Source organism: Ruditapes philippinarum, unplaced genomic scaffold (genome assembly GCF_026571515.1).
Source record: "Ruditapes philippinarum isolate M1 unplaced genomic scaffold, ASM2657151v2 ctg1363_1_1_1_1, whole genome shotgun sequence".
In the NCBI taxonomy this organism is placed as follows: Eukaryota; Metazoa; Mollusca; class Bivalvia; order Venerida; family Veneridae; genus Ruditapes; species Ruditapes philippinarum.
Window position 1 is genome coordinate 159877 of NW_026855186.1, and position 121896 is coordinate 281772.

The 121896-nt window shown below is 31.8% G+C and overlaps 3 protein-coding genes, 1 long non-coding RNA gene and 1 other non-coding gene across 10 annotated transcripts; 3 read left to right on the plus strand and 2 right to left on the minus strand.

Moving 5' to 3' along the window:
• Nucleotides 1-3217: 3217 nt before the first annotated feature.
• On the minus strand, nt 3218-11050 carry LOC132742374 (protein rolling stone-like). Of its 4 annotated transcripts, none has more exons than XM_060730757.1 (3): nt 11027-11050; nt 7892-8002; nt 3218-7055 (listed from the first exon to the last, which is right to left on the minus strand). In XM_060730757.1, the coding sequence occupies exons 2-3, from the start codon at nt 7988-7990 to the stop codon at nt 6237-6239; spliced, it is 918 nt and encodes a 305-aa protein (XP_060586740.1). In that variant the 5' UTR covers nt 7991-8002; nt 11027-11050; the 3' UTR covers nt 3218-6236. The 4 variants fall into 4 exon arrangements, with proteins under 4 accessions (XP_060586740.1, XP_060586739.1, XP_060586738.1 ...); XM_060730756.1 differs by lacking the exon at nt 11027-11050 and adding an exon at nt 10717-10836; XM_060730755.1 differs by lacking the exon at nt 11027-11050 and adding an exon at nt 8761-8985.
• A 134-nt stretch (nt 11051-11184) lies between these two features.
• Nucleotides 11185-11257, plus strand: Trnar-acg (transfer RNA arginine (anticodon ACG)). Its single transcript has one exon. It is a non-coding gene; the product is annotated as a tRNA-Arg (tRNA).
• Nucleotides 11258-21429: 10172 nt separating this feature from the next.
• Nucleotides 21430-43716, minus strand: LOC132742377 (S-adenosylmethionine sensor upstream of mTORC1-like). Its single transcript, XM_060730762.1, has 6 exons — nt 43525-43716; nt 42321-42518; nt 41506-41619; nt 40080-40446; nt 25213-25327; nt 21430-23255 (listed from the first exon to the last, which is right to left on the minus strand). Exons 2-6 carry the CDS (start codon nt 42484-42486, stop codon nt 22662-22664), a joined length of 1356 nt encoding a protein of 451 aa, XP_060586745.1. The 5' UTR covers nt 42487-42518; nt 43525-43716; the 3' UTR covers nt 21430-22661.
• On the plus strand, nt 29777-107367 carry LOC132742376 (forkhead box protein P1-like). Of its 3 annotated transcripts, none has more exons than XM_060730760.1 (15): nt 29777-30111; nt 63616-63768; nt 65928-66173; nt 73658-73898; nt 83975-84175; nt 84975-85101; nt 88446-88533; nt 95176-95280; nt 95911-96202; nt 97002-97078; nt 98038-98139; nt 100237-100358; nt 101865-101937; nt 102112-102248; nt 104117-107367. In XM_060730760.1, the coding sequence occupies exons 2-15, from the start codon at nt 63625-63627 to the stop codon at nt 104679-104681; spliced, it is 2520 nt and encodes an 839-aa protein (XP_060586743.1). In that variant the 5' UTR covers nt 29777-30111; nt 63616-63624; the 3' UTR covers nt 104682-107367. The 3 variants fall into 3 exon arrangements, with proteins under 3 accessions (XP_060586743.1, XP_060586742.1, XP_060586741.1); XM_060730759.1 differs by lacking the exon at nt 29777-30111 and adding an exon at nt 44726-44880; XM_060730758.1 differs by lacking the exon at nt 29777-30111 and adding an exon at nt 54143-55160.
• On the plus strand, nt 57551-58978 carry LOC132742378 (uncharacterized). Its single transcript, XR_009627427.1, has 3 exons — nt 57551-57807; nt 58149-58334; nt 58703-58978. It is a non-coding gene; the product is annotated as an uncharacterized LOC132742378 (long non-coding RNA).
• Nucleotides 107368-121896: the final 14529 nt, after the last annotated feature.

Here is a 121896-nt window from a genome sequence, read left to right on the forward strand (position 1 = left end):
CCGTTCCGTCTGATCGTGGTCTGCATTTTTTGCTGTTCTTTCAGCACTTATTTTGAAACTTTACAGGTCGCATTCTGTTTAGGTTTTACCTCGCACCAACCCGACAAATAGCATCTTTCCAGCTATACTGGTGTGGGGGGGGGGGGATCTCAAGTGTCCCTGTGTATATTATTTCAGGCACAAACGGGGAAACTGAGTAGAACCAGTAGAACAACCAAAGTTCCGTAAGCTAGCTGGATAGCTTTATCACAGACCCTGGCGCGAATCGAACCTACAGCGGTGAAAGGCAAGTAGTTCGAAGTTGTTGACCTTACCACTTGGTCATGGGCGCCACTCTACGTGTAATAACTAATTATAACAATGTACGCAACAAGAGAATTTAGATAAGAATTTAATTTCAATCTTACTTATAACAGCTCTCACAATATGATAAAACTTAGGACAAAAAATAGTACAGATCAAGTATGTTACAAAATATTATTAAAGCTGTGTATATTGAACAAATAAACAAATGAAAAGAGGTAACAATTAAAATAATGTAATTTATACTAAAATAACAAATAATTTCTGAACTGAAAAAGAGACACTCTGAACTTCCTCATATGAAATGAGCCGCGCCATGACAAAACCAACATTGTGCGTTTGCGACCAGCATGGATCCAGACCAGCCTGTGCATCCGCGCAGTCTGATCAGGATCCATGCTGTTCGCTATCAGTTTCTCTAGTTGTAATAGGGTTGGTAAGCGAACAGCATGGATCCTGATCAGACTGCGCGGATGCGCAGGCTGGTCTGGATCCATGCTGGTCGCAAACCCACTATGTTGGTTTTGTCCTGACATGGCTCAAATTAAGTTTGTATATAGAACTACATTGTAAATTGCACATTTTATGTCTTATTTGCTTAGACATAAACTTTGTATTTTTTTTTATAAAAATAAATATATTTATATGTTTGAACCATTATGATGCTGCAATGGTATATTTTTGTAACAATATCTTTACCAGATTTTTTTAAGAATTACAGAAATGAACTAAAAATGATGAATGGTAGTTTTTCACTTTATGTATATAAAGTTAACCCATTACAGAAGTTAACATTAAAAAAATTTTTCAACCTTAAACCAAAATTCTGATTAAAAATCAATTAATTAATTATCATATTCCCAACTATACTTTGAAGGCAGCGGAAGGTAAAAAGCATAATTGTGAAAGAAATTCCTCAACATTAATTAAATATGACACTAATTATACCCATACTTCCTTTATACATTGCATCTATATTTTCATTGTTCATATCACATTAGTGGAATCTGGTGAACAAAAAACCTTTGCATGTGAAATATATATAAAGCTTGGTAAATATCAACAATGGGCAAATATCAACAATTCTAACTATTTTATACTTTATTTAGGGCTGCACACCTTCAGATGGGTAAACAGATTTATTCAGTAATTTATTGAAACTTAAATACAAAAATGTATTATAAATTTCAAAAAGTACAAAATTTCATTATCAAATCAAAGTGATACTTTGAATGTTTGTATATAATACTTTGATATTTGTTAATATAAGGTGACTTACACATGTTGGTACATTGGGCCAGGTGTAATAATTCACATGTAGCATATCACTGATTTTACACACTATAGTAAATAAAGTATCTTATGTTTTATGCAAAATATGATTGACATAAATTGTAATTATCTTTATTAACAACTTTTTACCCATATAAAAAACAAAGTTAAGGCTATGTTAACATATTTTGACACAGGTTTGCAAAGTTGATATCTTAAGCTAGCCTGCAATCATCTTTTTGTTCAAATAATATACATTTGTAAAATTATTTGATTTTAGCAATTTTTTACCTTTCATAAAATATAAAACATAAATCTGAAGGGGTGCTGCTTTAAATAAAAATTCTGATTATACATGTACACATAATTATTCAAACATGTTGTACCAAAATTGATATACAATAATTAACTTCAAACAAAATAATTATGATATAAGATATGTTTTTGTGAATAAACAAAGTACATGCATACATAACAAACATTTATTTTAAAACATGTGCATGGAGTGTGAAATTAATTAACACCTAAATTTCTAAATTTTGGAGGGTATATCTTATGAAATATTTGTATAAAATTTATCAACAGTAAAGTTATATTGTTTCCATAATCAATTGGTTGATTCTTAAAATAATAGTGACATGAAATATTGCTGATATATTACATACATCATACATGAATAATAACGTATGTAAACAAAATAACACATTCTGCAACAAAATATTATGCTGGTTTTTAAAGGCACAATTCATTCAGATCTACAAGGCTGTTTGAAATATTGTAAGTGAAAGATATAACAGTACTTAAAGCTTTACCTGGTTATGTTATTTACCCTCAATACATCACCAATAAATAAAATAACAAGCATACTACATAAATAAAGCAATTTGTAAATTGATATAAAAAATTTAGTGTAATTGTCACTAAAACAACAGTAACAAAGGGAGATTACTCAAAGCATACAATTTGTACATCACTTGCAGGATTATCTTTCTTTAATCAATGGGAGAAACAAAGTGTCATAAATTATCACAAATAAGGAAACTTTCAGAAGATTTTAAACTAAATAATAAACAATGAAGCGTATGTATTCAAGTTTAAAACATCATTATATATAATAAACTATGCAAATTTCTGTAATATAAAATTGGTTTAAGTTTTAAATTGTAATAAATGAGAAGTTTAAAATTAAATTTATCTACATACCTGAATTTTGTTTGCAATAAGTCAGTTACAAAAGGCACTAAAATTCCTTAGATTTGACATCTTTATTAAGAAAGCCTATTTCTACAATAGTCTTCAAATCAAAATAACATAAACTATTAATATTATGCACTGTAAAATTTCCTGATATCTATAAACATAACTATTCTAACATACATGTACAAAAACCCTGTTTTTTATGCAATATAAAAAGTTTCAATCTTAAAAATTGTTAAGTCTTTATCAAGAATGTAGCCCATATTGGTTACACTAATAGATGTTCTGACAATGTTTAACCTTTTCCCTTATATAAGCGTGTTTCGACGGCTTTTTGTCCCCCCCCCCCTTTTTGAGGCCTCAAACAGTGAAAAAAGGCCCCAATCACTGTTTTTCGTTTGAGAAATGTTGTTGAAAAAAGTGACCACTTTTTCGGCGCCGTCCCCCATCCAAATATTACATCAGGGGGTTGCCAGAAGGGGGATGTACCCCCTTCTGTTTGGGGGGTTTGAAGGGGGCGGAGTCCCCCTCATCTCCAAGAAAAATTTGGACATGTGGCAGGCTAAAAATGGCCTCAGGTCGAACCTAGGGTAGCTAGTAACCGACGCTGAAAAGCCTTTTACTCTATCACAATTCATTGAGAAGTTGCAGCACTTTGAAATCAGTTTTGATGGAAAAAAACAATGCAAAATAGTGATTTTTGGCAATTTTGAGACGTCCCCCCGTTGCCATGGTAACAGGAAATTTACCATTGAGCATGCTGTTACAGAGGCTATGGTGTAGTCAACATTTGTGCCAAGTTTCATTAGTATTGAAGCATTTTTCATACTTTCATAGCAGTTTGAACTTGTTACAGGAGGCTTTTCAGTGAAAATGGCCATTTTTCGCAATATGCTCATGGGGTAAAAGGTTAAAGTAAAGAAAAGCCTAAGTGACCTTGGCCCAATAAACCTAAACCCCAACACCCAGTAAATGACCTTGAAAGGTCAAACATACCAAACATGTTACATATTATAATTATAACACTTAACAACACATACATACTGTAAAGAACAGTTAGTAAGGACAGATGTCCTCACAAATGGATATTGAAGTAGGTAAACTTACATAAATTCAGGTTTTAACAGATCTTCACGAATCTACTTCATTAAAAAATGTGTAAATAAATAATTCAAACCATAAAAAGTATAAAGCTACATTTTTTTTGAAGCTGAAATGCTTCTATAAACTTCTTTATAAACAATAAAATCAAATAGTGCTCATGATACTATAGTAGATTCTTGAAAGAAATGTCACAAAGAATGTCTCTGTAATTGAACACATATAAATATTGTACGTAAACTGAATAAAATGTTCTGGAACAAAATATTTTGCTGATATTCTAGGAAGGGTTTTAGCCTTTTAGCTATTGTTTCCTGCATGTACCATTCACACTTAGAAACAAGAGGGCCTTAAATCGCTCACCTGTATATAGGCCCCTGGGCCAAGGCCAATTTTAAACCAGAGGCTTTTATTTGAACAAACGTGGTAGACACCCATAAGAAGATGTTTCATGATAAATATCTAAGCTCTAACTCTTTGGGGTTTTTATAAGAAGATTTCTTAAGTTTTTACTATATACATAATTATAGGGAAAAACAATGACCCCCCCCCCCCCTCGGCGGGGCAAATTTTGATCCCAGGGCTTTTATTTGAACAAACTTGGTAGACACCCACTACAGGATGTTTCATGCTTAATATCTTAGCTCTAGCTATTTGTGTTTTTTAAAAGAAGATTTTTAAGTTTTTACTATATAAGGAAAATCAATGACCCCCAGGGGCAGGGCCAATTTTGACCCCAGGGCATTTATTTAAACAAACTTGGTAGACACTGACTATATGATGTTTCATGCCAAATATTTAAGCTCTAGCTCTTTCAGTTTTCTAAAAGTAGATATTTTAAGTTTTTTCTTTCGGTTGCCATGGCAACCAGAGTTCTCCTTGGAATTAAATTCTTTGAACATCTTTTAAAGTTGACTACCAAAGGAACATTCCTGTGAAGTTTGGATGAAATTGGCTAAGCGGTTTATGAGGAGATGTCATTTAAAGTAAAAGTTTACGGACGGACGCTGGAGAGACAGAAGGACGCCGGACAAAAAGCGATCACAAAAGCTCATCATGTCACTTTGTGACAGGTGAGCTAAAAATAAAAACATATTTTTTTCATAGAGGTATTTTAGAAGTATTCTTTTCCAAAATTTCAAAACAATAATTTTTACAGCAGAGTCTGAGAGACAGCTTTTTATACTTTAATATGCAAGAACAATGTAAACAAATCTGAAGTCTAACCAGACTGACCGATTTCAAGTTTTCATCTTGATCTTAAAAATTGAAAATCAACAGCTCCAAAAATGGAAGCTGGACAACTCAATGTTAGAAATTCTGCAAGTTAAGAGATAAGTTTTATAATGAAATAAACCCTTTCAACTTGGATAAATCACATAGAAGACAATAATTTCCATGTATTGTCTTGTTGTGTTTTTATACAAAAATGTTGTTATTAATTAGGTCCATGCTTGGATCCAAGGGGGGTGGGAGTTGAGATTTTGATACCAGCTTATGCTTTTTTTTTAAACAAAAATCTTGCAAAAACAAGTGAAGAACAGCAAAATATTGGCTCATGACCTCCTCTACAAAACTAGTAAAATGCCAACCCCCTTTGAAACATGCATTTCCCTTTGTAAGAATTTTGCAACCCTCTCTGGTAAAAAATCCTTGCTCCACACCTGAGGTTCACTAACTTTAGATGCCATTTTCATAAAAAAAGTTTTATGAAGGTTCATAAAGTCCACCCAAAGATTTCATAAGGTATCAGCAGCTGTAGCAAACAATTAAGAAATGAACTTCCATGTTAAAGTATACAGTATATAAATGTCATATCTCTCACAAGGTTCTTCCTCAGACATAAGCATTGAAAAAGAATGCCTAAAATTCATTAAGTGTTAAAAATATCAAAGGGCCATAACTCTGTTAAAGTAATTTTTGTTGTTTGATTTGATTTTAAGTCACACCCACACATACAGGTCATATGGCGACATTCCAGCTTTACTGGTGAAGGAAGACCTTCCATGCATTATTTAAGGCACGGTCGGGCACCTGAATAGAACCACTGACTTTCCGTAAGCCAGCTGGATAGCTTCCTCACATGAAAGAATCCAAAGTCCCTGTCCAGATTCGAACCCACAGCGGTGAGGGGCAAGTGGTTTGAAGTCATGACCTTAACCACTCGGCCACGAATGCCCCAACCCTGTTAAAGTAATATGGATGCAAAAAAAAACTATTTGTCCTATTGCACATGAATAAAAATCATACTTTTTCTAAAAACAATAAAAAGATTAATTATCTTTAAGATTTTTTTTCGCAGAATATTTTTTAATATAAGTAAAAATCTGTTTAAGAATAAGTGGTATTAAACTGGTATCAAATTACAATTGTTCTGGGTTACATCTATCAAATATAAAAAGCCGAAGTTTTGAGATTCCAAATAAAAACAGCTGTACAAGAGGCAATGCAACAAACGCAGAAAGGACTAAAATAACAGCCGTCCTTCCTGGCTCACTCCAGTCAAGAACATGTGGGTACAGTACATGTCTATGATCAACTGCGTAATAAATCCCGCTGAATAAGATATAAAGTAAACCGTACAAAAGCGTGTAAATAAAATGTGGTAACCTTACAGGTATGGCGGTAACGCATATCTCTATTATAATAATAACAGAGGTTATCCCGTGAAGTTGAATATTGAGCATCAATTCCAAACCACTCAGATGCATACCTGGATAAAGTAAAATCCAGAATGCTAGGGTTACAAGAATGCAAGCATTTGACGCAATATTGTATAAAACCCATACAAGCTTTGTTAACCATGACAATCGAACGGTTCTTATTTCATCAACTACCTCCTCGTCTGGCTCTGTTCCGGGGATGGCATCGTACTCCCGGCTTGCCCATAAACTTGGCTGTACTTCGAGCTCATGAAACATGTGACGATGATTCTCGCTCGACAAACGACGGCACAAACCACCGCCACGTCTGCACGCATAAAGCACACACGAGAGAAAATGTAACGTAAGGTATACGGTCAACACAAAATATGTCCATGTTGTGAGGAAAGCAAACATTGGTATTTCAGCGCCATTGACAACTTGGACAGAGCCGTATCGACTTGTGTAGATCAGCCAGAATATACAGTATGCAGCAACGAGAAATCTGTACACCAAAACTACTTCTAATGGGATTCTCCACTTTAATATAAGAAAAGATATTATGTCAAACACACATCTAATGATTGTTTCTACTATATCTAAAATACATGAAATATGATAAGTCTTCAACTTTCATTAAATAAAAAACTTTTCCATTGCCAAATAGCCAAGAAGTCTTGTATACCCTTGCCAATTTTTTGCCTACAATACATGTTTACCAGACTTTAAATGAACCATGTCACGACAAAACCAACATAATGGGTTTGCGACCAGCATGGATCCAGACCAGCCTGCGCATCCGCGCAGTCTGATCAGGATCAATGCTGTTCGCTTACTAACCCTATTACAAGTAGAGCGAACAGCATGGATCCTGATCAGACTGCGTGGATGCGCAGGCTGGTCAAGATCCATGCTGGTCGCAAATGCACTGTGTTGGTTTTGTTGTGACACGACTCAAATGTATTTTTTATTTTTTTTATCAAACTATTGACATGTTGATTATAAGTTTGGACCTTACAAAATATCATTTTTTATCTGAGCTTCATTCATTTTCTCTAAATAAAAGTATTAAGTTTCATATGATATGTGATAATCTAATAAATTATTGCCAGCATAACGATTAAATAGATTTAATAAATAGGAAGCCTTACAGTATTCTACTGAATCTATGTTAAGGGCATGACCTACATTGAATTAAGCATCTTCCAAGACTTTCTATTTCAAAAAAATTTAAACCAGTTACCTTAAACAGTATTGAGTAAGTTCAGACTGCAAGAATATACATGTACAAATCATTATTGTGTCTACAGTAAAAATAGTTTAGTACCAAACAGAATAGAACCAAACAAAATAACTAAATGATTATTATAATATACCTGACTATAGGAGAATCTTGCAGGATGGACCTCAGAGCACCCAAACCTCTTCAGTTGAAACTCTTGGCACACATACCTACAACACTGACTCCCAGACATTGTTTGTTAAACCTGAAATTAAACAATCTAAATTAAATTTCCATCTGATGAAATTCAAAGAAAAATGACTATAGCTAATTAAAGCTAATTACAGCTAATTACAAGTAAGATTCAAGAAATAACTTTCTTGCAATGATACTTGACCCTTTTTACTAGCTCTAATAACTAATTTCCTTTCCTTAGTACTATAATTGCCTTATGAAATGGAAAACATCCTGTATAATATACTGCATATCAGGTTATTTTTGTGTACGGCAAATTTCACAATTTTGGAAGCAATCTAATTTTAGCGAATCTAGTTTTTTGGGGTATTTCTGCTGACATAAAGAGAAACTACTCTATTTGTCTGAGATTTGTTGTTTTCACAGGTGACACCTTGTTTACAGGTATGTTTTTCGGTATTTCACACTTACTACCATGTCTTGCCCTATTGTTAACATGTTATTGTTTAGCTGCCATAACTATTACAAATGGTGAATTATTCTATTATATCTGACGATCAGTTAAACAAACTAAAATACTTTTTTGCTCATTTTTTATACATTTTAACAACATTTACATGTAATGCTTGAAATCTCACAAAATCCTTGTATAAAATTAAGTAATTTCAGTCAATCTATATTTAGCGATATTCAGTACACGCCATTACAGTGGAAAAGTTACACACAAAAAAACCTGATATACGGTATTACTGCTTGTAACTTAAAAGTTCTTTTTTTTTCAAACAATAAACTTAAAGATATCAAATAATTAAAAAAAAATAAACTAACCAGGTAGGTGTAAACTCCTTCTTTTAGTATTGACAGATTGTGTAATGCTATATAATATATACAGATTTTACAATGTATTGAGATATTATCCATTTGTTATCATACTCAGTAACACAAAGTCATTATTCAGACTCATTATCCTGTTAAGATACTGTCTTTCTCAAGTAGGACATTAAATGATACATCCGTGTTTTAGGATATAGTTGATGTTATAATATAGAAAGTAATAGAATGTGACAAGGCATAATGATCTGAATCATGGCTAAAGCAAAGATACAAACAAGAGAACTATGATGGCCCTGCATTGCTCACCTGAGATATATGTACAGTGCTAGAAAAGGTCACAGTCTTCAATGCAACAGTCAGTAGTTACATGTAGGCAACATTAACTTGATGATTAAGTTTGTCATTTTTTACAGGAGTTGCATGTTTTTTTAAAGCATTTGTAGATGTCCACAAGGAAAAACTCAGCATGCCAAATGAGAAATTCAGGGGGGAAAGATTGTTAAATCATATTCACTATGAAAGTCTATATAAACTTTGTGACTCCAAGGTTGGGCAATTTTTTACCAAAGGGGTATAATATAGCTTACGTTTTTTTAAAAGTCTAACATAAAACAACCAATGACATTGTCACAAAAGAAACTGCTATCACAAAAGGCTAAGCTCATATCTGAGCACTGACCACTTAGTGCCAGAGGAGCTAAAAATACAGTGATGCAAATACCTATGGATAAATGTGAAAACATGTAGGCGAATGCTTTCCAAAACTTGGTCAACGGGGCCCACAATATTCATGGATGAACCTAGACACAAAATTGGTCAATCAAGCCTCTAAGTTGGTTACTGGTAATGCATCTTAATCATTTTTAGACATTTCATTGTCTTACTTTTATAATTACATCAAATTAGTTCAAAATATAGAACAGTGATCATGTACAGTTATAATAAAACATCTTAATGTATGTGACATACACAAGGCAGGTCATTTGCTTGAGCATTATTTAAATTAAAGGTGATAATAGTTGGTTAAAATAACACAAAAATGAGAAAACAAGTAAATTAAATAAAAGAACTTTACATCTGGCAAGTTAAATATATATGATATATATGCTTTGAATATATACATGATATGCTTTGTGAAATCTGCCTGCCAGTGCCTTTGAAAACTACAATGATTTTAAGGCATAAAATTTGGCTCAGGGATTGTTCATCATCATGTACAGTAGCTAAGTAATTAAGTAAGTAAGTATGTCAAGGCATAATACCTTCTTCCTGTGTATGTACATACATGAATGAATCAGTGTTGCTGTTTGTTTGTTTTCCCTCCCGATTCCTTACATAAGATTTTCCATATTGCAACTAACTCTAATATGCATGTACAGACTTAAGTTTATCATATATGTTGAAGCTTAATCTTTACATGAATAAATTAAACATGTAGTATACTTCATACTCTTACAATGAACAACAATATATTAATTACTGATCATGTATTTGAGTCTATGTTTTTGGCAAGATGAGTTCTGATATTAATTAAACAATTAAACATTCAACTATAATTTTATTTGAAAAATAATGTAGCAATAATATCTTGAACGAGCAAGACTGGTAATTATTATCTGTATACTCCTCATAATAAATACAAGCATTAAAACTGGAATATAGAGCTGACATTCTCAATCTGTTACATTTCTTTGCTTTATTCAATCATTATTTATTCAATTATTCATATATTTATTTTTTAATATGAGTAGATCTATATATGCATCTAGAAATACTCTGGATTGTTGATTTCTGTAAATTAATCTGTTAATATTAATTAATGTTAACATGCTTTATGTTCATATTATATCTAGTTGTTTCAACTGTTTTTGTTAATTTCATAATTACATGTTTGTATATAACTTTATAAGTTCGGCTCTTCATGCACATTGAAGGAAATAAAATATTTACATCTATCTGCTGATAACAAGATGTATCCGAATATTATTACACTTTGAAGAAATGCCGTTCAAAGTAACAATAACGGCATAGGTATCTAAAAATACTTCTAATGTGTTCCATTGTCATGTTAATAATCTTACCAGCTACTACACAAGGCCAAAAGAAGCGGCGCAGGATTCAAGGACAGATTTCATTAGAATTTGACATGAACAACCCGGAAATAATTTTTGGCATCACGTGATTGGAAATTTAAAAACAGAAATTTATGATACTGAGTTGCTTTAGGGCGCTTCTTGATTTCAGATAAAAGAAACATTACTTTAATTTTTATGTGGAAGGTTGTAATAAATATCATCATTTAGTTATGCATAAAACTTTGGCGGACAAAATGTGGGTTTTCCAGTTCTATTAATAGATTGATGTTTTCTTTATCTAAAATTAGATTATATTCCAATTTTACGTTGCTCATTGTCATGTGGTCTCGTGGCCCAATGGATAAGGCGCCTGACTACGGATCAGGAGATTGCAGGTTCGAGTCCTGCCGAGATCGTACCTTTTTTTTTTTTTATTTTTTTTTAAAACATATCATATCCAAGACAGTACATATCATTGAATTTATATTGTTATTATTTATTTTTCTTAACTTATTTTGCATCAAATAATTCCTAAAAAATATAATTATGGGGAGAAAAGAAAAATCAAGACCATTGCTTTTTATATTGTAAAACTTTATCCGCAATGCCTTTATGACATACTTTTTCCCATAACAGTTTCAAATAGAGACTGGCCAAGCAGGTAAATGTCACTGTACATAAGGCAGTCTGCTTAACTAGAATGTATTTCTTAAATGGACTTGACCCAGTCTCATCTTTGGCATCGGTCAGACTAGATGTACAGGCTGGTAAAGCTCCCTGCTCTATATTGGTGTATGTGTATTTGAATTTATTTATACTGGCCTCTGTTTGCCCATTCGAGCGAGGCCTCCGGAAGAGTATTAGTCATGTTATATTTTGGAGGATAGCAAGATACAGATAGATGCCCAAATTCCAGAAGCTTCTCCAGGTTCTTTAATGTGCCATATGTGTTTCTGCACTCATACAAGGGGACCTCGATTTTAAGTCTTATGCCAAAGACTGATCAGTAATTTTGTATGATTTAGGGCCCCATATTTTTAAACATTATATAATTATGCTAACTAACTTAGTGCTAATGTTTAAATTATTTGCCAAGCTTTCTACTGTTTAAATAAAACTGGGACATACAATATGTCCCAGAATAAAATGATTGTATAATTATTGTAACAAAAAAAAACAAAAAACTTTCATTTAATATTGTAACAGAAAAAACAACTCATTAATTATTGTAACAGAAATAACATCTTTTCTTTAATATAATACTGTAAATTTATTTAAGAAAGTATTAAACAAAATTGAGTTTAACAATTTGTTGCACCATCGGGTTTTCTACCATCGGTCAAAAATATTCTAATATAAATTTGATTTAGGCCTAAAGAAAATAATTTTTGAGAATGTGATAGAATGAGGGGAGTTAACTGATGTATATAGATATGCAACATATTATCTCCCTTGAAATACAGTTTAAGCATCTAATGAAATCAACATTCTAAAAAGCGAAAATGCATTTTATAAGGGGTTTAGATCAATGCTTATCATTTTTTTTTTGTTAACATTGATGGATGCATTTGATAATGTACGAAGTTAAACTACTATTTTATATAAGTTGATACTTTCCATGAAAATGTAATGTATTTTCATAAGAATGTTTGTTGTAATTATATTGCTGTTTATTGTTGTTTCTGTTTTCTGTTTATATAGTATGTATAGAAGGCCATATTAAAAATAAGCTGTATGATTATTATGTACATTTAGTATCAAAATGAAATTATCATCATCATCATCATCATTATTATCATCATCATCATCATCATCATTATCAAAACAAAGAGTTACAGATTACATATTCATATACATTTCCAAAACATAGTACTATTTTATGGTATATGTTACTTGTAATGTTGAAATATTATTTTTTTTAATAAACATTATGGAAAAATCCTTGTTATACTTATGTTTAGATAATATAGATAAGAATGGTGATTAATTCTGCTATTAATGCCTATATAATGAAGATCATGTTATAAGATATGATCTTCATAATATATACAAATGTATACTATTAATGTTTGAAATATGTTACTGTGCCAAAGAGTTATGATCTGTAAATACAATTCTTTGATTAAAAAAAATTCTGCTGATAATACACAAACAACATTTTCCATACAATAGATCTAATATCATGAAAAATTTCATTTGTATAAAGCATCAGCGAAAAAAATATTGATTTGTACAATTAACCTAAATTACTTTTTAATTTGATATTATATTAAAATAAATCAAATGATATGTTAAAAGTAACATCAAATGTGAAGCTACAAAATAAAGACTTTACAACTGTAATGTTTTTAGGGTAGTAATATAGTTTTATAAGAGTAAGCAGCTCATCCAATATTATAACATAAATATTTCTGTAAAAATACGTTTTTTTTTCAATGTTAGTCATATTTTTGAAATAACTTTGCAACATTAATGGCTAAATTTAAAGAAATAAAAAGAAGAACATAACTCCTCCCCCACTCCCCCAATATGGTTTTATATTTATTTATTAGACCAAAATAGAAACCTTAATGTTCTGTTAACCCTATCTTAACCAGCTAACAATAACTAAACATGCCCATACAACCAGCAGACAGACCCTCAGAGACCTGATCAACACACCAATGGCTAAATTTCTGATAAAAGTTCTGCTATTTAGTCAAGACTTATTTTGACATGTTCCCTCATGATGATGTATGAATGGTTTTGTCAAGATAGAATGATGACCAAGTCCCTTTAAAAATTAAAATATTAAGCCTGGTAAAGGTTATGAAAATTGAAGACTTAAGACTGATTAACAAACAATAATAACAATTATAAGTCAAGTAAAAACTCTCCACCTTTCACATATGAGTACATGTTGAAATAATGACATTAATAAACTGATTTTAATTAGAAGTTTTTTTTAAAATCAGAATTATACTTCCAACTGTATTACTAATAGACAATATTGACAAAATTTGCCTATCAGTCTTTTAACATATGACCTTGAACTAAAATTTGTACCGTTTTTTTCTTTATTTTTAACAACAGATTATTCTCAGTTTTAGCAATTTTGCTACTAAAAATAAAGAAAAAATAGATTGCACGAATATTTTGGCAGTTAAGTTGAAAGTGCAAACAAAGAGAATATTATTATAGAAAAAAGGTTACTATGGTAGCCATTGTTTGTTTATGCTGGATTCAGCTGTTATCATCAGCTAGGGGGGAAAAAGTAAACAAAAGCTTGAAAACACATTACTGTTTCCACAAACAAATATTTAAATAGAATGAGGCCCAGTACATGAGCGCTAATAGAAAAAAGATAATACATTTTGCGTTAATCTAGGGAAAATTTTAGTAAAAGTATATTAGGGAATAGTTTGTCCAATTTTTGTTTATTATCTTCAGAACTAAATTTTACCAAACCAATATTTAATCATTTCAAATGCATCAATCTCTACAATTTTATAATGGACAAATGTCCCATTTACCATTATTATTTAAAGGGGTTTCACCGTTTCAGTGTTAAAATACTAAAATTATAACCTGATTAAATTTGGAACTTACCATTATTATATGAAGGGGTTTAAGTCTCAAAACTCTACAATTGTATAATATAAACTATAATGCCTTGATTGAATTTGGATCTAAAATTGTAAAATGAACTAAAGCCCTGATTGAAATTGGAACTTACAAATTAATTACCAAATTTGACATGATTTTAATGTAAAAATTCTACATTTTCAGCCAACCATTGTGTAAAGTCTGGATGTGGTATGCTGACATGATCAAAAAAATATTAATGGTGCCCACATCTAAAGATTCAAATGAATTTATTAAGGTCTATAAACTTCAGATCATTACTCTATGAGAAAGTCAACATGGAGAGCAATGACCTAATGGTTTGTCTGCCACTCAACCTACTTGACCATAGGTCCAAATCCTTCTTAGACAATGATCAAGTTTCACAAGTACTGGTTCAACTAGGATGGAGACTTATGGCATAACTTCAATATTTTGACATGTTACCATCATGGTCATTACAATAATTATTAACCTAAAAAGTTAAAAACATGTACCTAAATTGAAGATTAAAAACAACATAAGCATGTAAAATGTAAATTATGTTGATTCCATTTATATTCACGGCGAAGGTTTATAAAAATTGTTGCAAGGCAAAAGTTTGATATCTGCCCCTCTTGACCCCGACGCGCACACACGTTCCCAGTCTACTTTAAGCTATAGACATGGTATTGACAATATTTGATTAAACTTGGTTAAATTAGTGCATAAAATACTATAGTTAAAAAATTCAAGTTAAAAAAGGAAAGTATTTGCCTTTTCACAGACATGTTTGATGATTCAAAGTTACTTCTGCAAGATTTTTTTTTTTCACAGGATTTAATATAAAGTTCCCTTTATTCAAACTTCTTAAAATATGTTTTTTTTCTTTGTAAGATGCTTTTTAAATTCTTGACTATATTTTGTGGATAAATGCAAGTTGACTGGCCTCTTTTTCATTATTTAACAGTTTGTTGAAACATAGGTCACCCAGGGCCCTCTTCATATAACTTGTATAAAAGAAAGTAGTCCCGCATTGTTTACATTATTCCTGGTGATGTTTACATGCTGGGGGAATCTGCCTATTTTTTGATGATCAGTTTATTTATTGTTCAACTTTGTAAAGGCTTTTTATTTTTGAAGTATTGAGAAAACAGAAAAAAAAGAAATTGTCATAAGAGCTGTGTGGTCGGCAAGTCTTATTTTACCTTAAAGCAGAAATTTGATTATTTTCCCATTCTTAATTTGATACTGTGAAACACAGTTTATTATCTTTTACAATATAAAAGAATTTGAATTCTTATACAGTAACTTACAAATAAACAAGAATATCTGTTGAAATTGAAATCCCCATCTGTGAATTTTTAAATTGATATATCCCTTACATTTTTTAATTATGCCCCACATAAATAAGTATGCAAAATAACAAAGGGCAATAACTCCAATATTATACCTTGGAGAGTTACAGTTCTTATGCACTGCATTTACATGGGTGCAAGTTAAAATATCACAAATCCTGCAAACCCTGATTTTTTTCAATTGGTTTCATACAGGAGTAGACAAAAACCTGAACTTCAGACAAATGACAGAAAACTTGTACCCATGCACTTATTAATAATTAATATGATCTATCCATTAATGAAGTTTCAGTTGATATGTCCTCTATAGTTATGGTCGGGACAAAATAAGTATGAAAAAATTCAAAGGGCAATAACTTCAAAACTTGGCAGAAGTGCACTTCTTCTCAATCAAATGTTACAAACTACATTTACTTTTATGGTTTCTAACTGAAATACTTTTTGCTTCATGCTCCTGTCAAAGTTTGACATGTAGAGTTAATGTAGCCAGATCAAACAGACTATGGTTTTTAATGTACTTCTAGCTTATGGAACCACTGTGGTTCTACCCAGATACACATTCCTGCCTGAAATAATGCATGAAGGGCACCTTTGGTATTATTCCACAAATAAAGCAGAAAGGCGCCAAATGACATTGACAATGTTACATAAAACCCAACCCCCCCCCCCAAAAAAAAATATATCAGTATATTCAGGTCAAGGTCATTGGTCATAAAAAATCAATAATTTAATATATAACATACATATATACAGCTTTAAATATACCTCCCCAAGCAAAAGATCGAGTCAATAAAGAAAACAAAACAATGATTAATATTTTGCATTCTATTTTTTATTAAATTTCATTATTCTAAAATAATAATTGTTTACAAAACATTTTGTACAACCTTTGAATCTTCATAACATAAGACATGGCCTCAATGTTATAAAACATCTTTTCTGAGTTCTGTCTCAAATCTCAAGTTTTTCACTGGTCGGCGTACATTTTGAGGCAATTTTTTACCAATCAAATACCCGAGATCTGAGTTTGAGGATAGACAATATCTTTATAACCTTGGCCTGGTCTGACAACAAGCCTTGAGATCCATACTACATAAAGGCAACAGAAATGTACCAACATAATACTATATCTCATACACATAGCAGCTGTGTCACTGTAACACATTACTCAAACGAAGCCTACATTACCTCCCTTTGAAGGAGATTGTACATAATTGTGGTCTGTTCACTGCTAACTTTCCTTGAATTTAACTTGATGACATAGATATTGATTCGAAAAAAAAGATACATGTGATTACTTGTCTTTTCAAACAGACTAGGAGAATATAGGTATGCTTGTCAGGTGAATCTAGGGACACTTTAGGGAAAACAAATTCTTTAATGTAAAGAGCAATTATATCTTAACCTTTCTAGCAATAATTTTTTGGGGCAAAATAGGGCTTAATGGCACACCGGTGACAGTCAATATTTTTAAATCACAATATAGCTTTCTTATTAACAATTAGTGTTCAGATGGACCTCAAGATTCAAACAAATGAACCATAACTGTAGTATAGATGTAAAATCCTACTTTTATAGATAAAAGTAAATTTTTTTATAATTAAGTACACTGTACAGCGGACGTGACTTTAAACATTCATGTTAACCAAATGTAGCTTTATTTTACATACAAACATACAGAACGTGACTTCAGAATAACAAACTAATAAACAAGCTGTTGTAATACTGATACCATCTATCTACATCATTGTTAATATCTATAAAAAAAAAACAATTTATTTTCTTTGAATAAATTGTAACATTATTTCAATAAATATTAACAAGAGCAAGAATGTGTTTAGTAAATACAAATGTCCGGACCCAGATTCTTGTCTCAAAAACAAATTTTCCAAAAATGTGAACATGGCATTCTGATACAGATTGTTAAAATATATTTTTAACACAGTTTTATAGCATGACAGGGTCACGACATTTTGTTATTGTGTAAACAATAAAGGTTGTACATGCAAAAGTGAAAAAATCTATTTTTAGCACTGGTGATCTTAACCTTGACCAAAATGACCCCTAACCCAAAGATAGAGAATTACACTAGGCATGTAATGCTTTAACACGAAAGACATCAGTTTATAAATGAAAACTGTATGAGCAAAAATGTAAAAGTCTATTTTCATACCAGTGACCTTGAGCCCCGTGATCTCAAACTCCACCCAAAGTTAGAGGACAATTAATGGTATCTACCACTACTTACCAAAAATGGAAAATATCATTAATGAAATGAAGTAGCTGAAAGAAATTTATGATACATCCAACTTGATGGGATATGTTGTCCTATTTCCAAAGTTTTAAAAAAGGAAATAGACTAAAAAAAGTACATGGCACAGTTATTCTGATACATGAACTTTGTACAGATAAATGTGTAAATTATGAAGCCATTTATTACGTACAGGTATAACTTTAGATATATCCAACTTGCTGGTTCAAGTTAACCAGGTATGGACAGAAAATTGGAAAGACTATTCAGTTAATACTATAATTAAGCTAGAGGGCATAAAAAATCACAAACGCTTAAATTCAGTGGTTTATAAAAGAATGCATAAAAAGACATTTTAATCTCTAAATAACTCAATGAAAATGGGCCTTAACTCAAGCATATAAGAATTAAGATTCTATTATTTAAGTCCAATAAGGCAAATAGACCATGCTCATAAGACTTATCTTCTACCAAACTCCTTATCAGGATCACACAGAGATGACCTTACGTCATGTGTCCGTGAAAATCAGAACGATGCTCGTTTTTGTGGAAGTCAGCAGCAGCAGCAGCAATTTAAAACACTTGACTATTCATTATTAACATTAATTATATATATAAAAACAAAGCAATTATCGTGAAATAAAAGTGCTATTTGGAAACAAAATCCATAGAAAACAAGAGATTGCCAAATAACGACCAGATGAGATTGATAATTATTGATTATCCTTTGGAATTATTGTGGCCGTTCTGGTTCAGCCATTTTCATCGTCAGATGGGCGATGTTATAAAGTCTGAGTGAAATAAATGACTGCAATCGAATGAATTTCGAATACATATGACAATATTCTGATATTGCTCAAAGCCTGAATGGCATTATTATCCTAAATGGATGATAATTTATGGCGTGAGCTAGGAAAATACTGGATAAGCCGTGTATATTGAATATTGAAAATTTCCTTCCTAACTATGTTGCTTCTTTAAATAAAGTCTTTATTATTATTATTTTTATTTTTATTATTATTTGTTCCCAAGGAATATTGATCTATCTTAAATTTACTATTTATTCCCTCTGTGAATTTGGCAAGAAAAATATTTATTATGAAATTGTCATACTGGCATTTCAAATATTATATTTTTATGTACATACTTATGTACTTAGGAGATTTAAATACTTAAAATCAAATTTTAAATTTTACTAGGCATTCTTACACTACCACGTGGGAGTACTTCAGAATGGCTAGTGGAACAGCAATTGACGAGGTACAATGTTTATCACCATCAGAAAGGGAAAGTGCACAACCCGGAAGCGCATCAAATGTAAACAAAATTGACTGTTTCATCCAAAAGGGAGAAGAGATTCTGGTGATGTTTGTTTCATTGATCCGATCGTTTGAAGGTCAAACCTTAAAGATCAAGGATCTAGCTACACCAGTGAGTGTAATCCTGGCAAATTTGAAGAGAAATATTGACATATCTGGTCAAGATGAACCGAGCAAATGGAGGAAAGTTTGCTCTACTGTCAGTATTTTGGACAGTTCGGATTCCGAAGGAGATATTGATGGACTCATGAATGAACTAGGTCCTTCACATCATACAGAAGACAGTGAATACCCATTAACTGATGATGTTTAAGTTGGACTAGACAATTGTTTTTGTGGAAGAAGAGGAAACTGGGCAAGCCATCAATGAAACTGTTGCAAAGGTGGTAAACAAATCTTGGTGACCAAACAAAATTGACAAAGAAAAAATTCAAGCCATACCTCAAAAATACAAACGACCAGCAAATGTGCAACAGCTGTAGGTGCCAAAAATAGACAATTTTCTTTGGAATCAGCTTGACACCAATGTAACATCAACAGACATTTCCAACCAACATATTATCAACGACTTCAATAAGGCGGCTGCACTTCTAGTAGCAGCAATGGATCATTGGATCATGATTATGCAAATGATCAGCCAGAGATTTCATTCATCAAAGAATGCATTGGTGACTCCTTCAAAAGTATCTGCAGCTCAATTGCCAAAATCAACAACCAGAGGCAAGATTCAGTTAGGAAGGAAAAATCTATGCACTAGCGAAACTAACACTAAGGCAACAGGGCTCATTGGTGACAAATTCCAAGAGCAGAGAAAGAATGCTGATTCCGGCTCAAAGATCAAGATGATTAATAAGGAGCATTTTTTAGGGAAAGACAGGGAGGGGGCAAAGGTCAGCTTCCCCTGAAGAGATCAACACAGCATCCACAAATACCAGTGACCCTAAACTGGAATCTTAATCAGCATCAAAAGAAGGAACACAAACACAACAACCATCAAGGACGCAACAAGAACTTTTATCAAAAATCAACGAAATACAGGGGGCGCTGTAAGGAATTAAATAATCTCTCAAGAGAGAAATGGTTCTAGTGTACTGAGAGGGACATACACTTAAGTGCAGCATATGTGGCAGGATCTGCAAATACGAAAGAAAACAGTTGTCTTGGATGTACTAGTAGTACTTGACTATCTAGATGACGAAGAGGATGAGTCATATGTCTTTTGTTTTTACTTCTTAGTGCTCAGAGGTGCCAGACACTTCATTTGATAAGACTACAAAATATTTTTATCAATTCAAAACAATTTACTATCTTGACTAATCAATTATTGAAACAGTCGCAGCAGAATTTCAACTGAAAACCTTTACCATTGGTTAATCATCCGAACAAGAGCGATCAGTGATCACATGTGTAGCCCCATGATGGCCAATTTCATGTTGGGACAAGTTTTGTGACAGACGGACAGACAGACGGACAGTGCACAACTAGACTTGGTACTGATCATTCCTGTAAAGTTTGGATAAAATTGCAACAGTAGTTTATGAGGAGTAGTCCGGACAAGCTTTTGTGTATCTGGCAACACACAGAAAAAACACCTTTTTATCAAAGGGCCATAACTCGGCCAAAAATCATTCAACTGGAAAACCCGTGCAATATGCCCAAGGACTTGAGCTACAGATCAATCCTGTAAAGTTTCATTGAAATTGCATTAGTGGTATAAGAGAAGTAGTCTGGACAAACTTTCAAAATAAAAATTATTAAAGGGCCATAACTTGGCCAAAAATCATTCAACCGGAAAACCTGTGCAATATGCACAAGGACTTGAGCTACAGATCAATCCTGTAAAGTTTCATTGAAATTGCATTAGCGGTATAAGAGAAGTAGTCTGGACAAACTTTAAAAATAAAAATAAAAACTATTAAATATGCACAACTAGACATGGTACTGATCATTCCTGTAAAGTTTGGATGAAATTGCACCAGTAGTTTATGAGGAGTAGTCCGGACAAGTTTTGTGACGGACGGACAGACGGACGGACAGATGGAGAGACAGATGACGGAGAAGTGATCCCTCTATGTCGCCACTACTCCGTAGAGGCGACACAAAAATGAGAAATTATGCATAGTCAAAACTTTTGAAGAATATTTAAGCAGGACAGAAGATCTGCGATATTTTAAAGATGGATCTTTGCATATAAGCACTCAAAGGATATATAAAGGTGTTTCAAAGGAAATAATTGCTTGGTGGGTCAAACAAATTCTAACCAATAACTGGCTCTGCCTTTACATTACATAGCATCAGAGCAGTGGCCACTAGCACAGCAAAGTTAAAAGGTGTTTCTCTTGACAAAATAACCAAAACTCCTGGATGGTCTAATGTTAGGACATTCAAAAGATTTTATGACAAACCGGGGCAAAAACGAACTATTCAATCAGCTATTCAGGATTAATAGACTGGGACTGGTTAATGTTGAACATTTAGAAGATAATGTTGTGCATGCACTTTGTATAATTATATTTCATATATTATATTAGTATAACAAACATAAAATTTAATTAAAAACATAGTAATTTTTTATAATTTGTTTGATTTTGCTGAAAATCAACTCTAAAATCTCTGTGTGATCCCTACAAGGAGTAAGGTAGAAGTTAAAATGTGAGTTTGATCGAGATTTTGTCTTTTATCAACTACTTAAGGGATTTTACACCCTCCCAACCCAACCCTATGGCTTGATTTTATGCTCAATGCTGCTGTTCAAGCATGAACGCCGCATGGAAAACCATGCAGATTCACGCTTGACCGATTATTCTAAATCAGAAGAATAAGCTAAATCATCTCTGTGTGATCACTTAAGGAGTTGGTAGAAAATAAAATCTTGATCAAAGTACAACTAACAGGTAAGTCTTGTTAATCTAATTCATTTACATAGTTTGTGCAGAGAATCAACTTAGACTTATCAAAAATCCCAGAAAAAATAGGTTAAGGAATAAAAATTGCTAAAATCAATCCCAGCAGAATTGTATCATTAACAACTACATGTTTAAGAACATTTTAAATAAAGTTTTTTTACAGCTAACAAAGTTTTAAGTAGATATTCATATATTCATATTCAATCAATCTTTAAAAAATAATTTGCAATTTTTCAAATAAATATACATGTATAATTATGTTCTTTAAATATTGGCAATTTTCCAAATTATGTTCTATTAATACAATATACGAGTATTGGCATTTTTTTATGACAGTCAATCACTTAAGACTAATGTTTTGTAACCTTCTAATTTCAGAACCAGGTTATCTATAAAGCAAATTTTTAATCGTCAACATCATCAGATTCTGATGATAATACAGGTAGTTCATGTAAAATATGTTCTCTATAAAACTGTTCATCCTCGTAACTATACGGGCTCGTTGCATCATCGTCACTGGCCGAACAATTGTTTGGTACATTGTGAAAATCCTGAGGTATGTAAATCATATCAGGCGTAATTCCTTTAAGAAAACTTTCTTGTTTATCTTTATCGGTTAATTCAATTTTTCTAAAAACCATACAATGTATATGCTCCTGTTTAATATAACGCCAACGTTTAAAACCTAAAGATTCGATCGCAATTTTCCAACTTTTCATCTGACTGGCGTTACGATTCTGATGCGAGGAATCGGGCGTTACTATAACCAAAATCCCGTTATACATGAGTAGTTCATGCGCTCGCTGGCAGCTGATCCAGCGTTGATATGGGGCAGGGAAGTATTCCAAAAGAAGAGAAAATACAACTACGTGGAACGACTCCCTTGGCAACCATTCTATGGGGTCTTTTAAATTATTTATAAATGTGGTCATAGTATCGTTGGCAACCTGTAAGGGGTCAGTTGTGTGTAGATGAAGAAAGTCACAGTGAAAAACACTCTGAAATGATATAAAGAGGATATATGAGCATAAAAATTTGATAATTTTAAACTTTTCTCATACATGCACAAGATTATCTCCATCACACATTCATATGATCTTTAGTAAGTTTCATCTACAATATAATTATTTGATGACCAGCACAAACAAAATTTCTTTAAATAATATTAATTTACTCAATATCTGATGTAGTTATCAATCAATTTATTAGCACCTGTCTGAGTTAAATGTACTGCCCCCCATCCCCAAGACATAGTTGGGAATTTAATTTTCAAAACCCTGGCGCTGCAACAGACAGACTGTTACATCCCCGCTACATGCCCCTACACTACAAGTTGGACATATCCCCACCATTTAAGTGCCCAAAACAAAACCATCATAATTATTGACATGGCAGTGAGCGTAAAGACATAAAATAAAAACATGGCCTACAGGGGAGGGTGGCATGGTTACAGTTGACTGGTATATAACAATATATTTTTCATTCATAAAAACAAATTTATCCTCATCATTTTCATGTACAGTCATAATACTTTTAATCTAGAAAAAAAAACACAAACCCTAAAGCAATTGTCAATCTCATTAGTTTTAATGATTTTGATAAAAATGGTTCTATCTATTTGTTTTGCTGACTTAATCAATACTTTACTTTTAATAATTATGTGATTTTCTAATTCACACTCCCAGCTCAATTCATGAAATGAAAAAAAAAAGATATTTGATACAAAACAATAGATACAATTTCGTTTCCTGCGGAGGTTAATTTGTTGTTTTTCAAACAATTTTAAAATTATACAATAACAGTTAAGGTTATAGAATGCATGTGACCTTCTAGGTGTAGGTAATTCTTCAGGCAAAGAACAAAATCCTACTTCATTTTAAGCAAAGTAAGCATTTTAGAGTAACCATTTAAGTGTAGAGTAACCATTTAAGTGTAACTGTGACCTTCCCAAAATAATAAACTATAGTAAATGTATCAAAACAGCAATTTTAGATATGTTGGCAAAATAAACACAGCAAACTTATTATTGGTAATTCAAGTATAAAAATGCCATGTACAGGGGGGTGATTCATAATATTTGATATAATTTTGAAATTTAATATTATATTCAAGATATGATAAATAATTCAATGACATGAAATGTGCAAAACATGAAAATGAATATTTCCAAGGGAAGGAATGCTGATTTAGCAAAATAACATTTTTAAATTTGGGGATCTTTTACTAGGTACATATTATACTTTCTTGTCATTTAACACTGCATGTACTTAGTTATGGTAGGAAATGGATTCACAGTACATACTAGTTGATTTTAAAACTATTTGCCATTCAAATGTGTTCTGAAAAGAACCTGTTTTATCTATGTCTGGATAAGAATCAATTAATCATTTTCACATACATATTGCCATATTAAGCTATGTTGTCATCATAAACCCAAATTAGTTACTTCCCCTGAAGTTAATGTCTACATTTAATTTCACAATATTTTCCTAAATCCAAACCTAATGACAAGGGAAGGTCTTCTTCACAAACATTCTAACTCAATGAAATAAATGTTCGTACTTTACAGTAATAGGAGGATATTCTGTGACTACATACATGTACTAGTATCTAGTACATTTTGTGATGCTGAGACTTTATTTCTAGATAAATTGCACATAGTACATTTATTTGGTCATGTATGGTATAATGAGAAATTCAAAATGGTGCATTTATTTGGTCATATATGGTATGAGGAGAAATTGCAAATGGTGCATTTATTTGGTGAGGAGAAATTACACATGGTGCATTTATTTGGTGATGTATGGTATGAGGAGAAATTGCAAATGGTGCATTTATTTGGTGAGGAGAAATTGCACATGGTGCATTTATCTCGTGATGTATGGTACAGTGATAAATTAAAACAGATATTTTATCATTTTTATGTAAATATTCATGAGGAATTAAATCTGTTACCTCTGTAGCAGGGCTGATATCTATCCCTACAGCTTGAAGCTCCTCAAACTCCAGGAACGGATTAAAACAGCTTCCAACATCCAGTAGTCGTATTCTACCCTTTACTGGTACATCTCTAAAAATATAGAAATAATAATTGAGCTGTGCCATGACAAAACCAACATAATGGGTTTGCTGTTATTCATTTAAGTAAGACTTTTTATAATTAAAAAGGAAAAAAAGAAGATTTGTTTGTTTGTTTGTTTTGGGTTTTACGTCACATCGACACAGTATAGGTCTAGCGCGACGTTCCAGCTTTACTGGTGGAGGAAGACCTCAGGTGCCCTTCCGTGCATTATTTCAGGCACGAACGGGTACCTGAGTAGAACCACAGACGTTCTGTAAGCTAGCTGGATAGCTTCCTCACATGAAAGAATCCAAAGTCCCTGTTGGGATTCGAACCCACAGCAGTGAGGGGCAAGTGGTTTGAAGTCAACGACCTTAACCATTTGGCCACGGAAAAAAAGAAGAAGAAATATTGTATGTTTTAGTTTATTAAAACAAATATGGTAGCCAGTCTTGTTTGTGTAAATTCATTGATAGAAAAATTTGAACATGATAAAACAGTTTCAATGGGCATTCCATGGAGAAAAAATGGGAGCATTTTCCTCATCTTTATGATATCTAGGTAGTTTTATTGCTACACATTTAATGATCATTCTTGCAAAAAAAGAAGGGAAAAAAACAGGAGAAAAGCTATTTCTAAAAATCTTTTAAATCTACAGGGATTCTTGTTATAATTAAACTATTATGTTAACAGTTATGCAGTTTTTTCCTATTCATCTGAAAGTTAGGATGAACAAAATGATGTAAACATAAACAAACAAAAAAAAGATAGCAGTGTTGCATTTAAAGAGTTCCATTCAGCTCTAAAAGTCTAGAAGATAAAAACTTGAAATTATCATATATCAGTTAGGGTGTTTAAAACAGAAAAATGTGCAAAAGATAGCACATTAATATACTCAGATTATTTAAAGTGAAAATCCTATGTTCCTGTGATTCATGGCCCTAGGTTATAAAGATTTTTTTCTAGGCTCAAACTCAAATCTCAGGTATTTGATTGGTCAGAAACCAGCACAGAATGCATGACAGAACTCAGAAAAAAGTTTTATAACCTCAAGAACTGGGGTTATTTTTCACAATTTAAATGATTACTGTGTCAGAAAAAAGAGGGGAAAAAAAGAGCTGATCTGAAAACCTCAGTCACAGTGAAGTCTAAACCGTTACACTATTTAATTATGTTGTTGACTAAATCTACATGTATAATTATGATTGAGGAACTGCAAAGTTTGTGGAAATATTATAAATACAAGGTAAAATTCCAGACAACACTCATTCCAGCAGATGTAACTTGCAATAGACTAAAGAAATGATTGTTCTTGAAATGTAATAATACTGTCAAATACAATGACCTAAACCTATTATGTTTGTTGTTTAGAAGAAAATCATTGATTTACTCATGGTTAAGTAAGTTTTTTATTTAAGAGGTCAATGGACCACAAGTTGGGTTGAAGAGTTTGAGTTATCCATTCATGGAGGATGAAGAAAGGCATGAAGTTCAGGATCTACAATGAGTTTTATATATAGAAGTCCAAAGTGTTTGAGCAATCCAAGATTGAGATATTAAATTTTAATTGTAGAAAATACCCATGAAATTGATTGACATTATTTTTTATGTATAAGCTTTTATGTATAAGCTTAATCCTAGACAAGTAGAATCACTTTTAAACCACTACTGTTGGAATTATGTTTCTTCAGTCATATCCGAAACTAAAGATTTATTGGACAGAACCATAACTAGTGAACAAATTTAGTTTCTCCTGATGAAATTAAGAAACAATAAGAATGACACATTATACAGCTAATGTGTAACCAGGGAATTTCCATGAAAATAAATAAATCATCAGTAGCAACTGTTTATTAAGAAGGGGTCATCAACACTGTCAAGGTCACATGACGGCTTTTGAGATTAACTGTTGTAGGCTGTACCTCAACTGCCCCTCCACACATTATTTCAAACAGACCTCCATTAAATGGAACCACTAACCTTTGGTAAGCAAGCTATTAATAGCTTCCTCACATAAAAGAACCCAATGTCCATGGAAAGAGATCAAATCCGCAGCAGTGAGGGAGCAAGGTGGTTCCAAGGCAATAGACTTTAACAGGGGATATGTATATATACATGTATATAAATGGAAGCACAATAACCTTCTGTAAGCAAGCAAATAGCTTCCGCACATGAAAGAACCCAACGCCCATGGAAAGAGATCAAATCCGCAGCAGTGAAGGTGAAGGTGGTTCCAAGTCAGAGACTTTACCAGGGGGCGCTACATGTATATACATGTATATTATGCATATATTAAGCCATGTGTTTTGAGATTGCCCGATTATGACAGATTGTTCCCAACTGTTTACACTCCATGTTTACCCAATCAATACGGATAAACAAAAACTGATCTGTTAACTTTATTTGTTTATCTGAGTCAACATTCCCCACTTCTGCCTATCTAAACTTCATTATAACAAAGTGCAATTATAACAAAATGAAAAAAAATAATTGTTTTTTGTTTTTTTATCACAATGAGATGTTATTGAACAGAATGACAATAGAAATTTATCTTCAAGGATACAATGTATGTAGCTTCATATAACCAACTCTACGCAATTTTTTTCAGTTATACAGTCCGCAGCATTATACATGTATATTGTCATATACAATGTAGCAAAATGCCCAACTTTCTGATGATGATGGTTTTTTGGTATGACCCTGCTGCAGACCAAACCCATGACCTCTGGCATAACAGACAGACAATCTAATTTAAGTTACCAACTTTGATAGGTTGGAGGCTGCACTTATTTTAAATCAACAGATTTGCCATTTCCAGGGCTTGCACTTAATACTACATTAAGAGAAACTATAGCTAATGCAAGGGGCTTGGACTTCAGCTATTTCAAGGGACTGAGTTCACTAACACAACATAAGATTAAGTGGGCTCAACATGAAATCAAGTGGCTGTTGTTTAATTATATTTCCAGGCATCAGTTTGATACCAATTCATGTGCTAGGCTTTCCATGACTTCCGCTTGATATCAAATCAAGAGGCTAAAGCTTATTATCAGTTCTTCTGCTTGATATCAAATCAAGAGGCCATAGCTTATTTCCTCGACTACCACTTTATATCAAGTCAGATTTTTTCTAGATGCTTAATATCAAATTAATAGGCTATTTCTTATTTCTATGACAGTTGACTTCCACTTGATACCAAATTAAAGGACTAAAGTTTATTTCCAGTTCTTCCGCTTGATACAAAATCAAGAGACTAAATTTAATTTTCAATTTTCCACTTATTACCAAAGCAAGAGACTATATAAGCTTATTTCCTGTTTTTCTGCTCTTGATACCAAATCAAAAGGCTATGGCTTATTTTCATGACAGTTTTTATGCTTTATACCAATTCTTAATTCCATGGCAGGGCTTTTGCTTCATAACCAATCAAAAGTATTGTAGCTTATTTACAATTCTTCCACTTGATACCAAATCAAGATGCTATTGCTTATTTCCAGTGTTTCTGCTTGGTACCAAATCAAGGGTCTACAGCTATTTAGCATAAAAGTGATAAACTAGCCATTTCCAGAGATTGGGCTTAGTAAGATATCCAGAGGGTTGGGCTTGTGACCAATTTGCTACACATGCACTGTCAAATTTAGTATACATAAACATTAGTGTTACTGTCAAATTGTTATGCCAATATGTACAGAGATTTTTTTTGCCTTATTTTATAGCCGATATTCGGTCATATTCCCAATCGAAAATAGTATATGATTTTCCCAATCCACAGAAAAAATTCCCAATTCCCAAAATATTTGATAACAAATTCTAAAATCTTGGAAAATAAGGACTTCTTCACTGTTATGGTGTTTAATAGTTTGAAGATGCCTTCCTAGACAGTTATTCTTTGCATTCATTTAATCACTGCTAAATTTAAGTCATGCAATTTTTCCCAAATTTTAACAAAACATCGCTGAAATTCCCAATTCCATGGGTATGGGTCATGTTCCCAAAATCCTGGGAAAAAAACCCTGATGTATTAGTCCATCTGTAACTTTAGGGAGAGAAAAATTGCATTTTAATGTTACATTAATTCTCTAAAGTGTAAAAGTTGAAAACTATTTGCTATCTACTAATAATCTTTTTATAGTTCAAAATGTTTACATAAAAATGTTTGAATTCAAAATAATGGTATCATTAAACAAGCCTATGTACTTTAGCACCTGCTTACTTACTTTTTTCAATGTAACCTTCTCATATATATATCATATGCAATTAAAATATTTATGATTAATATTCTAAAAATAATCTCAATAATACAATTCGGTTAAAAAATGGAACATCGAACTTTTTACTCTGCAATAAATCAAACATTTGTTTAGGCACTTCAACAATCATTACATGTAATTTAGTCTTTCTCCTAAACCATATGAGATTTCAAAATATTCCCCTCGTTTCCACGGCAACCAAGAAATGTAAACAACACAATTATCTCAAAACATAAAATGTAAACAATCCGAGGAGAAAAGTGTAAACAAAAACATCAATGCCCCTGGTAGGATTTCGCTACTTGATGAAAATTTAATCCCCCATAGTCTGTTTGTCAATTTATATGTGATCGATACAAATATAATCTAAATAAAGTTGTTTGGAAACAAACAGGACTATTACTCTTCTATCACAGTTTTTGAGGCAAAAAAACAAAGGAGAAGTTCTCAAAGAGAAATTAAAACAATAGAGGGTGTGCAAATTATCCTTCCGATTCAACTTTTTACCCTTAATGATCAATTTGCCATAACAGACTATCTGAGGTAAGCTACTTTCTAAATTGACTTTTTATTGATAATTATTATGCCACCATGCTGCTAGTAAATTAACAGCTTTATAATTTAACTATGTACGAGAAAAAAAAAAAACAACAAAATAATGTTAATTGAATAATTCAGAGAGAGAAATGTACTAAAATGTCCGTAGACTAATTTTAGAATCATAGTGTTATAGAAATATTATTCATAGAATTGCTTTGCAGAAAGTTTTGATTATAAAAATGAAGATGATATCATGCAGGGTAATTTACAGACCAAAAAGCTATAGCCAAAGGAAATAACTTTCTGTAAAATTACTAACATATCAAAATATGCAGAAATTAGTGTTTACTCTATTAGTAAAAGGTATAGAAATATACAAAATATCAGATTCTGACATGTTTTTCATAAACCATTTAAACTAATGTTTTTTGAGTATTCATACAGTATGCACTTTTCTAAAACTTATATATTATATATACTGTACATGTACATGTCTTTTCCCAAAGACTGGTTTTTTTAATGAATATTAAGAAAAAATTATTTTGTAAGTTTTTTGGCTTACATTAGGTGACAACAGTATAAACATCTTCCTATGATGAAATGCATCACAAATCACAACTTGAAATTCTGATACAATTTAATCATGCAATTAGAATATTTCCATGTTATAATGAATTACTTCCCCTTATGTCACTTTCACATTTTCCCCTTGTTGAATTTTAAAACATTCTAATTCTATGCAAGTCAAAGGGCAAATTTAAGCTCAAATGCTCTTTTGTGCATTACAATGGAAGTTGAATGTTTATGCCCATCAAAAGATGTATTGTGAGTGAACAGGTGAAACTCAAAATCAGTTTATAAATTACTTCACCAGACCAATAATACCTCACATGACCCACAGAAGTTCCTATTATTACCCATTACCCATCTGAAATAACCTGTCATGTCCAGTTTATAAAAAGAATTGGACTTTAGGCAGATTTATATTTTATCCTAAACATTTTTTTCAAATATCAATTGTTGGTCAATCACACTTATAATAGTTGATCTTTTGAAATTACATAGTTAATTCAACTTAACAATGAAAATATGGACATAAGACACTTTAAAGGGCAAAATATATGTCATAAGGAAAATTTGTATGAGGGAACCAACCTTAATATTTTAATTGATAAAAACTCAAAAAGTTGCTTTGTTTTCATATACTAGTATAACATGCCATTAAAGTTGGCATTTCTCTGTTTAATATATTAGAAATCTAGTTGTTAAGGTGCCTGCCTTTGAACCAAACTTCCTGAGTTTGAGTCCTACTATGATGATGCCTTGGCATTGCCAAGTGGTAAATGCATCAGACTGGTTTATCGAAGGATTGCTGCCTTCTTGGGTTCAAACCCCACAAGACAAGTCTCTGTTTCCTTGAGCAAGATGATTTACACTCTTTGCTTAGAACATAAACTTAACAAGATTTTGTTTATAGGCTTATACACAAATAAACTAAAATATTTGTATAAACTATGTTTCCATTACCCTATATGAAATAATGTAGTATATAGAATGAAGACTTGCATTTGTAATTAAATAGTTATACAAGTAATACTAGCAACATCAACAGAGCTATCACTAAAGGTGATTAATACCCCCAGCAGCAACATTTGACTTTTTGAAAAATAAGTGGTCTGAAGAAAATTTTGAACTCGACCTATAATAAATTAATAAAGTATTAACTGTGTACAAAGAATTATTTCATTTACATTTGTAATTGCAATCCATATAAACTTGCTTTATACTAAATTTGAGTGTAATACCTCATTCCTAACTCTAGTTATTGTTTATTGTCTGAAACCATTTTTCTATTTTTAGTAACATTGACTTTGACCCTAGGTTGTCCAAATGCAATACCAACCGGGGTTTCCACATAAGGTTGCTATATAACAAGTTTGATTACAATACCTCATTCCAAACTCTAGTTACTGTCCAGAAACCATGATATGAACCGACTGACCCTTAAACTGACTCCTATATACCCCCCTAAACTTCATTTGTCTTCAGCACAAAATATTGTCAGTAGGTACATACAGTAGGTCTATTGTCTAAATCAACAAAGCTATCGAGTCAGATTTCTTATGTTGTGTTTCTAAGGAATGGCATAATATAGTTGCAGTTCTAACATACAGTTTTAAACTTTATTTAAATGTTTTGAAATTTTCTAGTCATTCAGTTAATATTCAAAGAAAACATAATATGCATATAAGTAATTTTTATGATAATTTTAATAACAGCATAATAACTTGTATGAATTTTTTGGGACTTTAATTAAACGAATAGTCAAAAGTGCTATACTTTATATTTATAAGTACAGTGGAATGTAGGTATTTAAATCAAATATATATTTGATAATCACGAAAGTTATCATCACAGGAATGGTAGGGTACCTGACTCACTGCAGCTCTTGTGTGGCATCTGTCTAATATTTGGCTTCTGCATGTCAATAAAAGGGGCTACATGTCCCATTCGTTTAGGCTTCAGACAAGTTATCTTAGGTCTTTAGCTGTGTGGGTTCAAATCCCCTAAGCACATATTTTTCAGTTAAGTCTCTACTGGAGCATAAAGATGGGTAAAAAAGGTCAATAAGTAACGGTCGATTTAATTGTCAAAGTAAAGCATTGTCACTAACAATTGCTTGGACAACAAGAAATCATTGGAGCTTCGGGTCTTGGTCTTGTGCATGACACATCATCTCATCATGCTACACATTTGTGCCAAATTGTTTAAACCTTTGACTTCTAAGTGTGACCTTGACCTGGGAGCTAGGGGTCTAGGTCTTGTGCATGACACACCATCTCATTACTCTTCACATTAGTGCCAAGTTATTTCAAATTTCCTTGATGCATGATAGAGTTATGGGCCTGAGATTTTCTAACTGCTGACCTTTGAACTCTGTGACCTTGACCTGGGAGCTAGGGGTCTACGTCTTGCACATGACACACCGTCTCATCAAGCTAAACATTTTTCCAAGTTATTTTCAAAATCCATTGATGTGTGACAGAGTTATGGGCCCAACAAGATTTTCGATATGCTGACCTTTGTCCCAGAGAGTGTGACCTTGCACTTGGAGCTAACAACTGATTCTACCTAAGTCACCCATGAAGACAAAGCTTTCTGATCATGGTCTGCACTGTTTGCTAGTCAGTGACTTCATATTTTGAAACAAGAGCGATCAGTAATCACATGTGTCGCCTCATGATGGCCAATTTCATGTTGGGACAAATTTTGTGACAGACAGACAGACAGATGGACAGTGCACAACTAGACTTGGTACTGATCATTCCTGTAAAGTTTGGATAAAATTGCACCAGTAGTTTATGAGGAGTAGTCCGGACAAGCTTTTGCGTATCTGGCAACACACAGAAAAAAAACACCTTTTTATCAAAGGGCCATAACTCAGCCAAAAATCATTCAACCGAAAAACCCGTGCAATATGCTCAAGGACTTGAGCTACAGATCAATCCTGTAAAGTTTCATTGAAATTGCATTAGTGGTATAAGAGAAGTAGTCCGGACAAACTTTAAAAATAAAAATTATCAAAGGGCCATAACTCAAACAAAAATCATTGAACCGGAAAATGCTGACAATATGCACAACTAGACTTGGTACTGATCATTCCTGTAAAGTTTGGATGAAATTGCACCTGTAGTTTATGAGGAGTAGTCCGGACAAGCTTTTGTGTATCTGGCAACACACAGAAAAAGAAACCTTTTTATCAAAGGGCCATAACTCGGCCAAAAATCATTCAACCGGAAAACCCTTGCAATATGCGCAAGGACTTGAGCTACAGATCAATCCTGTAAAGTTTCATTGAAATTGCATTAGTGGTATAAGAGAAGTAGTCCGGACAAACTTTAAAATTAAAAATTATTAAAGGGCCATAACTCCGACAAAAATCATTGAACCGGAAAATGCTGACAATATGCACAACTAGACTTGATACTGATCATTCCTGTAAAGTTTGGATGAAATTGCACCAGTAGTTTATGAGGAGTAGTCCGGACAAGTTTTGTGACGGACGCACGGACAGACAGACAGACAGACAGACGGACAGACAGACGACGGAGAAGTGATCCCTATATGTCGCCACTACTCCGTAGAGGCGACACAAAAAGGTGAATGGTTTTGTCTAGACTGAAAGATGGAAAGTCCACCCCAAAGTCAAACCACAAAATCTAACATACCAAAGAACAAAATCTAATACCCCAAACAATTAAATCTAAAATCCCTACAACAAAATCTAATATCCCAAACAACAAAATATAATCATCCAAACAACAATGTCATTCATCCCAAACAACAAAATCTATAACCCCAAACAACAAAGTCTAATACCCTAAACAACAAAATCTATAACCCCAAACAACAAAGTCTAATATACCAAACAACAAAATCTAACATCCTACATCAGGCTTTTGATGTTTAAAAATAACTGAAAATAACCTATGGCATTACAATATCAAATAGGAATGTGACAAGAAGTCCCATGAAACCTTAAATTGGTCTTTTAAGCTTCAGCTTTTTAAAGGTTAAATATATATGAGCCGTATCACGACAAAACCAACATAGTGCGTTTGCGACCAGCATGGATCCAGACCAGCCTGCGCATCCGCGCAGTCTGATCAGGATCCATGCTGTTCGCTTACAAACCCTATTACAAGAAAGGAAACTGATAGGGAACAGCATGAATCCTGATCAGACTGCGCGGATGCAAACGCATAACGTTGGTTTTGTCGTGACGCAGCTCAAATATGTTATTTTATAGATAAATTGTTTCATGTAATTGTCAAATCAAAAGAATCAAGGTGGAAAATGAAATTTACCAACAATAAAATACATGAACAATAAGGAAACCCCTCGATACCAATAATCTACTGGTCCGCGCTCTATATTTAAATAAGTACAGTGGAAAATTTGTTTTCCCATCTTATATTTTTAGAAACGAACATCATTGAGGCGTTATAAATAATTATGAGGCTCTCAGGATGTTGTTTTGAAGAAGGCTTAACAGTGATATGATGCACTTTTCCAAGATAAAATTACTGAAATACTTAGTCTGAAACAACATAGAATTGTTTATCTAACAGAAAATAAAAGCTGAGTTGGAAGAATGCAATTTAAATTTTGAAATTTGATCAAAAACAAATGTTAACATCCAAGAACATCCAATGGAGGTACAAACAAGTTTGATGAAGATTTATAAGAAAGATCATGTGGTGGAGTCACTCAAATATTTCTCTCAGACAATCAAAATCATTTACACGGACATATTCCAGAGATTATCCACCCATGACATATGCTATGTTTGGTTATTTCTAATATTTATTCTTCAAAGATTGAAAAAAAATGCCACTTTTGCATAATTAGCTCCCATCAAGTGAAAAAGTAATTTATGTGAATGTTTTCGAGAAAAACACCCAAAAAAAGATTTAGACCAACTTTGAAAATCAACAAAAAAATATTGATTCAGTGGAAAAGATTGTTTCAGGGCTTTTTTTTCTTCTTCCAAGTTTTGTTATATCTTAAAGAGACCATGATAGTTTTATGAAATAAAACATGAGACAGGACAAGTCTCCAGATGTTATAATACAATATAATGCACATATATTATATATGTATACAGTATATATATTTTTTTTAGAATTACTTTTTCACACTTTCCCAACACTGTGCTGAGTCCCTGTGATATAATGTACAAGAAAAGCATTGATGCAAAGCATCAAAGGGCGTCCAAGCAAGAAATAAGAAAGTGAAGATGAACTAGTAGACATATGATGTCAAGATATTCTTATAAACTTTTCAATGGTTAATTGGTTTTTACCAAAATGAACGGACGGAAGACATTGTTCATTATGAACTTTGATTGGCAACGGATATACATGTATACAATCATTTATCATCCATACCCATGTGTAACGCATGATCAACACCACACTTGTGGAATTGTCCCTTATTATGTATTCGCTATTAGCGAAGACCCCCTCTTAAGGTATCTGTTCACACTTAGGAAAATATGACACTGGTTATATTACCATGTCATGTTGAGCATTATTGTTTATTATACAATAATTGTAATATCTATTTTAATAACAAAAAAATTAATACAGATTTTATGAATATTGTTTTCCTCTCTCTTTTTGTGTTTTTATGTGCTATTTTAATACTGAGATTTTTACGTTTACTATTCTTTTTTTATTAAAATTGTAAATTAAATTTTAAGAATTCAAATGTCATATTGACCGACGATTATAAGTCAAAACTTTACTGGAAAAAGTCAGTAAATTATGGTTAATCTTTCAATATATAATATTATTTATTCTTAAACCATGTACATGTACATTTGTATTTTTCTTTATCATTTTTTAAATTATCATTCAAAATCAAATAATTAATAAAATCTAATTTGTTACTTTGAATAATTCACCGGCATCTTTACTAAACACGAATAACAAATAAAATAAAATGTTTCAAAGTTAATAGAGTCATATTAAAACCATAAAAATGTACCTTTTTTCACAATTATTGTACATATTTATTGTTTATATCTCGTATAGATAAAATGAAACATGCTATTGTTGGTGTTGTTGTTTTTTTCGAATTGTATGTTTATGTATAATAATAATCAATATATTTGAGAGTTGATCTATGTTTATTAATTATTGTAACCAAACTAAGTGACAAACATTCATTTTGGAAAAAAGCAAATTTATCTGTAAAATATTTGTTCTGTTCTGTAACGATATCAAACATCTACTCCAAAAACCGGGAGAGATCGGACAATAAACGTGTGATACTTTTCGCCGGTCACTAGTATCACGGTCAAAATAGACCGGGAGAGACCGGAATTACCGATAGGAGTACATCCCTCTATAAATAGATTTTCGGAATATTTAGGTCATCAACTCATCATTCTATTTTAACATACCATGATAACCCACTGTGTACTACAAAATGATAAATAAAAAACCGAAGAGACGGAAAAGGTTATTGCATTTGAAAATGAAACGGTTATTGCATTTGAAAATGTTTGCATTGCGAAATCCTCCAGTTCGCTATTCATTGTAACATATCGCGACATTTAATTAATAATCAAGCACCCTCATACCGATCGGAATGATCGGCTTTTATCATGACCGACTTAAAGGCTCGAGAAGTTGCTGTCGCCCTTTCACAAAATCTGATTTCGTTCCATAAAGGGGCGCCGCGCTTCGGCGCGGACGCCAATAAAGCTGTTGTTGATATTTTCTACAATACTGTGATATCGAATAAATAAAGATAATACATCAAAGTATGTACAGTATTTTTTGTTTATACGACCTTTGTTTACATTAGCCTACAAAATCAATGGTGTATCTGTGCTAATGTAACATATTGTAAAATCACAACGTGACTTGCTTTTATTTACAAGTTCTATAGCATCTGTTGTTTTACAATTACTAATTTTTTCTTGGAATTTTTTCATTCAGATCAATACACTTTAAATAATACATTAATAATCAATGGTTAACAAAAGCGTTCAGTGGGTCACATGTGTCACCTGATAGTAGCCATTTAAGCAGTTGTATTAAGGGGTGATTAACCACTTTGTTTCCTATATGTTGTGGAAATTTTGGCTTCTCTCTAGCAGGCGACACAAAAAAGGGCTTAAACAATCAAATGACCAAAAAAAATTGTCCAATGGTCTATGAATCAAAACTATATCTGTCAATGACATCTCAAGCCAGGATTTAACAAGAGGGCCATGATGGCCCTGGGCCATGATGGCCCTGAGGTCGCTCACCTGTATATAGGCCCCCCCCAACCCCCCCCCCCCCCAACGTTGCAGGGCCAATTTAACCCAGGGGCTTTTATTTGCACAAACTTGGTAGACACCCATAAGAAGATGTTTCATGCTAAACATCTAAGCTCTAGCTCATTGGGCTTTTTAAAAGAAGATTTTTTTTAAGTTTTTACTATACACATATAGTTAAGAACAATGACACCCCTGGGCCCGGGCCAGTTTTGACCCGAGGGCTTTTATTTGAACAAACTTTGTAGACACTTACTAGAAGATGTTTCATGCTTAATATCTAAACTCTAGCTATTTGGGTTTTTTCAAAGAAGATTTTAAGTTTTTGCTATACACATATAAAGAAAATCAATGACCCGGGGCCAATTTTGACCCAAGGTCTTTTATTTGAACAAACTTTGTAGACACTCACTAAAAGATGTTTCATGCTTAATATCTTAACTCTAGCTATTTGGGTTTTTTCAAAGAAGATTTTTAAAGTTTTTGCTATACACATATAAAGAAAATCAATGACCCGGGGCCAATTTTGACCCAAGGTCTTTTATTTGAACAAACTTTGTAGACACTCACTAAAAGATGTTTCATGCTTAATATCTTAACTCTAGCTATTTGGGTTTTTTCAAAGAAGATTTTTAAAGTTTTTGCTATACACATATAAGGAAAATCAATGACCCCCGGGGCGGGGCCAATTTTGACCCCAGGGCTTTTATTTGAACAAACTTGGTAGACACCTATTAGAACATGTTTGATGCTAAATATCTTAGCCATAGCTCTTTGAGTTCTTTAAAAGAAGATTTTTTAAGTTTTTACTATATGCATATAGGGAAAATCAATGACCCCCTGGGGCGGGGCCAATTTTGACCCCAGGGCTTTTATTTGAACAAACTTGGTAGACACTTATTAGAACATGTTTCATGCTAAATATCTTAGCTCTAACTCTTTTGGTTCTTTAAAAGAAGATTTTTTAAGTTTTTACTATATGCATATAAGGAAAATCAATGACCCCCTGGGGCGGGGCCAATTTTGACCCCAGGGCTTTTATTTGAACAAACTTGGTAGACACTTATTAGAACATGTTTCATGCTAAATATCTTAGCTCTAACTCTTTTGGTTCTTTAAAAGAAGATTTTTTAAGTTTTTACTATATGCATATAGGGAAAATCAATGACCCCCTGGGGCGGGGCCAATTTTGACCCCAGGGCTTTTATTTGAACAAACTTGGTAGACACCCATTAGAACATGTTTCATGCTAAATATCTTAGCTCTAGCTCTTTGGGTTCTTTAAAAGAAGATTTTTTAAGTTTTTACTATATGCATATAAGGAAAATCAATGACCCCCCGGGGCGGGGCCAATATTGACCCCAGGGCTTTTATTTGAACAAACTTGGTAGACACTCACTAGAAGATGTTTCATGCCAAATATCTAAGCTCTAGCTCTTATGGTTTTTTAAAAGAAGATATTTAAAGTTTTCTCTTTCGGTTGCCATGGCAACCAGAGTTCTGCATGGAATTAAATTCTTTGAACAATTTTTAAAGGCGACCATCAAAGGAACGTTCCTGTGAAGTTTGGATGAAATTGGCTCAGTGGTTTATGAGGAGATGTCATTTAAAGTAAAAGTTTACGGACCACGGACGGACGGACGGACGCCGGACGAAAAGCGATCACAAAAGCTCACCCTGTCACTTTGTGACAGGTGAGCTAAAAACAGGACACAAAATTGTCTGATATTTGACCTTTGACCTTCAATGTTGACCTTGAGCCAGCACAGCAGTAGCATGGGTTTGGCACATTACCTTATTATGGTGGACATTTTAGCCAAGTTTAAGAAAATCCTTCAAGGGGTAAAGGATTATAATTATAGGGACACGAAAAAGTCTGTTTGAACTTTGACCTCTGACTGAGCTCGCATAGTAGTGGCATAGGTTTTGAACATTGTCTTAATGAGTTGAACATTTAAGCAAAGTCTGAAGAATATCCTTCAAAGGGTATAGGATTTATAGAGTGGACACGATTAAGACAGACCGACCGACTGCAACCAACGTGACAAAGTTATTCTATTACAGCCCCGTCTATATTTTGTGGCGGGATATAATAAAAGAAACTGGATAATGAAAATAAGGAATAAGAATCACCTACACAACATTATATTCTCCAATTGATTTGTTGTCCACTGTTACTTTGTTTTCAGTTGAAGAATTAGATATGTGGTCCGTACTGGCATATTTGTTGTCTGTGTCAATCACGAAATCAGTCCGGGTAGAAATAGAATTAGCACCAACAGTTGGTTTAACAATATCACTGGTATCTGTTACTTTACAACCTAACTCTGTGTCATGAAAATCTTGACACTTGTTATATTTGGTTTGCATAGGATCATCACAGTTTAACGTCTCTCTTTCTTTGTGTTTTTCTTTCCGTCTTCTTTCTTTATCTAGAATTTTTTTAAGGCCATCTTCTTTGAAATATTCATTAATAACCTCTCTACACCAATCTATTCTTGTTTCTGTAAATTGAAAGTTGTATCTGATAAAGATATTATTCAATATGTAAAGTGAAGAAGAACAAAATACAAGACAAAGGTGTAAAGTACACTTTTAAATACCTGTTTACAAAATTTTAACATTTCATTATTAAGCATTTCTAGTTAAGTAACTAGTTTTAATTTGTAAAAAATGTGGCATAAAAAAGACAAGTTTTAAATATCATTTTAATGAACTGAATGATTCAGCATCAATAAAGTATATCCAATATCTTTGCTTTTATTTGGCTGATCAGTAAACCTTTCATCATGTTCATATAAGTACTACCTTTAGTTAGTTAACTTACCTTTTGTTTTCAGCCCAGTGATATTAAGCTTCCTGAAAGTACTTGCTTATCAACTGACCATGATTTTTTAAACTCAGTGGTCTTTAATTTCCTAAAGTTGTAATAACATATCTTGGGTTTTATCCAGTTATGTTTAGCTTAATGTTAACTCTTATAAACTTACCTTAGGTTTGAAACCAGTTATTCTTTAGATTCTAAAATCTTTATCAACCTACCTTGGGTTTTATCAAGTTATGTTTAGCTAACTGTGAATTTTTATCAACTTACCATTTGTTTAAAAGCTAAAAATCTTTAGATTCTTAAAAGTGTACAAACTTACCTAAAGTTCTATCCAGTAAACTATAGCTTTGTGAACTTTTTTCAACTTACCTTGGGTTTTAAGTCACATGATCTTAATAATCCTAATGCCTTATGCCTCTTGGTCTGATAATGTTTAGCTTCATAAATGTATATGTACTTACATTGTTTCTCTTCTTTGTTTCTGACTTTTCATAAGATTTATAAACTTATTTGGAACAAGGGGGCCTTTTACTTTTTGAAAGATAATTAACCTTGTTTTTTGTTTATCAACAAACCTTGGTTTTTGGCCCATAGCAGACCTTTCACTTCTTGAAGGTTTAATGACTTACCTTGGTTTTTGGCCAATTGCAGACCTTTCGCTTCTTGGAGGTTTACTGACTTACCTTGGTTTTTGCCCCATAGTGACCTTTCACTTCTTGAAGGTTTATTGACTTACCTTGGTTTTTGGCCCAGTGATCGGTGGCAAGATGATGCATGGCATCTGCATATTGAGAGAGGACAGGTTTATTCTGACAATGCTCATACCAAATACTCTCTAGATCTGTTTCTCCTGTAATATAAAAACAACAACATAGAAACATCATGACATTCAAACTCACACTTAGCCTGCTAACAATGAATGGACCTACCAATGTGACCAGTGCAAACCAAGACCAGCCCACACATGTATGTAATCCCTATTTAATTAATCTTTACTTTCAAATTTTCTCTTAAAGTAATAAAACTATTTTGTTGAGATTGAAAGATGGACAGGACTGGTCTACTTAAGATCTTTCCCAGGTTAGGGTTAAATGTCAATATAGAGTAGGCTTTTCAAAACAAATTTTGAAGAATAACCTTATGTATGACCAACTAATGTACTGCAGTACTGAACATGTATCATTAGTCCAGATTAAATATCACATTTTACCATGTAACTGTTATTAATTTGAAGAAATATTTCCCCATAATAAGCATTACTGCTATCATTTCAGCTAAACCAAGATCTATCTACCGCTACTTATTATGTATCAAAGCCTTTCTCTCTGCTAAAAAAGAGCTCTAATTTCCTGTAAAACAATTAAATATATCTGCAGACTCTGTTAGTTTACATTTTAAATGGATCACCACATTCGTAGTATAATATTTCCTTGATTGTTCATTTCCATTTACATGTATGATGAAATCAAGAGTGACTTTTTTATAATGACAATTTATTTATCATCAATTTAATGGCACTAATCCACATAATTTTCGCACTTGAAAACACACCTGTACTTTTTTTGTACTTGTTGCGTAGCTCTGCATGAACACCTTTCACAATACTTGCTAAACGCAGATGCTCCTCATGGCTTTCTTTATCAGGTTTGGAGTCTGGTCTATGAACACGGGAAGACTGACTGCTCAAATGTTCTGCTACATTTGTTGATTCAGACATTACTGCAGCTCAATGACAAGTCTGAAGCATACCTAGGATTAAAATGATCTACATGTTAAATAGAAGAATATCATCTGGTTTATTTTTGTGCATCAACAATATCACCAGACTACCATCGCTAGATTTGAAAACTGGATAGATACATTCATATGCTTGAACAAATGCCATGTAAAAATTTGTTAAAACAAGCCCAACCTGATTCAAAACCCAAAACTGAGAAACCAATGTGGACAGGGAGGGGTGGCCTTGTGGTTTAGGTGTCTGCCTCTCAACCAAGGGATCATTGGTCCCAGCACTACTTTGATCATGACTATGTTTTCTCATAAGACACAAGTACTACTTAGTTCCAGATAGCCAACTCCAAAGTGATAAATACATGTATAAGCTGCAATAACTTGTTTCGCAATTAAGCTTGTAAAATTATTAAATATGTTATAACTAAACTCATGCTTTTGTGTTTAAGTGTAAAACTGACCTTTTTCCCACTACTCAAATAAATTAATATTGTTCTGTGCATCTTGTTACCTGGTTAATTTTCTTTAAAAATTAATATTGAAGAATATTTCATAATTTTGTAATTATACCAAATAGCTATATTCATGTGAAAAGACAATCTTATAAACACAATCACATATTCTATCAGAAAATCACAGCAACCTCACATAATGTGAATGTAAAGAGAGCAGAAAATAAGCAAGGAATGCAGGCTCTTTCCATTTGAAAGTTACTGTGGGAGTGGTATGAGTTGGATTTAATGTCCGTTTAATAAAATATATTTTGTATCATGCTTAAACATATCAGACTATTTATACATGTAAATATATAAAATGAATCCAGTTTATAAAGTCAAGTCCGTCTGTTTATAGCTGTAAAATTGTCATGGTGTGTCTAATTATCCGAAAAAAGGACTGTCCGTATACTACTGCAAATACATTGAAAGCGAATTCGAAAAAATACTTGGCGGAAACTTTTTAAACAATACAAATTTTAAATGACTATTCACTAATTAACTATTTGAAGCACTATTTATCTAATTACCTGAACGCTTGTTGGTCAAATTTGCCCAAATTTGAAAACATCTGATTCTGCAATTCCTTCTTTACAATACAGTTCATGAATCATATTCTACTGATAACTTCCGCAAGCTTAACAGCAGCCGCACAAACTCGCGCGCGTCTTTCATGCACGAGTTAATTAATGGAGCTCGAGCTTAATATTACTTACCATGAACATGTAATTGTTGGAATTATTTATAAGTTTTCACGTTTATATTATTTGATCAGGATCTAAATTATAGAAAATACATGGTTGATGTCGGAATGGAGAAGGTTTATCCGGTGAGCGAGAAAGTGTATCTTGGCGAGCTTTAGCGAGCCAAGATTCACTTTCGCAGCGAACCGGATAAACCTTCTCCATCCCGACATCCACCACGTATTTGATTTATCCTGCTTTTTATCATGTTTTTAGAATAATTAAATGGTTTCATTCTTCTTTTCCCCCGATAAAATAGCATCTATATGTAGTTTAGTTTTGCTACTAAACATGTGACGTCACCATGTGACGTAATGACCGGAGATAGACAAGTTTATCCGGCAAGGCTTTATCCAGCTGATGATATAGACAGTAGCAGGATAAAAATATATACTGAGTATTTTTTTTTTTTTTTTTTTTTTTGGTAACTGTGTAGATATACATATCTACTAATAAATACATAGGAAATCTACCCCCATGCTAAAATAATCATATTGAGGTATGTCTTTCATGCCACAGTTATAATGAAAGCAGTTGAAAAAAGTAGATATATTGTAAACCCTTTTTCCTATACTGTACATAGGCGTCTTTATAAGTTCTTCTAGATATTTACGAATAAAAGTTGGCATATTAGCTATTAGGAATATCAATAAATATAAGAAGCTTTGTGAAACAAATAATTATTTCCTTTATAATTGATTTATGCCAAAAAAAATGAAAGTTAGCTCCCTTACATAAAACGGTTGTCTAGTGGATTAGACTATGGGAACTGTATGTAAATTTAAATCTGTTTACACTTTTTACACTCAGGTGCTTGTGACGATAATTAACCGCATAACACAAAGAAAAACAACAAAGCTGTCTGCTAAAAAATAGTCCTAGATTTTAATGATTTCTGTCAACTAATTTAATTTCATATTTAGATTCAAGTAAAAGATATAAAGAGATTTCAGTTAACAAAACAGTAATGATTTATCTCGTGATAATCATTCTTTCTTTTAGTAAAGATTGAAAAACATGCTCGCGCAATAATTTGTGTTTATTTACATTAGTGATTCGGTCTCGCTGTTTGTCTTGTGTGTTTCGCCGCTAATAACTTCAAGCAATGCGGATTGTGCGGCAAGATATAACAATATCTCAAAGGTAAGCGTTTATTCAAATGACCTGTTTTGATTTCAATTGATGATATTCATTGTAAATTATGTTTAATTTTGCATGTCACGGTACAAATCAAAGTTTATTTTTATATTTTCCTCTTTTCAATTTGCATAAGTAATGAGTTCCAATATATTTTATTGTTTACTCGCCGAAAAGCAGCCGACTGTCACAGTATACTTTTCTGAAAGTGATGCCATCTTCGCTAATTGACATATTAAAAAAATTCCTAGCTGTCATTTGATATGCAGTCGATTCTAAAGCATTTTGCTCTGCACGTGGGTCATGCGAAAACGAAAATAGGACGTTCATGAATGAATGACTGCTGATGTTGACCGAATTGTGTAAAGTAGGATGATGGATAACTATCTATGAATAATAAAATGATTTGAATTAATTTCAAGTTAAATTTCTCTACCTTATCTTTCCATGGTATTGTTTTAACTGATTTTGATATATGTTTCAAGAGTATTACACAAATATAAAACAAGGTCATGTAAACTTATCTCAGATAGGCCTATATAAGTTTATTGATGTTCACACACAGGGGTGTAGCTCAAAGGACTTTATTTGTGCACTACCATGACTTTAATTCCATGGTAGCCCTACTTCTTTTTTAACAGGAAATAATAAGAAGAGGATAAAGTGTTGAATTGCTCCAGTTAAAGTTCCTGTAGAAAGTAGAAGAAATGAAATACAATGTAACATTACCACATCGGAAATAGATAATTTGATAAGATAACTTTAAAAAAACACTTATCATAACTGCTTTTTTCCTTATGTTTGTGATGTTGATTTAGCAAAGAAGTACTAGATATAAGACCATCTGCTCTGACTTTTGAAAACTTGTAAATTATAGATGTATAAAATATTCCATATACCATTTTATTATATATTATAGCCATTTAAAATCATGTGAGTTCAGTATTTATAACATGATAATTATACATTAGACTTATAAACTACCTACTTTTGAATCCCAGTTCTTCTTAATAGTTAAAAAAATGTTTACTAAACTAATATCTTTTTATCCAGAAAGTGGATTCATGATGACTTTTTGCATGATTTGTCATAAATTAATCCTTACCACTCAAAATATCTAAGATGGACTTGTCCATGGTTCATCTTTCCAGCTGGACAAAACTGGAGACATCTTCTTTCACTTGAAATTTTCAAAATCTGTACTGACTGAATAGTGAACAGTGCAGACCATGGTCATGTCTGTAATGTAAATGATAATCTATACTAAATGATTCACCTTTAGCCTAATGTTGGCAACAGATTTTACTCATTTGACCAGTGCAGACCAAGATCAGCCAGCACACCCAGGCTTTCTAATCATATGGTCCGCACTGTTCCCTATTCGGTCATTACTTATTTTGAAAATATCCCAAAAAGAATCATGAATGGTTTTGTCCAGATTGAAAGATGGACTGGGTCTATTAAAGTTATTTATTCTTTCATAATTAATTTCATCTGACCTAGCCTAGCATTTGCCAAGGCTGTCAGATCACCTAGAAATAATGAATAACAAGTTTGTTGTTTTGCACATGTTTAAGCCATGTTTTCACAGGAACTACATTTGTAATGTAACACATCTTAACATTTTGTCTGTCCAGGTTTACAACACTAAAATATTTTTATGACCAACTGATGAGCCTTTAGGCAGGGACATAGCTTCTTAAAGGTCATGGCCTAAATTTTGTCCAAGGAAGTGGCAAACAATTCTGATTAAATCAGTCTTAGATGAACAATGGTTTACTGCTCTAAAGGTGTTGTTCTTCATCCCTTGCTTGATTACTTTAAGTTTGATCTAAATGTTATTCATATTATTTCCCTGAACATTAATTTAAAAAAAAAATAGTGCAAAAGCCCAGCTAGATCCCTAGAATTTGACCAACACATTTATTTTGACTAAGCTACATCCTTGTAAGGTCTTACTGTATATTTATTTGAAATAGAAAATCAGTCCCTCATTTTTAGCCAATCAAGATAATATCATGTTATGCAAGTCAAATATTTCAAAAAATTAATATGATTTGTGAAAATACTTCAAAATTCAACTACAAAATACATAATAGTTGAACCATGAGAAAAATATATAATATTGGCATATTTTATTGAATAATGATCTAGAATGTTTATATATGAGAAGGCAATGCTCTAGTTTTATTCTGCATGGCTGTTTTTTAAATTGATGTTAAGATGCTATTTGTGAACAGATGGAATGGTGTTTGTTATTTATTTTTGTTTGTTTGCTGTAACAAAAAGATGATAGGCAGGCAGCAATTGATTTTTTCGCTGCATCTGCTGACTGTATAATGGGTGAACAATCTAGGTTACTAAATACAGGTGCAGATCTGGTAGGGGGATTTTAGGGGAAAGACATTTTCAGAAAGATACAAATTTATTTGAAAAGTGAAGTTTAAAGAGTGAATTTTTAAAAACAAAAGTATTGAAAAGTTAAATCCATTTTTCAATATATTTTTTCATTGCTCTTTTGGATTAAATCTTTAAATACAGGTCAGCTGGTGGGGGATAAAATATTGAAAGACCAAATTTGTGTTGTTAATAGTTGATAACCAGCCTGCTGTTTTTTTTCAAAGTCAGTTTATTCAAAAAGAGAGCCTGAGATGGTCATTTGATATGTGTGCTTAAAATTTTAATTTACGCTTTAAAAAATTCATACATGTATATACAATGCGCTTTAATTTTTCTGAATTATAAAAAAATGAGGCTATATTATTTTTTTCAAAAACTTTTTTATTCAATATTTTGGTCTGTTTTGTTTGTTTGAGTGATTATTTGTGTAACTAGAGGCTCAACATACAAGATTTTACCTAAAATATCTGGAGTGTACAAGTAAACAGTTCATGATTCTAAACCAGTCTTCTTTACTAAAGTAAATAAAAAAATCAAAATTTGATATGGGGATATCTTTTGCTACTTGTTTTTAACTAAAGAATGCTTTTTAGTTAATCAATACTTCTTATGAGAAATGGACGCATTATTTATTGACATAACCATTTATTTATACTTTTCACAAGAAAAAAAAATCCCTCCACTATAAACCAATTATAGATCAGAGAAGATCTTTGCAGTAGGTAGTGTAAACAATTGTTTGTTTTCCACGCCTCTTCTATAAATACTTGTATTACAAAATAGTGTTCTGAAGAATTGAATTTTACCGTAGTTTTAATACCATGCTCAATGTAATAAGTGCACCTATGAATTACTAAATCAATGACCTTTTGTTTATTTGTCAACGTTTTATTACGCAGCTTTTTATCAGCTTCAACACTTGCGCTAATGCACCAGTCCACCACAGGCTTTCTAAATAGCAGTAAATTTTTTTGACTTATGGATTTTCAAATTTTGTTTTTTGAAAGGACTTTCTCAGGGGACAGTCAGATAATAAGATCCCAACTATAGAAGCCCTTGCATAGCAAGTTGGACAGTTCCCAGCCATTAATTTAGAACCAGCACAGAAGGGACAGACTGAAGGTAAAAACTGCTCATTGCTTAAGCTGTGTCCCCTACCCTTCCACAGTGGGGACCAGGGGGCGGGACTTTGCATTGCATGTTGGTTGTCATATAACTATTTTAATGTTAAACTTCAGTTTGAAAATTTTCAATAAACTATGACATCTCATTGCAAAATCTAGTGCAAGTACTTTTGTTATAAGTAAGATCAAGCTCACTTATAATTTTGTTGTCAGAATTAGTATTTTCATAAAGCCTTATGACTTAAAGGGATTCCACTTTTTGTCATAATGTGACTGGCAATATTTTTTTCAAGATTAATATTCCATTTGATGTAGGTATAGACCAATAATAATTTTAAGAGCAAAATTTCAGATTATTTGCTCACTCCTGTTTCCAGAATAATTATTTTGATTATGAAAAATGACCAAAAGTTGAAAACAGTTTTAATGTTTTTCATTGAAATTTTGCTACGAATAGCACAAAAATAAGACTTTCAAACTATTTCTGAGTTTATTTCTTAATTATCTTTTGCATGTTTTTGTGTTTTAAGTGCCCCAACTGGATCTTTGTTAGAAATTTATATTTTATTATATTAGAATTTTGGACCTCAATGGAGTTCCTTTAATAATCTTTCTCTTATATTCCTAACTTTGTCATCATTTCGTTAGATGTAAAGTAAACAACTCAATTGATACTTGAATAAGATGGTTTCATAGAAAGTTAAAAACTTTTGTAAGTAGTCAAGATGGCTGAGTATTTTTTAGTTGGGACAGTCACTTTGTCAAGGCTATTGAACTGAATTGGTAAATGGATACTTTCTAAATACGTCTCAGGTTAGGTACTTGAGTGATTTTACCATCTTGTTGCTTATTTAATTATGTTTACTCTTCATTCTTGTATTTTAGAATTATCTGACATTTTCATTTATTGAAATCTTTGATATTTACTACCGGCAATTAAGTTGCCAGTCCGCGTTGGATCGTATTGTATTGGGCGGGCTGCAGTCCCTTTATACGGGTATTTATTCAAGGTCTGTTCATTGTTCAGGTCTTCTGATCTTTAGTTCTGATGCATATTTCATATTTTGTTAGTGGGAGAGTTATTTTGTAAATATTTATTAATGTTACCCGGGTTTTGTTTGTTTATTGATTGAAGAATAATCAGTAATGAACACACTGAGTTAGAAGCATTTTTAACGGCTTAAAAATTAATGGCAGGGGTATTTGTCATTGAAAATAAATAAATAAGTAACTACTTTACTTTGCTTACACTGGGATTATATTTCATAAAGCTTTAATTTCATCTGCCCATTTTTCAGGTACGACATATAAATGTAGAATGAATTGTTGGCAGAAATTAATATACAGTTTTATAATAGAACATGTTGAAAGATGATTTTTCTTGTTGAGGGTGGAAAAAAGCTTGTAAAATTAGCATGATATGTAATATGCTCTTATAAAATGTAAAAAATAATTTTGTTTTTGATGTTTTGAAATAAATTCAAATCTGTAGAGCATATTTTTTTCCCAAAAAGGCATGCAGTGACAAATTAACCCTTTACAGCTGTAGAGTAGAGTTACTGGGAGTGACCTGATTGGGCCAGGCCAGCCTGTACTTCCATGCAGTTTGACCAAGCTTTGTGCTGTTGGGTAGGGGAGGGGTCTGTGCATTCATCATCTCCAGTGAAAAAAACTTCGAAATAGAGCCAACCTTATTTTATCAGTTTTTGTGCTATTTTTTTATGCTTCTGAGAGACTGCCAGAAGACACAAAACAAAAATCAGGTTGGGCAACAATAGGTTGTTCTCTTTTTTCATTGAAATCAATATTTACAGTAATATAATTCTAGTTAGATATCAACAAATGCTAAAAGGTGATCAACAAACAAAAAACATAATAACCGTTTATAAATTATTAAAACCTGTAACTTAATAGTCATTCAGCGAACATAATGCAAGGTCATATACTAATGTACTATGATTCTACAAAATATTTTAAATATTCATGCTTCGATATTTTATGAACCATTTTATTTTTTTCCAGGAAAATAGGTTTATAGAACTAATTTAATAATGACTGTGCTTTTAAAACCTGTTAAAAGTGTTTTATGTGTCAGCATTGTTTGGCATCAGACATTTGAATATTCTGCGACCTTATGCTACTTATTTGGATTCCGATGTAAATCTTTTAAGTTTTTATTATGAATATGGATTTTAAAGTGTATAATGAAATTAAAGAACATTTACCTCCCAAAAATTAATCAGTCTCAGGTAATATAGATGTTATCTGGAACTGTAATAGCAATACCAAGTTTACACCCAGAGTAAATTTGGGAAAACCCCATATTTATGTAGTTCCAGATTATTTGTATTGCTAAGCTATATTTCTGTGCTCCCTCAAACACATGGAGGACTCTGCATTGTTTGTTTTTCAACAAAAAACTAAATCAGTATTTGAACATGGGTCATGTCAGGTTAAAGTTACAAAATAAATTCCTAGATTCTATTGACATGACATTGACACTTGGATGGCTGGGTCAAGGTCAAGTTCACTGTGGTCAAAAACTTTTACTGAAATTATCTTCATACTTAGGGAAACCTGTGTCAGAATGGACATGGAAGTGTTTATAAGCAGCCATATTTTTTTTCTCTTATTTAAATCTTCGCTTAGTACCATCTAAATGCTGGAACTGAAAGCTATTAACCTTTGCCAATTAACAGTATAGAGCCAGGCCAGCCTGTACATCTGTGTAGTCTTACCAGACTGTATACTGTTGACTCAGACCAACTTCAAAATTTTAGCCGCGTCACGACAAAACCAACATAATGTGTTGGCGACCAGCATGGATCCAGACCAGCCTGCGCATCCGCACAGTCTGATCAGGATCCATGCTGTTCGCTATCAGTTTCTCTACTTGTGATAGGGTTTGTAAGCGAACATCATGGATCCTGATCAGACTGCGCGGATGCGCAGGCTGGTCTGGATCCATGCTGGTCGCAAACACATTATGTTGGTTTTGTCTTGACGCGGCTCATTTTTAGCTCACCTGTCACAAAGTGACAGGGTGAGCTTTTGTGATCACTTTTCGTCCGGCGTCCGTCCGTCCGTCGTCCGTCGTCCGTCCGTAAACTTTTGCTTTAAATGACATCTCCTCATAAACCACTGAGCCAATTTCATTCAAACTTCACAGGAATGTTCCTTTGGTGGTCACCTTTAAAAATTGTTCAAAGAATTTAATTCCATGCAGAACTCTGGTTGCCATGGCAACCAAAAGAAAAATCTTTAAATATCTTCTTTTAAACAACCCTAAGAGCTAGAGCTTAGATATTTGGCATGAAACATCTTCTAGTGAGTGTCTACCAAGTTTGTTCAAATAAAAGCCCTGGGGTCAAAATTGGCCCCGCCCCTGGGGGTCATTGATTTTCCCTATATGCATATAGTAAAAACTTAAAATCTTCTTTTAAAGAACCCAAAGAGCTAGAGCTAAGATATTTGGCATGAAACATTTTCTAGTGAGTGTCTACCAAGTTTGTTCAAATAAAAGCCCTGGGGTCAAAATTGGCCCCGCCCCAGGGGGTCATTGATTTTCCCTATATGCATATAGTAAAAACTGAAAAATTCTTCTTTTAAAGAACCCAAAGAGCTAGAGCTTAGATATTAAGCATGAAACATCTTCTAGTGAATGTCTACCAAGTTTGTTCAAATAAAAGCCCTGGGGTCAAAATTGGCCCCGCCCGGGGGTCATTGATTTTCCCTATATGCATATAGTAAAAACTTAAAAAATCTTCTTTTAAAGAACCGTAAGAGCTAGAGCTTAGATATTAAGCATGAAACATCTTCTAGTGAATGTCTACCAAGTTTGTTCAAATAAAAGCCTGGGGGTCAAAATTGGCCCCGCCCCAGGGGGTCATTGATTTTCCCTATATGCATATAGTAAAAACTTAAAAAATCTTCTTTTAAAGAACCCAAAGAGCTAGAGCTAAGATATTAAGCATGAAACATCTTCTAGTGAGTGTCTACCAAGTTTGTTCAAATTAAAGCCCTGGGGTCAAGATTGGCCCCGCCCCGGGGGGTCATTGATTTTCCCTATATGCATATAGTAAAAACTTAAAAAATCTTCTTTTAAAGAACCATAAGAGCTAGAGCTTAGATATTTGGCATGAAACATCTTCTAGTGAATGTCTACCAAGTATGTTCAAATAAAAGCCCTGGGGTCAAAATTGGCCCCGCCCCAGGGGGTCATTGACTTTTCCTATATGCATATAGTAAAAACTTAAAAAATCTTCTTTTAAAGAACTCAATAAGCTAGAGCTAAGATATTTAGCATGAAACATGTTCTAATGGGTGTCTACCAAGTATGTTCAAATAAAAGCCCTGGGGTCAAAACTGGCCCCGCCCGGGGGGGGGGGGGATCATTGATTTTCCTTATATGTGTATAGCAAAAACTTAAAAATCTTCTTTGAAAAAACCCAAATAGCTAGAGTTTAGATATTAAGCATGAAACATCTTTAAGTAAATATCTACAAAGTTTGTTCAAATAAAAGCCCGGGGGTCAAAACTGGCCCTGCCCCAGGGGTGTCATTGTTTTTAACTATATGTGTATAGTAAAAACTTTAAAAATCATCTTTTAAAAAACTCAATGAGCTAGAACTTAGATGTTTAGCATGAAACATCTTATGGGTGTCTACCAAGTCTGTTCAAATAAACAAATAAAAGCCCTTGGGTAAAAATTGGCCCGGGGGTGGGGGGGGGGCCTATATACAGGTGAGCGACCTCAGGGCCATCATGGCCCTCTTGTTTATCTTGATATCCCCATATGATGTTCCAAATTCCAAATATTGAAGCTGGATTAGGTCCATGGAATTTCACAGGTTGATTCTTTGGGAAAAGTTATTTCACAAATAATTTAACCTAAGAATATGCTGTTGGTCACAACGTGCCATATCAACAAATGCTGGACATTGAAACACTGGTGACGAATTTGTCTATTGTATTATACTATTCAAATTATGTGACAAATTTAAATAATTGACTTGAATTTTAAGTATAATAAAATTATTAGGTATTTGACTTCATTGTAACAATTTGCATCCATTTATACAGGCTCGGCTAAATTAAACTGAGCCTGCAATATATATTCAAGTTAGAAGTATCAGACAAGCTGTAATAAGATTATTATTTTACTATATAATTGAATGAAAATCATGTTTATTTGACCACTTTTTCAGCATTATTTGATTTATAATGCCAAAATCTGCACTTATTTTTTTTATTGTTACGTATTAAATTAACGTAGAAATATGCAAGTTACCTTGTGATATAAATAAAATGACAACTGAATGTGTTAAATGACTTTTTAATATAGAATCAACTTAACTTGCAGCTATAATACATTGAACTAAATATATCCAGCTATTAAGGTCAAACAGATTACGGTAATCATTACGCGTTATTATTTCGTACAAGACTGTTTTTAGGGCATTGGGGCATTACGGTGTAGCGGATAGTTGTAATTTACTACTTATGGAAGGAAGTGGTACTTATTTGGTTTCGTTACTGCTTAGTGTTTAAATGCATAATTCATTGTTATTTAATATTTTACTGTTTTATTTTCTAAGGGGCTATATGATATTTCCTGTTGACATGTTTTTTTCCTCTCTTCGTGTTTTTTCCCCCTCACCGCGTGTTAATATTTTTATATATATAATTAGCATAAACCAGTGTTTAACAGGGTACAGCGAGTTAAATACATCTAGTTGAGAAAAAAATTATCGTAACTTTTGTTAGTATAAATATAGTTGTTTCATTTTATTGGAGAGAAAAATATTACATGCTACAGTTATAAAAAGAGCTATCGGCAAAATTAATAGAGTGCAGACGAATTTATGTTTTACTGTTCTTGTGATTATAACATTATTACCAAACCTATTGAAGCATTTTGTGGAGTCTTAGTTAAGTACTCACTGGTATGGTTAAGTCATAGGAGAGAACTAAGGGGGAAAAAAGTAGAACATAAAAATGTGGCATAGATTAAAACCGAAAAAAAAAACCAACAACGGCAATAGTTTGTAGAATGTTAAGGATTGTTTAGACATGCCAGGTAATGATAAACTGTCGAACACAAACAGATGTTCTTCAGATGTTTTATGAATGGAAAATTAGCCGATATATGTCAGTAGGTAGCGAAAAACAATACAATTGGGGAGTAGAGTTTGACATGGGAGTAGTACTTGTTATATAATTAATACACCGATTTAATCAATGGAGTATATTCAAGGACTGCAGATTAAAAGTGAGCAAGAACTTAGTAAAAACAACAGATGTTTTAACGAGTTTTTGAGCTATTCTGAACGGGAGCAGTATTATGGAGATCGAAACAAACATTTTCAAAGTGAGGCTATATGCTTAAAAAGAAATTTGAATAATTTTACAGAAAAGTTTAACAATTTACCGACGATACAATTAAAACATAATGGATTTGGAAAAAGAAGTAATGGAAAAAATGATAGTTTTATGAGTGACGTTAAACGCCAAAACATGCGAAGGGTTGATTTGGAGAGTATTTCCGATGAAGAACACTTTCAGGGGTTCGATGATATTGAAAATCATCGTGAAAATCATCGTGTAATTACAAATGACTACAGGTTTATGAATGAGAGAGGTTTAAATAGAAGGCGACCTGACATGACCCGTTCCTTATCATGCAATGTAGACAAAGATGTTATACTAAGTCGCTGGCCTCGGGACAATTACATACAATCGTATTCATGTGCAACTAAACAGGTCAGTTATTAATATTTCATCGTTTCAGCATAAAATGTGTCTAGCTATGTTTATTGGTGTGAAAATCATATTCTATATCTCTAACTGGTGCATGTCATAAGTATTTCCTTACAAAGTTATCAGAAAAATTCAATTTTGATCTCAAAATATCTTAAATCTGAATAAAAGTATAATTATTTTTCGTAAGAACGTTATCAGCAATACTATAATTTGATTACACTTACATTGAGTGATACATTGCTGTTTTTAACTTTGGCAATAAAAGTGGGAATGTGAAATAAAATTGTTTAAAAGTCACAGAAAATTGATGTGTGAATTCATTTGCATGGATATTAAACTGATGGTATTTGCTTCTTTTTTTTTGGAATTTGAATTTTTATTTTTTTTAAATAATTTTGAATTTTATTTTAGAAAATGTGCATACATTTAAAAAGAAAAAGTGAAAAGAATGGTATCAAATTATGGTTTCAGACATTTTAAAGAAGTGTTTTTATTTATTTTTTATCAATGGGGCGTGATAATTTAGACCTTTAAAGTTTAAATACCACTATCTTGGTTCCGATATTGCCCTATTAAATGTCTTTAAATGCTGTCTTTTGTTCCAGCTTTCTTTAGAATGACCCGTTATCTGATCAAGGCATGTTGTGTAAATTGAAGGACTAATTAACAGCTATTTACGTAAAACAATCAATGTTTTTCCACTTTGTTGACCAAGTTTAATACTCCACTAAGTAATCATTTGTGCTCCCTATTATTTATAACTGATCAAATTATTGATACATGTAATAGAATATGTTATCAGTAATGCTGATACTCTTTAAGAATGGAAAAAAAAATCAAGATCAAGGGAGATAACTTATAAACATATGTTTTTTGCAATAAGGGGAGGTAATTAATGAATTGGATTTCTTTGGCAGATCACCAGTACATAAAGTAATAATTAATATAGATTTAGAATGATTAATCCCCATGATTTGGCCACAGTAAACAAAAATAAAACAAAGGTAAGTAAATAAAGTAGGGATTAAATTTAACTATCGGTGTATTGATCTGAAATCATGCACACAGGCGGTAGTCACACATATTGTTTTATTTTGCCAGGTTTTTTTTTTCTTCTGATTACCCGGCTGTGTATTTTCCAAGGTTTTCAAGAAAAATCATGGAAAAAACCATGGAAGTCCAAGCTTTAATGGCAGTTTTACTAGGAAACCTTGGACAATGTTGCAGTTGTCCAAGGTGAAAGGGTTTTGTTCTAACTTTTCCTTGGACATCTTCCATGGTTGTCTGAAAAATTCCTAGGAATCGCTTGGACAATACCTGGGAAAGTAAAACATAGTTTTTTTCAAGCTGGGAAAATGAACACATTCAGATACTTAGAAAATTTTTAGCTTGGAATTCACTTGGAACAAAACACTTAGAAAATTTTCAGCTTGGACAAAGGACTTAGGCAATTTTTCTTTCATTTTTTCAATCATCCTAATGATAATGAATAATGAATTATTTACATTTATTGTCATTATGATGTGCTAGAAGGAAAAGAATATTTAATCCTTTTCAGAAGATATAAATAGACATTTTAAAGAAATATGATCATTTATTGATTTTTGTATTTAATTATTAAATATAAAGTTATTAAAAATATCAAATATAATTATACATGTACATGCATACATATGTATAATACATACATTTAAACATTTTTAATACAGTATGGAAAATGTTCTGTTGGTTTCTAAGTTTCTAAATGCATGAGTATCTTCCCTGCAGTTTGTATCTTTAGACTTTTTTATTTCTTGACAGCATGTAAGCAACAGTTAAATAATTTTAGAATGCTATTAAACTTTAATATAAGAGTATATGATTTTGTGCCATATAAAATAGTACATTCTCTGAATATTTGTAGACATACATTTAGATTACACTTTACTCTGCCACTTAGTTTATGTGTACAATAAACACATAAATTATATAATAATTATTGCCCATTATATATATGCAAAATTTGTTAAATATAATAACCAGCTTGCCTGATAATTTCTTTAAGTCAGGATAAATAAATACTGCAAACAGCAGAATATAACACACAGATCAGATAAGACTAATGATTACCATCTGCCCTTCCTTCTATCTATGCATGACTAATCTGACCTCATGGGGCATTCTGGGATACTGACCGGACTGTTCCATGTGATTATTAAGGGAATCTGAGCATGATACATTTGTAAAAAATCAGTTTAGAAGGACATTGAAACTTTGATTTTTTACACACTTATTATTATTTTCAAATTCTACATTTATTTATCATTTGATATGTTTATACATTCAATAAATGTAAAAATATAATGATGGGTGTTATGATTTTTTTTTGATAATCCCTGTTTCACATTATGATAGACCTGTCCAGACTGAAACCGTTGCAAAATTTGAAATCTCAGACATTCAGTGCTAACCATAAAGGATCTAAGTGGCATTTTAGCTATTTTGGAGATATCATCTTGTTTTTGAATGTTGTGTACATTATTGTGGAATTTTCAAAGAAAACATTTATCTAAATGTGACAAGATTGTGGAATTGTTTGGTTGTTGTAATTGAACTAAGAATGACCTGAGACAGGAAGTTATGCAAGAATCATAGTAAACAGTTTCAGGTAAATAACTTTTAGATACATTTATGCAGAAAAATGGTGACTTTAAACAATCAAAATATGTTATGGCAGCAAGCAAAAATGTTTCTATAAAATAAGGTTGATAAAATTATGCTGTGAATAATTATTTGATAATTAGATCTAGATTTATTACCAAAATTATTTAATTATTTCTATACTGAGTCAGTTATTTGTTTAATTTACTTGTAACTGAAATTCCAAGTTAGTATGCTCAACTTAAATTTTGAAGATAAAAAGTTTAAATTAAGGAGAATTCAATGCATTTAATGTTAAAATAGACTAGATATACTGAAACTTTGCTAACTAAAGTTATATTATTCCAGGAACAGCTGTATGGATATGTAAAGTAGAGTGATGACTTCTCAAAAGCCAGCAGGCTCCTGTTCAGAAAACTTTATAGTGTTGAAGAATACAGGGGCAGGTGTTTTACTGGCAACAGTACCAACACTAAAACCAAAATCAATTAAGGCCAGCATTGGAGGACACAATATTACTGAAAGTCTTTCATGGTTTGTATAATTTTATTTCCTAGAATTGTAATCAAATTTGAACATATTAACCTTTTATTGCAGTATTTTACAGTTTTACGCAGCATTAAGTTGCAACTAATGTAGTTAAACTCTAAATGTCCTTATACATAGTTATTCAAAGTAAGTTAATTCTGTGTTAATTAGGAAGTCATATAAATATAGATATATTGTTCTTTTAACCTACTGAGTACTTATTCCCTTGATAATGATAATTGTGCAAGGGAAATATAAAATTATGTTGTCGTTTAAAATATATTGTTTAAGACTTGCATTCCTCATTTGTTACTACATGTATAATTAAGTGTTTTGAATGTAGTTTTTTAATGGCAATTTAATTTTTATTTTAGAGTTGATCAAGAGAAAAAGGCCATAATAATGTGACTTTTGAAGCTGTCCAGAAATTGACATTGACATTGATGTTACCAAGAGGAATAAAAATTGTTTTAATAGTTATAATATTTTATGTTTTGTATTCTACCAGTGTTACATATAGTGTTTAAAAGTGATGGAGGGCGAGTTTATCAATAAGTCAGGGATTAAGGCAACTAGTTATAAGAATGATGAAAATTCCATATCTCAAAGGGGCAATTGTAAGAAAGCACAGAAATTACAAGCATCAAAGATACAGCTTTGCAAGATCATGAAGATGTCCTAGTATTTTCCCAGGTTTTCCAAGGTTTTTTTCACTTAAAGAACCTTGGACAATTCCAAGGAAAATAACATTGGACTTCCATGGAAATGTCCAAGCTTTCCGAGGATGTCTATGTAAATGTCCAAGCTTTCCAAGCTTTCCAAGGATGTCCGATGAAAAAACCTTGGTCCCAATACTCCAAGGTTTCCAAGGTTTATGGCATATGTTCATGGAAACCTTGTACAAGCTCCAAGGTTTCCAAGCATTAGTCCAAGCATTTGTCCTAGGAAAGACCCTGCCATTTTTGTTCTTAATTTACTCTTATTTTATTGAAAAAGTATACCCAATACTCCAAGGTTTTTTCCATGAAAAATTCCCTGATATTGTCCAAGGAAACCTTGGAAATTGTACAGCCGGGTATAAAAGTCAGGTCAGGAATTTATATAAGTTTATTTATACACTTGTATTATCCTGAATTCTGATTTCTTTTGTCAAGTAATATAGCTCTATACAATTATGCTTGATCAGCAATTTTTCGAAGTGAACAAAATTTCTTGACTGAAAAAAAAAATATGGTAAAACTAGAAAAAAAATATTAACAACATTTGTATGCATGCAGTTTCACTTGTTTATACTCTTCAGGCAATGTTTTTCTTCAAAACCACTTACAGTGTGACTTACTTTTTTCATATATATGAAGAGAAGACTTTTTATTAACTTATATCGCTTTCAAACCAATAAAAACATTGATTTATTGCCCATACTTGTGTAAAGAGGATTGGGGGGTTTTAATTAGAGCCTGAGGTAACTAATTTGAACTAAAAGTGAAAATAATGTAAATAAAATAACGAAGAAGTTATTATGAAAATCCAACTTCAATTGAATTCAAAATTTTAAAGAAAATGTTATGGTTTTTTAACCTCAAGAATAGTTATTGGCAAGTTACGCACTCTGGGTTGTTACATCATTTGATGGCAACGGTTGAACGAGATTGTGATGGCAGGTGCTCTTTTTAAAGTAATTGATACCTAATACTAGTTTTTGAAAATAATTTGTGTCAGAAAAAGTAATATGTGTCGTCATGCTGAAATTTATCTATTTTAAGGCAAGATTGATTTCAATGACAATTATTTTAATGCTCTTTAGTTGATATTGATAATATTTCTTTTAAATATAGACCCGCTTGATATCATATTTTCGCTTGATATCATATTTTCGTCAAACAAAAAATATTTCCTTGGGGGAAAATAAACATGTTTCAATGTTGCATCATTTATTTTTATGTACTGTGAGGTTTCCAAGTATCATAAAGCTAGCTTTTTCATAGTCAAGAGGGTTTATATCACTTTACTTCGTTATTTTTAAGTAGGGGGCGGGGCGTTCATGGCCGAGTGGTTAAGGTCATTGACTTCAAACCACTTGCCCTCACCGCTGTGGGTTCAAATCCCGACAGGGACTCTGGATTCGATTCTTTCATGTGAGGAAGCTATCCAGCTAGCTTTCAGAACTTCGGTGGTTCTACTCAGGTGCCCGTTCGTGCCTGAAATAATGCACGGAAGGGCATCTGAGGTCTTCCTCCACCAGTAAAGCTGGAACATCGCGATATGACCTGTACTGTGTTGATGTGATGTAAAAAACCAAAATAAACAAATAAGTTTGAAAGTTATAATATATCAAATATATGTACATGTATATTAGTTAATTATTTGGCTGTTTTGCTGATAGCCCCCTGATTGTTTCAAATATTTTAAAGGAAGTGTAATATCTTCAAAAGAATCTTACTGATATCAGTGATTTCGTCCATACTGATATATATCTGAGGTTCATAGGAGGACTTTACTGATATCAGTGCATTGGGCTTTACTATTATATCTGAGGTTTATAGAAGAACTTTACGGATATCCGTAAATTGGGCTAAACTGATATATAACTAAGGTTTATAGAAGAACTTTACTGATATCAGTGAATTGGGCTATACTGATATATACATCTAAGGTTTATAGGTGGACTTTACTGATATCAGTGCATTTGGCTATACTGATATATAGCTGAGGTTTATAGAAGAACTTTACTGATATCAGTGAATTGGGCTATACTGATATATATCTAAGGTTTATAAAAGGACTTTACTGATATCAGTAAATTGGGCTATACTGATATATATCTAAGGTTTATAGAAGAACTTTACTGATATCAGTAAATTGGGCTATACTGATATATATCTGAGGTTTATAGAAGAACTTTACTGATATCTGTGAATTGGGCTATAATGATTTATATCTGAGATTTATAGGAAGAACTTTACTGATATCAGTGCATTGGGCTATACTGATATATATTTGAAGTTTTGTAGGGAAACTTTACTGATATCAGTGCATTGGGCTATACTGATATATATCTGAGGTTAATAGGAGGACTCTACTGATATCAGTGAATTGGGCTATACTGATATATATCTGAGGTTTATAGCAGAAATTTACTGATACATGTTTGTTATTTTAAAAGATAAACATTTAATTACATATGGGTCTCCTAAGAGTGGAAGTATTAACAAATTCATAGATTTCACTGAGAACCCATAGGGCCATGCTGTCATTATAATTATCTCGTTCATAATTCATAGATAGACGCATGCATAATACTATATTCTTTAACATATATATATGTATTTCTTTCATATGCATATATTGTTGTAAGGGAAATTAGAGCTCTTTGAGCAGTGCTGGGATAAAGAGTTTAGTGTGAAATAATCTGTTAATCAATGTTGCACACTTTATTGAAAGGGCAAATTGTTTTTGTTTTCATCATGGATTGCACAATACATGTACTGTCAGCAGCTGTCTATAATCCAGTTGTTTCTGAGAAGTACTATTTATAGAAATTTAGGTTAGAGCCATTAATATACTGATTTTATTGTCAGTGATTTGTAAGGTTAAGCTTAGTTTCTTGTTTGTAAAAGATTGTAATAATGAATGTATTGGGCTGTAAAAGTTTGTATTGGGCTGTTAAAGTTTGTCATATATGTATTGGGCTGTAAAAGTTTATTTCTGTATTAGCTGTAACATACAAACTTAAAGACTGAACAAGTACATGATTTGTGTACTGGACTTTAAAAAAATGTTATTTTATGTATTGGGCTTTAAAAGTTTGTAATTTATGTATTGGACCATAAAAGTTTGTAATTTATGTATTCAGCTGTAAAAGTTACTAATTTATATGTTGAAGTAAAAGTTCAATTTATGTTTTGGGCTGTAAAATGTAAATTTTATCAGGTCAGGGTCACGCTCAAAGGTCTAATGTTAAAACATCTATTTTTCATGTTAGCTCTATAACTTATTGACAATTCAAAGTTTTTAAAATTACTTGACACAAATCACGACCATCATGATACAATCTGCAGAGCTGATACCCTCAAGTTACATCCAGGTTGCTAACCATAAGGTCAAGGTTATATATTCTCCATAACTTTTTGACTTTATGGAAGATTTTAAGTAACTTTGTTGGCACAAATAATCACCATCATGAGACTAAGTGCTTATGATATACAAATGTACATGGTACAAGATGAAGGTCATGGTTGGTGAAAGGTCAGTAAGTACAGTACGTTCACGTGCACTGCGGAAGGGAGTTTAGCTGTCCTTAATACTGTAGCCATCATCTATGCCATTAAAGTTTATTTGACATAGAAACTCAAATAGGAAAGTTTAGTAGGCCACGGCATCAGATGTTTATCTGTATTTCATTATTATTTGTTTTCATCACAGCTTTAGCAATAGTTTTTCCAAATCAATATAATATTGTTAAATTATGGTAATTTCATTGGTGTCACATGTTCTTATTATTTGATACACAACAGAAAATAATTTAGGTGTGTTAATTGCACTTTAATGCACAAAAAGTCCCAAGTTTGGTTGTTTAATTTTATCTAATTAATAACAGGTCAGATCTCCAGTTTATTTAAATATCCAGCTGGACAAAAATGTTCAAAATTATGTGTAAAATTAATGAAAATATCTTCGAATTTATAAGTGGCGGCAGAAAAAATATTATAACAATTACTGAGCAACTATTTTGAGTACATTGTATTGATGTCAACTTTATTATAATCGATATAATTGTTGTTGTTCTTGGATGCCAACATTTTACTAACAACAAGATTTGATGATTTCTACTTGAACACTGCCTGCCTTAAGACAATCACGATGAAGAATTTATACTATGTAATAAGACAGTGGACAACAAAATCTGCCTGCCTTAAGACAGTCACGATGAAAAATTTATACTATGTAATAAGATAGTGGACAACAAAATCTGCCTGCCTTAAGACAATCACAATGAAAAATTTATACTAGGTAATAAGACATTGGACAACAAAATCTGCCTGCCTTAAGACAATCAGAATTAAGAATTTACTACAATGTGATAAGAAAGAGGACAAGAAAAACTTCAAAAAGCTCGGCTTATGGGGCATACCATATTTTTTGTTGAGAAATATGCTACAATGTAGCCACAACACCTTTACAGAGTCTGTGCATCTTTAGAAACCCAACCACAGAAAAATTATTGCACAAGGGTCGTAGTGTCTGTACATATGCCTTGATATATACATTGTTATTGTTTTACTTGCAGTATGATGTCATGATGGCAGCTGAGGAGGAAGGTGCTATGAATTTAAGTGCTGAGGGGAAACAGCCCAAGGATGAGGGAACCAGCGAGGCAGGAACCAGTCATGTGAATTCACCAGTCGGAATGACCAATGGCGATACAGAACATCTTTCTCAGGTAACTAGAAACATTTTTAGCTCGACTATTCGATAAGAATAAGTAGAGCTATTGCAGTCACCCGAGCGTCGGCGTAACCACTTATGTTAAAGTTTTTGTAATAGTTCAAATATTTTCAAAGTCCATTGACATATGGCTTTGAAACTTTGCACACTTGTTCACCATCATGACCCCAACCTGTAGACAGGAGGAGGTAACTCTATCAAGCATTTTGACAGAATTATGCCCCTTTTTCGACTTAGAATTTACGTTAAAGTTTTTGTAATAGTTCAAATATTTTCAAAGTCCATAGACATATGGCTTTGAAACTTTGCACACTTGTTCACCATCATGACCCCAACCTGTAGACAGGAGGAGGTAACTCTATCAAGCATTTTGACAGAATTATGCCCCTTTTTCGACTTAGAATTTACGTTAAAGTTTTTGTAATAGTTCAAATATTTTCAAAGTCCATTGACATATGGCTTTGAAACTTTGCACACTTGTTCACCATCATGACCCCAACCTGAAAACAGGAGGAGGTTACTGTATCAAGCATTTTTTTTTTTCTATCAAGCACTAAGAATAGTCGAGCGTTGCTGTCCTACCGACAGCTCTTGTTATGCTGTAATATGATCACTAACTCCTCTGTGGGTTTGAACTTTTAATTCCACCAGACAGCTTACAGGTCATCATTGGTTCTACTATGGTGCCCTTCGTGCCTGAAATGTCATGTTGAGGTACTTTCCCAGGTATTAAGATATAAATATTCGGCAACCAATAGAAGAATATTTGTGGCCAGACTATATGGATGTAGAATGAAGAGTTGTAAATTACTAGACATAAGAAACCTCATAATTTGAAAAGTTTTGATATTACTTTTTTCATTGCAACAAAATTATCTTAAATCCTATATATAGAAGTGATATTACATTAGAAATGGTTAAGTATGAAGATTAAACGCCCACAAATAATATCTTTATTAAGTTTTTGAAGTTACTATTCTTAATTAGTATCTGCCAATAATTAAACTGTATTGCTTAATGTTGACTGGCTGAGTTTGCATGGTTTGGTACAGTACAATAGCTGTTATTTGGTGAATGAGTTACAATATGAGTTGCTATATAACAAAAGTTAACCCATTACTTCATATACACGCCTTTTAACGCCTTTTTCACCCCCCCCCCTTTTTTGTTGTCTCAAATGATGAAAAAATGCCTTTATTTAGGCCCCAAACACTTGGTTTTGTTTGAGAAATGTTGTTAAAAAAAAGTGACCTCTTTTTCGGCGCGGCCCCCCAACCAAAAGATACATCAGGGGGTTGCCAGAAGGGGGATGTGCCCCCTTCTGTTTGGGGGGTTTGAAGGGGGGCGGAGTCCCCCTCATCGCCAAGAAAATTTTGGGCTTGTGAGAGGCTGTAAATGACCCCAGATTGATCATAAGGTAACGTGTAAGCAACGCTGAAAAGCATTTGACTCTATCTCAATCCATTGAGAAGTTGCAGCACTTTGAAATCAATTTTGATGGAAAAAATCAACGCAAAATAGTGATTTTTGGCAATTTTGAGATGTCCCCTCGTTGCCATGGTAACAGAAAATTTAAGCCTGAGCATGTTGTTGCAAGGGCAATGGTCCAGTCAACATTTGTGCCAAGTTTGATTAGTGTTGAAGCAGTTTTTATAGTATTATAGCAATTTGAACTTGTAACGGGAGACTTTTCAATGAAAACAGCCATTTTTCACAAAATGCTCATGAAGCAATGGGTTAACAAGTCTGTAAGGCAGCACACTTGACTATTCTCAGTGCTTGACAGTAAGGAAAGGGGCATAACTCTGTTAAAATGTAACTCAACAGTTAGGGGCCCTGTGACCATCGTGTATGATAATCACAGTGAACAAGTGTGTGAAGGTTCAACACATTTCCTTCAGTAGTTATGGAGATACCAGCTTACACACAAAAACTTAACCAATGCTTGATGGCAACGCCCATGCCAATATAGGGTGAGTATAACACCTCACACTTTTCTTCTTTAAGTCGAGCCAAAAACACAGCATATTGTCTCTAGCATTATATTGAAACATTATTAAAAAATAAAATAACGGGAATAGTGCAGGTACGCCACATGATATTTGATATGAATTTAAAGTCAGAAGAATATATGGCAATATTTTATTATTACAGGGAATGGCATCACCTCAGGAAGAAACTCGGTCAACAGGGACACGACAAAAGTCAAGGTCATCTGATGGGAGATCTCCTGACCTTGACCTTGGTGTAGGTTCAAGTCAGCACCAGACATTACTGATGTTAGCAGCACAACATGGACTTGCCCCTCAGCAGTTACAACAGATATTGATGGCACAACAGGGAGCTGCGGCCCCACCTCATCTTCAGCAGCTTTTACAGGCACAGCAGTCCGCTGTTATGGTACGTTAAACTTACCATTCTTAATATCGGAAAATTGACTCCTCCATCGTTCAATCTGGACAAAATCATTCATCATTTTTAGGGAAATTTTCAAAAAAATGTACATGTCTGAATAGCAAAAATATGTAGACCATTATTTTCTTTAAGTTACTGCAAAACCTCTTTACATTCTTATCTTAATATTATAAAAAATAAATTTCATCACAATATTTCTGATTTGGCCCTTCCCCAGCTGATGGCAACAGATTCTTTCCATGCCACCAGTGCAGACCACAGTGATTGTGGTCTGCACTGTTTGCTATTCAGTCAATACTTATTATGAAATTTTCTCTATTGATGAATGATGTTGCCTAGATTGAAAGATGCACAAGTTTATTTAGGATATTTAATGCGAGAAGGGCAATGATCTGTAAATTGTTTGAAATATAAGAAAAAAATAACAACAATAAACAGGCCATTAAATGAAGGTGAAGGTAAAAAACATAATGAGAGTAAGCCTTTGTTATGTATTCAAGAGGGATATTGTGTTATGTTTTTTGTGTAGGATAATTATATTCAGAGATTTTAGGATGTTGTGAAAAAAGATAAAGTAAACAAACAAGGGTTTGGTGCACTCAGCCATAACTGATGCTTCCTTCGTTTTCATAAAAAGTCTACTCCATTTCCTGTCAAGTAACTCAATATAAATATATCATTTTTTACAGTGATTTTGTTACACCTTTTTTGGTGAAAGCATATTTAAATTTAAGCTTGATTACGAGTAAAGTTATTGCAACTTAACCAGTACTGGTGTCTTTGGTAACTGGTAATGACAACTTGGTAAATTTTAGCATGGTTATTTTTGGTAAAATAGAAAAATGTGGGATAAGTTAGCAAACCTATTAAGACATTCACTTTCATATGATAATTATGTGCATAACATCATATAATAATAAAAATAATCTTAATTGAAGTCTCATCCATACATAACAACATATAAAATAGTTCAATTACATAATTTTAAATTAGTATAAAACCATTATTTGAACTGATACTGGGGAAATGCATAGGCAGGACTGGTCATTTTCGCCAAAAGTGCAGAAGCTACTTCCAAGAGCTAAAAAAAGTTTTTAAGAAAACATAGGGTTAAATGCAAGTCATTGGAAAAAACAGACATAATTTGATCAGAGCTTATTACAATGGGCATGAGTAAAGATACTCAATTGATTCATAGTGGCAAGAACTTCTCTCTGGTACATCATACATGTACTGGATATCATGAAGTTGAAATGAAATGGTTTGAGCCTATTACAAATTGGTCCTGTCATATTTCTGTGTTTGCAATTTGAAGATTCTGATTGGTTACTGAAAATCTATACTATGTAAGAGTTTTAAAATTAACCAATGGGAGAAATGAATCCAGGATTCTGATTGGTTATTGGTTTATATAGTATTAAGAGTTTTGAAATTAACCAATCCAAGAAATGAATCTAGGATTCTGATTGGTTATTGATTAATATACTGTTACTTAAGAATTTTGATCTTTAAAGCAATGGAAACTAGAAACGAATTCAGGATTCAGATTGTTTACTTATTGAAATACTTCTTTTGAGTTTTGATGCTAACCAGTAAAAGAGTTTCATTGTGGGAGTGATCTGAAATCTTAGCTTTATATTCTAGCTTTCAGAGCATTGAAATTGTTTTATATACCTATTCAACTTTTGACAAAATATTCAACCACAATCACTCATTAATAATTTCATATCTTAAGTGGTGTAGGTGGAAAGTTATTTATTAAAGTAAAAAACTAAAAAGGTAAGAAAGGCTTTAAAGGGAAAGTAAAAATAAAGATCAGTCGGTTTTGTCAGGTGTGACATGAGGTAAATCTGAAGATATCGTGGAAGTAATAAAGAAATTATCTAACGATGACATATATATTCGTCCTACAGCCAACGGCGATAATTTGTCACCTTTTTTAACTAAAATGATACGGGCAATCACTTGTTCATCATTTGTCACTTACACGGATATCTCTCTAAACACAGTCCTCAAAATATTTTGTCTTCGCTAATTGCTTAAAGAGATGACTAATTTAATGTATATTATTATTCTTTTTAATAATTCATCTCACGGGAAAAATATTTCTGTTTTGAATTTGAATCACTTTACAGTGGTTTCTGTAATGTTTACATCCTATGTAGGAGATAACAATGAAATGTATTTATAGATTAAATGAAAGAGGTCTTTTATTTGCCTTATATAGGTTTAATAGCTTAAAATAAAAAATAAAAAAGATCATAAACCAGTTTGCCTCATAGATTTTAGGTCATAGAAATTCTAAAAGAACTCACCCATTTTCCTCATAGATTTTAGTTCTTAGAAAATAAATACCGGGTAAGAACAAAAAAAATTAGTCAGCCATTTTGTCTCATAGATTTTAGAGCTTATAAATTAAATAAGAACAAAAAGATTACCTACTTTTGCCTTATAGATTTTAGATCTTAGAAATAAGATAAGAACCAAGATGTAACCCATTTACCTCAAAGATTATTATATAAAAACCAAGAGGTCAGCCATGTGCCTCATAGATTTTAGATTTTAGAAATAAAGATAAGAACCAAGATATAACCCATTTACCTCAAAGATTATTATATTAAAACCAAGAGGTCAGCCATTTGCCTCATAGGTTTGATATTTACTTAAATAAGGACATAAAGCTTGCTAATTTACCTCATAGAATTAAAAAAACACCTTCAAATATTTGAGATGAAAATTTTTTCCTTGTTACATAAAAAAATTATGTGTTGCTCTTAAATAAAGTCAAGTGGTAAACAAGTTCATGTTCTACATCAATTCTAAAGCTACCATGTAAAATGAGGAAACTCTACAATTTCTATTGAAATAATTGACAATTACTTTCTTTGAAATTTTCTCAGTAATTGAAGTAATTTTATTTGCCTATATTTTCCCTTTTCTTTCTTGTTTGACTATATGTATCATATTTTCTGTTAATATAATTGTGCCATGAATGCTGGGTTGACCAGAACATGTGTGAATTATGCCATTGAACTTTACTGAACTTGTGAACAGGTAGCTTTTACCTTTATATTAAACATATTAGTGGCATTCCAAGAAATAGTTTGGTAATCAATATAAATATTAGTATTGTAATATAATAAATAAATCTATGAATGAATACAGAGCATGAGATCTGGACTTTAAAGCAGCATGCCAGCCAGGTTCATTCTAATTTTTGAGAGAAAAAAAATGAAAATGTGTTAAAAAGTAAAATGTTTTGAAGTGAACTTCACATTGCAAAGTGTACTTACAATCCATGTAAATTACTAGAAGAGAGGTTAAAATAAGGAAAAATAATCCTTACTGCTATTCTCACACTTAGTAGAAATATGTGGTGATAAATACTGTAGTCAGTCAAGAATTTCATCTTGAATTTGGTTACTTTTCTTAAAATCTTTAGAAATTTTTATCAAGTTTGATTTTCTTTATATATGTTGGCTCATCTAAATGCGTGCAGCTTTAAATGAATATGCACTACTATTCCTATTTAATAGTTTGCAAAACTTATGAAAAGAAAGTTTAAGTTCAGTAGCAGGACTAAGAATATTATTTACCTGAGTTCAGGAATGGACTTGTTCCCAGATAGAAAACAACTTGACCATAACTTCTGTACTCATATTGTTGGTGGAGAAAACATTACAATAGGTAGTCTGGGCTTGTTTTATGCTTGTAAGCAAATTTACTACAATATCTTCACATAATATTGTTGGTAGTGTTAAAATTACAGTATTTTAGAGAGCAACTTAATTACTACAACTTCTCCCCTTATCTTCTTTACCACAACTTCTCCCCATATCTTATTGGTAAAGTTAAAATTACATTAAAGTAACCTGCTAGACAGTTAAACTTATCTCCACTTAGAATAATGGTGGAGACGAATTATCATATTAAGCAGGTTGGGTTTGTTCCCGCTACCAGCTGATCTTGGTCTGCACTGGTTGTATAGGTATATTCAGTTGCCAGGAGCAGGCTAAGGTTCATAAAAGTTGAATAATATTGATAGAAATCTATGTACACCAAGGTGATGTGTTTTTATTATTTATCACACACCCGTGCAGATTTTGCGACTCCGTAAAAATGGTATTGCACGGCCGTGCATATATTTTGACGTGACGTCATTAGCGTTATACAAACATAGTGTCGTTAGCGTTATAAAGACGCGCTAAATGATAGCGTTATATTATAGGCGCGTCAATGAAAAATGACTCTTACTTCACTTTAAACGGTCTTTATTTTGGGCATGTGATAAATAGAATATTAAATTCGTGTAAGTTCATTACTGAATTTATTGCACTCGTTGAATAAAATAATATTATGCTCGCCAGAGGCTCGCATAATATAATTTCATTCAACTCGTGCAATAAATTCAGTATTGAACTTACACTCATTCAATATCCTCTATTTCTTGGATTTTGTTTATCATGTTTTTATCTGTTATAGCTAGGTATAAAGAGATTGAATTGTGTAAAAAAAAGAAGCTAAGTAATATTAAATCATATGAGCTTAGAGCTATTATTGCCGAGTGTTAAACTTTGCCAAACTGCACAAAACATAGGCAGACTGGCCTGGCTCTTTTAGTAGTAAAGGCTATTTTCTTAAACATTTTGGTTCCAGCATTTTAAGGTATATTTATTTATTCAAAAATATTAATAAGACCACTCCTTTTAAAAGACAATCTCAGAATAAAAATCATATTTATTGAACTTTTTAGTAAGTATCTAAAGTTTATTTTGCTGTTTTGTCATACTTGCAAGAAACATTTACCCGAGTTTAGAGTCCATTCCCCAACAAGCGAAAATAGTTCTGATGATCATAATGAAGGTGGTCTTTTCAAACAGGTTTAACTGTAGAACTGGGAGAATGACTACTGTCATGACTTGTTCTAGATTACTATGTGGATTATGAATAATCCATGTTAAAGTGCTTTTTATTTTATTTTCAAGTAAAAAGTATATAAACTGAAATAAAAGGAGAAGAAAAAAAAGACTTTGGGCTCGTCAGATATTTTAACCTTTCATTGTCAACAGAAATACATTTCGTTAAGTTAAGACCTTGTGTAAAAAAATGATTAATTTGTTTGTTCTTTATTTATGTGCAATAGAGTGACAGTTAATGATAAGTTTATTTATTATTTATGTATATGTTCCAATAGTTACTTACTTGTTTACTGGAGTTCAATGAAAAGAAAAGACCCCCATAAAGTTTTATATTTTCTAAAGATGGTAACATTTTTAGATCGGTCTTTCAATCAAGGGCGTAAAATCATTATGATCGACAGCTGTAATTGCTGATATATCATTTCGGTTCTATAAGAGATCGCGATATCTAAATCACAATTTTATTTTCCCCCTTTTAAACTTCTATTTACCAATAAATACAAAAAAAAGCATTTATCTGTTGTAAAGTATGATATTAAAGTAAATTCCGAACCTATTATTATTTTGTAATTATTGTAAATTATTGATATTGTAGATATTAAAATGCAATTAGCAAATTATGAAATATCGACAAGTTAGAAAACGTGACTTTAAGTTAAAAAGAAATTTTATGGTAAGATATATAGATAGATATATCGATTCACACATTAGTTGCTCACTGGGGGATGGTGAACTGTACTAAAATTGCCTTGTTCTACATCTTACTATAGTTACACAATCTTCAAATAGCATCAACATCCCCCCCACACACACACAAAAACAACAACAAAACAAAAAACAGCAACAAAAACTACTTGGCTGATTTTGACCAAACTTCACAGAAATAATCCTCCGGTATTTTTTAGTGGTTCAATCTAATGCATGAATAGTTCACACATCCATACAGTCCAGCATGGAATTAAACTGTTAATTAATGAACAGCTTAATCTTTGGCAATGTTGGTGTCAAAATCTCTCAAAGTATAAAATGGACTGTCCTGATTTCAAGTCAGTCCATTATGTAGATTACAAGAATAAAGCAGATTAAAGTGTTTGACTTTTAAAAAACTTAAAAAACTATCAGTATGCAAAAGTCACACAAATAAACAGTTGAGATTAAAATTAATATCGCATATTTTCACATCAGTTTTTATCATGAACGAGGAAAAAATGTGCTAAAAATAAAACTGATTTGGTAAAATCATATCTTACAAACAGATCTCTGAAAAATCTTAAAATCACAAACTGTAAACGGAAATTCATATGTTGTGTAAACAAAGCTGAAAGCAATAGACTTTGTTTATCTGTTATGTTTATAACAAATATTTTATCTCAAAGTAAACTGTGCAATGAGATTGAGCGAAAATTGCCAAGTGGTGGAAAGAAAGATAGAGGAAAAAAATCTTTGCTAAAAAATATAAGAGGTTGATATACTACAGTAGGAAGTTGGCATGTGTTGTTGATTCTAGGTCATTGTGACATGAATTTGGTAAGCTTTTTATAAGCTTTTAAATTATGTTTGTTAGTTGACTATTGTATAAAAGCATTGATTGTCGTTTTGACTGATAAAAGTGTTAGGGTTTAAAGGTATGAAAAAATATAATTGATTGTGAAATAGGCGTGAAACGACTGTAATGGTCCGAAAGGACGTATAGGTCATTGGCTTGTTTTTGTTGTTTTCATGTTTTTTCCGTGTTTGTTTTTATGTAACATTTTTGATGGATAAATGTTGATTATGATAAGTGAGAGATTAGAAGATAAAGGAGAGCTATTTTAAGACGCGTAATGTGATGTAAGGTGGCAAAGTCACTTAATTTATAGTGACGAGAATAGTTTTAAAAGATATAAGGATGTTTAATTGGAAGCAAAATACAATTATTTAAAACATTTCCGACCGAAAGATATACAATGAGGAAAAGAGAGATGTTGTTGTTGCTGTTTTTCATTTAAATAAACACAGGTGATGGCGATAAGAGGTGATGATAATGATGATGATGATTATGATTATAGAAAAAAGTAACAGATAATGATGATGATGATGATTGTTTATAGAAAAAAGGATTGTAACTATCATTATAATAATGATAGTGATGAAATTAATGTTGTTGATGATAATGATGATGATACTGATAATAATGATGAGAAATTGATAGTTATAGTAATGGTGTTGATAATGATGATGGCGATGATAATGATGATGATTGTTTATAGAAAAAAGTATTGTTACAATCATTATAATGCTTAATGATGACAGTGATGAAGTTGATGTTGTTTATGATAATGATGATGAGAAATTGTCTGCAATAGTAATGGTATTGATAATAATGAGGATGATGATGATGATGATGATAATGATGATGATGATTGTTTATAGACAAAAAGAATTGTAACAGTCACTATAATGTTTAAGGATGATAGTGATGAAGTTAATAATGATGATGATGAAAGTAATAGTAATGGTGTTGATAATAATTATAACGATATTTTAAAATGTGTCTACTATTTATTACAGCAACAACAGCAGAAGGCTCAGGAGCAGGCGTTAGTGCAGCTGAACGAGCAGTTACAGTTGAATCTACTGCAGCAGTCGCAACTTGTGCAAGACAAGAAGACGAATGGCAAGCAGACGCAGCAACAACTGCAGCAGTTGGCATTACAGCAGCAGCAGATCGTCCAGCAGATACAGCAAATACAGCTACAACAACGGCAGCTCTTGTTGGCATGTCTCATGCAACCATATACACAACAACAAGGTAAAACATGCAATATTTTAGCATTTTTGGTTGCAGAAAATGGTAGCAATATACTGCACAATAAGGTAAAACATGCAGTATTTTAGCAATTTTTGGTTGCCGGAAATAGTCGCCATATTTACAGCATAACAGGGCATATGCATGCAGTATTTTAGCAATTCGGTCAGAAAAAAAATGGTTGCCATACACTGCAGAAGAAGGTAAATAAATGCGGTATTTTTGCAAAATGGTCGCCATATAGGCTGTACAACACGGCAAATTAATGCAGTATTTTAGCATTTTTTGTTGCAGAGAATGGTTGCCATAGGGACTGCACAACAATTTTAATACATGTAGTATTTTTAGCATTTGTGTCACAGAAAATGATGGCTCTAGAAGATAAATACATACATTATTTTAGCATTTTGACACATCTTTCCACATAGCGCACTAGATTGTAAATAGCACACTATTAGATGGAAAAAAATGAATTCTTTTAGCATTTTGGACACTGAAAAGGGTTGCAATATTGAAATCATTCAACTAAATTAAAGTTTTGTGTGTTGAGTTCAAAGGGTCAAAGGTGATACTGTCATAATAATGTGAAGAAATAACCAAATAGCTGCTATGGTACTTGCTTTGTTTGGCTGTGTTGTTTGGTTGAAAAAAGTGTCAGGCATGTGGAGAGATCTACAGTACCTTGTGGAGAAAAGGCTTTTGTGTATGTGAGATATTTTGTAATAAACTAGTAGTTGTGCCAATAAGAAAAACAAAAAAATAACAAACACATTAAATTGACAGAGGAGAAAAAAATGAACATTTGATTTTCATTTTTTATGACCTTTAGCTTTTCACTTAAAGTGTTTCTCTTTTCCCACGTAAACAACAACAAACAAAGGTGACATATAAAATCGGAATATAAAAAGAAAATTAAGTGATGTTAAAAAATCAGAAAAAAATACTTGGTATTATTTTATGGGCAAAGATTTTGACTTAAAAAGTGTCTAGACACACTTGCCTGGGCATAGTTAGTAGAACAGTGTGATGTTATCTGTTTTATAGTAATTGACATATGATACATTTATGGGCAGGCAATGAAAACTCAGGGGTTGACATGCTTTCTGCACAAACAAACAAAACAATTCATTTCTCTGTCGATATTTTTGCGCTGTTTTATGATTTCATACTTGAATGCATCATAGAGTATTTCTCTTTCATTTTTTTGGGAAGATTGCTTTTTCTGACATTTGTAGTGAGATAAAGTGTGTTTATTTACCAATATTTTTCATACCCTAGTTAACATTATATATTTGTGTAATTTTAATGTGAACCTTTCACCGAAATTATGTATTTTAAGGGGAATTTAGTCAAATTTAATAAGTTTAAGATGCATATATAATATGATATAGGCTTGGCAAGTTATACAGAAAAAGATATTTTTGTTTAAATTAAACTTCAAAGTCTTATCTGCATTTTGTTTATTAAAAATGTTGGTTATTAAGCCATTTCCTACTTTAGAATTCAAAATGTATCTGAAAAATAGCATTTAGATGATAGATGCAGAGTCTGACAACAATAGGGTTAAATAATAGATACAGCTTTCATATTGTTTCTGACAACATCATTAAATGAAAGATGCAGAGTTTATACTTTTTCTGACAAATGGAGTTTAAAAATAAGTGCAAGGTTCAAATTGTTTCTGAAAACAACATTCAATACTGATGCAGAGTTCATTCTGTTTCTGGCAAACAGCTTGATATTGTTAAATATATGAAGAGTTCCTATGTTTCTGACAATATCATGAAATAATAGATGCAAAGTTCAGTTTAATGACATTGAAATAATAGATGCAGGGTTCATACTGTTACTGACAATGACAAGGGCAATGATAGTTGCAACTGTAAAAATGACAATGTATAGGCATGTGTGTACTTTGATTTTACCAGGAAGGAGTCTATAGTCTTGTTCATTTTCTATTTACCATCACTGTAACAATCAGATAAGATGGCAACTTTTAAGTTTTATTGGTTGAAGAGGATCCTAGCTGCTTTGCACTGTCCCTTGGCACCAGCTAGTACCTTTGATTAGAACCATTGACCTTCTGAAAGCCTGAGTTTCTTGTTCAATAGCATTGGTGAAATTGTATTTTAATTTTTATCTACTTTAGTACAGTTCATTTCTTGTTTTAAAAGGAATTGTAAAGTTACACGAGGAATTATAGCATTAATTGACCATCTTGAAATATTTAACTCTATTTTTCATCTTATCTGACAGCAGTTTGTTTAAAAAACTGTTAATTTCAAATTGCAAAGTATTAAAGACTAATATAGATTGTTTCTTAGATGCTTAGTGTTTGTTTTTATAGTGGTAGGTTTCTGCAGCAATTATGTTTCATACATTTACCAATATTTATAGACTGTTATAACACAGGGTTTGTTGTTTACTTGTTTAAAGATTTTCATACTGGTACTATTGATCAGTGAACAAATGTTTATTATTAGCCGAGATCTGTTTATTTCTATCGATGCCAATCCATAACGCAAGCACTGTCTCTACCATGTAATGTTTACCCCAGTTTTTTAAGAGAACGAAGCCTTGTTTACACAGTTGTTGGTTACCAAGGAATTTGTTTACATTGTTTATTTACAAGAGCTCAGTTTTCCCCTGCAGGGAGAATTCGTAATTGAAGTTTTATTTATACAACATCATAAAGTATAAACAATGCATTACAAGTACTGGGGGTTAGAGTGCTGTGTATTTCCACTCAAAAGTTTACAGTTTTAGTATAGAGAATACAGTGCAATCTCGATACAATGAACTCTTAATTTTTTTCAAAATTTTTAATGTTAGTAGTTTTTTTTGCTCAAAAATTTTATGTTTTGCAGACAAAAAATAAATAGTTTTGTAGACAGTATAGTGCATCATGTTAAAATGAGCACTTAATATTTCCACTCAATTGTAGACAAAACAGTGCAACCCTGATAATGTGAACTTTTAATATTTTGGATCAAAAGTTAATAGTAAGGTAGGCTGTACAAGGAAACCATGATAAAGTAAACATATAATGTAATGATGATACTTACAGATAAAATTTCCCTTTTAAGAAAAAGAGGAATTGTTTTTTACTTGATATGTAGAATTTACATTTTTAGAAAAGATGTCTGTAGAAATTTTGAATTACCTATTTTCTCACAATTCTTTTGTTTCTCTTAAAGGATTTTTTTTATCGTAAACTTATTTTATTAGGTCACATATAACAGGCAACAAATCTAGGTCATTATCTTGAGTATGTTTGTATTTTGGTTTATTTTGATAAATAAACACTTTAAAGGAATGTCAAATATAGAGACTTTTAAAGTTTATTTAAAAGATTTATCATGTTGCAGTCTCAGTGAATAATCCATTGTTAACCTTTGCTCTGCTGGGACTGAAAGTGATTTGACTTTCTCACCAGTATAGTCAGACTGCACAGAAGCTCACATTTTGTATTTTGATATTGACACCCCTCATATTTGAATGGACTATTACAAAATCAATGCTGTGCAAGTCCATTACATATTTGGGCTAATAGTAATTGACTAATATTATTAATCTTAAATTTTTGTTTTTTTTGGTATGGATTCACAGTGGATAACTGCTATTCAGTGGAGTTTCAGATTGAATGAGTCAATGTTTTAAGTCAATGTCTAAGTCATTAAATAAATTGGTTGAACAAGCAGACCATTGAGGTTATATATCAGGGAGCATCCAACCAATCAACTGACACTCTTGTTTGTTTAAATGGTAAAGCATTTGTCCTTTTTAAAAAATCAGAGAATAGTTTCTTAAATCCTTATTGTCCTTTAGTGTTGTTTTTATGTTGAAGTAACTGACCATTCAGAATTATGGCACAGATAGCAAGCTATCTATCTAATTCCACAAGAAAAAACAACATGTTTTTGGCAGTAGATTTGTATTTTATAATATACTGTATAGAAAGCTATAATCTTTGTAACATTCAGCCTATTGATTTGCTGTATTTAGAAATGAATTTGTTACATGACATCACATCCAGTAAGATGTTTCTTTCTAAAAAGGTCAAGGTCATGAAACTGTTCGGTTTTCTTTTTTTCTTTTTTTTTAATCTAATTTTTCTTTCTGTATTTTTTTTTTTATTTAATGGGTACCTTTCATATTTGCAATTTATGTTTTTCTTTGTGTGTATTTAAAAATGAATTTGTTCCATGGCATAACATCATATATTCATTTAGATATTGCTTTAAGGTCAAGGTCAAGCGACTTTAAAAAAAAATCTATTAAGTCTCCATCAGACTGGCATTTATATTTCCTTTGTTTATATATTTAGATTTTAGAAATTAATTTGTTACATGGAATCGCATCATTATACGCAGGGAGATTAATTATTTTCTTTAAGGTTAAGGTCATGGAACGTTTTTTTTAAATTCATTCAGATAGCAGGCAGATGCGCTTTTATATTAAATTCTTTGTAAAGTCGATCATTATAGTACAATTAAGTCAGCAATATATCATATAATCAGACAAACTAGGCTGATGAAACTGCCTGATATAAACCATATAAATATAATTATGTATCAATGCATTTGGACTGCCATTCTTCAGTACTTAAAAGTGTTATTGATCATATAGTCATAACATGTTGCTTTTTTGTGCAAATCTTTGGGTTTTTTGACATTGATTTCTGGATGAGGAAACAATTTGTGAAATATGATAAATTGACATGTTTACTGGAATATGTGACATAAAAACACATTCCCAATTCATAATTATAGTGTACTGTTGCAATGTTGAGCTAAAAAATTATATAGGGTATTTAGTGACCTTTTAAAAACCTGATCTAGCTGAAATTGAGAAATGAACTAGTCCAACTTGGAATTTGGAATGGACCATTATTAATTTAAGGGAAGAAAATACTAAAATTCAACTGTAGATAATGAGGCTAATCAAAATGCAGGAACAGACTGGATATTTGTGTTGAAGGTTGGTTGAAACATTTGCAACTTGTATAGAACCATACTGAACTGAGGCATTAATTATACTGTTGATTGGCTTAATATTAATTTTTCATCCTGATACCCCAAAAATTGATAATGAACAGTTCTAAAAAAGTTAGCTGGACCAGTCTAATAAGGAAATCCAGCAGGTTAAGGTCCTGCTAGTTTAACTCACTTAAAAAATATTGTGTTATTTTCTCCAACCTTCATTTGAGACAGTTTATGATTTATTCAGAGAAATGAATCTTCAAGGGTTTGTTGTTATTAGTCCGTCTGTCCGTCCGTCTGTCAGTCCGTCAGTCCGTCCGTCCACAAAACTGGATCCCGCGATAACTTGAAAAGTACTGAAAATATTTTTATGAAACTTGGTATATGGATAGATGGCAGTATGGAAATTATGCACGTCTTTTTCTTTTCTTCCTATGTTGAAAATTCTGGTTGCTATGGCAACAAATAGGCTGAAAATATGGCAAATTTTACACATAAACTGGATCCAGTGATAACGCAAAAAGTACTGGAAATATTTTTATGAAACTTGACATATGGGTAGATGGCAGTCTTGAGATTATGCACGTCTTTTTCTTTTCTTCCTATATTGAAAATTCTGGTTGCTATGGCAACAAATAGGCTGAAAATATGGCAAAATTTACAAATAAACTGGATCAAGTGATAACGCAAAAAGTACTGGAAATATTTTTATGCAACTTGACATATGGGTAGATGGCAGTCTTGAGATTATGCACGTCTTTTTCTTTTCTTCCTATATTGAAAATTCTGGTTGCTATGGCAACAAATAGGCTGAAAATATGGCAAATTTTACACATAAACTGGATCCAGTGATAAAGCAAAAAGAACTGGAAATATTTTTATGAAACTTGACATATGGGTAGATGGCAGTTTTGAGATTATGCACGTCTTTTTCTTTTCTTTCTATGTTGAAAATTCTGGTTGCTATGGCAACACATAGACTGAAAATATGGCAAATTTTACACATAAACTGAATCCAGTGATAACTCAAAAAGTACTGGAAATATTTTTAGTAAACTTGACATATGGGTAGATGGCGGTCTTGAGATTATGCATGTGTTATCTGTTCTTCCTATTTTGAAAAAATATCAGTTGCCTTGGCAACAAATAGGCTTAAATCATGGCAAATATAACAATATTTGTGATTAGTCAAAAAGAGCTGAAATTTTTTTATGAAATTGCATCTTTAATTCAAGAGTTATCTCCTGTTTAAGAATTTTGCTTTTAAAATGTTATATTTTGGTAACAGGGATGTTTCAAATATTAACTTTAGAGTGTCCTTCAGTCCGTCTGTCTGTCTGTTCATAAAAACTGTTTCCTGTGATCACTTTTAAAGAACTTTTCCAACAAATTACTTAAAATAGAGAAAACTTGAAACATTAGTGAATGGCCCTTCAGAATGTTGATGGGGTTCTAACCGGTAGGGGACTTATGGATTGCTTGCAATACTATGATAATTGCTTGTTTTATTCACAGGTTTAGGAAGCATGCCCTTCCCTTAATTTTGGGGGAAAATAATATGGTATTTTTGTAAAAGGGGAAGAAAATCTTGATGTCAATTTAATTGTAGGGAAACCTGCATGGTTTTAAAGAATTTTTCTGTGGGGAAGCAGCCCCTAAAATGGCCCCTCAGAGTGAGTGCTATAGAAGGAAAAGAAGCTCTTGTTTTCCTACTATAGATTATAGGTTCAAAACCTTGTTTCCTGTTATAGCTGGCTTTTGAATGGAAGGTTTTTAATTATACCTCACAGCTTGATCTAAAATAAAGTTATGAAATTTTTATAATCTTTTATGTCTGTTGAAGAAATTTTCATATACATTGTACATACAAAATAAGATTATTTTAAAATTTGCTCTGACCTAAATAAATTGTGACATTTGTAAGTGAATATAAACATTGTATTGTTTAGACAAGAACGAAAATAACAACAGATAAATTAGGCAGAATGTAGAAGTGAAAACAAAGGTCTGTCACAGGGTCAGCTTAACAGAAGGCTTTTTATTTCGTACTTATTGAACAAAAGCAAACTGTGAAAAAAGACCATGGTGTTTATTTACTTATAGTTACAAGGTTTTAGATATACATGGGTATATACCAATATTATTGTATGTATTTTATTTGATACATAAAACCAGATCAATTTGATTACCTTTTGTTGACAGCCATTTGATCTGGGGATTTAAATCTTGTTGTTTTTTGGCAGTGAGTTGGCATATTTTGCTTTACAGTTTATCTAGAAATATAATCATTTTTGTTTTGATATATATTTTTACATTTTTTTTACAAAGCAGTTATTAATGTAGATCATGATTTTTAAATGTAAAGTCATCAGAATATTAATGTAAATTATATTTTATGTTCCATAACTGTTCATTATTTAGTTATTTATTTAGATGTGTATGCACCCGGATAGCTCAGTTGGTATAGCCGCTGAATTGTATTCCAAGGAACCCAGGTTCGACTCCTGGTCAGGCTGCACATTTTTCTCACCCTGTGACATATTTGACCATTTCCTTAATGAGTTTGTGAAACAGACCTGTCATGTTTTGAATTTAGAGCTGTTGATTTTAAGTATTATAGATTTCTATGTTAAATTAAATACCCATCCATTTCTGAGGGTTTTTGAAACCTGTCAGGTACTTTGGATACTTTTATGTGAGAAAGCCATCTAGCTAGTTGATAGAAGGTTGTGGTTCTACAGTAAAGTAGGCTTCCAGGATGTGTCCTTTGAAATTCATGCTCAGCCTATTCAATAGGGAGAGGCAGAGCTATTGTACTCACCCCAGCAACGGCATCACACTTTGGTTAAATTTTTGAATGCAAGTTGTATTTCCAAAACTACGAGGGGAATGGATTGAAATTCCACACACTTATTTGCTAGCAAAGTAGGAGGTCACTATCCAAGGTCCATTACTGTACTATGGATTTTGACAGAATTATGGCCCTTTTTAAACTTAGATTATCCAAGCTCTTGTTTTACTATCAAGCACTGAGAGAGCATGCTGTCCTGCTGACATCTCTTGTTTGTTTTTGTTTTTCTGAAACATATGTTCAGGCAGTTTCCATAAAAAATGTTTGTTATGCTTTAATAAGTGACATAATTATTATTGTTGTTATTTTGTTAGGAAAGATCCTTTGAACCATAAATCACTTGTATCATAGTTTGGGGACCTTTCTGTTGAAAAAGTGTCAGAGTTAAATCGTATACATATACATGCACAGTGCGGTAACTGGAGTGCAGGTATCAGTTACCCGTACTCCAGATCATGCCCGTTGATTGGCTCATTTTTGCTGGGGTTTACATATTGTGACGGCAGAGAAAGGGAAAGCGGCAGAAATATCATATTCAGATGCTCGATCATTGGTTACTTTTTCCCGGGGTTTACAATTGTGACAATAGGGAACGTGTTTTTATGTTTGACTATGATACAAAAGAGAAAGAACACCCAAACACTCGGCAATCTGATTTATACTCGGGGCTACGCCCCCTCGTACAAATCAGATAGCCTCGTGTTTCGGTGCTCTTTCTATTACATAGATTTTGTATATTTGATAAACCTTGTATACTTGTTTACTACATTATAGAGTACAGCAAGTTTAACAACTTCAATAACTATGCCATGAGGTTGCTCTACTTTTTCCTGATTTCATCATATAAGATCTTAGTTTCCGATATATATTTAATGCTGTGTAGATATGTTTAGATAACCAAATAAAGACAAAAGGATTGTGCTGCACAAAAACAACAGTAACAGATGGGACTTTAAATATCTGATGTGCATTTTTGTAATTTATATAAGACAATGAATTGCATTTGATTGACAACATCTCATCGCACATAGTCTATGTAAAGAAAAAAATTCTAAGAAAAAAAAAACTTATCTTTTTAACTTTGATCTGATGCTAAATAATGCTGGCTAAAAAGGAACATTCGTTTATATGAAAATCTAAGGAGCTAGTGTCATAAATCTATTGAAATGTCACAATATCTTAAATATATAAAATTTATTATGGTAAACATTTCGGAGCAATTTCATGTTTAAAATGCCAATTAGCAAAGGTTGGAGATTTTATCATCTAACACTTCATATCATTAACCACTGAAGCTATTCACTCTTAACTTTTTCTTTATAACTTAGGTGTCATTATTATATGAGCCGCGTCATGACAAAATCAACATAATGGCTTTGCCACCAGCATGGATCCAGACCAGTCTGCGCATCCGCGCAGTCTCGCAGTCTGATCAGGATCCATGCTGTTCGCTATCAGTTTCTCTACTTGTAATAGGGTTTGTAAGCGAACAGCTTGGATCCTGATCAGACTGCTCGGATGCAAACCCATTATGTTGGTTTTGTTGTGGCGCGGCTCATATATAAGGTGTCGAAGCTACAGCTGCAGCAAGAATTTGTCCTGAATTATTCCCCTTGGTTGTCTGTGTGGTAGTTGTTATAATTTCATGAATTTATAAACTCATTTATTTTTAGCTCACCTGACCACGTGGTGCTAAAGGATGGCTAATAAGATCAATCAGTTGTCCATTGCCTGCACTATTTGGCTATTAACATTATACAGGTTACAGTTTGATTGGATCTTAATCAAACTTTGTCAGAATATATTGCTTTAACAATATCTGATTTAAATTTGAACATGAGTAAATTGTTTTGTTCAAATGAGAGACCACACACATAACTCAGTAACATACATGTATATAGATCAAGGAAAAATCTTTGCCTCTTGCAATAAAAATAAAAGTTACAGATTTCATCCAGGTGAGCAATTAAAGGCCTGTTAGAATCTCTTGTTGTTCTTTATAATACAGTAATATAATAATGTGGAAAAATGTTCACAATTTTCATTGGCATATAAACATGTATCATATTTAATATAGCTTCTAGTTATGAAATATGTCAATTTCACAGCTATTGTTTGAAAACCTACTATCACATTAAGTAATTGTTATAAAACTATCATTACATGAAATGTTCTGAGTAATTTCTTGTATGGCACTCAGTCTGTCACCGTCATTGATTTTACATGTTGCGTCTGTATATCTCCAGGTATGATGTCACAAGCAGACATGCACCAGGTTTGGAAAGAACTAGCATCATCTCAGGTAGCCAATGACGACCATCTCAAGGCGGCCCTTCCTAATGGGACCAATTTAGGGGCCATGAACGGGAGTGGACTTGGTGTGAATCCATTAGTTCAGGGATCTTTTCTAGGATTGAACGGTGTTACCCAGGATTCCTTCTCTTTAGGTTTGTTTTGTTAATTTTTTCTCTTTGGTTAAATTTTTTCTCCTTAGGTTGGTTTTGATGTTTTTAGTATGAGCTATGGTTAATGCTGATGACCATGTGACCATGTCAAATTCAAATTTTTGATTAGAGGCACTCTGTTGATAATTGGTTGCGTATTACAATATGAGATTATGTGGACACATTGAAATGCCCTTGTGGTTGAAATATGTGGACACAGGGTAAAGGCTACATGTATGATATTGTTGGAAGTAGATATTCAAAATTTAGCTTAACTCTTTTTGTTGTGTCAAGACTGCCTTGATGATAGTAAATTAAAAATAGTAACTTACCCATTGTGCTATATTATTTATGCAGGGATTGTTTATAGTTTGAAGGAGATGTGTGTTGGCTGATTTCATTGAATTTTATGAATACATTAGGCCATTGGAGCAATACAAGGAACATTCATATATAAGGTCGCTTTGGCAACACTTAAAGCATTCGTATATTTGATTGTTGTGGTCATGAGGTCACTATGCCAATACAAAAAGCATTAACATATAAGGTCATTGTGCCAACACATGCTCGTTTTTGACGTAAAAGCTCTAGGCAGATGGCAATTTAAGAAGTAAATGAACTTTATATTGCTAAAAACAGCATAAAACAAATATGAATGGACTATTTAGACAAAGTGTTACATATAATGATTTTGTTGTAATGTCAACTAAGGGTATTTTGTTGATCCATTAATCAGCATAATTATTTGCAGATGTATCAGATGTTTTGATTGGTCAAATTAATCTGTTGTATTGTGTAACAGGTGCTATGATTGGACAGTCAGGTGTTAGCATAAAATCTGAGGAAGGACTAAGTCCATTGTATAGACATGGGGTGTGTAAATGGCCTGGTTGTGATACAGAGTGCAGCGACATGACTTCATTTACCAAGTAAGCTATAATTTACCATAAGTATGCTACAATTTAGCATAAGCAAGTAGGGGCGTCCATGGCCGAGTGGTTAAGGCTGTTGACTTCAAACCATTTGCCCCTCACCGCTGTGGGTTCGAATCCTGACAGGGACTTTGGATTCTTTCATGTGAGGAAGCTATCCACCTAGCTTATGGAACATGCGTGGTTCTACTCAGTTGCCCGTTCATGCCTGAATTAATGCACAGAAGGGCACCTGAGATCTTCCTCCACCAGTAAAGCTGGAACGTTGCCATATGAACTATACTGTGTCGGTGTGACGTAAAACCCAATCAAACAAACAAACAAAACATTACCAAGTAAACATCAATATAGGCTAATAGCTACAAAATTAGGCTTCAGGGAAACTTCAATTTAGAATTACCAAGTAAGCTACAAAATGTAGCTTTACCAATTAGTATACAATTTAGCTATGCCAAGTAAGCTAGAAATTTTCGCATTACCATGTTTTCTTCAATTTAGCATTACATGTTTATACATAGCAAACTTCAATTCAGCTTTACCAGTAAGTCTACCAGTAAATCTACAATTTAGCATTACTGATTAATCTTAAATTTAAAAACACAGAGTAAGCTATAAATTTTTGTATTAGTAAGTGAGCCACACAATTTAGCATTGCCAGGCAAGATTCAGTTTAGCATAGCATTTTTTTACCTAGCAAACTGCAATTTAACATTACCAAGTAAGCTTTTACATAGTTTGACCAAGTAAGCCACAAATTTGAGTCTTACAAATTATTCTTTAATTTAGCATTACAAATTAATCTTTGATCTAGCATTACCAAGTAAACTAAAAAAAATCTAGCATTACCAAGAAAGCTTCAATTTAGCATTACTAAGTAAGTTTCAACTTAGCATTACTATGTAAGCTTCAATTTAGCATTACAAAGTAAGATTAGACAAATAACAAAAAATACAAGCAATGAAAACAATGTATCTTACATTTTCTCATATTCATAAAATTAATAATGATGCATGTGTCTGTTAAGAAGAATTCTAGGTGTACAACATAATGCTTTGATTACTTGACCAACAATATGTCATACGCCATTTAATTTAGTCCCTCATAATTGTTTCCAAAATTTTAGTGAAAAGAATTGGAGTTCTATGTGAAAAGCGACTGATTTTGATTTTCTTTAGGCATTCATATTAATTAAGAGATTCTAACATATTATTCAGGAAGGACGTCTTGAATAAATAATATTTAAATTTATGCTGTACACAAAAAAAAGGAATATTCATTTTTTTACGGTGATCGTTTAGGTAACCTTTTAAAATCTTTACGTAACTGCAGAATCTTATTGCATTTGAATTAAAGAAACTACATTGTATTTTATTTCACATAATTATATCACTTTCACACCTGAAATATGCCGTTAACAAATTTATGTTCAAATGAATACAATCTTTCGCCAATTAATGTTTGATTTGATACTTTACGATATTGTTGTAACACCTTAATGTGTCATTAAATTGGTACTATATGCAAATTGAATGCAAACTTGATGTTTATGATGGGAGGTTGCTAATATTAATTTATTAGTGTAATATTTAACATACAAATAAAATACACTTTATGTACGGTGTGTATCGCAATCGAGCGTACTTACTAATTTAGCATAATGTCAACATCTGTCATGATTTATCATCAATATGTGACACAAATTTGAAGAAAAATTACCATCATCTTTTCTGTGAAATATATGTATTTTAATATATGTACTTTATGATATTTATATTTGGTGGAAAGGAATAATTGACATATTATATTAAAATTCAGGTTGATCTATATTATATTAAGGCTTTTCTCTGTGGAGGCATAGTTTTTTTCCTGTGGTACTACATTTTTTAGTGATATTATACAAATGAAGTTTTTTTATGAAAATTGATTTTTTTTATCTATCCATGTAGGATATATAGAGGATATTTTGTTTAGTTCACTGTAAGATCGGAATATATTTCACCGTGTGAGCATCAAAAGGTATATTTCACGAGTGGCACAGCCACTCGTGATATATGAACTTTTGGTGTTCACAAGGTGAAATATATTGTGATTTTACACTAAACAAATTTTCTTTTTATTATATGCAAAGAAATGTTTAAAAAGACATTTTAGCCTAATACTGAATGAAAAGCGCGCCAAATAATAATACACCGCGACCTCATTTACGACGTCACATCGTTCAGTTGGTTTCCAGTACTATACATGCTAGTATTTCACTGAAACAACGTAACGGGCTTAAATTTAAAACAGTGAAAAATATCAAATTGATAATTTCTCTGTTTCAAACAGTGAAATATCCGTTTTATATATTCACTGATATTCTATAAACCACTGAAAAGCAAGTAATAAATAAGGTGTATTTCAGATAAAAATGACTCTTTTAATACAAATATTTAGCGCAAATCAAATATATCCAAATAAATAAGAGAAAGAAATAACATAAAAACAAACTAAACAGAAATAAAATAAAAGATACTACAGTGTATCGCAATTGATAGTATAATAAGTATTGTTTTTGTTACGATGTGCGATTCATTGACCTTGATTTAAGTGCATACTTACAGGAGAATCTGAATAAACATAATTGAGCCGTGTCATGACAAAACCAACATAGTGGGTTTGCGACCAGCATGGATCCAGACCAGACTGCGCGGATCCCAGTCTGATCAGGATCCATGCTGTTCGCTATCAGTTTCTCTACTTGTAATAGGGTTTGTAAGCGAACAGCATGGATCCTGATCAGACTGCGCGGATGCGCAGGCTGGTCTGGATCCATGCTGGTCGCAAACCCACTATGTTGGTTTTGTCATGACACGGCTCATATGTTTTTATTGCTTTCATTTCTGTTACATGTACTAAGATATTGGAAAACATTTTGATATTGGAAAACAAGAGTTTACAAAACAACTGGGTGAATGGAGGCTGATAGGTGAATGTTTGTACGACTTGTTCAAGTTATATAAGATAATAGTGCACCCTACCTTGATAACCACAAGTACAAACACTGACATTTTGCATCACGGAATTAAAATTTGGCTCATTGGTTTATAAAACAACATCACCAAATTCGCTTACAAGCAAGTGGTTGGGAGTTTGAATCCCAAGTTGGGCAGGATTATTCATTTGCTTGCAAGTGAATGGTTGCTAGTTTGAATCCCAAGTGGGGCAGCATTATTCATTTGCTTGCAAGTGGGTGGTTGCTAGTTTGAATCCCAAGTGGGCCAGGATTTATCAAGATGCATATGCTATTTTGGGTTTCAGACTTTGTATGACTTGTCTATGGTAAATTACTATGTTTTCAGGCATTTATGTGGCGAGCACACGCTTGATGACAAGAACACAGCACAAGCCAGGGTACAGATGCAGATTGTCTCGCAGTTAGAAATACAGGTAGGTACCGAACCACTAAATTTTGTTTTAGCTAGTGGTTTGAGAAATGTAACTTATTCCCATGTGTTGAAAAGGTACAAATTAATAACTGAAAATGGTACCAGGTTTTTTAGTTACTAATGTCTGTCTATCTAATATTTCTGTTAAACTCCCGAAGGAGTTGTAGACAGTGGACAATGATCAGATTGTATGAAAGAATTTAGTTTTTTTGAGAAAAGTCAGTGAGGAGGGATATTTTTAGACAGGGAAAGAGTATATTAATTACTGGAATGTACCAGATCAAAAACTTACAGAATTTGAAATTTTGAAGTACTTCTTTAATTACCCTCACTAAGTGGACAACTAAAAATTTATTTTACCATTACACTTACAATATAATTATACATACTTAGGAAATGACATCATGTGTTCAATTTATTCTATTTTTTCTGGGTTTTTTTTTTGGGGGGGGGGGGGGGGGTGTCAAAGTTTTTTTTTCTTGATTTTTATGACACAGTAAAACAAATGATTATCAACTTGTAGAACAGTTGAAATAAACAGTGCATCTATATATAGAGTTGTAAATCAAAATGAATTTTATCAGAATTTTAATTCTGTCAAAGAAGAAAACATAATGAATGATTTATATAAGCCACAGAGTAAATGTACACACATTAACAGGTGATTAATGGATTTTCTAATGTTAAAAGTCACTAGGTTTACCTTCTAGAACACTACACAATGCTTAATCCCATGTGACTTTCAGTATTTCCTTGAAAGGTTTTTGGTTTATTGTTTGTGTAGAATTTAGAACTTTGGGTTTCATTGTAAACTTTAGGTTCAATATTTGAACTTTAGGTTGATTTATTTAAATTGACTTCTGCAGCATCATAGATCACAATTATATGACAATAAACAACAAATTTCAAGAAATAAGTTACAATTTTAACAATAAAATAGCATTTTGTGGATTAAAAAACAAATGATAATAATAAAACATAGACTGTGCTAAGTTGAGACACGTAGAACAAACCTGTATTGTTTCAGATAAAATAATAACTAGGGCATACCATATAAATAATTGGAGCATACATATCATATTGTCTTTAAACACTCATAGCATATTTTTATTGTTGTTTTTATCTAATTAAGAAGAAATGTTTGAAAATATAAAAAGGAAGAGCAGCATTGTCAAAGTAATATAACTAAAAACATAGACAGAATATAAAAACAAATTTAAAATGATCTATGGTTTCAAGGTAAAGCTTATTTCTAACAAGGTCCTTTTAACTAGAAGAAATCAAGATATAGTCGGAGAACCATGTTAACACAAAGAATTAATTAATATTACCTTGAATTAATGAAATTCAAACAATTTTGAAGTTCAAATAATGTTTATTAAGTTAAGTTAAAGATTACATGAATTATTGTATAACTTTTATTCCTTACAACTTAACCTGCTTAACCTGCTCAATATCTTAAATGGACTTGTCCATCTTTCGGTCTGGACAAAACCATTCATCATTTTTAGGGAAAATTTCAAAATATATTTATACTGACTGAAAAGTCGGATGTGCCTGCTAATCTTTGTTTGCACTGGTTGCATGTATAGAATTTTGTTATTTTCCCAACCCCCAGCAAGCCAAGAGTCAGTAAAGGGGTGATATAATAATACTTTTATGACTTTATTCCCAGAATACATGTATTTAACAAGCATTATGATACTGGTTGGTTGACTATGCTTAATGAGAGTCCATCAGCCCTTTCAGGCACTGAGAGTACGGACCCTGGGCATGTTACCAGTCTTGCCAGCAAATAGTATTTATTATCTAAAGTGGTGACTTAATTAATTACTAAAATTACATTGAATGTGCATATTAGCTATTAAGAAAATAGTTCTGAAAAGTCTATTTTTACCATATTCAGCATTTATTTGTAAAGACATTTGATCTGAAACAGTTTAAAAGATAGGCTTACAATTAATCAATTTTATGATAAATGTTTAATTCCACATATAGAATTAAATAAAAGAAAATTTATATAAGTAAATAAAAAGTACATATTTTTTGTTGAAAATCAATATACTTGTATTTTAATATAATTACATTTGAAAACAAATTTACTGTCAAACAACACTTTGAGCACTTTTAGTTTAACTGTATTTATATTGAAATAAAACATTGAGGTGACAGTCTAGATATAATAGTGAACATTTCATATATTTCTGATGTTTACATGAATATATTATATATCATAGTAAATTAACTGTTTGAAGGTTGAAAAAAAAAGATCAGAAGAAAATATAAGAAATATAAGAAAACCAAAATAACTTGGCCTTTGTTGATGTCAAAAATATTAAAATTTTCATGTATCTTAATATTTTGTTCTAACATGGCCAAAATAATAAATTAAAATTCAAAATTCTTAAAATTAATACAATTTAGAGGTTTATTAAATTTTAATATGACAGAGATTTATGTTTTATAAATATTTCCTGTTGATGTAAAAATATGTCTATCTTTAATATCCTAAGTTGACACCTGTAGGTATTTAAAACAATGGTTTATGACAGTGTCAATATATTAACATTATAATTAACTATAAATCCAGACTTCTATAAATAATCATTCAACCAATCTCGTAGATTTTTTTTTTTCGTCAGGGATCGAGTTGTCTTATAACTGGTTTAACTATAATAATTATTCATAAGGCAATAGGACAGTTTTGCTCATATATATGGTAATGTATTAGCAGAATAAATATGGTAAATATGTAAGCGATGACAGCGGTTTTATGAATTTTTTACGATGTTCGTGACGGATTGACGATATTCGGCAAGTTCCTCATGACTCGAGACGGCATGTCGAAGCATTGTGTCGTGTACGAGCATGTTTTCTGTGATCACTTTAACGCAAGATTGCATGTCCGGCAATATGTTTTTCTGCAGATTTTATTTTTGTTGTTCAATTTTTATTGAAGTATTGTAAATAAATAATTTATGTTCTTGTACAGTTAACTTGTAAACAGGCTATGTATGCATTTGGTCGAAAGCATGCTTGTCATAAGTTAAAATCGTCTTTGTTGGCAATCTTCAAAGGATTTTTTTGTCGCTAAATTTTGTTGGCTATCTAGTTTTGTTCTTGTAAAAAATAAAGTTTCTTACAACATGTTTTATATGTTTGCATTACATCCATTTCCCATATCATAATAATAAAAGCTGTGTTAGTCACAAAAAGTGTATAAAATTTAAATTCATGTCATAACTTTTGCATTTTATCAGTTCAATAAACTTTCCTTGCCCTTAGCCCACTAAATATGAACAATGAACTAGAGCTACATTTAATTGGGAATTCAACATTACCTGTTAGCAGGGACAAATTCTTCCCATGCCACCAGTGCAGACTAAGGACAGTCAGCACATCTATTCCACCTGATCCTGATTTACATTTATCGCTGTTCAGTTTGTGTTTATTTAAAAAATCGTCGCTAATATTGACAGATAGTTTTGTCAGTATTAAACAGATGGAAAGGTCCATTTAAGATATTTAGCGTGGAAATGGTTACGGAATTTCAATAGTTAAGGAATTTCAGTATTTAAGTAAGTAATAGCATTGAGAAGCCAACAGTATACTGTTCGGTAAGACTGCATAGAGATACATTTCCGCCCTGACTATACTTGTATAACATAGGTCCATTTATAATTAACATGAGTGTAGTGCTAAAAAGATTACAATTATTATCATGAACTTTTTTTTTCTGACTGAATTACCTCCCTTTATCATCATTTTAATCGGACGTATCATTTCATTTTTAAAAGAAGAAAAAAAGACTTCCTTGACTGAATATCTATCTGATCAGATGCTCCCTGTAAAGTCTATGATTGTTTGTGGTTTTGTAATTTAGCTAAAATAGTTTCTATTCTTTGAAATAAAACAAAAGAAACAAAGTCCCTATAATGATTAGGATTAGTTGTCAAAATTCATTGAATATTTGTGGACGAATAATGGGATGGTGTATTCAATCTTTATGAATCATCTTTAAACTTTTTTTATTAATTTAGAAACAAGAATAGTTTCTCTTTATTAACAGTTGTTAAGGAAATAAACCTGAAATTAAAATTATTTAGCTTTGATTCATCAATAAAAAAATTATTTTAAAGGACAGTAACTGCTGTTGAACTTATGTACCACTGCTCTCCCCTGCTTGGTTTCTCTTAATATAGGTTGGGTACAAAAATTGTAGACCATTCAGCTGTAAAAACATTTTTAATAGTAATATTTGCAAGGTTTGTGCACTAATGTAGTTAAATGCTGTCCCTGACAGGTCATGTTTTATAATGATGATTCTCATTTTAACATGCATGTTAACAACAACAAAATGAAATGTTCTGACAAAATTTTGACTGAAAAAAATATCAGAATAAGTGTAAACAGGTTGTTATTGTTGTTAATGTTGATGGATTGTTGTTGTGTGTTGACAGTAAATAAAGCATGAATAAAATTATTGTTTTATAATATGTTACTGTTTTTGTTGTTTAATAACAAAATAAGTGAAATAGCAAATGTAAAGAGCAACTCCTTGCTTTTATAGTATGTTGTGTAGCCTGTACCATTTTATTGAAGACATATTTTTTTTCATATTTTTTTTTCAAGATTTGGAAATGAAAGATATGTTTGTTAAGTTAAATTTCTGCATATTTGAATATTTTTTGTAACACCTTTAGGTTACCATTACACAGGTGGTCTGTAAAGAAAGGTGACTTTTATTGTTTAGATCTTGTATTAAGTATAATTATAAGTATATTAAAGAGAGGTGGTTTTTATCTAAAGGTGCTCTTTATGTAAGTGCATCATAATGAAACCTCATCAAGTTATGCCTTGATATTTTTGTCTATTAATTTTGCTGACTTTAAAGATGTTCATTTAACACATTTAATTAATACAAAATGATTTTATTTTTGGAATGTCATGTCTTTAAAGTGTTATGGATATGATAATAAATTAACGGGAAAATATATGCTTAATTGTTTAGAGTGACGGCACTTCCCTAAACAAAGTTCATACGTCTGGAGTGTTAAACATAAGATGGTTACTTAATTCATTCTTACCGCAATTAATTTGTCACCTGAATTGTTTTATTTGTTCGCGTATGTCAGTTTGACGTGCTGGAGGAAGACGCGGAGACGAGTTGCAAATAGATAAACAATCAAAGTCATTGTTCCATGCACGATGTATAAACAATCAACAGATACCATTTAACTGTATTCTATTGCCCCAGTAACCTGAATTAGTCGGGCAAACTAACTTGTACAGTAGCTAAACTTTCCATCACCGTCACTATAATGTATGTAACTTAGCCATAGCCATTTATACATATTCAACATTGAATATTTATTAGTTTTAATGTTTCATTTTTAAGATAATTCAAATAGTTTGTAATCTGTTATAAATTAACAAGTGTCACACATATTTTTAGGAAAATGAATTTTCATAGGTTAGAATAAACCAGAGAATTAAATTAAAGAAAATTTGTCTTTTGGGCTATAAATTAACGATGACTGATAGATTAAGCAGAATGATATCTTAAATATAGGATGGTCACATACTAGAGGGACATAAAGAGAAGAAAAAACAAACAAAAAACATATTAATTTTAAATTCAAAAGGAACTAAATGTTAATTAATTGTAATATTTTTTTTTGCTATATTTAAACATGGCATTTTATTAGATATCACAATATAATCACAGTGTTTATGTTAATTACGTCTCAAAAATATATGATTTATACAGGCGTAACGATGATTTGTTTATTGTTCTTATAGCATTATATAACAGACACTGAAAGTCTTGTCGGTGACGTATTTATAACCAATTGTTGTCCGGAAATATGTTTATTATCATATAACACTTTGATTTAAACAATTTTTTTAATAACGTCAGATGACATTCATTTTCCATACATCATAAACGTTTATTAAAGGTGTCTTTCTCTTTTAACGAGGCAGTTTATGAGAAAAAAATGTATGTGTAGCTTTATTTAGCATATATGCCGATAAGAATATAAATGAAAATGTGACGCCTCGTCATGATTATAGAAATAAACAGAGAACAGTTTTATATCATGCCTCATTTTAAATTAACCGTAAATCTGCTGAATTTCATTTATGGACTTGTCCAACTTTCAGTTTTGGAACAGTCGGGCCATCATTCGTTCACTGCGTTGTCAAGAAAAAATATTTCAATTAGGAGAAATAACCGGATATTGAAAAGCATTGCACAAATGATCTACAAATAGCACAAAAATACGATTTTCATTATTTCTGAGTATGTTACTTACCGGGTATTTATTTTGCATATCTCTGTGTTGAGTGCCCCACATGATCTATGTAAAAAAATCAAATTTTAGGTTGTTTTGCCTATGAACCTCAGTGGAGTTCCTTTAACAGATTTAAATTGTGTAAAACTTACAATGTAGACCACGGTCTTGGTCTGTATTGGTGGTATTGGTATTTGTAGATCATATTAATCACCAGAAGGCTACAGTTTAAGACAAAACAAACTTTGATGTTATGTTAGAAATAAATAGTTAAAGGGAGGTAACCAACATGTTATAGCTGACACGGGAAGGAGTAACTTTTACATGCTATGATTTTATATTTTCAGTTGACACGAGAAAAGGAACTATTACATGCTATGATGCAGCATCTTCACACGCAGCCTCAGAGAAAAAATCAGGAACATTTAGACCAGAAAGCCTCAGAAAAATCTGTAAGTTGGTCAAAGTTTTAAAAAAAAATTGCATTAAATAAAGCTTGGTTAACTTTCTTGAAAATAAAAAGCTTCTCTGTTTTAATTGATTCTTATAAGAAGAGTGATAAGAAGAATGATCACATGAATTAAATGACTATTACACTGGAAAAGAATTACTATTGTTGATGTATTTTGCTGTAAAATACAGTGGTTAACGAATAAGAATGCAGTGGTTGAAGTTTTTTATTAATGTGATAATATCAAAGTTAAAAAGAGATATGAGGTATATGTATCACAGGGTGAGTAAAATGCGCAGCCTGACCCAGATTTGAACACTTAAAAAACCGTTCTGTGGCTCTATCTACAGACTAACCCATCATTAATGCCCTTATTGGTGAACAGAGTTATATCGGAACAGATCTTTACAATGAACAGATCTATACCATGAACAGACCTTAATTGTGAACAGATCTTGATCATGAACAGATCTTTACCATGAACAGATCTTGATTGTGAACAGATCTTGATCATGAACAGATCTTGATTGTGAACAGATCTTGATCATGATACATATTTATACCGTGAACAGATCTATACCATTACATATGCATAGAAGCAGTTTTCATTTTTTTTTGCTACATTTTTCAGGTCAGTTCTCCTAAAGTGCCATCCAGTATTGTAAGTCCCGTGAAGCCATTATCTGCAGGAAATAACTCTCTACCTGTACTTCCACCAAAGAAGTCCTCAACAATGCCTCACTTGAGTACAGCAGGTTCTGGGCTTGCACCCCTAGTGATACCTCCACAGTCTTCTCTATCTTCAATGACCTCAGCCGGCCCAGGCAGCCTTTTATCTCAATCTCAGCCCACCACCCCCACAGGGGGCCTTGGACCAATGAGACGCAGGGTTTCAGACAAGTGCAATCTACCAATATCAGCAGGTAGGGACTGGCAGGTTGCCAACACAATACATAACTGTGCATATTACACAATGCATAATTATGTAAACACATGAAAAAGAAAAAAAACTTTTTTTTATTGCTACTTTTCTTTTTCTTGCAAAACAATCTATACAGCAGTATGTTTTCATATTTTAATGCAAATGATAAATATTTTTAAATTAGTACAAATCTACTTATTTTCATACAAATATAAAGCACAATATTCAAATTAATGATAGCATGCACTGTGTTCCCACTCATGACTGTAAAATGATGGATTGAGGGGCACATGATTTCATTCGTCATCAGAAAAGCGGCTGAAAAGTTGTTGTATGACCTTTTACTGTATATGTGTAATTTATGACCAAATCTGTTAATGAAATAGATACATTATAGATTTTAATGCAGAAGAAAGTATTCTCTGGTAGATTTTAAGTTTTACCTTGAAATAGAATACATTTCCTAAGGAAAAAGAGCTTATAGAAATTTTTTAGCTTCTACTCAATCCTGGTCTTGTATTTGATTGTTTATATGTTTGATTGAAATATTGTTGAAGCTAATCCTGAATATAGAGGATATGTTCTTTACGTAATAAATACATAAGGTTTAATAGAATCTAAATATCTGCTACACACATCAGATCTTACATGACATATATGACATTGACATTATAATCCTATCAATACTTGAAAAATGAATCTCCAGTTTTTAATTAACGCGTTCAATATACATTTACAGCTTTAATGAGTTTTCAATTGCCAGTTTCCATATAATATGATCTGTTTTGTTTTCTTTTCAGAAATCCAAAGAAATCGAGACTTTTATAAAAGCACAGATGTTAGACCTCCTTTCACGTATGCATCATTGATTAGACAGGTTAGTGAACTAAATGTGGTATGATGTAATTTTTGCATCTTATGTAACACATTGACAATAGATGTTATCGAGAACTCAGCAAATGTGGGTTTTTCCAAGCTAATGCCCTGATACAAACAAACTGACAAACAAACTTACTGTTATAGCTTCACAGTGCACTTCTGGTCACAATAGATTAGTCAACCTGTTGGGCTTATTTTCGAAGCACTGTAACTTTAAAAGTTTTTGTTTGTATCCCCAGATAAGCTGGGAAAAACGCAAATACTCTTGATTTCAGAGTAAGTCTATTCAGATTTGTTGTAATAAAAAGTAGTGTCTGTTTGTTGGTCTGGTTTTTAAGCCAATTTTGACACTTTTTTGTGTAATTGATATTAATTACCAATATTCTCAAGTGACTAAATACAGATCTTGTCTGATTTCTGAATCAGCATTCAGAGAAAAATGACCATTAGACACGATGCTCAAGAATAATTGTTACGGAAAAATTTCACCTGGCTCATGGATCAAACCTGTGTCCCCTAGATCATGAATGTCATGATGCTCTCCCTATTGAGCTAAATGGAGAATTGATACTTAGGTCAAACCTTTGACTAAAACCTGATCTGAAATCCGATTCAATGACAAATTTTAAATTTAAGAAATCAAAATCAAGATGAAATTTATATTTTACACTTGGTTTAAACATATTTATTTAAGCTTGATTGCAAAACAAGTTCTTGCAACTTATATTAATCACTTTCGAATCCGCTTCTTGGAACCAACCAGTACCAGTGTCATATGAAGAAACATGGTCATGACCCGATTAGGGCTCGAACCCATGATCCCTGGGTTGAGAGGCAGACACCCTAACCACTAGGCGAACGCTCCCCTTAGTTTACCTTTGATGAGGACAATTAATGGTTGCACCTCAAGGGCTTCAAAATGAAATTTAAAACAAAAAATGATTTGTATTATTTTAGGCTATTATTGAATCCGAGAATAAACAGTTGACGCTGAACGAGGTATACCAATGGTTTCAGAATACATTTGCTTACTTTAGACGGAATGAAGCCACTTGGAAGGTTTGTGTTACAATTTTTAAGACTGTAAGTAAATGTGAACCAGAAACCTCTGAATCAGTGTTGGATAGAATAGGTTTCATAAATAGCTCCTGGACCCTTTTATTCCAAGTATTAGGTTTATAAATTATATTACACCACCTAGCATGTTTGTAATGTTGCGGAATTCATTGGATAATCATGACGTTTATATAAACTAAATACATGGCAGCTGTTTTTAATTTATGCAGCAATTTCAGTTTTTTTCCTCAAAAGAAGTTTGCTGTATTATAGATGTGTCATACTGCTTCTTGACATATAACATGGCCTTATATAAACCTTTGTGTAGAAAATAACACTCACCCTTGGTTATATATGCAAACAATTGGTTATATAGCGCCATATAAGCTGACAAGTCTTTAGAGTCTTTATCATATAACTTGTCAAAAAATCCTTTTTATCCAATAATTGTTTAAATTTGACCATATAACTTGTCAAAAAAACTTCATTAACAAAGAGTCCTATAATTTTTATCATATTTCAACTCGAGCAGATCTCATCTGATTTTTTGTATATTTATACCCCCAAAAACGAAGTTTGGGGGGGTATATAGGAGTCACCCGGTGGTCGGTCGGTCGGTTGGTCGGTCGGTCGGTCGGTCGGTCCAGACGTCCGTTGCATTTTCCTTGTCCGGAGCATAAGTTGAAAACTAATTATTGGAATTCAATATAACTACACACAATGGTCTAGCACATTGAGAGGAAGTGCAGTGCACAAGAACCATAACTCTATCTGGACTAATTACAGAGTTATTGCCCTTTGTTACTTTTCCTTGTCCGGGGCATAACTTGAAAACTACTGGTTGGAATTCAAAACAACTTCATACAATTGTCAAACACAATTAAGGGGAAGTGCAGTGCACAAGAACCATAACTCTATCTAAAGTAATTACAGAGTTATTGCCCTTTGTTACTTTTCCATTCCTTTCTTTTGTCCGGAGCATAACTTGAAGACTAATGGTTGGAATTCAATATAACTACATACAATGGTCAAGCACATTGAGAGGAAGTGCAGTGCACAAGAACCATAACTCTATCTTGACTAATTACAGAGTTATTGCCCTTTGTTTATTTTCCTTGTCGGGGCATAACTTGAAAACTACTGGATGGAATTCAAAACAACTTCATACAATTGTCAAACACAATAAGGGGAAGTGCAGTGCACAAGAACTATAACTCTATTTAAAGTAATTACAGAGTTATTGCCCTTTGTTACTTTTCCATTCCTTTCTTTTGTCCGGACCATAGCTTGAAGACTAATTGTTGGAATTCATTATAACTTAATACAATTGTCAAGCACATTGGAGAGGAAGTGCAGTGCACAAGAACCATAACTCCATCTTGACTTATTACAGAGTTACTGCCCTTTGTTACTTTTCCTTGTCCAGAGCATGACTTGAAAACTACTGGTTGGAATTCAAAAACAACTTCATACAATGGTCAAGCACAATAAGGGGAAGTGCAGTGCACAAGAATTATAACTCCATCTTGACTAATTACAGAGTTATTGCCCTTTGTTACTTTTCCATTGCTTTTTTTGTCCGGAGCGTAACTTGAAAACTAAAAGTTGGAATTCAATATAACTTCATACAATTGTCAAGCACATTGAGAGGAAGTGCAGTGCACAAGAACCATAACTCGATTTTGACAAAATACAGAGTTACTGCCCTTTGATACTTTTCATTGTCCGGAGCAAAACTTAAAACATACTGGTTGGAATTCAAAACAACTTCATACAATGGTCAAGCACAATAAGAGGAAGTGCAGTGCACAAGAACTTTAACTCCATCTTCAGTATTTATAGAGTTATTTATTGCCCTTTGTTTCTTTTGCTTGTCTTTCTGGACTTATTACAGAGTAATTCAATAAAACTTCATCAATGGCCAACTACATTGGAAGGAAATGCAACATACAAGAACCACAACTATCTTTTATTGCCCACAACCATAACTCTATATTTTAATTCTTTTACAAGGTATTCTGTTACTAGTAACATCCTCATTTCTGAAGCAGTCTTGTGGGGGTATTAATCACATTTAGTGATAGTTCTAGTTTATTTTAGAATGCTGTACGACACAACCTGAGCTTGCATAAATGTTTCATGCGAGTAGAGAATGTCAAAGGTGCTGTGTGGACCGTAGATGAGGTGGAGTTTTACAAGAGACGACCCCAAAAACTTACAGGGTCAGTATTAAAACTTAAGTTTGCTTGTGGCAACAGATTCTGTCCATTTGACCATTGCAGACTGATATCAGGTGGTACATGAATTCAAATATTGCACCCGTTGTGCAGGCTGGTCTGGTTCTACTGGGGGATATTCTCTTCCCATTTCATCAGGCAAAAGGTTAATTTAAAAAATCAGTTACAAATTCAAACTTCAAGGCAGGAAAAATCCATAAGTTACTAGTATATAGATTCAGAGGTTAAAGGTTAATTTATATTCTTCATTAGCTCTGCTTTTCGGATAATAGGGAGAACTATTTACTTATCAAGGCCTTAGTGTCAGCATCACACTTTGGTTTTTTTGTGCAAGTTGGTATCTCCGATACTACTAAAGGGAATGAGTTGAAACTTCACACACTTATTTGAGAGCGTAATAGGAGGTCACTGTCAAAGGCCTATAACTCTGACATTGATTTTTACAGAGTTATGGCCCTTTTAGAATTAGAAAATTTAGTATTATTCAGGCTCAAGGACTGAGAATAGTTGAGCACGCTGTCCTAGACAAAACCCCACACCTCAAAATTTTATAGAATGATAAACCCAACACATGAATTTTATAGTATGGTCTCACTAGGTGACCTCGCTCGTTATTAGTCAATATTATTAATGTTGCCTAAATTCTATATAGAAATGGAGAAATGATATATTTTTTAAGTATAAAGATTTACATTACTATTGATTTTGTATTGTAACATATGTTTATTTATTGTAACCTGGTAACCTTGTATATGTAGAGGGAAATGGGTGACAGTTGCTACATTATAAATAATTACTACTTTTCACCTTTGATTTTAAAAATATGGGATTCATATTTATATTTCTGATAAAAAAATATGTTAATTTACTTTTCTGTCATTCAATAGAAAGAAAAAAAAATCATATAGTTTCTCAATATGCTCAAAAGGAAAACAAAAACTGTTTCATTAATAGAAAATTATTGACGTTTATGTAAATAAAGGAGTGCAGCAGATGAATGATTATTTACAATAACTTATGAATATGCATGTTTTAGCATTTTATAATTTAAAAGCACACTTTTTAATCAGCATAAAGTTTGTTGAAATGAATGAACAATACTTTATTACACTTTAAGGCCTATAGCCCTTGCTAAAAGCATAATTATATACAATGTGAAAATTGATATAAAAAAAAAGAAAAAAGAAGAAAAAAAATTTCTGATGTAACTTACTGATTTTCAAGATATAATCAAATTCATGACTGAAAAAAATTTCTTAAATTTACTGTTTTGTCCCAGGATATGATATTTAATGAATGCCTCTTTAATGGATGTTGAAAAATATTGTTAAATTGGTATTGTATTGCATGAGACATGGAATAAATTCTCTTAATCTGACTTTTTTATCTGACTGAATAATGATACAGTTTTTGGATTGCTAATTAAGTTGTTTCTAAATAGAATAAGGCATTAAATCTATGTACTTAAACATTTCATTGATATATTCACAGGGCCATACCAAGCAGTCCGTCATTTGGCTCTGAGGGTGGTATCTATGGTGATCCTATCAATGCTAGTATAAGGGTAAGTTTTACTCTTTATCTTAATCTTTAAAGTTATATATTTCAAATTACTATTATACTGTATGTGTATTATATGTGCCTTGAAACATTATGACAAAAATTCATTCGTTTGTTTGACTCTTATTATTTGACCTTTAATGATCTGACCTTGCAATTATGACCTTGACATTTACAGGTTGCTATGGAGCAGACTTCCATGATGTTGAATCATCAGATGAGTAATGGAAGCATGACAGAAGGTGTGGAAGATCTGTCAATGAAGAGTCACAACAATAGTAATGATAGTTTCATTAAATCTGAGTCCCCTCAAAGGTGAGTTATATGAAATAATGTCCTTTAATTTAAGGCTACCTCAAAGGTGAGTTATATGACATAAAGTCCTTTAATTCAGAGTTCCCTCAAAGGTGAGTTATATGAAATAATGTCCTTTAATTCAGAGTTCCCTCAAAGGTGAGTTATATGAAATAATGTCCTTTAAATCAGAGTTCCCTCAAAGATGAGTTATATGAAATAATGTCCTTGAATTCAGAGTCCCCTCAAAGGTGAGTTATATAATATTATGTCCTTTAATTCAGAGTTTCCTCAAATGTGAGTTATAAGAAATTATGTTCTTTAATTCAGAGTTCCCTCAAAGATGAGTTATATGAAATTATGTCCTTTAATTCAGAGTTCCCTCAAATGTGAGTTATATGAAATAAAGTTCTTTAATTTTGGGCTACCTCAAAGGTGAGTTATATGAAATAAAGTTCTTTAATTTGGGGCTATCTCAAAGGTGAGTTGTATGACATGATATCCTTTGAATCAGAGTTCCCTCAAAGATGAGTTATATGAAATTATTTCCTTTAATTCAGAGTCCCCTCAATGGTGAGTTATATGAGATAATGTCCTTTAATTCAGAGTTCCCTCAAAGGTGAGTTATATGAAATAAAGTTCTTTAATTTGGGGCTACCTCAAAGGTGAGTTATATGAAATGATGTCCTTTAAATCAGAGCTCCCTCAAAGGTGAGTTGTATGACATGATATCCTTTGGATCAGAGTTCCCTCAAAGATGAGTTATATGAAATTATGTCCTATAAATCAGAGTTCCCTCAAAGATAAGTTTCTTAAATCAGTCCCCTTAAAGGTCTGTTAAATGAAATAGTATTTTATATCAGAGTTCCCTAAATACTAATATACATGAAATAGTCTCATTAAATCAGATTTACTGCACTGCTGAGTTATATGAAGAATAAAAAATCTTGAATCAGAGTCCCCTTGATGTTGAGTTATATGAAATAGTCTCATGAAATAAGAATCTGTCATATGAAATAGTTTCAAATTTATTAATAATTCATGTCTTGAAATTTTTTAATAAGAAAATATATTTTTTCAATATTTGTATGTTAACTTTTATGTCAAAAGTACAATTTACAATAAACATATTTTGAACTATTCTCACACCACCATTGTATCAAGCTGTTTAGTCATATTTATTTTTTATGTCAAAAGTTCAGTATATTGTTTTTGCCTTACTTATTGTTGGCGATGACATATGTTTGCTTTACTGACAGCTTGTTTGAAACCTTTAACCTGACTGATTTAATTTATTACTAATACAATAGTAAAGTAAACTGGTTGGTTACTGATGGAAATATTATTGACATGCCAATGCCAGTGGTATAGTCATGCCCAGATGAATAATAATACACAGAGTGATCAGACACTTTTTTTGGAGTTCCTGCCCGTTGCATTTTCAAATTGAAATCTTTTAAGTCGCAAAGTGACAGATAAAAAAATTGTACTTTTAGCTTTAACATGATTATTTAAGCTTGTTTGTGATGAAGTGCATTTTGAATTGCTTTAGAGTCGCTTCCTTGAACTTATCAATACTGGGGTGATAAGAGGAAACACAGTTCTGTACCCAGTAGGTCCCGGATCCTAGATCCCCGGGTTGAAAGACAGACACCTTTACCATTATGTCCCAGTTTCAATTTGCACTTTTAGTCTTAATATATTTTATCTGTAAAGCTTGAATAGAAATTCTTCATATTTCTTTACAAATTTGTTGCAAAACTATATTCTTTCAAATCTTTCTATAAGCATTTGTAATCTGTTTAATAAACGAGACTATATTTGTATTACTGTTTGATTAGCATAAGGAATCTGATTGGTTAATAAATGAGACTATATCTGTATTACAGAGATGATATGATGTTTATGAGACCAGACTCCCTGATGTATCAGGATGATTCAAACAGCTCACCTCACGATTACAGCAGTCAAGGCCTAGATCTCAGTCCGAAATCTAGTCAGAGTAGTCCTAGGGGGCAGTTTAACAGCCTGGTGTACAGTCGCGCAAGCGAACAATCTCGGCTACAGTCTCAGGAACCATCTGTGTCTGAATCTACAAACGGAAGATACGGCAATGGTTCTTCTGATGAACATTTTGTGCACCATCAAGAACATTATTCTAGACAAAATGAAGAGTCTGCTACTAATCAAGCTGGCCTAGATATGCAAATTAGTCCTCAAACTACCCAATCAGAAGCTCTGAATATGAAAATGGAACCAAAAGATAATGGATTTGAGAAACAAGAGGCAGATAATGTGATAGAAAATGGCAGAGAGACTGATGATTATTCAGCTAATAGATCGCCCCAGTGTCAGAGAGAATCACCAGTAGAAAATCGATTATTAGATCAAAATATTCATTCTTCATACCTCTCTAGTAACAATATGGTAGCAGTTTCACATTCCATGACATAGTTGTCTCCCTTTTATTACCATTTCTCCTTTCTAAAGGGAGTTAAATGAGATATAGGCTTTTTTTTCTAACTTAATTTTGTTCTTTTCATTATAATGTTTATAAAAAAGATATGTAAATGTTAGTTCAAATGACTTTGTAATATTATAAGAATAGGTTTTGCTATTTTTATGGACTATTTAGACATTGCTAAATAAGGCATCTAGAATGCATTGTAGCATAAGAATTTGTTTATTTTATTGGTTGCTGTTAATGATCTTGTTATACTTTTTTTAGTCATTTCTTTAAGAAAAATGTTGTCATGTTCGCAAAGTGTAAAAGACTAGGAGTAAAAGTGGTCTGTTCTAGGATCTCATCTCAAATTTAAGGGCAGGATAGAGTTTTTGTTCGTCATTTTTTTTGTCTTCAGAATTAATGCTCAGCTTTTGTGAAGGGTAAACTTATTTGTTGTGTCATAGAAACATTTTTCACTAAAATTCATACCTGACAACCCTGCAATCTGAAATAGATTAATCCAGTACTGTATGGAAGAATATTCTATTATAAAGGTTGTAGGGGTGGAAATCTAAATCATTAAATGTGTTTCCTCTATCATAAGTTATACTGCCAGGGAGCTTTCATCATAAAAATGTTGTTTCATTTGCTGCTTAGTATCATTCTAAAAATAGCATCATGACGTCATTCTATAAATAGCCTACTAGCTTAATTCTAAAAATAGCATATATTTTGTCTCATTATAATAATGTAGGTTTTGTCAATATCTTAAATTGGAAACCTTTACACAATATTTTGTTCTTGTTTTAGATTAGGATATTAAAATAGATTTCAATATATATTCAGAGTATATAATGTTTTCACTTGACGGTTCTTCGTTTAATATCATCTTAACCCAAAGCCTGCTGGCAGCAACAGATTCTACCCATGCGACCAGTGCAGACCAAGATTAGCCAGAACATTTGTGCCATCTGATCATGGTCTGCACTGTTCCCCATTCAGTCAGGGGTTCTTTTATCTTTCCCCAAAAAAATTATTAAGGGTTTTGTCCAGATTGAGAAATAGACAAGATGATTTTTTGGGAGGGAAGAACCATTTTAATAATGTCCTTCCTTATTTTGTTGATGTTTATGTTGTTGTTATTAAATCATGCATAATATTCCTTAGTGAAGATTTCATGTTCATGATGTTTTTATAAATAATATCATGCCTGTATAAATGATTCAGATACTTTTATGGTCTTTAAGATTTGTTTTCAAAAGAAATTAATTTTAAGAAAATAACAAGTTTGTGAAAGAAATAGATATATTAAGGCATTTGAACCAGTGCAGGCCAAGATCAACGGGCATATCTGTGTGATTATGGTCTGCACTGTTTACTGCTCAGTCAGTACTTGTTTTAAAATATTACCCTAAAAATGATGAATGGTTTTATCCAGATTGAAAGATGGACAAGTCCATTTAAGATATTTAGCATGGTAAGGGGTTGAAGATGAGTAAAAGAGAGGCTTAATAACTCATCAAAAATAAAAATAATAATCCCATAAAATACATGTATGTTTAACTTTGAGAAAAAAAACTAATACATGTATAAATAATAGATATTTAACTGTTATATTATTTGTAAATGATTCAAAATATTTTTAACCACAAATTTTTACCTCAATATAACTGTGTTTCCCTCATAAATCATAAACATACTTTTTTATGTCACCATTGCTAATATTTATATTTGAAGGGAGACAACTCCTAAAAAAATCACAATTGTAACTTTAGATAAACATAATTAGTTATTCTTCACTTAAATGAACTACACAAATCATACACAGATTGATAAACATGAAGTTTTGGATCTTTTCAAAATGAAATGAATAAACTCCCCTAAATATCTTAAATGGACTTGTCTGACTTACAGTCTGGTCGAAACCTTTTATAGTTTTAGGAAAAATTTTCAAGATAATATTATTATCCTGCCTGAATATTACATAAATCAAGTGACAGTTAAAATGGACAAATCTGCAAAGGATAATATTAAAGAAAAATAGTTGGCATTAAATTAGAAACTAATAGGTGCAATTGTCAGCCTGATAGAATGAAAAGTTTTGGGTCATTTTACACAATAAAAATGATTATTCTGGAAAATACAGGGTAGGGTGAAATTTAAGTTATTGGTTAAGATTTGCATTAAAAAGTACACAAATCTCGGTCAAATATTTCCTTTCCTTTGAAGTCAAAAAAACGTCATTGGAGTCCCTTGAACATAAACCAGTGGTATAAAATACCATTGTAAATTATCTCCAGTGCTATATACTGGTATCTTGCAAATAATGAAATAGTTCTGACAAAATGTGTACATTATTCTTGTAATCTCATATAACTTTACCTCAAATGATGAAACCTTCGTTCAGAGAATTTGTATAAAAAGGGTATCAGTTTGGTTGGCATGAAAAAAAAACCCACATGTCTAATAAGCGTTATTTTTTCTTTATTAATTGATTACTTGATTAGGTTTCAAGGATTGTTACTATGGATGCGATGTATGGAATAATCATTTTATTTATGTTCTAAATATAGCACCAATGATACAACTTTACCTCAGCACTATAGGAACGTACCTCAGAACGATGTTTTCACCAAGTTAAGAACCAAACATATTTTATACAGATTATCATGTACAAGCATTGAAGTGTTGTTTTGGTTTTTTTTATCAGATTTATTTACTTGATTTAGGTTTTTTTTTTTCTTTTCTTAGTTTTTTATCTTGGTTTCTGAAGAAAGAGGACAACTCTTATATAAAGATAAAAGAAAATACATTTTGCCTTCTGGCTTCTTAAAACTGTGGTCAGATGAACTTTCATAAGGAAATATATTGGTTTAAAATCAGAAATGAAAAAAAAACATAATTGTCATTTGGAATGTTTTCTGTAAATGAGACATTTATTAAGGGCATTACTACGAAAATTGAGTATTTGCTTTGTTTAAGATTACCTATTAATATGGAGACAATTTCTTGCTTCAGTAAAAAATGTTAAATAACAAGGAACATCCTTTACTGTATTATGTTATATCGCCTGTGATTGGCTGATTTTCATTTGAAATCTAAAACCTAATTGGCTGAATGATAATTTTGAATTATCTGAAGCGAAAATCTGATTAGCTGATTCTTTATGTAAGATTTAATTGACCAATGAGAAATGTTGTTACTTTATGTACTTGAAAAACCACAAAAAGTACCTGCATGTTTAGAAACATTATGTTTTGTAACAAGATAATTTTAAAAGTTATTATTATGTTGTAGTTAATGTAATTTTCATTTTGTTTTGTTGTTTACTGCCTATGTTGTCAATTTGTTTTACAAATCAATATTTATGTTGATTTTTGTCCTTTTTTTTCAATCAAAATTTTGTACAATCAGTTAAAACTTTTCTTTTTCTCTCTCTATTTTTATGTTAAGTTTATATTGTATTTTCATAGACACATAAGAGCTGTTTTTTTTTCATTATTTAAACTATGGATCTGGTGAGTCACATCAGCTATATAAGCTTTTTTAAACATTCTTATTATTTAGATTATCATAATAATGTTCTTGATGGTGTACAAAATAAACAGTTTTAAAGCAGCATGCCTCCAGATTCATGCTTATTTTCATGAAAACATTTGAAAATGTATAAAAAAGTAAAATATTGTTAAGTAAACAAAAAAAAATAATTTACACATTGCAAACAGCACTGATAACCAATGTAAATTACCAAAGATAGGGTAAAATATGCAAAAATAGCCTTTACTTTGTTAGCAACGCTGTAGAAATATGGTGAAAAATGCTGCATAATTGGTTTTAAATTGCAAATAACATGTAAATTATTACTTATATATTGGATCTTTTTACCTTTCTTACAATCTCAGTACATTTGTCTCAAGTTTGATTTTCTTGAAATATCTTGGCTAATCTAGAGGCATGCAGCTTTAATTTAGACTTTAAGAACATAAAATTGAAAACAATGGAGATGATTTGTTTTTACGAACTTCAGACTTTTGTGCTAGTTTTACATGAAATTATTAATTTGCATTTTTTTTGTATGACAAAAGTTAGATATGTTTTAGAACAAAAGATAAATTCATTCAGGTGAGAATTATAGTGTTACGTTGTTTTTTCTGTTAATGATGATTTTTTATTTAAACAGGGTTTATTTTTAGGATTTTCACTAGTTAAAAATGTTAAAAGATGTGTACTTATTTTGTATGTACATGTGTAAATTGGTACTGAAACACGGGATGTTAATGACCTCATTTTTTCATGTACCTGTAATAACCAAGTGTGCTATCTTACCTGTTCTTTTTATGACAGGTAAAGTTTGTTAAAATTTGTTATTATATTATTTTATTTTCATCTGGGTTTGCAAAACACATGAGCCGCGTCACGACAAAACCAACATAGTGGGTTTGCGACCAGCATGGATCCAGACCAGCCTGCGCATCCGCGCAGTCTGATCAGGATCCATGCTGTTCGCTTACCAACTCTATTACAAGTAGAGAAACTGATAGAGAACAGCATGGATCCTGATCAGACTGCGCGGATGCGCAGGCTGGTCTGGATCCATGCTGGTCGCAAACCCATTATGTTGGTTTTGTCGTGACGCGGCTCATATTTGTAAATGTTGTTGTTGTTTCTTTTTAAACAAAATTTCTCATTTATTATATTTACACATGCACCATTATTTCACCATGAAAAAAAAATCTTGTAAAATATTTTTTTTGTACTTTTTACAAGACAAATAAATACAAGAGGCTAATTTGACATGTATTTATTTTGTACATTTATTCCCTTTTGGCACATAGTGTATATATATATATCTAACATTTTTTAAATAAACCATATTTTGTTGTGTATGTATATAAGGAACATGTTATTAAATAAATGAAGGGGCTTAAATGGTAAACTGTTTTTAAATTTTGTAAGAATTCAGGTTTATGCATACTAGAGTATGCCATGGTTCATGTATAAAACCGCCTGTCATGGATCATTTATTTAACAGTCTGCCATGGATTTGCATGTAACAGTCTGCAATGGTTCATGAATACAATAGTCTGCCATGGTTCATGAATACAATAGTCTGCCATGGTTCATGCATACAATAGTCTGCCATGGTTTATGAATACAATAGTCTGCCATGGTTCATGCAAATGACAGTCTGCCATGGTTTATGTGTACATGTACAATAGTCTGCCATGGTTGTACATGCAACAGTCTCACTGTCTAGTGTGTACCATGGTTTGTATATACAACAATCTGTCATGGTTTTTACATACAACAGTCTGCCATGGTTCATGCAATTAACACTCAACCATTGCTCATGCCATATAAATAAAACAGTGCTTATAAATGGACTTCCATTGTAAAAAAAATATTGTTGTTAAAGAGAACATATTAGTATTGCTAAAAGATAACAAATATTCTAATATTGACATGAAAAACTTAACAGAGGCCACCTGGTTTTCACAGATAATATAATTCACGTTACTGCTAAAATATTACTTTCTTTATGTCAGAACAGTTTTGTTGTTAAAGAAATGCATTTCAATAATGATTTAAAATCTTCTTCTAATAAATTGTAAGAAAAAATGTTTGCACTTGACAATTACAATTACAACAAACTACTTTTTACTTGAGTTATATGTGTATTTATCTTGAAACACTTGTGCTGGCATAAAATTGACATTACACAGTGTGTTTTCCACATGTTATTTTGTCACAATAATTTATGTTAAAACACAAACTGTGTAAAGTTTATATGATAAGATTTCATGTTTTCTCATATCTGTTTCTGAAACATATCTGTGCTCATTACACCCCAGTGTATTGTCTTCTTCTCTCTAGTCAGTGTCTTTCTAGTTGTATTGATTTTTTTTTTAAGTGTCAACACGTGTTAGGGACTATTACACTGTTTAATTGATTTTTTTAAAGAAAACGGCATAATGTTTACATGTGTTAATAGTTGGGATTTGTCATTGCTCTGTTAGTTATATTGATTATTATTTATAGTAAAACAGAAATTAAAAGACTTTTTTTTAAAATAAATAAATCACAATTACCTATATGTTTTTTTTTTCAATTATGTAACATGCAAAAGTGTATTTGAAATGTATATGCCTTTCATACAAGTTCTGTTTTAAAAGATTCACTGAATGTACACTGACATTTTTATAATCTGTTTAATTTTGTTCTTAATCTTTGAGGCTATTTTGCATCAAAATTTCTAGTTAAATATATATAATAAAAAATAATGTGCAGAATACATCAGGGATGATTATTATAGAGTAGAATATTCCCTTTAAATGTATATGTTCTTGTGTATTGAGAGTAACTTTGAAAAAATGTGTACATGACATCAATGGAGAAAGACTTTTTAGCAATTAAAAGAAAGTTATATTATAATGCTACCAATCAACCACGTCTTAAAATATTTATAAAAAAGGCATTACTAAATTGACTTATACTAACTAGTATATGATTATTTTTGAAAAGTAATTTGTAATTTGATTATGCATTGAAATATTTGTATGATGAAAGTCGCTGTGAGCATGTTTACAGATATCCATGGCAACGCTGTTGTAAAATGTTCTTTAGGTTTGTTGAGCTGCAGTCATATTTGCATCTTGACACCTTTAAAAAGGCACTACAGGAAATATTGTTTAATGGTTGTATTTATTATACACATATTTTATAAGGAAGCACATTATATGATATATAATATATATAATATATAAATATTTTAATCATGAAAGTATTGATACATTATGTATAGGTAATGTTGAGGCAGGCACATACAGGTTATGTTATAAATGCAGGTATCACATAAGTGACTCAGGGATAACTAGAGTAAAGATAATCCTTGATCAATATAATTCATATCTCACACTGAATATCACATTTATTACTGTAATATCACATTTATTATTGTAATATCACATTTATTACTGTAATATCACATTTATTACTGTAATATCATATTTATTACTGTAATATTACATTTATTACTGTAATATCAAGTTTATTACTGTAATATCAAGTTTATTACTGTAATATCACATTTATTACTGTAATATCAAGGTTATTACTGTAATATCACATTTATTACTGTAATATCACATTTATTACTGTAATATCACATTTATTACTGTAATATCACATTTATTACTGTAATATCACATTTATTACTGTTATCAGTCGGTACTTATTTTTCATTGGCCTTAATATATAATATTTATTTAAACTATTTTAATTTTGAAATTTTAGGTAAATTTGGTAAAGAAATCTAAATATTGAATACATGTTGTGTTTATCTATTTCCTTGCTACATTTGTGTAAGAGGCCTGTTTTGTATTCAATTATAATTTTTTATTGATATTTTTTTTGGATTTTCAATATTTCAAAGGTAAATTTGATGATTTTAAGTCTGAGGTTTCAACATTAAAGATATCTCGCAAGATTTTATGAATATGTAGACTGGCTTGACACAATAATTTGATATACTTACAGTAAAAAATTGGAAGTATTGAAGCATATTTTAACCATAAATTTAAGAATTCAGAATTGTTTTAGAAATTTGCCAAACATTTAATTACCATATGTGGATATTTATCATCTGTTCTTGAATATTTCTTCTTATGTAAATATTCTTCATAGATGAAAGCTTACATAAGAATTGTATTAGACAAAAAACAAAATATTGATATGTCAATGTTTCAATCTGAGGCAAAGATTTGATGATTCAAACATAATTTGAGCATTCTAAATTTACATACTGTAACCTTAGTTGTGACATGGAGCCTGCTTAGCTCTGTAATTTTTATGATTTTAAATTATAATTTTTATAATTTATAACCAGTATTGGTATAAATTGATTAATGTATAAATATTTGCTCAGAAATGATTTATTATATTAATCACTAGATATAAATTATAAATACAAAATGTATGTGTCCCTTTCCTTTGTATGTATTATAAAAGAAAACCGGTGTTTTTTGCATTGTAAGTAAGCCCTTGCATTAAATCAGTTACGTACCCATTAACCAAAGGTTGTAACACTTCAGATTGTAAACCAGTCTTGTATAGATGAGTATGATTGGCTGATTTTGAAAAATGAATAATTTGAATTGACCAATCGTAGCATAGCATTTTAAAACAGGTCTAGCATGTACATGTAACCTTGGATCAAAGTCATTTCTGTCTCAAGTACAATTTGAGGTAAATATTACCTGGTGTACAGTAATACCTTTCAAAATCAAAGTGATTAAAATTTGTCATTTTGCATGTACATTTGAAACCATGGTGAAAAACAAAAACATGTACAATATTTTACATACATGTATATGATTGTTATGACACTTTTGTACTTATTTGATCTGTTGGAGAACCATTGTGTTAATGAAAAAATTGAGCTTATGAAATACATTTAGTTCTAGCATATTCGTATAAAAACCATTGTTGTTGTTTTTAGCCTTAATTAGTTCAGGACAATACTAAAAAAAAACCACCAAGGATACCTTTGTATATAAATATATTTCCTTTGAATGTATTTTGTAAATGGGAACCAGATATTCTGACTTTTTATGATCATCATTGTCTGATCTCATAAACAGAGTTATCTTTCCTTACTTCTCTTCCATAGCAACCAATGGCTTCTTTAGTCTTATGTCAAGAAAGATAACTCTGTTATGGGATTTAGAAATTAATGGCAGGATATTTCAATGATATGTTTTTGGTGCGAAAAAGGTTATAGGTTAGAATAGAGCATAATACACATACTTGTATTACAAAATAACCCAGTTATTATTGTCTGTTGTTTTGTTTATTGACAACAGATTTTGTCTGTTTTTTTTGTATGATTGTATATCTGGTAAATATGTTCTTTTTCCAGTATAGAAGGAGTTTATATTATATCTTTTTATCATCTCATACATTGTTCTCTATGTGACAGTGAAGGAATAAATAAATTAATTCCTAGAAACAAACCGGTCTTTAGTTGTTTTATTATCCCATGTGAGGTTTTTGCGCCGCTCATGCCAAGTTACTTTCTTCCAGTAGTCGTTTATGGTATTTGAGTATTCCCTATTTCTTTTATATACACAAATATATTTCTTAAACCATGCCGTACCAATGACAAACTCCTGCTTTGTTCCTATATTTGGCTAAATTTAGATCAAATTGCTCAGGTGAGATTTTGTAATAGAATAACTGTTACCATACTTCACTGGAATGATCACTTGGTGGTGTTATCGGCACTTCACTGGAATTATACTTAGTGGTCACCTACAAAAGTAATATGAATGATTCCAGTCATACAAAAGGAGCTCAAAGGAGCTTGAACTGTTTTGTGTTTTTTTAATTGTAAATGTCGGAAGCTGCAATGCAATGCTAAGATATTTGGAAGCATTCCTTTGTGGTACTGTATAAAGGAAGTATAACTTTTTTCCTTTGGTTCAGAATTTTCTCCTTCGGTTAATATATTATGTATATATATATATTGTTTAATGGATTATTTATTTGCCTTGTGGCATTGCCTAATGAACATCTACCAAAATATATTAATCTTGGCCCTGGTGTCAAACATTCCTCTACCAATGGGTTACTTTAGTAATACATGTACTAGTATAGGACATTATCTTAACAGTATTCTCGTCGTAAGATATTATTGAATCTCTACTAAAGTTGTTTATATCTTAATCATGGACTTATTGAATCCCTCGCCCAGTGGAATCGGGCTTTAAATACGTCATTGTGTTTCTGCAAATGTTAATCCATGAAATGACACATCTATTACAATAGTAACAAAGTAAACTTGTAAATGCAACAGGACAAATATTCCAATGTATACAAAAAGAAATCGTAAATTAAACGGTTTATACATTTATGGTCAACAGTCAGTACAATGCAACGAATGTAAAATAGAGACAAATAAAGAATCCAAAACGACAAAATTGAAAATGTTGCAAGCTCGGTTTGATTGAGCCTGTTCATGAACGTAACACTTACAGTCAATTATCATATAAGCTTAAAATTTGAATATATGAAATTACATTAAATCACACAGATGTAGTATTTCAATGTACTATCTTTTTTAATGAAAAATTCGAAGCCTAATTCAAAAATTGTTTTGTTTTTTAATCATTGCTCGACGACAAATTTCATGTTGAAAACACACTGCGAGTTGTATTTTGTGTATGTAGATGATACAAGAAATCCATATGTTTAACTAAGTGGTAATAGGTGTTAACAGAGTTTAATTCACGATCTCAGACAATGTTTTCTGTGGATGCCCTTTGTTGGTTTATTGTCTAGCTCTATACTGAAGATAAAAGCTAGTCATTTTCGGTTCCAGCAATGTAAGGGTTAAAGAATGTTGTAAAATAGCTTGGAGGATTACATACATTTCCTATTACGTGATCTATCGGTGCTTAATACCAATTAATAGATGTACATTGTATATATTTTCTATTGATTTGATATTTTAATAATGAAAAGAAAAAAATATAGTAAATGACTGTATTGTTTAATGTTTTCTCTCTTTTTTTCATTAAGATTTCCTATATTTTTCTTAACTGTAATGAAAACAATAATAGCTCGACGTTTCTTTATTTCAGAAACGTTTTCTTTTCATTTTGTAAAAGGGAAAAATGCGTTATTTTATTATTTAATAAGTTTTATCTAAATTATCAGTATGCACGTTTTGTATTTCTTTAGCTAAAAAGGGGAGACGATAAAAAACAAATTTCTCTTGCTTTTTCTGTGCGAAGCAATTTGATGCATTTTTGCTATTTTCTTCTTTACAAAATAACATAATTCATATGTACTGAAATTTAAAAAAAATACTAACTGCACTAATATGCCATGGTATTTATTTATAATATTTTATTTTACACGTTATTATTTAAAGGAAATCGGACAATTTATTGAATAAAGTATGGGTAATACAGGTTACTTCATACAAAAAGCATGCTGAAATGATTGTAGTACGAATAAGTTTTCAAACTTGATAGTTTATATCGATATTTCAACATTCGTAAAAAAACTGTCGTTAAACAATTCAATAATTTATCCAAGTTAAAATCAAATCTAATCAGGACATTATCATTATATCAAACGAACGTAATTTAACAAGATGGTATTCCACACTGATATGGTCAGAATTTGAAATAATTTCACATCTGTAATTTTCAAAAAAGAATTATCATTTTTAATGTATTTTATATATGTTTGAATTTGTTTAAACTCATTTCAGCTTCGGATAATTTATTCTGATATTAATTTTCATATGTGAATATGTTTCCTAAAAAGTAAAGTTTACATAAAAGCGAAAGACGCTACGTTAAGGTAATCCAGACTTATTTATGTACATTTGTATAACTTGAACATTTTCAAATATGATACATTATACAAACATTTATTCAATTTTTTCTTATCATTTTTACAAACAACTATTTATTTATAGTGAAACACATGTATTTGTACTTTGAACTTCACAATTTTATCACTTCCTTAAAGGTTTTCCCGTGCAAAAACATTTTTTCAATATTTTATGCATACATTTAAATTAATTATCATTACAAATTATTTGAATTTGTTTCCTATTATGATATTTTTATCACGACTGTTTTGTAATTCGAAAATAAAAATCTGATGATGAAACTGAAGTTCTACATAGCCACCAGCTTTAACAGTAAACAAACTTCAAAGAACTGGAATTATTTATTTACAATTAATTAGTTTAAACACTATTTTATTTCAATCAAACATATATAAACAATATATAAAAGCAATCAAATACAAAAAAAGGATTTAGTTAAATTCTAAAAGCTTTTCCATAAACTCTCTCTTTAAAATGCAACTAATTACTTAAAGTATATATTGAGCGGAGTAAGGTAAGGTCCTTTATCTATATATGGAGGCTGATTTGGTACGCTTTTGTGCGTTTAGTTGGCAATAAAGCTGGAAAGTCGCGCCCTTATACTGTGTTGGTTCGACTAAAATCCAACCAGAAAAAAAAAGAAAGAAAGAAAAAAAAAAAAAACAATCGATCATGACCTTCATTGGCTTCTGATTTTTATTAAATTGATTTCATACGAAGTTACTTCTTTATTACATTGTCAATAATTTGTTTGATACGTTCTATGTTAAACTCTGAAAATTTTGTTCAACAATTGAATATGACTGCTTATTGTTGGATGGAAACATAGAAATTCTTTATAGAAATTTTTTAAAGTAAATGTAATAGGAATGTGTTTATACGTATATATGTTATGTATATTTTTATACGAGAATTATCAAATACATTAATTCATGAAAGACATGAGTTGCTGCTTTCTAATATTTTTATGTCTGGTTTTAAGAATAGTTATTCTACACAAATGTTCGTTATTCAGTGTTTGATTACAATTGTTTCTTCATAAGGAGGATAGTCAAATTTTGTTGGCATAGTTCTTCTTCTTTTACAACAAAGCTTCTTATAGTGTTCACTACTTATAGTGTTCAGTAATGAAAATAGCAACTGCAGGATTTGTTAAAAAAACATAAGCTGTAGGCTAAGTCAAATAATTGTATCAGGGTCCAGCTTATTCAAACTTCATACCATAGTTAGTGTAACATTCAATGTTCCAAATGTATCTCTTAGCCGTTTGTAGTAAAACAAGTGTAGAATGGTGAAGGTTCTTTTATCAGGTAAGAAATATGTCGCTAGTAGTTAATGAGTAGTGAGCTGGTTGCCATTACAATGACTAATAATGACACTTTAGATAATACTGATTTTGTTCTCTTTTTAAAGTAAAATTCTTCTTTATATTAACGTTTTGGAAATGCACTGACATTATAAATAACACATAGGTTGTAACAGTAGAAATATCATCCTGAGGAAAATACTGTTACCCGAGGTGAGGCGTAAGCCGAGGGTCACAATATTTTTACGAGGAACGATTTTTTTGCTGTTTCTCACAAACATATGTGTCATTATTTTATTACCCCTAACGGATAATTCATTGGGACACTATTGCTATAGTTTTTTCAGGTCTTTACTGTAACCTATATAAAAATACATTTTTTTTAGTATAATTAAAAGTAAGAATGACTCCCATTGGCCTATGGGAAATTAACATTATAAAATAAGCTAGGGATTATATTGTAAACAACTTAACAAGATGATATTCACCCCTTTTGTGCTAGACTTTTAATAAATGTTGTATCCGATAAACTCCTAATAAAGTAATTGGACTTTTTCAATATAAATTTTACTTGGATAATCTAACAGTTATAACTAAAAACTATTGAAAAGATACTATGTTTTCAACATTTGGCATGTTTTAATTCATTGACATTCTAGATACTGAAGACACGGGTAGTGATAAAAAAATAAGCGACTTTGTTACAAGTAGACCAACTTTAATAATTATGCATCCTCTAAAAAAGGGCATGTTTCAGTTAATCTGTTCATGGCAATTTATGAATAGATTTATATATAGATAATATTGAATGAGTGTATAAATTTCAATAAAAAATTTATTAAAGCTTATGCGAGCTGAGCATAATCGAGTTCCATCAATTTAGTAATGAATCTACACGAATATAATATTCTGGTAATCACATACATAAAATAGGAACTGCTTACAGTCCTGGCTGCGAAGTGCTGACTTTTTTTGTGATTTTTCTGTGTATCACTTCCCGCTCATATCTTTCTTTCTTTCATATACATGTATGCGCGGCCATGCAATACCATTTTTTACGAGAAAAAAAACGACATTGGCATGAGATAAATATATATTTATTTTCTTAATTGTGTTTTTTAATCGAGTGACGATATACAATTGAACATTTCAAAATCAAATATCTGTTTTGCAAAATTACATTAAGAAAATAGCTTAATTTCCACACAACACTTAGTCATGACCTTAACCCAATGTCATATTTACTACACTATCTTGGTGTAACCTAATTTTAAAAGGGCTAAAATGAAGTTAGAGATAATTATGTTTCTTTATATTGTGCTATCCTTATTTCAAGGAGTTACTTAAATACTTATTATGTATTTCATTTGGCTTAAAATAACATTAATAATAATAATAATAATAATAATAATAATAAATTATTATTATTATTATTATTATTATTATTATTATTATAATGATAATAATAATAATAATAATAATAATAATAATAATAATAATTCATTATCATTTATATTATTTATTTTTATTTATTGTTGTTATTATTATTATTATTATGTTGTTGTTGTTGTTCTTATTGCTGCTGGTGCTGCTGCTGCTGGTGCTGTTGTTGTTGTTGTTGTTGATGATGATGATGATGATGATGATTTTTTTTTCATTTTGATTTTCCGCAATGTTACACGCATGTGTCATGTACCAAGACATACGGATAACCATGTGTTTGACTATTGCAATTCAGTTATTTCGTTGAAAGCAGAACATTTATTTACGGCACCATTCCAAGTTGCGACTTCTTGCTTTTAAGGACACTTCAAATATTATCTACAAAAATAACAAATTCTTACAGAAAAGAAAATATTGTACATGGCTTAAACTGACTGTGTTTTAGCTTTGCAATAGTTATAACAATAAGATTTAAATAAAATTTTAATTCATTTCATTTCTAGCTTTTTTTAGCTTTTAATTTCATGTATATCACTGAAAAGTTGATAGCCAGTTATTCTTTTTAATGCTTAACAAAATACTAATAGAAAACGAGAAACCCCAAAAACGCCCCAAAAAGGGCATAATTGAATATTTTACCGGCTCGATTAGATGGACAGCAGTAATCCATGCAAACGTTCATACACGCCCCTAACACTGGCTTAAGCAGAGCTCAGCATTTAAATTTGAAATATTGTCTAGTAAAGAATTTAGAAACCTCCGCAGATATGTTCATGTTGTGGCCATCATGGAATCTTAAATGTGACACATGTTATTATGTGAAATGCAGTGTTTGATCCCCCAAGTACATGAATATGAGAAAACAGTGGACAAAACTTAATATAATGTAATTTAAGCAATACAGACATAAACGCCATAAACGTTCAGTTGCAACATCAAAAACAACAACAAAAAATCGCTAATATAATGATAAGTTTGAACATGATATCTTTTACTTCATACTACAATCTCCAATATATTTACAAAAAATGATGACATTTTTATTCCATGCGTATGCGTATACCTAACTATGGGAACGAGTTAAAACCCGTAAATTGTTGCTTCAGTCCAAGACATTACCTTCGTCTACGGATATTGCTCATCTTGTGTAACTATAATACAAAACTTTTAAAATCAGTCATTGTCATAGTTGATGCAACTCTTGCGCTTTCGAAATGATGACCAAGATGTTACATGGGATTAACCGTGCAAGGAGTAAAGTAATTAATGACAATTTTACAATAAACCTGAGTATTTTTATTTTAACACTTGTTTATAAGGTTTTAATTGAGAACGCCCATACGTGCTTTGATATTATAATTACACATAAGACAACATCTTTGTCGAAACACATACTTTAAGACCCGTTATCACTAAGAACTGTTGTTATTTTTATTTCTCAAAAGCTTGGTATTTTTTGGTGTCCTGTTATAGTTTGTTATAGTTTCAAAAGGAAATATTTGTTGTCCAATTACGCGAACCATCTCTTGCTGTTCCGTGTAGCAATAAGTAAAGGAATATTGATTTAGCAGTTCCTATGGAAGTCAAAACAATACTTTGTTTATATTTTATTACTTTTATGACATATAATTTTATATTCAGAACATCTTTCTACAGAAGATAAGCGTGTAAGATGCTCATAAACCAGACTTTAAACATTATAAAACTTGTGTCTTTTCTTTCTGAAGAAAACGATTTTTGAGTTTGATTGTAACTAATGTATTCATCATATGCTGTAACGTATGTCACAAAAATAAGTAATTTATTTTTCTATATAAAAAACAAAATCAATCATTACACTCTCTTAGTAATAAATAAATTTATTACCCTCACTACTTTTGTAATGTTAATTTTCGATAGGCCAATGTGTGTTTTTCTTACTACTAATTCAAGTGTACCATGCGACTAAAAATTTTGAACTTTTCGCAGTTAAAATCTGAAAAATAAAAACCTATCCAGTGAAGTATTTGTTCGTGGTTATAAAATAAATAACACATAGGTTTATAAGTAACAGCAAAAATATCATCCCTCGAAAAATACTGTTACCCTCGGCGTAGACAATTTTTTTCTAGGTTTGGTATTTTTACTGTTATTCACAAACCTATGTGTTATCTATATTATAACGCTCCGTAAAAAAGTATTAAAATAAATCGAACGTAATTAATGACTTAATTAATGGTTTCTAATTTGGAAAATTAACATGGTTTTTGGTTTTACCAGAAACATTAATATATACATGTAGACGTATTTAGATAGATGCCCCTGGTGTTCACATGGAATATAATTTCACTATAACTTGTGGTTAACTCTACGTGAGAAAATATTTCACATTCCTCACTCATGATTGCAAGTCTACAGATGTAATGATGCAGCTGGGGTCAATTGTATGACCTAAAAGAATGAATGTTCCATTTACAGATATGCGAAATAAATTACTGAAATACGATTCGAATGGCAGTCCAAAAATGGCATGTAAATCTATTATATTACTAACTGTTATGAAATACAATCAGACCACTGTCATATTGTACGGTAGTCCATCAAACTGCCCAACATGGCTAATCTTTCTCCTTGATAATGTCAAATGTCTAAACTAACAATCTACTGATAGTACCACAACGATATCCAAATGCAATGTGCGAATCGGCCATTACGTAAATATGACAGCGCCACCTATTAGCGGTGTATCGTAATGATCGATAGACGTTAAAGTGACAATTGTAATCAAATACAGGTATTAGAATGTTTACTGGTAAACAAGCCCTCCTCTCTGGGGAATCCGTTACAGAAAACCAAACCTCGTATCAGTGAAAGTGGGGATGTACGTAATCTATTTGATAGCTTGAATATCTCGAGTACCATGTAGCTAGGGCTACACAGCGGAATGGCGGGATTTTCTCACGAAGAAACCGGTGACCATGGTATGCTGGCTACTTGAGACTCGGTTGAGAGAGACACACTGACGGCCTTCCACTCATGGAATAACGACGACGCCATTACTAGTCAAAATACTATCTTATACACCCGAATT

Bases quoted from the DNA above. Each gene is read 5' to 3' on its own strand.
- LOC132742374 (XM_060730757.1), bottom strand. From the start codon at position 7,990: ATGTCTGGGAGTCAGTGTTGTAGGTATGTGTGCCAAGAGTTTCAACTG. The intron at 7,056-7,891 runs GTATATTATAAT...CTTATATTAAAG, and splicing joins CAAGATTCTCCTATAGTCAG to TGGAGAATCCCATTAGAAGT.
- LOC132742377 (XM_060730762.1), bottom strand. From the start codon at position 42,486: ATGTCTGAATCAACAAATGTAGCAGAACATTTGAGCAGTCAGTCTTCC. The intron at 41,620-42,320 runs GTGTGTTTTCAA...TTTATATTACAG, and splicing joins CAAGTACAAAAAAAGTACAG to GAGAAACAGATCTAGAGAGT. The intron at 25,328-40,079 runs GTAGGTGATTCT...CTATATTTTTAG, and splicing joins ATTGGAGAATATAATGTTGT to AGATGTACCAGTAAAGGGTA.
- LOC132742376 (XM_060730758.1), top strand. From the start codon at position 54,639: ATGGAGTATATTCAAGGACTGCAGATTAAAAGTGAGCAAGAACTTAGT. The intron at 63,769-65,927 runs GTAACTAGAAAC...TTATTATTACAG, and splicing joins ATACAGAACATCTTTCTCAG to GGAATGGCATCACCTCAGGA. The intron at 101,938-102,111 runs GTAAGTTTTACT...TGACATTTACAG, and splicing joins CTATCAATGCTAGTATAAGG to GTTGCTATGGAGCAGACTTC.